Source organism: Leiobunum rupestre, chromosome 10 (genome assembly GCF_980474605.1).
Source record: "Leiobunum rupestre chromosome 10, qqLeiRupe1.1.hap1, whole genome shotgun sequence".
Lineage (NCBI taxonomy): Eukaryota > Metazoa > Arthropoda > Arachnida > Opiliones > Sclerosomatidae > Leiobunum > Leiobunum rupestre.
Genome location: NC_143393.1, coordinates 31,756,995 through 31,901,173, shown reverse-complemented (window position 1 = coordinate 31,901,173; position 144,179 = coordinate 31,756,995). Strand labels below are relative to the sequence as shown.

The window sequence follows — 144,179 nt, the reverse complement described above, 5'->3', positions numbered from 1 at the left end:
GCATCTTTTTAAACTTTTCGTTTAAAGTAGAATCATGAATTAATTAACCTCATCAATCCATGGTAGAATTACACATAACAACCCGGAGCTTTATACAGTTTTGGCATGCCTAATGAAAATCTGAAGCTCCACACAAGTTGAGTAAGCACTGGTAGTAAAAAAGTGACTTAAGAGTTGCATTAAAACAGCCATGTTTCTTTCTAGAAAGGCCTATGAGAATTTATTGTTATTGGAAGAAAAACCATGACTTATCCTTTCTAAGCCAAACGGCAAGACACACGGCTCTCTTTGCACTTGCAGGCTCTCTCTATAGGAAGAGAATGTCATCTGTTGATCTAAAAATAGAAGCGATAGTTACATCCAAATTTTCTCTGTTAACTTGAACACAGTCTTGATTAAATTTATTGCAAATCTCTTTTATTTATGACTTTTTTCTAGTTTAGTTTCTGTTTTATATGTATATATACAGTGATTTCAGTGTCACGTGATACAAGGTCACCCTTGCTTTTTCCCATAAAGAAAAATCCCTCACAAAATGCCGGCCATTGAGAAAGCTTCAGAGTGAAACTACTCTATTTATATACAGGGTGTCCATTTTTAATCGAAAAAGTTATTTTTCTCAATAACCGTTGTAGTTAGAATTTTGAAATTTTTTGTGTGAATTGTCAGTACCGGGGGCCATTGTTGTACATAATGTTTATCGATTTTAAAATAATATTTTAAAATTTTGATAAAATAAATTTTGATGTATTGGAGCTCGTCAAATTTTGTCAATGAGAAAAATGTAGAGCGACGTTGAAAACATAAGAATAACGTTTGGTCGTTGAAAATACAATCATTTTTCATGAAATTACACGCGTTTGAAAATTGACTTAACGGGTAAACAAAATAATTGGAAAAATCAAAAACTAGAATCTTTTGGATGCAGTGGAAGTCGTAAGACAATATTATTTTTAGGATGAACTAAATATTATTTTTATTTATTTAATGCAAGATTCTAAATTTCTAACTCTCATTTAAATGCTATATTACCATAGCACATTTCCGTTCAGTAAATACTCGGGGAACCTTCAAGATTTCACGTTTCTAATTTCGGGGATATTGTTTTTGGACTTTCGGTTTTTTTTCATTAAATTAAATTTAAATAAATAAAACTTATATTTAGTTCAGTCTAACAATAATATTGTCTTACGACTTCCACTGCATCCAAAAGATTCTAGTTTTTGATTTTTCCAATTATTTTGTTTACCCGTTAAGTTAATTTTCAAACGCGTGTAATTTCGTGAAAAATGATTGTGTTTTCAACGACCAAACGTTATTCTTATGTTTTCGACGTCGCTCTACATTTTTCTCATTGACAAAATTTGACGAGCTCCAATACATAAAAATTTATTTTTTCAAAATTTTAAAATATTATTTTTAAAATCGATAAACATTATGTACAACAGTGGCCCCCGGTACTTACAATTCACACAAAAAATTTAAAAATTCTAACTACAATGGATATTGAGAAAAAACACTTTTTCGAATAAAAATGGACACCCTGTATAAGTTAAATGCTGTCATTTTACATGTAATCCTTTACAATTTAAAATTTTCTCAGTTTACTGTTAGTTTCAAGGCTCAAATTTAAGGGAAGGGTTTTGAAATATATAAAAGTTGAGGAAAATCTATGGAAATTATTTTAGAAATATATTTTGCTTTTGAAAATTCCAAAAATAAAACTGTTTAAACCTAAATCATTTTCAATATCTGCACCTTCATAGATCTCAACTACTCCCCCTTAAATCAACCTTTCAACTGCTTTGATAAAAGCATTTTTTATTTAATAGCTGTCCCTTTTCTCTGCCCCACAGGGCATATTTTTCCTAAAATTTATATTTGTAAAATAAAGCCATAAGTTGGAAAATAAAAAGGTTTTAATTAAAAAAATATTTTTAATAGAACAGATCTGCTCTTTGCTGTAGGATATTTTACTATATTATTGAATGTAATTAACCGTATTTAAAATAGTTTTAAATATATTATACTCAACTTAACATTTCATTGTTTTATGTCAAATTGACTTCTAATTAAATCTAGTGCGAAACTTTTTATTTTACATCCCCAATAAAAGTGAACCAGCGTTAGATCATCTAGAATCGCCAATTGTAGAATTTCGCAGATTGAATCCTCGGAATGTAATTGGTTATTTTTGCATAAAGTCATTAATATTGAAATTGAAAGACGTAAGCTACTTGGATAGGTTTATTTATTAAATATACAATATTATGACATATACATTCTGTATTTATAGTATTTTGGTATTTGAACTCAATATGATTATGTAATATGAAAACTGAACAGGGAAAACATTACAGATCAGTTTTGTAATGTAATATTGATTAAAAATAGAGAATGCATATCCTTGCAAGAACGCTTATCTAATTATTACAATTTATGTACAATAGTTTATTTCGATAATAATGATGCGACAGAAAGCTTGTAAAATTTGACAACAATGATGTGGCAAAAAGCTTGTAAAAATAATATCTCCAAGATACAAGCAGGCCAGCTAAATATTTCTTAAACCCACATCTCTACTTATCAAGTGCTTATCTTTCCCATAGCCCATGAGAGATGAAATATTAATTTTTATCTTTGAGGCGCCAATTTCAAAATTTTATTAATCGGTAAAGCCCTTAATAGTTAACAATGATTAAAATACTTAATAATAATAATTGATACTAAATAATTAATTTACTGGGAATTTGTTACATTCAGGCCTTTGATACCGTACAACATAATATATTAACACTATCTTTAAGTGACATGGGTATTGATGATAAAGCTCTACTCTGGTTGAATTCATATCTAGAGCAAAGACAACAATGCGTTTCATTTAATGGTCACATATCTACACTCGAATACGTCAAACATGGAATACCACAGGGCAGCGTCTTAGGGCCCACTCTTTATAACGTATATACAGCAGATCTCCATCAAGCGCTTAAATACTCGAGGGGTAACGAATACGCAGATGATAATGCAGTTATAACAGCGAAACAAAACTTAAATGAATTAATAACCATGGCTGAAGCAGACATGTATAGCTTAGGAGAAAAACTAAAAAATAAAGGATTGTGTCTAAACAAGAACAAAACTAAATTTATGCTCTTCTCACCGAATAGAGAAAAAAAAAGAAGCGGCTGGTCTTCAAACGCTATGTGCTAATACTATTGAGAGAACGGAAACTATGAAATACCTAGGACTATATTTTGATGAAGATCTCACATGGAATAAACATGTTCAATATACAGTAAACAAAATAAACTCAAGAATATGGCTGCTTAGACCTCTTCAATGTCACCTTACAAGTGACACATTGCGTATTATCTATACTTCATTAATAAAATCAATAGTGGAATATGGAATAATATTCTACGCTAATACAAATAAGAATGAAATAGGGAGACTAGAAAGTGTAATCAATCGTGCCATTAAACTGATCGCAAAAAAGACAAAATTATCTTCCTTAACTGAATCAAAAAAAATTGCAAACATACTCTTTTCAAAAACTTAATATTCAAAATCTACTTATATTTATGTTCAAGATTAAAAATAATTTATTCCCTATGTATATTCAACAGTGGTTCCCGGATCATACCAGTGATATTATAACTAGAGGTGTAGAATTAAACTTCTTTGCTGGAAATAGCTATATAAAATATACTAATAAAAGTACTAGAGATAGGGGTATTAAGGCATGGAATGACTTAAATACTACTCTAAAATCTTATGGAACTGTTAATGACTTCAAAAGTAATTTAAGAATATTATTAAAAGAAAACGACGTGACTGTTAAAATATGAACCTAAGCTCATATTAACTTAACTTAATAATTCGGACCTTAATTTAATTTAAATAACTTTATTTTTGCTTTGTACAATTTTAAACAAATGGACTCTTTTGTAAATAAGATCATTCTTAAAAGATGTTACAAATAAAGCCTTTTATTATTATTATTAATAACAAACCCGTTAAGCTATCACAAGCCTCCCTAATACTGAATATTGGGCATGAAAATCGCTTAAAATTTAAAAGTGGAAAAAAAAGCTTACATTCTTGATAGCATTAATAGTGCTTACAAAGTCTATGGAGAAGCATGTTGGCCCCTTATAAAGATTCCACTATGCTAATTGTCATACTTCTTATGCTATTTATCCTATTAGCCACACAAACATTATTGGTGATATTTCTTATTTCATAATTATAGAAGTCTTATGATGAGATTAGATCACTATGGAGATGAATATAAAAATGTTCCTTTGGGCAATAATGAAATTCAGGTTTGTTAAAATGATAAATTTTATAGTTAATAGTATAAAAAAATAATTTTCACTGAACAAGTGAAAGAAAGTGTTTGCTGAATGCTATATAAGATAAATTTTATAACATATTAAAATAAAATATTAAGGACAACGGTGGATTGCCAGACACTGTCAACATTAAGAAGTCACACTCGTCAATGTCATTGAGTAAATCGCACCAGTTATCACAAGGGAGTAGAAGTCATCAATCTGGCTCATCAAATAGTTCTTCCAAGAAAAGATCGAGCACCAGTAATAAGCATCATAATTGCGGTTCTTTGCCCAAGATGTTACATAGTGACAAAGAAGAGAAGTCAGGAGGGCCACCCATTAAGAGACCAGCCAATCCTTTCTTCTTATTTTGTCAGGAAAGAAGAACTGCTATTTTAGATGCCCGGCAACGTCAAGAGAATAAGGTGAAGTACAAATTGAGAAGCTCATGAACTGCTGGATTTTTAGGCTTAGCAGATGTTTATGAGCATCTATTGTTAGCCACTATGTGCTAGGCTCAGAAATAAGGGTAGTTTAGTGGTCAAAAAATACCCTTATTAATTGCTTGGATGACTTTATTTATTCCAAAACTGAGGGTCAGTGGCCATAATTTACATAAAAATGATCACTTAAAAATAGGTTTTTTAAAATTTAAAATTTTAGTTTTGTGTGACCATGACTATAGCCATCTGTAGACCTTCAATGCCCACCTTTAAACCACTTGTTAGTCTAGGCGCCATATAATTTTGGGGTTTTTTTTTTCACCTCTTTGAGACCTGATATAAAATGTTACTTTGCTTCATCCCCCCCCCCCCTTCAATTGGTCAAATTGTGAACCATAGGCAACTATTATCATTTTTATTTTTACTTTTTATCTAAAGTTAAATTTAACTCAATGAAAATAAAAATTTGTGATACTTATGAAAGATATCCATCTGTCTATGTTGCTAATGTTATTTGATTGAAATATGTACCTTTGCAGGCTTCCTCAGATATTTCAAAAGACTTTAAAATTCATTAACCATCTAAAACTGAAGTTACGATTTTTATGTAAGAAAATATCCACAGCCATTTTTACATTTTAAACATTAGATGATGTATATGAGCGATACATTTTGCGTTAAGCAGCGGTGTATGCTTCCCAAGTTTGATGGGAAATTTGTCTAATTGAAAGTGACTTAAGCCTGCAAAGATATATTTCATATAGTAACTAATCTTGTATGTTATAAACGTTTGGTTAACAATTTTTAAACAATATTTGCAGATTGTGCTCAGTATAGTAATTCTCCCCAAGTATAAATAAAAGCTTTCTTGTTCTAATTGATCCCAAAAAATGTGTTAATAACATTACAGTTCGTTTATAAATGTATTACTAGATAAACATTAGGTTTGTGATAAAAACAAAATATAAATATAATATTAAAAGTAACTATACTACATTAAAGCAAGTGGTGGCTCGACGTGAAGTAGCTTTTTTCAATAGATGTCACTAGTGTCAAAATTTAAAAGGCGGTACTTATAGGTATCCCTAGTGTTGATTGTATTGTTTGTAAATTGGTCAATACCATAAATTACAGCAATTATAAACAATATTTTTACATGGGATGTATAATTTAGGTTAAAGCCCACTAAATAGAGTGCAAGTGGTCTAACTATAATACTCTACAATAACTCTCTGACATTATCATTTGTCTATTTTAAATTTTAGCTCTCTAGTAAAGTTGCATTTTTCTAAGAATCTGATAGATTCATGGCCGTCTCTATTAACATGGACCTTTTCATAATACAGGTGGCAATGATAGAGCCGCCACTTGCTTCAAGTAGTGCAGTACTTGAAATTAAATGTAATTTTTCTAGAAAAAATTTAAACCACCTTAAACAGTGGAAATATCTCCTTAATGCTTAATGATTTTTTCTTATTTCATTAAATATACTAAATTTGTTCTAAATTGTATTTAGGGTGAATTGTCACACCAAGAACTGACGAGAATTTTAGCCAAAAATTGGAATAACTTGCCTATACAAGAAAAAAAGGTAAATTGTGAGAATCATTTCATTAACTAATTATTTAACCTTCTGAATTTTATTTTCAGGTTTATTATAGAATGTATGAAAAGGAAAAATACCGTTATGAGCAAGAAATGAAAGCACTCAGTTCCAGTTTAAATAGTTCTAGTAATTCATTTAGCACCGATATAGTTATAAAGAAAGAAATAGTTGATAGTTGATGTCTGATTTAAATCATATGTAATCAAAATAAAATTATTTTTAAAATTGACGCGCACGAAATATTTACTTTATCATACCTGGGAAAACTAAATAAAACATTGAAAGAACTAAAAAAACCTTATTGGAAGTAACACTTTTCTTTAATAATTTGTTTATTATTATTAATGAAAGGGGCGAAGGGCTAAAGACATGCCCATTCGCGCACTTTGACCAGAGGTCCATTGTGCAACCCCGAACCTTAAGACTTAAAGAGCCCGATATCCAACGGAGAATCCTCTTGGCCGGCATATTATAGAAATCAAGTTTCCAGCTGATGCATACCAAGATGCTCAAATCTTTGGGCCGCGTAGTAATCGCACCTACAAAGCACATGAGAGGCGGTTTCCTCCTCAGCCTGACATGCCCTACAGATTGGATCATCACTGATTCCAATCAGGTAAAGATGTCTGTTAAGGAGACATGACCTGTTAGTAGGCCAATGACCAACCTGATATTAGATTTGGAAAGCGAGAGCAGCTCCTTAGCTCTCTGCCTAGAGGGGCCCGCGATAAACTCTTTAGCCTGCCTTTGCCCATCCTTCTCAAGCCAAAGCTTGATTTGACGGTCAGTCATGGATTTAGAGATAAGGCCGCGCACTATGCTAGGGGGGATAGGAACGGCAGGTTCAGGACCAAAGAACCTAGCCTCTACTCCCTTCTTGGCTAAGACATTGGCCTTCTCATTACTGAAAAGATGAGGTAAAATTAAATATTAGCTTTGTCATAAAGTTGTTTAATGACGTTCACGGTCTATTTAAATTGGCCGCCATCCAAATTGATGACGTCATATTTGGCGCGGTTTTTGTTATCGCGTAGCATGCGTAGTTGACCCCAGTTTTTTTAGACTAGCTTACGTTTGATGCAGTTGGGTCATTGCACTCCCTCTCCCTCGAGTATGGTTGTAATTAGTTAATACTTAATATTTATTAATTTATTCGTTATGTTAAATTATAGTTTTAAATAAACACATTATGTTTTATCCTCCGTATTTATTAAACCCTACTTCAATTACCATAGAACCCCCTAAGGCCAGGAACCCAATAGAGCTGAACTTTATTGCTGGTGCCTAGCTCCGAGAGGAGATTCAAACAGCTGGTTGAGAGCCTTGAGGGCCGCTTGGCTATCCAAATTAATTTGGATAACCTTACCATGAAGCTTCTTTTTAAGACAAAAGTCAACACAGAAGCAGATAGCGGCAATTTCCGCCTGAAAAACACCAAGGCTTTCAAAGAAACCGAGATTGCTAGTATTATTATTATTATTGAGTGGGGTGGCAAGCCAAACACTTCGACCTAAGGTCCATTGTGCATCCCCAAACTGGGGGACTTAAGTAAGTCCTATTGCCGACATAAAGTTTAAAATCTGCCCGGCCGTGATGTTAGAGATGTCATACGTCTCCAAATGATGCATACCCAAATGCTCAAATCTCTGGGCTGCATAGTAATCGCAGCTACAGAGTACGTGTGAGGCAGTTTCCTCCTCAGCTAGGAGCTATTCCAAGTGCCAAAAATTGACCCCTTATCCGCGATTAATTCAATTAGGCTTATTGCTGGGAGCAGCGTTGCCAGGCAGAAATGATATTGCAAAGACAACAGAGTGTATTAAAACAGAAGTCTCGTAGCCTTCTTCAATGCAACTGGAATATTTAATATTCTTTGGTTTCTTTTAATTGTGTCGGTGATGGCTTGAATTTACGCGTATACGGATTATTTAGAACACGATGTGGTAATGTTTGGCTAGTATTTGATAAATATGTTATATTTGGGGCGTCTTACCTTTGGAGGGTCTTTAATAATAAGCCGCAATATAAATTTTGAAAACCAAGGCTTAACAATCAGGTTTTTGGACCGACGAAGTGACTTGAGAGATTTTTGTGTGCAGTAGAAATCACGACGAACAAAAATATCGAACATTGCTAACATTATTAGATGTCTATTTTATAGAAGCTTGTTAATATATTTTATTAGGTAAGAAATAAATATAAAAGCTAAAAATGGAAGACTACCCATTCAGTATTTCAACTCTTCAGAAAGCAGTTTATTTTTGGTTGAAAATCAAAAAAGTTTTAAGTAGAGAAACAACGAAATTCTGGCTGAATGGAGCTAATTTTATTTTATTCCTTTGCAGCGTTGCTTCAGAGCTGAGCTGCGTCATATCAGAGGTTGTTGTACGACATTTTAAAAGATAAATTTTATTTAAACCCATCGTGACGCACTGCAGGTTGTTGTACGGTTTGATTTCTCTGATTATGATTTCAGCGAATAGATAAGATGGCGGAAGCTGATAATCAAAAAGAAAAATTGCTATTTTGCTTATAAATGACCTTTTTAATGATGACGAGATTGAAGAAGATTTAATTAGACCATCCTTCAATGTAATAGTTATGTATTCCATTGCCAAAAATTTCACCATCTGCTTTGCGCACGAGCACGAAAAAGAATTTGATTGGAAGCGTTATTTCAAAACTGGAAATTAGAAAACCCCGTACAACAACTTTTTTTCATCCGATGCTCAGCGCTGGGCCTTTTTTGAGTTGTTAAACGCACCCATAGCAAAAGGAAGGTATTTCTGGTCCAAATACCCATTTAGGCGTAGCTTTGATCGTACCATAGATCGGGAAAACTTTTGGTCTCCGGACTGCATTGGCAAATTTGGTTCTTCGGCCTCCACCGGAAATTTTGTCTCCACACTCCAGTTTCCACTGAGAATATTGAGTCTCCAGTCTTCCGTCCACCCGTCTTCACTGGGAGATTTTAGCTTCTGAGCCTTGGGCCACCGACTGAAGATTTGGTCTCCAGTTTTCAGGCCACCTGCCTTAACTGTATAATTAGACCTGCAGTCTCTACTACGAAATTTGGTCTCCGACTGGAGCAGAGCTGCTAATGTATGGATCGTACTACATTTCCTTCCTCTCCTTGACCTCCATCAGATCTTCTATATAGATTGATTTTCAACTTTCTGGCTATCCAACTGATTTGGAGACCTTAGCGCAGTGTTTGAAAGAGGCAAAATTTTTTTTAAATGTAGACTCACTCAAATAATATTTTTATATATTTAGTTCAAGACTCGAACAATATTTAGTTCAAGACTCGAATAATATTTAGTTCAAGACTCGAATAATATTTAGTTCAAGACTCGAATAATATTTAGTTCAAGACTCGAATAATATTTAGTTCAAGACTCGAATAATATTTAGTTCAAGACTCGAATAATATTTAGTTCAAGACTCGAATAATATTTAGTTCAAGACTCGAATAATATTTAGTTCAAGACTCGAAAAATATTTAGTTCAAGACTCGAATAATATTTAGTTCAAGACTCGAATAATATTTAGTTCAAGACTCGAAAAATATTTAGTTCAAGACTCGAATAATATTTAGTTCAAGACTCGAATAATATTTAGTTCAAGACTCGAAAAATATTTAGTTCAAGACTCGAATAATATTTAGTTCAAGACTAATAATATTTAGTTCAAGACTCGAATAATATTTAGTTCAAGACTCGAATAATATTTAGTTCAAGACTCTAATAATATTTAGTTCAAGACTCGAATAATATTTAGTTCAAGACTCTAATAATATTTAGTTCAAGACTCGAATAATATTTAGTTCAAGACTCGAATAATATTTAGATCAAGACTCTAATAATATTTAGTTCAAGACTCTAATAATATTTAGTTCAAGACTCGAATAATAATTAGTTCAAGACTCGAATAATATTTAGTTCAAGACTCGAATAATATTTAGTTCAAGACTCGAATAATATTTAGTTCAAGACTATTTATTAATTTACTGAACAGGTAAACATCGAAAAATATTACTAGATAATACAAAAAGACCATATTTTTAGGATCCTTAAGTTTATTTTATATATTTTTACAAAGAATTAATCATAGTAATCAATAATATACAAGGTTAAGATCATATCAAATAATTAAAATCATCATAGCGGGAAACTAACCCAAGCCCCAGAATAAAAGTAATTATGCAGGGACCGCAGAAAACCTCAATCATGCGACTTTTGAAGCCCTTAATTCAGGTGGCCGGGTTACAATGCGTAGGAGGGTGGTGGCAAGCCCTGCATGCCACGAGATCGAGCCAACAGCTCCCTATACTAACTCTATCAATATGGTTTTAGGGAGGTTTCAAACCCAGGTTACACAGGCCTGGGTAATTTGCACTAGCTTCCCCCTCTCCATACAGGTCTGATATAATTGGGGGTTTTGGCTCTGTTCTCTTAAAATTAAGAATTCGTGGAGGATGATGCATTGAAATGAAAAGTTAAGGTGACAAAATTTGTTCCTAAATTTTATCCTTCTCACTTGAAATTATTTAAGTAATATTTGCTAATACCTCAACCAGTTTCAAAAATAAGCTTTTTAAAAAAACAGGTAGTTGTGACCACAAAACCCTCCTACTTAAAGGGCAACACAAGTGAGCTGGCATATGTATGCAAAGTGCGAAAATTTACGGTAGATTGCGTTGCCTCCGCCAGTCAGAGTGCGGGCTTGAGGGGTTAATAATGCATATCACTTTTTCATTTTTTGCCAGCTCACTTGCGTTGCCCTTTAAATATGACAGTGCTCGTGACCACCCCTTCAAATGTTTTTACATTATCTAATTAAGCCACTGCCTTCTTTCAAAGACCAATAACATCAGATATCAGACCAATTTCCATCAGTAGAATTTAAATTTCTGTATAGATCTGAGTTGTGATATTTTACTAATTCTAATGACTAAATATGTTCTCAGTTTTGATTTCAAGGTCACAAATCACCCAGTGTAAAGTACTTCGGAAAATCTCAGCTATTTGAGTATAATTTTGTACATATTTAAGACTAAGTGCTAGGTCTTAATTACGGTTGAATTTTGAACTCAGACCTGATATTTTGTCATTCATTATTAAAGGTACTACTATGACTTCTTTTTAATGTAACTTGCGTCAATCACCCTTAGCTTATGGCAAGAAATTTATACTTCTTTTAAGCATATCAAATTTTATAAATTAAACTGAAATTTTTAAATTATGAATTGTATGCAAGTGTTAAAACTCACAAGAAAACAATGGTAAATGTATCAAATAACTATTAATTTATATTTTTACAGGAAATTGATTCAATGCTGTTACTTAATATATAATTTTAAGAATAACATTGGCGGCGTGAGGGGAGTCCATACAAGCTATTATCTCCTTGTAATACACTTGGGGCCCCATAAACTGATTTCAAGGAGCTCTTGGATAATGGAAGTTGATGAAGGCTAAAAGCACCCCTCTCGTGAATGTCAAAAGTCTTCATGAGCACCCCCTCAAGTTTACACATCCTAAAGACTTTTGCCAGCACCTGCTTCAACTTCTCATCACCGAAAGCATCCACCAGATCCAAAAGCGGCCGCTTTCTAGAAACATTTTCAGCCCACCCTTCTTAAAATCCTGGCGCTGCCACAGGAGAGTAGCAAAAAAATATATATTGGCAAAAACGTTTTTACAACAGTAAACACATTCCTTTAAATTTTTTTTCAAAATGTATTACCTGTTTTACTAAAAATAACCACATTTTTGGTATAATAAAGTAGAGATCACTTTTTGATGTATGGTTTTTTACTGATAAAAATTTTGTCAACACAACGAACACCCATTCCCTTACATTAGTGTTATTAAAATAGGAAATTTAACTTTCAGTGTTATCAATTTTCATCTTTATTATACAACTCAGTGTCAGGGCCTGTGGTGGCTTTAAGTATATGTGACAAGTGCCATTTTATTCTTTAGCTTACCTTGCAAAGTACACCATTATGGCCGATGAAGACCTTCAAAGACCGAGAATAATTTATTTTCTTTTTTTTAAATAACATTTTTCTGAAAGCAGAATCTCTCGTGCATAATGAAACCGTTTAGATGTAAATGATCTGAGCTTTGGTCGAATGAGGAAATCTAAATTTTCAAAAATGAGGCATGAAAAAAATAAGCTTCACGTTGCCTATTCCGTTACGTTACAATTTACCAATATAAAATGCATAGAGAAACATGATACGAAATAGAGTACAAAAAATTGTCACAAAAGCCTAAATGTAGTGTATTTTTTATTCTAAAACCAAAGAGCTCGGGGGGGGGGGGGGGGACCACTTAAACCAATGGGTTGGCTGCTATAGTGCAAGATCAAAGTTGGTTGTGGTTAAACTAAATAATAATAAAAGCTTTTTTTAAGTATCCATTTATATAATTACACTGCTTTACAAAAGGGGGTCTCATAAGTAAAATATTAAATTATCAATAAAAATAAATCGTTATTTGGTCCAGCTTCTAAATTGGAGTTGTTTTTAATATCACTTGCCAAGTTGTGCCTTAGTTTAATTAAATTATCTCTAATACTTTTATTACAGGTTTTATTATCATTTTTGCTTAATCTAAATTTTAAAATCGTAAATGTCTAACAAGATGACAAAATTATACCACTCTGAAGTACTTCAAAAAAAACTTTTTTTTTAAATGAATAGTAAATATAAAATCTCAATTAAACCATCGGTTTTTTTTTATCATAATACATTTATACAGATGTTTTTTAAACTTTTTACCTACTATTCCGGTTGGCCAAGTCGGAATGTCGACTTTTAGCCCTGCTTGTTTATACATTTACAACAATTATCATACCATTAAAAGAGCAAAAAGAAATAAGAAAAATACAATATATAATTACAGAACTAGTTAAAGAAGAAAAAGAGAACAGCGATTACCGAATTACATCAATATGTTAGTGAGGTAAAATTTTCTGTAATTAATGTTCGAGCAATTGTTTTAAACTCATTAAAACTAATATTAGAGGGAGGATTGAGTTCATTGAATAATTTCGGTGCAATGTAAAATATGGAGTTTAGTTTTAAAGTTGTTCGCGCACTAGGAACTTCCAAAATATATATTTTCCGCGTGAAATACCTCGATAGATGACTAAATACAAATGGGTTATAAATATACGAGTTAAGCCATTTTTATATTAATATTAAGCACTGAAATTTGGAGATGTGGTAAATATTTAGAATATTATTTTCAAACAATATAGCTGTATGCGCGTTAGTGGAGGTTTATTTTCAATAATATGTATTGCTCGTTTTTGAAGATTATGTAATCTATTTAGATGACTTACTGAGGTATTCCCTCACACAGGGATCCAAAATAATAAATGGGAGTAAATAAAGGCATAGTACAAATGTTTGCAGGTCTCTTTTTTAGAAATATTTTGGTTACATCCTATTATCCTAGTGGTGGGGTGGCGGAGTGGTTAGCACTTTCGCCTCGCAGCAAGAGGAGCCGGGTTCGATCACAGCTTGTGGCGCTGGGTGAAACCTCGGAACAACTCCTTCTGCGTTGAGTTTGCAAGTTCTCTCCCCACAGGTTTAAGGGGTTTTCCCCCAAGCTCTTCGGTTTCCCCTTCCATAAAAACTTGTCGAGGTTAACGGTAATAGTTAGTGTAGGGAGCTGTTGGCTCGATCGCGTGGCATGCAGGGCTTGCCACCACGCTCCTACACAATGTAACCCGGCCACCTGAATTAAAAGCTTCAAAAGTCGCTTGATGACTTAGGCCTAAGGTGGTGCCTTGGGTATTAGCCTAGCTGATTATTATTATATAATTACCAAAGGCAATTTTTTTAGAGATTTTATTAAAAAGCTCCAGATATTTGTGTTCTGATACTTCTTTTAAGGGGGTGTTAGACATCGAAACTGTATTATTACTTGTATGGTTTTCATTTATATTAGAAAAGAGCATACCCTTACCAAAAAATAAGTTGGATTTCGGTTTGTATTTAGTTTGTATACACATTATTAGTTGATATTGAGTTGGTATTAAGTAGGCTCAAGTTGTCAGCATATTTCAAGTTACTATTAAAGGGGTAATAAGTTGTTATTCAGTTGGTAGGAAAATACTGCTTTTGCTAAGTTTATAATAGTTGGTTTTTAGTAGTCAAGATCGAATTTACATAATATTTTTAAGTTGAATTTTAGATGTTTCCCTAGTAGTATTTAAGTTGCTTTTAAGTAGTTAAATGTAAATGTTGATTCTGGTTTAGTTGGAAATAAGTTGATTAATAAAGAGGATTTAAGTTATTTTTAAGTAGGCATTTGTCCCAAATACAAACTGAAAACCAAGTTGATATACAAGTTGTCCTAAGTGGTTTTTAACCAACTTATTTTTTGGTAAGGGTATCTAAGCCATAGATCTATTTTGTTTAGATTAACATTAGTTTCCAATATTAGTTTTTCGATTTCAGGTCCCCCTTTTAAGTTTAAAGTAATATCAGCATATAGGGTTAACCACTAACTCCATTGTCATTGGATCGGATACATTCAAATATAACTAAGTTACTGATTAAATTGATCAAGTTGTTTAGATAGCTATCTAGGATATGCCACAGTGTATTATGTTGTTTTTTCTATAAATTTTAAACCAACTTAAAACTTACTTAAAAAGACCTCTTAATAAAGACCACTTAAAGCCAACTTATAACCTACTTAAAAATTATAAGTAATTATCTGACCACTAAAAACCAACTTAAAACCAACTTCAAAAAATGAGTATTTTCCAGCCAACTTAAAAACAACTTATTACCTCTTTAAATAGTTTATTAAAATATGCTGGCAACTTGAACCTACTTAAAACCAACTTAAATGTGAAAACCTACTAAATACCAACTAAAAACCAACTTAAATGTGAAAACCAACTAAAAACCAACTTATTTTTTGGTAAGGGAGGGTACTCATTGGCAGTCTATTTTGACATCTGTTTGGACGAATGGACTTAGCCTGATGAAACCTTAATAAGATAAAAAAAAGTCTTCACTGATTTCCGCTCGAGATAATTCCAAAGTTAATGAGGAACGAGTAAACATTTCTAGCTTTTTGAATTAGCACACCAATAGGTAGTTTATATACATATATACCCTTACCAAAAAATAAGTGGGATTTCAGTTTGTATTTAGTTTGTATATCACATTATTAGTTGATATTGAGTTGGTATTAAGTAGGCTCATTTGTCAGCATATTTCAAGTTACTATTAAAGGGGTAGTAAGTTGTTATTCAGTTGGTAGGAAAATACTGCTTTTGCTAAGTTTATAATTAGTTGGTTTTTAGCAGTCAGGAAATTACATAATATTTTTAAGTTGCTTTTAAGTAATTAAATGTAAATGTTGATTCTGGTTTAGTTGGAAATAAGTGGATTAATAAAGAGGATTTAAGTTATTTTTAAGTAGGCATTTGTCCCAAATACAAACTGAAAACCACCCTTACCAAAAAATAAGTTGGCTAAAAAATATTTAAACTTGGTTTTAAGTAGGTTTTAAGTTGGTATTTGAGACAAATACCAACTTAAAACCTACTTAAAACCTACTTAAAACCAACTAGAAGTAGACTTAAAACCAACTCTGATTTTGCTTAATGGAGGCAACTTAAAACCAACTTGAAACTTGCTTAATAAAGACTACTTAAAACCAACTTAAAACTTACTTAATAAAGACAACTTAAAGCCAACTTGAAACTTACTTAGTAAAGACAACAACATGTTTAGTGGGTGGCCTACCACCAGGGTATTTGCACTGCAGGCAAGTCAATATAAAGGCGGACTGACAGAAGCAAACCTAGGCCTTTAAACCACTTAACAACTACTAAAATATACATATACATACTCCCTTTAAAACTATATATTAAGGGGAGCGCAAAAGCGGCTAAATACCCCGGGCGCCATTTTCTCTCGCTACGCCTCTGCTGGAACAACACTAGTCACAAGCATGAAATGTGCCCGAAATATTCTGTTAAAGAGCGACCCTTGGACGGATCGTTACAAAGTACCCTCGTAGGTTCTTAGAAATATAAATACGTTCTTTGCATATTTGGACGAGCGTAGTTATTTAGTAGAAAAATATTCGTCAAAACATTTTAAACCTTCTCGCGATACAAGCACAAACTTAAAGCCAACTTAAAACCAACTTAAAACCAACTTAAAAATAATATGAAATTTTCCGACCACTTAAAACCAACTAATTACCAACTTAGAAAAAATAAGAATTTTCCAGCCTACTTAAAACCTACTTAAAACCAACTTATTACCCCTTTAACTAGTTTCTTGAAATATGCTGGCAACTTGAGCCTACTTAAAACCAACTTAATATCAACTAAAATGTGTAAACCAACTAAAAGCCAACTAAAAACCAACTTATTTTTTGGTAAGGGCAAGTTGAAATACAAGTTGTCCTAATTGGTTTTTAGCCAACTTATTTTTTGGTAAGGGTTTTCAATTAGATATCTAAATAACGTACACGTCAAGACCTATCTAATGAAAGTTATATCAGGTATTATTTGAATTCATGGGTCTACTGAAGTGACATCGTGACTTATATATCTCTCAAGCCCCACTCTGGATGGTAAGACCAATTTTCTTGAACTAGTGTGAAAATTTAAATTAGACCAGGGAAAAGCCAAGAAACTATACTTTGAAGTTGACCACTAATACATAAGGGTAAATAAAAATTGTTGAAAATTGGTATGGCCTTTCAAAATATTATCCAGTCCATAAAAATAGGCAAGGAAGGGGAGAGTAAAATTATGTTAAAACACCATTTTGTACCTAGAATTATTGAAATGTACTGTCTGGCAATGAAGGGATACATTAGTCATAACCTAAAACTTGCCAGTCCTAAATATTACAAAATTAGATCTATTGAAATACTTATAAACTGAATTATATAAATAATGTTGTGACTTGTTACTTTAACTAAATTTAATGAAATATTTTAGACTGCTTCGCAATACAAAAATATTGAATACATCACACAAATCATTTCAATTTGGTCAGTTAGTTATTCAGACCGAGTTGACAACGTAACTGCCATTATATTTTTAGAAAATATTCCACTTCTGCAAATAACTTATTGGTATATATTGACCTTGAAATTCAATAAAATATTATCTTTGGTCAAATTAATATTTAAACACAAAAGATTTGTTTTGATAAAAGAAAAATATTTAAACCTTGACCCATGATATTTTTGATAATACCTTTACCAAAAAATAAGTTGGACTTCAGTTTGTATTTAGTTTGTATACACATTATAAGTTGATATTAACTGGGTAATAAGTAGGCTCAAGTTGTCAGCCTATTTCAAGTTACTAGTTGAAGGGGTAATAAGTTTTTATTCAGTTGGTAGGAAAATACTTCTTTTGCTAAGTTTGTAATTAGATGGTTTTTAGTAGTCAGGAAATTACATATTATTTTTAAGTTGGTTTTTAGATGTTTTCCTAGTAGGATTGAAGTTGCTTTCAAGTAGTTAAATGTAAATGTTGATTCTGGTTTGGTTGGAAATAAGTTGATTAATAAAGATCTCGATTTAAGTTATTTTTTAGTAGGCATTTGTCCCAAATACAAACTGAAAACCAAGTTGAAATACAAGTTGTCGTAAGTGGTTTTTAGCCAACTTATTTTTTGGTAAGGGATATAAACTCACAAGAATAGTTTTAAACGTTTTACGTAATTGTTTCATTCCACATTTTATTAAAACTATTCAATTTTGAAAATGAATTGTTGCTTTAAAACTTCTTAAGGTATTTTTAAAGGTTAAAATGTTATATCACAGCACAATTTAAAGGAAATAATTAAATATTGGTATCTAATCAAACAAAAACCATAATTATATTTGGCAGTTCCTGAGACTCAACACCACTCACAACGCTTTGTCACTGCTGTAATAAGTAAGATACATCTCCCAGATTTAATTCGAAAATTCGTTAAACAAACCTAAAATGATAAAATAATCATTTTTTTTAATGTTATACAAATAAAAAACATCAGTTGTCCCATGCTTTCTTTGACTGCTAACTACGGTAATTTGCTTTTTAAAAAAAAAACAATTACTGAGTAGAAAAAATAACTAACTAAAATATGTAAGAAAGCTATTTATAAATAATAAAGCAGAAGATACGTATTTCAAACGGAAATATAGTACCCGGTCCAATATGTCATAATGGTAAATATCAAAATATTGGAGTCTTGAACTAAATATCAAAATATTGGAGTCTTGAACTAAATATCAAAATATTGGAGTCTTGAACTAAATATCAAAATATTGGAGTCTTGAACTAAATATCAAAATATTGGAGTCTTGAACTAAATATCAAAATATTGGAGTCTTGAACTAAATATTATTCGAGTCTTGAACTAAATATTATTCGAGTCTTGAACTAAATATTATTCGAGTCTTGAACTAAATATTATTCGAGTCTTGAACTAAATATTATTCGAGTCTTGAACTAAATATTATTCGAGTCTTGAACTAAATATTATTCGAGTCTTGAACTAAATATTATTCGAGTCTTGAACTAAATATTATTCGAGTCTTGAACTAAATATTATTCGAGTCCTGAACTAAATATTATTCAAGTCTTGAACTAAATATTATTCGAGTCTTGAACTAAATATTATTCGAGTCTTGAACTAAATATTATTCGAGTCTTGAACTAAATATTATTCGAGTCTTGAACTAAATATTATTCGAGTCTTGAACTAAATATTATTCGAGTCTTGAACTAAATATTATTCAAGTCTTGAACTAAATATTATTCGAGTCTTGAACTAAATATTATTAGAGTCTTGAACTAAATATTATTCGAGTCTTGAACTAAATATTATTCGAGTCTTGAACTAAATATTATTCGAGTCTTGAGCTAAATATTATTCGAGTCTTGAACTAAATATTATTCGAGTCTTGAACTAAATATTTTTCGAGTCTTGAACTAAATATTATTCGAGTCTTGAACTAAATATTATTCGAGTCTTGAACTAAATATTTTTCGAGTCTTGAACTAAATATTATTCGAGTCTTGAACTAAATATTATTCGAGTCTTGAACTAAATATTATTCGAGTCTTGAACTAAATATTATTCGAGTCTTGAACTAAATATTATTCGAGTCTTGAACTAATTATTATTCGAGTCTTGAACTAATTATTATTCGAGTCTTGAACTAATTATTATTCGAGTCTTGAACTAAATATATAAAAATATTATTTGAGTGAGTCTACATTTTTAACAAATTTTGCCTCTTTCAAACACTGCGCTAAGGTCTCCAAATCAGTTGGATAGCCAGAAAGTTGAAAATCAATCTACATAGAAGATCTGATGGAGGTAAAGGAGAGGAAGGAAATGTAGTACGATCCATACATTAGCAGCTCTGCTCCAGTCGGAGACCAAATTTTGTAGTAGAGACTGCAGGTCTAATTATACAGTTAAGGCAGGTGGCCTGAAAACCGGAGACCAAATCTTCAGTTGGTGGCCCAAGGCTCAGAGGCTAAAATCTCCCAGTGGAGACGGGTGGACGGAAGACTGGAGACTCAATATTCTCAGTGGAAACTGGAGCGTGGAGACAAAAATTCCGGCGGAGGCTGAAGACCAAATTTGCCAATGCAGTCCGGAGACCAAAAGTTTTCCCAATCTATGGTACGATCAAAGCTACGCCTAAGTGGGTATTTGGACCAGAAATACCTTCCCTTTGCTATGGGTGCGTTTTACAACTCAAAAAAGGCCCAGCGCTGAGCATCGGATGAAAAAAAGTTGTTGTACAGGGTTTTCCAATTTCCAGTTTTGAAATCACACTTCCAATCAAATTCTTTTTCGTGCTCGTGCGCAAAGCACATAGTGAAATTTTTGGTCATGGAATACATAACTATTACATTGAAGGATGGTCTAATTAAATCTTCTTCAATCTTCTTCAATCTCGTCATCATTAAAAAGGTCATTTATAAGCAAAATAGCAATTTTTCTTTTAGATTATCAGCTTCCGCCATCTTATCTATTCGCTGAAAACATAATCAGAAAAATCAAACCGTACAACAACCTGCAGCGCGTCACGATGGGTTTAAATAAAATTTATCTTTTAAAATGTCGTACAACAACCTCTGATATGACGCAGCTCAGCTCTGAAGCAACGCTGAAAAGGAATAAAATAAAATTAGCTCCATTCAGCCAGAATTTCTTTGTTTCTCTACTTAAAACTTTTTTGATTTTCAACCAAAAATAAACTGCTTTCTGAAGAGTTGAAATACTGAATGGGTAGTCTTCCATTTTTAGCTTTTACATTTATTTCTTACCTAATAAAATATATTAACAAGCTTCTATAAAATAGACATCTAATAATGTTAGCAATGTTCGATATTTTTGTTCGTCGTTATTTCTACTGCACAAAAAAATCTCTCAAGTCACTTCGTCGGTCCAAAAACCTGATTATTAAGCCTTGGTTTGCAAAATTTATATTGCGGCTTATTATTAAAGACCCTCCAAAGGTATGACGGCCCAAATATAACATATTTATCAAATACTAGCCAAACATTACCACATCGTGTTCTAAATAATCCGTATACGCGTAAATTCAAGCCATCACCGACACAATTAAAAGAAACCAAAGAATATTAAATATTCCAGTTGCATTGAAGAAGGCTACGAGACTTCTGTTTTAATACACTCTGTTGTCTTTGCAATATCATTTCTGCCTGGCAACGCTGCTCCCAGCAATAAGCCCCATTGAATTAATCGCGGATAAGGGGTCAATTTTTGGCACTTGGAATAGCTCCAGCTAGACAAGCTCTGAAAATCGGGTCATCACTGACCCCAATAAGAGTTAAGTGTCTGTTTAGATGGCAGTGGCCTGTAAGTAGGCCAATAACAATCCTAATACTAGCCCTAGAGAGCGAGAGTAATTCTCTGGCTCTCTCCCTAGAAGGACCAAGAGTAAACTCTTTGGCCTGCCTTTGACCCTCAATCTCAGACCATTGTCTGAGTTGACGATCTGACATAAACTTGGAGATCAAGCCGCGTACAAGTCCCCGGGATATGGGGAGAGCAGGTTCTGGGCCAATGAACCCAGCCCTCGCACCTTCCTTGGCCAAGGCGTTCCCAAGATGCCCCTTATGCCCAGGTACCCAACAAAGTTGAACTTTATTGTGCAACCCAAGAGCGCAGAGGAGATCTAAGCAGCTAAGAACCAGTTTAGAAAGAATACTATACTGGCTGAGAGCTCTAAGAGCGGCCTGGCTATCCGAATAAATCTGGATAACCTTCCCATGATACCCCTGATGTAAACAGTAAGCAACACAGGAGCAAATGGCAAAATTTTCCGCCTGGAATACACTAGTGTGTACCCCTAGGCCTTCATAAAAGCCAAAATTATTAGTAAGGCAATACATCCCCGCACCAGTGCCATAGTGGGCCTTAGACCCATCAGTAAACCAGACGATCTCTCCTCTGGTCAAGTTACTCCATTCCGCACAGCTAGGGAAGTTGACCTCAAAAGGTTTACCAAAGTGAAGTTTAGTAACCATCATGTCAGAATCGGAATCTGATTTGAAATATCCCGAAAGAGCTTGGTGTGGCTGTGCTCCCAATTATTAGCCTTCCACCAGCCTATAGGCACCTAAAAGGGCAGCTTCCTCAATAAAAAGGTGGAGAGGAAGCATATTCAGGAGTATTTCCAGAGAAGCGCTTGGGGCTGTTCTCATGGCTCCTGTAATGCCGACACAAGCCAGCCTCTGCAGAGTGCGCAGATCAAACTGCACAGTCCTTAGAGTAACTCTTGGCCACCAGACCACAGCTGCATAAGACAGGATAGGTCTGATGATCATGGTGTACAGCCAGTACACAGCTCTGGGGCTTAGGCCCCAGGTCTTGCTAACTGCACTTCTAGTTCTCCAAAATAACATTTTTCCCCTCTTGACTATGTAGTCAAGGTGGGGCTTCCATGTTAGTTTGCTATCCAGGATGACCCCGAGGTACTTCACCTCGGTGCTCTCCACTAGGTCCTTTCCAAATAAGGAAATACCCTCGAACATGCTTTTTATCCTTTTACGAGTAAAAGGAAATAAGACAGTTTTATTAGGATTAACCAAGAGGTTGACCTCCCTGTACCAGCTCTCAACTGATGCTAGGGCCCTCCTCATTACGTCCTTCACTGTTACCGGGAATTTCCCAGTTATGATGATAGCAATATCATCAGTGTAACTGAAACAGCGGCATCCTCCCCTGTTCAACCTCTGAACAAGTTCATCCACCACCAGGCACCACAGAAGGGGAGAAAGAACCCCCCCCCCCCTGTGGGCAGCCACGACTGGTGAGGACCACAAGGGAGTCACCCAGCAAGGAGGATGTCACTTTCCGGTCAGTTAACATAGATTTGATCCAAAGGCACAATGTGTCATTGATACCAAACCTTTTCGCAGCCTTAAGTATAACTGCGCTGGAGACCTTATCAAAGGCTCCCTCAATATCAATAAAAACTGCTAACGCAATTTCCTTGTGCTCAATTGCCTTTTCCAGGCAGCTGCTGATACCATGCAGGGCGGTCTCAGTAGACCCGCCTTTCTGATAGGCATGCTGCGCAGCTGACAGAGGAAAGTTGGAAAGAACCTCCTCTCTAATATATTTGTCCACCATTTACTCTGGAATTTTTAGGAGAAAAGAGGTAAGACTAATTGGCCTAAATGCCTTAGCTTCCAGGTAAATGCCCTAGAGCAATACAAGCCCTGTAGATTCTCAGCAGCAGAGGGCATAGAATATCAATGCCCTCCTGTAAGAGGATAGGAAAAATCCCATCCGGTGCCGGGGACTTATATGGGCTGTAAAGTCATTTAAACCCTATAAGTCTAGAATGCGTGACGACCTTATTCGCCACTGCCCAATCTTCCCTTTTGGTTCGATTGATCCTCAAAGGGCGAGTGCCAGTGCTACCATTGCTAGTGAGCTTAGAGTCCGGAAAGTGTACATCTAACATATGTGTCAGAGTGTCCTTACCGGACGTGGAAAAACTACCATCTTTCACCTTAATGGTGTCAAGATGCTTAGTCTTATCGTGTGCCAAAATTTTCATTAATTTGGCCGTACTGGGAACATCCGTTATGTTCTCACAGAAGTCTCTCCACGAAGCCTTCTTGGCATCGCGGATAGACTTGTGGTAGGTGGTGAGGGTGCGTTTATAGGCATCCTAATCACCCCCCTTCTTTGCCCTATTAAAGAGTGTACGAGTTTCTTTGCGCAGCCTGCCAATCTCGTTGTTCCACCAAGGCACTAGCCTTGGCCGGTTGGCTGGCTTTGCCGGACAATTGCGGTGATAGGAGTCGATAATGGACTATTGAACGCGAAATCAAAATCCAACACCGATGACAGCCGTGGCTTATCACCCTTAAGGAAGAAGCTTAAGTCTTCCCTGTAACTGGAACAACTGTCCCCCTAGGGTTACAAATAGCTGTACAAGCCCATACAGGTTTGACCAGAATATTAAAGCAAATGTCTGTGATCCGACAGAGAGGGTTCGTTAGACACATGCCAGTTCTTGATTTTATCTGCGACATTTACTGTACACAGTGTGAGATCAATGATCTCACTTCTGTTAGAAGTAACAAAAGTTGGTACATTGTTCTTATTCAAAATGTGAAGTCTGGTACTAACCAGATATTCCATTAAGTCGTTACCACGCTGGTTGCAGTCTGAGCTGCCCCAGATTTCGTGGTGCGCATTAGCATCGCAACCAATTGCCCTTGCGTATCAGTGCACAAGCCCTGGGTGTAGCAGAGTTATAATCATAGAATATATTACCTGCATTTTGGAGACCAAGTATCTTTCCATTGGCAGTCCATGGCTCCTGTATGAGAGCGACGTCAAAGCTCTCCTTTGCGAACCTCCTACAGAGAACTGCAGTGGCTGCCTTGCAGTGGTGCAAATTAATTTGCAGCACCTTTACACTCATCTTGGTTAAGGTGAGCTCGGTTGCTGGCCTTAGGTGTCTATTCAGACACAGTGGTGGTTGTGGAGACCCCAACACACCCACCGGTCCGACTTGCATCCCTAGCCTGCCCCCCCTGTTGCACCCTCCAGTGGTACAACCTCTTTATTCTAGTCGGTGTCCGACAAGTCAAAGGCCTTTAGGTCGTCCACGAGAGTATCTTCCATAGGAATGTCCTCTCCTGAGTCCCACCAGCCAGAGCCTCATCTTCCATCCTTGAGATCTCCAAGGCAGAGGGTTCGACTGAACCACCCTCCTTTACAGGATTCACCGAAGCTTTCGGGTCAGGTTCATGAAGTATCTTAAAGATACCACTGTCCAGACCCGTTAGGGCTCGGTGTCCTGCCTCCTTGATAGCCTTAACCGACTCTCCATCCACCTGGAAGATCCAGCGGATAGCAGTCGGTTCATCGGCTTTGTTTAATACCTTCCAACATTGCGTATTTAGCGCGTTGTTGTAGGTCCTGAGTCTACGAAGGAGGACAGTGCCATCCTTGGTGTAGATATCCCTGGTGCGGGAGGCAACCTTGAAGGGCTTCGATGGGTCGACGGCCTTCATTACAAAAAGCCGTGACCCCCCGGAGACCAACTCCTTCTAATCAAATCCTCCCAAAACGAGGTAGAGGGTCTCCCGAGGGTAACCCATCTATCCGCTTCAGAATCTCACGCTGAATGGTGCCCATTTCCTCTGCAGAGATGGTCTTCACAGGATAGCCTTCTTTAACGATGGCCATCTTTGTGGAGCTTAAGGTTTCACTATAGGTTTGGTCGTGAGACTTCACTTTTTTGGAAACCTGAGACTGGGAATCGGGGGAGTCATTTTACCTAGAACGTTTTGGAAGTGATGGCAGGGGGTCGTCCTTACCAGAGACCTCCTCCTACATCAATCTTTCCCTGCGGCGTCGATTCCGCTTTTGACTTTTATTGAGGGGCTTATCCCCCTTGAACCCTTGCTTCACCGACTGGTTCTTGCCAGAGGCAGACCCTTGAAGGCTAGGCCGGGTTCCTACAGGGGGGTAACATCAGAAGATGAACCCGCCCCTTGCTTTGGGTTGGGTCCTTTCGAACCCTCCCCTGGCTTTGGGTTGGGTTCTTTCGAACCCTCCCCTTGCTTAAGGCCGGGTTCTTTCGAACCCTTGCCCGGTTTTTGTTTTTTTTGTGCTTCCATATTTGGTCTCACGAGAAAAGAGGAAAGTAAAAAGTCACCGCCCTTAATCCTCTGTCCGGGCGGAAGGCCTGGTGCCCCGAGGGGATCGTTCATGATACCGTATTTTCGCTTCCCCGGTACCACTCAGCCCTCAGCACGATACCTCACACCTTAGGTTAAGGAAGAAGCAGAGCCTTAGTTGGCCAGCATGAAGGGTTGCCCCTCCACCTGTTACTCCCTTCCACCACGAAGAGGTACAAGGTTGCAGTTTATGGAAGGGAGATTGCTAGTAAGACAATACATTCCCAAACCTGTGCCAGAGTTGGTCTTAGACCCATCGGTAAACCAGACTATTTCTCCTCTGGCCAAGGCCTGAGGGTTTGTGATTAGACCACTCCGTACGGCTTGGAAAATAGGTATTGAAAGGCTTACTAAAATGTAATTTAGTAGCCATAATATCAGAACCCATTAGAAAGACAGGTAACTGACTTAAAATTTCCCGGTAAATCTTCGTGTGGCTATTATCCCAAATATTAGCCCTCCACCAACCATTCTGGTTGACCCTATAGGCTCCCATAGCAGCAGCTTCCTCTATGAAAAGATGAAGAGGAAGAATGTTCAGGAGAATTTCTAGAGAAGTACTTGAACTGTTCTCATAGCTCCTCTGATGCTGATACAAGCCAGCCTTTGTAGGGTGCGCAGATCACTCTGCACAGTCTTAATTCGGACTCTAGGCCACCAGACCACCGCAGCATAAGAGAGCAATGGTCTGATGATCATGGTGTACAACCAGTAAACCACTTTAGGGCTAAGCCCTCATGACCTACTAACTGCACTCCTGGCCCTCCAAAGTTAAATCGTAGCCTCCTTAACTATAGAGTCAAGGTGAGGTTTCCACGTTAGTTTGATGTCTAGAATAACACCAAGGTGCTTTCGCTCAAGATAATCCCAAATAAATAGATATCATTAAAGGTATTTTGAAACCTTTTACGAGTAAAAGGAACAAGCACCGTCTTATTAGGATTAACCGTAAGATCGACTTCCCTGCACCAGCTTTCCACTGATGCAAGAGCCCCTCTTACTAAATCACTAATAGTATTGGGAAACTTTCCCGTGAAGATGGCGATATCATCAGCATAGCCGAAGCCGCAGCACCCATCCCTGTTAGCTTCACCAATAGTTCATCCACAACCAGGCACCATAGCAGTGGTGAAAGAGCACCTTCTTGCGGGCAGCCGCGGCTAGTGGCGACCATAAGCGATTCACCAAGCAGGGAGGAAAGCTTTGATCCACAGACACAGAGTGTCATTAATACCAAAGCGCTTTGCAGCCTTCATTATGACTGCACTCGACACTCTATCAAAAGCGCCCACAATATCAAGGAAAACCGCTAAAGCAATTTCGTTAAAGTTAATAGCCCTCTCAATGCAATTAGTTATGCCGTGGAAGGCAGTCTCAGTAGATTTTGGCGTTTCTGATAGGCGTACTTTGCCGACGAGAGAGGCGTTTGAGAAATAACCTTACCCCTAATATAATTGTCCACCAATTTTTCCAATACCTTTAGAAAAAAGGAGGTCAAACTGATTGGCCTAAAGGCCTTAGCCTCGATATAATTAGATTTCCCTGGCTTCGGAATTAAGATCACCCTGGAAAGTTTCCAGGTGCTTGGAATATACAAGCCCTATAGATTCTACTCAACATGGGGCAGATAATCTCAATGTCCTCCTGCAGTAGAATGGGAATAATCCCATCCGACCCTGGAGACTTATAGGGCTTAAAAGATTTTACGGCCCAAATAAGTCTGGAGTGCGTGACAATTTTATTCGCCACCACCCAGTCTTCCCTTTTGGTACGTGCAATCCTAATGGGAAGGGGATCAGAGTCAGTACTGCTCGTGATTTTGGAGCCAGGAAAGTGAACATCTAATATATGACTGTATAGCAAATGTGTCTGTGATCCGACAATGACGGTTCACTAGACACATGCCAGTCAGAAATTAGTGCTGCGACATTATCTGTACACAGCATGAAATCAATGACCTCACTTCTGTTACAAGTAACAAAAGTTGGTTCATTGTTCTTATTAGGAAAATGAAGTTTGCTACTAACCACATATTCCATTAGTTTGTCACCACGATCGTTGCAGTCACTGCTGCCCCAGATAACATGGTGGGCGTTCGCATCACATCCGATTATGAGTTTCTTTCCCGACCACTCGCAGTGGTTAACCAATTTGGTCACCTATTGCGATGGTGGTGGCAGAGCATCATCGAAAGGGAAGTAAGCAGATGCCAGTGTTAGTTCATCATTCCCATCACTAGAGGAGGAAAGGATTTTGACCACTGTGGTGTCCCTAGAGTGAAAGATTGAGAGCAGAAGGGCATGAATGTCCTTGCGTATCAATTCAATTCAATTCAATTGTTTTTATTAATACACACGCTCTAGGTGAAACGGAGTTATAGTCATAATAGACATTACCTGCACTATTAAGACCAAGGATCCTCCCCTTGGCAATCCAGGGTTCCTGAATTAGAGCAACATCAATATTCTCCTTAGCAAGCCTCCGACAAAGTACAGGGGAGGCTGCCTTGCAGTGGTGAAGATTTATCTGCACCACCTTAATGCTCATGGCTACCAGCCTAGTTTGGAGATTGACCGGTGTTGCCGCCCCCGCCAGCGGTGAGTGTGGAGTCCACACGACTCCCGCTGGTTAGGTTAGTTCCACCAGTCTCCTCTATTTTTGCTCCATCTGGCTGAGCCACCATACCTTGGACCTCTTCACGGTCCGATACACAGAGGTCTCTGATGTCCTCTGTTAGCGTGTCCTCTTCCGAGTAGTCACCTAACAGAGGTTCTAAGTCCTCTAGACCTGAGATAACCAAGTCGTTAGACTCGGATTCAGTCACAGGTGTAGGATAAGCTACACCTTCTGCAACTCTTACAGTTGCGGCTTGGTTTGGATTTTCAAGTATCTTAAAGATACCCCTATCCAGACCTGTCTCGGCAACAAATCCTGCCTTTTTAATAACTCACCATCCATTTGAAAGATCCAACGGATGGAAGTCGGTTCTTCTGTCTTGCCCAACATCTTCCAACAGTTTGTGTTTAACGCACTGTTGAAAGTCTGAAGATGCCTGAGAAGGACTTTAGGGTCCTTCGTCCAGACATCCCTTGTTCGGAGAGCAACCTCGAAAGGTTTCAGCAGGTCACTGGCTTTTTGACCAAAAGCCTCGTTCCCTGGAGAACCTGTGCGTTCAGGTTGAACTCCTGACTTAACCTGTGAAGTCATCCTTACACAAGTAGATTAAGGGACCCCCATTTAGCAGGTATTGCCAGAATCGAAGGTCTGAGATTTAGAACTCTTAGCAGCCAGTTTTTAGGAGCTTGGCAAGTCATGGTCCGACTCTCTTAATCTCTTATTTGAAGAGGAATTACCCTTTACAGGGTCTCCTGCCAACTTCTTAAGTGTCTTTCGGCGCTCATTCCTCTTGCGATTGCGAGCCTTAGAAGCACTTACCCTGCTTCCCTTAGTCTGGGTATTGTCTACGGTAGACCCTTGCACCAAATGCTGGGTACTGTTTTTCTTTAATAATTTGTTTAAGCTCTAGTAGGTTTATGAGAATTTAGTTTAACATCTAACAAAGGGAAGTTGTCATTCTGAGTATGTGAAAACTATACACTAATTAAATTACCCTAACCAAAAAATAAGTTGGATTTTAGTTTGTATACACATCTTAGTTGATATTATTTCAATAAACTAGTTAAAGGCTCAGGTAATAAGTTGTTATTAAATTGGCAGGAAAATCATTTTTCTTTATTAAGTTTGTAATAAGTTGGTTTTTAGTAGTCAGAAAATTACATGTTGGTTTAAAGTTTGGTTTTAATTAATATTTAGTTTGTATTTGTCCTAAATACAAACATAAAACCAAGTTTAAGTAGTTCCTAGACAACTTATTTTTTGTTGACTCTGCCACCCTCTGCCAAGGCCGAGTGAGGGGTTGGGGGGGATGAAAAGCATGCTCAATTTTCTTTTTTTTTTTGCCACCGAACTTTGGAGTCCCTTTAAAGTGCTCCACCATCTGCATGATTGGGGAGAAACATGCATCCCCACTCAGATAATCAGGGTGTTAGTTCCGGTATTTTTGCCAACAAAGAATGGCACTACAGACCAGATGAATTGATCATTTATTCCTCCATTCTCTCGCCTTGAACAGGTTCTTACAAGGCTTTTGGAACCCTTTAAGCAAAACATGATAATCTCCCTAGTGTTGTAAGGTTCCAACGTACACAAATGCAATAGACCCTTCATTATTTACCAGTAACTTTTTTTAGACGCCCTTTGAATTTTTAGTTTGTTGGGCCTTACACTTTATTTAACCCAAGTGATCACTCTTAAGTAATATTCAATTATCTAGCTGACTATATTTACAGTGGAATATTTACAGAAATATATTAGCATTTGTTAGTGGTAAAAGTGATTTCGAGTAAGTATTCCTACAAAAGAAAGTGAGACAACATATAAAATAACTAGACATACTTCATTCAGTTGGTGTATACAAATAATCAAACAAGGTTACATAACATATTAAAACATCTTCTAAATAAAACATTTTTAACATAATATACAATTGCGTAGCAGTAGTTTTTATAAATATATTATAAACTATTGGCTTACTAAATAAATCACAGATAAAACAAGCTAGTGTTCAATTTAATTAAAAATATTTAAAATTGATCAAAACCGCTGTTAAATTAAATTACAAAAAAGGTAATCCGAACTCATAAAAGGTTTTAAGGCATTTAGAGAAGAAAATAACAATTTATTTTCTTCTCTGTAGAATAATTTCAAAAATTTATTATAATAATTATGTATGTTTTGAACAAAATCTGTTAAAGGATTCCACTAGCCACAAATGGAAGAAATACGTATCATCCTTAGCTAGTCCATATATTATATTAAATATTTCCTAGAAATTTGTCCATCATGAAGGCTGAATGAGGGTTCTACCAATATGACAGTGGTGGATCCCGTTAGTTGTATATTTCATTAAATGCAGGATGGATTTAGGCATATCTAGGCATGTGCGAGTACTCGATCGAGCTTCGAGCCAAGTACTCAGCTCCAAGCTTGATAACCCCTTACTAAAAAAGCTCGAAAATGGTTTGAGCCTTAAATCGAGTCCTAGGCTTAACTTTCGAGTACTTGAAACCAAGTTTCTTTCCAAGGCACTTCTCCCAAGTATTAAAAAATGTTGGGAAAACGAGAAATTAAAAAACCCCTTGACCCTGCCTTACTGGCTGACGTAAAACGACTAGTTGTTTTTGATTGGTTAGTGATCTTAAATGAAAAAACAAAACCAAAATCAAAAGTTACATGACCTAGCATGTCTGTTTATTGTTTGGCGGTTTCCAGCTGCACTACGTACCTAGTGCTTTTATGCCCCAGTTATTTGTTTAGGCTAATTCTGATTTAAAAATGGCACCAATTACTCGTAAAAGCTATTCTTTTCAAGAATAAATACTAGAACCAAGTGATGAAAATGAAGATTCCAGTTCAAATAATTTGTTATCATTGAAAGTTCTAAAAGTGCAACAAGTGATTCAAGTTCTGATGAACAACCCCAGGGATCACAAGGCAAAATTAAGCTAATCTCAAAACCCCTTTTTAAGCTCAGCCTAAAAGCTCAAAACCCTTTTTTAAGCTTAGCCTGAAAGCTCGATAAAATTGTAAAGCTGGGCGCGATACTCGGAAAAGTTAAAATTTTTAATACTCGAAGCTCGACTCGAAACCCAAAAATCAAGGCTCGCACATGCCTACAGATATCGTAAATTGTAAAATAATTTGAGATAGCTTAGAGCTAATATACTATATCTTCACTATAACGACTTTAACAGAAAATTAACAACAAATCAAATTATAACTATAGCTGAAATTTACAAAATTCAAGAACAGTGTATAAAGCTAACTCAGATTTTAAAAATTGCGTCAGTTTTAAGCCTAGTTCTCAAGGGCTTGAATTACCAATGTGTTTTAGTTTTCTGTCTTTTATGGATTACAAAACTGAGTAATTCCTATTACAGGGAAATCATGCTAGAATTGTAAAAAAAATTATAGAATAAAGGGAAGAAATCAGAATTGAAAGATTTAAAATTCAACTTTATTTACACAATACAATTAAAATGTAGAAATTCTACAATGAGACAACTAGTTTCGCGTTTCTGCAAAAGCATCATCAGGTCTAAAATTTTTGGTAACAAAATAGATTTTGTCATGTGATAGAGGGGATAAGGGGAGGGGATGGGGGAGGAACTATTTTACAGAAACGTTAGTGCCAAAGTTCCAGGATAATACTACTGGGACATGGCAGTTTAAAACTTTGTTTTTTTACCCTTACCAAAAAATAAGTGGTCTAGGAAATACTTTAAGTTGGTATTTGAGACAAATACCAACTTAAAACCTACTTAAAACCAACTTACAAATAATATGTCATTTTCTGACCACTAAAAACCAACTTAATACCAACTTAAAGAAAAAGGCATTTTCCCACCAACTTAAAACCAACTTATTACCAACTTAACTAGTTTACTGAAATATGCTGACCACTTAAAACCAACTTAATATCAACTTAAATGTGAATACCAACTAAAAACCAACTTATTTTTGGTAAGGGTTGCGTTTTTTAAGAATCTAAAGATTATGGGGTGAAGTGAACTACAGCGGCCTCATTGAATTTTATATTAATTTGGTTGCGCCTGATTAAATTTATCATTTTCATTGAGTTTTACATAAATTTTGGTTGTGCCTGATTGACCTTGTCACGTAGATGCCGGGTGTTTATTTTTTCGTCGCAAATGATTATTTTATGTAATTTTAAAAAATTCTCATTTTTGGGCATTTTCACGTGTTCCGTTGTACTTATTTCCGTCGTGTGTTCGCAAACACCACAGTTTCGGTGTCCTAATAATTTCAACGTGATATTCCCGTACTTTATAAAATCAATTACAGTTTTTGTTCATTTTCTAGGTGTTTTGTATTTTTGGGCCACAAATGCTTTTTTCTGGTTGATATTAAAAGTATATACTTGATGCGTAAGGCTTGGTTGTCCGCTAGGTCGCGTTATAGATGGCCCATCGCTTTTTTTAGTATGGGGTTGGGCGGTTCTCATTTTTTTTTACTAATTAAGTTGATACAATTTCACTAATTACGATGCCACTAGGTACGATTACAGAAGGCCCACCGTCAATGCTCGGAATGGGGCTGGGGCGGCGTCAAAAAAGTGGTGTCGACGGATACACGACGGAACTATTTTTTAGAAAAATGTTACTAATCCCCTAAAATGTCCACTTTTTAAAAATTAAGTTAATTAAAAAATTATCATTTGCGGCCCAAAAAAATCACTTTGTAATCTACGCGTCAAGAGCTACATTCTCCGCCAAAAAAACGGTAATCCCCTAAAATTACTACTTTTTTAAAAATAATTTAATTAAAAAATAATCATTTGCGGCCCAAAAAAAAATAGTTTCGTAATCTACGCGTCAAGTGCTACATTCTCTAGCCAAAAAAAAGCAAAATTACATGAGGCCGCTGTAGCTCAATTTTGCCAGATTATGATACATTTAATTTGACATAATTATCTAGCATCGAAATATATTTTACATTATGAAAAATCAATAGGCTGATGTTGGAGTTTTTTAAATTTTTACATCATACATCATTTTTATGTTCATTGATACAAAATTTTAAATTACGTTTGTTTTGTCCGATATACATTTGATTATATGAACAAGATATTTGATAAATACTATATTTTTTGTTAAAGGTATTTTTTATTTTGAGACCCTAAAATATTTGGTATTTTATTGATTGTTTTATTATTGCACTTTGGGGTCATGACCTCTCTAATTTTGAAGATTTCTTATATTTTTTATTCAGTTTACTGTGGAAATTGAAAATAAGAACAAAATTCCTTTTTTAGACCTTTTGATAAATAAATCTACTAATAACATTATCACAAGTGTTTATAGAAAACCTTCTTCAGTTGCTAGCTATTCCCCCACATTTTAATTCTTGTCACCAAACTTCGCAAAAATTAACTGCTTTTTACTAGTTGTCACATTGTAGAATTTCTAAATTTAAATTATATTGTGTAAATAAAGATGAATTTTTAATCTTTCAATTCTGAGTATATACACAAGTAGCCTTACAAGCAACTCTAAGAGAAGAAATAACTAAAAGAAATTTTTGGAAGGGTATAGAAAAATGTCTCGGGAGGACATTTTTTTAATCCCTCTCATTCTATTTCTCATAACTTTATATACAATCTTTCATAATCTTTGCAAAACATAACTTAGAAAACCTAAACAAACTTTAAGCTATCCTTGGAATTGTGCCTTCGTTTCTATTTGTACAGTGTAGAGCTATTTAAGTTCTTTACAATTTTAATTCAAAGATAAATAAACTATGGTTATTTGACTTTATAAAGTATTGTAATGGTAAGCAAAAGAATATTTACATATACTAGTATAAATGGAAAATTTAGTACAATAACGTAACATTTGTGATAACTAACAGCATTGTATATCTTTAATTTATACCTCTTTGGTGATATGATTGCGCAGCCTCTACATTATTTAACTAAAAATGTACTAGCAATAATGATTACGCAGGCTTTAAATATGGTATCTACATGTTCAACAAACTTGGTAATTTCACACTCCATCGTTTTTGAGTTTTCATCATAAATTATATCTGGCAAATTTATAAAACAGTCAGATTTTAGACCTACGAGGTTATAATACTTTACGAGACTAGGTGCAGCATAATGTTTTTTTTAACTTGTCACAGTAAATCACGTTATTTCACGTTTCCTAAATTGTTCTATCATTGTGGGTAACTGACAAACAAGGGGTTCCTAAGAGGAAGGTGGCTGCTGAGGTTGTTGTTCGAAGTTTGAAGAACTGGAACCACCGCTGGGGGTTGATGCCCGAAGAGCGTTGAAGCACATTTGACACACTCGCACCGGTTTTATAATTCGCAAACGAGCGATCTCAGATTCAAAACGGCTACACCTATACAATCAATACAGAAACATTGTACAATTGAAATTTTAATGTTTGATAAATGGCTGACTACAGGACAAGTTAACTTGCACTAGTATTAAGGTTTGATAAACTGTTGACTTGCTTTGAGCAGAAGAGTTGACCACAATTCCTACAGTGATGGCGTCTCTCCGAGAAAGAAAACCTCACACCACAAGAAAGACAACAATCGCCCCCTTCGTCACGTACCCAGTGATCAGCTACAGCCCTGCCAGGATGATCTGTAACACTCCAACTAAACACCCTACCTTTAGAATCTCCAACATAAACGGTTTTATGGTCCCTAAAGATACCAAACTTAATTGTAGACTCCAACTTTTAAATGACTAGATATACCTAAAATCAGTATTGCTTACCTAGATACAGCAAGTGCAGTCACAGCTGCTGGGTCAGTATTATCTTTGCGATCAAATGCAGTATGCATTGTCAATTTACTTCGAAAAACTAACTGGCATTGCCAAATAAAACCTGTAAAATAAAAAGCATACAACATTAGCAAAGAATATTTTTTCATAATGATCATCAGGACTGTTGACCCTTGAAATCACCAATTATTAAACAACATTTTAATGAGTACGTTCCCACAATTTTTATTCCATCCATTGCCCCAATACACTATTTCCATCAAAAATGATAAATGAATGGCAACACGTTTCCCATAACTAACCCTAACAATAAATTTTAAGTTTGCTTCAGAAAATTACTCAAATACAAATAATATTCTTCTACTTTGTATTTTTACTATGAAGTAGTATAAAATAATTCATTTTACAAGCGGCTATTTGGCAAATAAATATTAAATGCTGAATCCCCATTATTTTGCTATGGAGTCTAAAAACAATTGAACTTTGTAATTTTTTTGTGAAGGATGCTATTTACTTACTTTATTGATGATTAAATTAATCAAATACGAAATATCCTTGCACTTTTCTTAAAACTACCCTCATTAATTCATGAGTCAGACCACTTTTTAACTACCAACTCGGGACTAAAAGCCAATGATATTTTTATGAACATGCATGCTTAAGATATAGGGAAAAATGTAGTGTGGGGTTCTATTGTCCAGCTATTAAAATTGCGACCATTTCCAAATGGCAGTGAAGGTGTTATTTAAATGGCTTATATCGTCGCCTTAATGGATGGAATGTCATGCCCGAAACACCAAAGGAAAGATAATTGTGTACCCTATACCTTTTATTTTATGGTAAAATTCAATATGTGGTGCTATCTAGCGGTAAAGTAGAAATATATGATTTTGCGTCATTTTGAAACTATTTCCAATTAATTTTTTTTACAAAAATTGACGGATAGCTGGGGCTTTTATTTATCTTTCATGTATGTTAGTTCCTTCTAGCTATATAGTAACAATCGTAAAAAGGGGCTTACTTTACATACTTTTTCACTCATTATGACCAATTTTTGTTAGACTTTCTCTTGAATCCATTGTAAACAACTACATCTATAATGATATGTTTAACTCCCTCACTCGCTCTCAACAAAAATAAATTAATCTTCACATTTTTTCCTAGTCCTCTGGTGAGGGTCAGGTTTCAAAGCCTAGCCGATTGTGTTTCAAAATTTGTTGCGATTCTTACTTGACCACATCTGAAAGGAATTAAATCTACCTTCCCCATTTACAGAGGCGGCTGAAGGGCCAGGCAACCCGGGAAACTGCCCGGGGCGCTGGTTTGAGAGGGGCGCCGAAATTGAGTCCCAAATACAAACTTAAAACCAAGTTGAAATACAAGTTGTCCTAAGTGGTTTTTAGCCAACTTATTTTTTGCTAAGGGACAGCACTTGAAGGAAACCCATACAATCGTCAAGTTCGATTTCATAAACTAATGTTTGGAGCTCTCATGAGAGTAGCTTGGAAAGGGTTCTGTACGCGCATTATAAAGGATCAAACAATCGAATTGCTTGAAAATAGTCCATGGAAAGAACTCAAAGGGGCTTTATAGATGATAAGATAAAAAAACACATTTGTGTTTTCGATGATACAGATACTTCCCTTACCAAAAAATAAGTTGGCTAAAAACCACTTAGGACAACTTGTATTTCAACTTGGTTTTCAGTTTGTATTTGGGACAAATGCCTACTTAAAAATAACTTAAATCCCCTTTATTAATCAACTTATTTCCAACTAAACCAGAATCAACATTTACATTTAACTACTTAAAAGCAACTTAAATCCTACTAGGGAAACATCTAAAAACCAACTTAAATACTACTTAAAACCTACTTAAAAATATTATGTAATTTCCTGACTACTAAAAACCAACTTATTATAAACTTAGCAAAAGCAGTATTTTCCTACCAACTGAATAACAACTTATTACCCCTTTAATAGTAACTTGAAATAGGCTGACAACTTGAGCCTACTTAATACCAACTCCCTAGTAGGATTTAAGTTGCTTTTAAAGACCGAGACCAGAGTGAATTTCCACCCCTCTTATCCTGTACTTCATTTTTTGACGAGTGACAACTGATTGACTTCTCAGACAACTTAAGTGACAGCTCTGACAGCTTGAGTGACCGCCTGGACAATTCCATGTATTGTAGCTTACCTCTTTTTTTGATGCTCATTGTATATATTATATTCAAAAACAGTCTGAGCCGTCAGTCAAGCTGTCACTCAATTTTGTGGGGGTCTAAATTCGCACACGAGAAAATGGAATCTCTGTTCTCGGCCTTTAAGTAGTTAAATGTAAATGTTGATTCTGGTTTAGTTGGAAATAAGTTGATTAATAAAGATGATTTAAGTTATTTTTAAGTAGGCATTTGTCCCAAATACAAACTGAAAACCAAGTTGATATACAAGTTGTCCTAAGTGGTTTTTAGCCAACTTATTTTTTGGTAAGGGTCCATCAAGTAGCGGCGAAGATATACCCCATTTAAATAACACCTTCACCACCATTTGGATATGGCCGTCATCTTGAATAGCTGGACAATAGAACCCCACATCATATTTTTTCTATGTCTTAAGCACCCATGTTTATGAAAATAACATTCGAGTTTAGTCCCCCAAGTTGGTAGTAAAAAGTCCCATTTTGGGTGTCTGGCTCATGGACTACATGTTGTTTAATGCTTTTGTTCTTTGTAGGGTGGAATAATAAAATACATAATTAAGACACCAGCAACCCCTAATTTCTGAATAAATAAACTGGTCAAATTCCTTTAACTTTCAGTACAACAAAACTTTTACCTTCTCTTAATTGGTTTTGATTTTTGGCCTTCCTTTGTAGAAGTGGTTTATTTCCGAAACCAATTTTATTATCAGGTAAAATCTTATCAAGATTTCGTTTCATTTCACAACTTGCTTCTAAGGCATCACTTTCGGTTACAACAACAAACGAGTCAGCCAAAGAAGTTTCGGATTTACTCATACGGAGTACATTTTCTTGTTGAGTGTCAACATTTGTCACTGGTCTTTCATTTGATGATAGGGTGCTACTTCTAACAACTGTCTGTTGAGGGCTTCTGGAAGTCGAATTGGAATCCAGCTTTCCACCAATTGATTTGGAATGTTGCAAGAGATAACTACCAGAGCTGCTTGAGCCTTCAACTGATCCTATACTTAAAAGATTTCTCGTTTGCGAACCTGATAAATATTTTTCATGCAAATAATTAATTTTTTAGTGTTCTCATTTTTACTAAATATAAGAACTACTATGTAGTGTTTTGTAAGATTGTTTTTATGGCAAAAATTCCATATAGCACAGAGTAAATTTTACGTATTTGCAGTGATCGGCACTTCCGATAGCGAACTGCTCAGTTTGCACACTGCTCGATGTCTCTCACATGTTAACCGCTCAATTTCGCTCAAAGATAGAAAAACCTCTCAAATGAGATGAGCAGAAAATATTTTAGTGCACACCCTAGCGGGCAAGTTGTTTTGGGTTTTTCGAAAAATTTGACATTAGTCAGGAATAAAATTCTAATCACACATATCTAAAAATTTCATTTAATCTAATATATATTTAAAAATTGTTATAATATATTAGAAGACCAATTGTGTCTAAACTATTATTATTTCATTGTAATGCACTTATAAGATATTTTTTCTTTTCAATCAAAAAAAGGTGATTGAGCAAAAACCAATAAAATATGGTGGATTAGTTGCCATTTTGGGTGATCAAAAAAGTCTACACATGGCTATATATCCCGCTAAGGGGCCCATTAAAAATTGGCATTGAAAACATTATCATTCTGGAGTATCCCTAAACAAAATGCACTATCTGAAATATTTTGCCCAAACTCAGTTTGCAAACAACAAAAAGAAAATTAAATTCACCTGGAGACTTAATGCTTAATGTTTCTCTGCTTAAAGATTTATTAAGAGAAAGATCGCTGGCATTTAGGTTCTCTTCTTCTTCTGAGAGAGAGCTTTCAGATCCAATTTTTCTACACACTGAATTAAGAAGGCTATTTGTCCCTGACTGATCAAAAAGTTCTCCTCTTTTTAAATCGGAATCAGCGAGACTCATTCTTCGGACTATTTCTTCACCTTTCTTTTCAACACTTTGTGGAACTTCTAAAGAGTTACTGCCACTATCCCTAAAACGAAGTTACATATGGTTTGTTCAAAACAAATTTGATGGAAAAATAATACATGATCCTACCTTTCATTTTTAACACCAAATTCACAGTCTTTTATCGCAGAAATATCCTCATCTTCCGTATTTGACTTTGAATTTTCATCTAGCTTCATATTTGTACACGTATTTAGTTTACTAATAGCTTTTTTCTCCTCCTTCGGAACTTGAACATAGTCTGATGACCACATCTAATATTAAAATTATTAACCTTATATTAGGGTTTTGTAATGTAATAAAAGCAGCAGACACTTTGATCAGAAGAGATCAATAAATAGCCTATCAAGTTTGAGATTTAACAGACTGAATTATTTGTAAGGGTTAAGCACACACACTTACCCTTACAATTCCATCACTCGCTCCAGTCATGACAACATTCTGATTATCCCACTCATTTAGAGTTGAAAAGGCTACGCAAAGTATTTGTTGGGTTCTATCACTACGGCCCATTGCTGTATTAATGCTAGCTATTACATCTCCATTAATAGTCCAAACAAATAAAAATGTCCCAGCACAAGAAGCTATATCACCCTGAAAAGAACCACATATTGAACATTCAAGTATTACTAATTACTAATTGTTTTTGTACAGTAAGATCATTGACAGCAATTGCAGCGACCGGTGCTGGATGTCCGAGAAGCTGTCTGACAAATGTTAACCGGCTTAAGTCCCAAATTATGCATGTATGATCTCTAGATCCACTAACAATGAGGTTATAGGCTCTCGAAGCTGTTAAACAAGTGACAGGTTCAGTATGACCATACAAATTCCGCTTGATACTTAGTTTTTTCTTTTCAAATTGCCAAACTGTGACCATCTGAAATGATAGAGTAAAAATAAATGGTTTAGAATTTATAATAATTATTCCAGCCTGGACAAAAGTGAATTTTAGTGGGTAATTTAGCCAAAAGTGACCAATAATTTTTTTATTACAGGGATAGTAATAATAATAAAATGCTTTTTATTGGGAACACCTTTTAAGTTTAACTTGTTTACAAAAGGGTCCGGGTCCAGTTAGTTAAATTAGGTTACATTACATAAATAAAAATTATAAGTTTACAATTCTATATTTGAATTTTAAGGATACTAAAAGATTGAATTGATTTTAAATCAGTAGGGAGTTGATTTCAATATTTTATAGTCGTGGCTATTACACTCTTGCTCCTAAGGTTATTGCACGTTTCTACATAAAAATTCATTAAAGAACCCCTTGTAATTGGTCGCTTAATTTCAGTTCAGGCTCTCTAGGGCTAGTATTAGGATGGTTATTGGCCTACTTACAGGCCATTGCCATCTAAACAGACATTTAACTCTTATTGGGGTCAGCGATGACCTGATTTGCAGAGCTTGTCCAGCTGAGGAGGAAACTGCCTCACATGTACTCTGTAGCTGCGATTACTATGCAGCCCACCCTTACCAAAAAATAAGTTGGCTAAAAACCACTTAGGACAACTTGTATATCAACTTGGTTTTCAGTTTGTATTTGGGACAAATGCCTACTTAAAAATAACTTAAATCCTCTTTATTAATCAACTTATTTCCAACTAAACCAGAATCAACATTTACATTTAACTACTTAAAAGCAACTTAAATCCTACTAGGGAAACATCTAAAAACCAACTTAAATCCTACTAGGGAAACATCTAAAAACCAACTTAAATCCTACTAGGGAAACATCTAAAAACCAACTTTAAAATATTGTAATTTCCTGACTACTAAAAACCAACTAATTATAAACTTAGCAAAAGCAGCATTTTCCTACCAACTGAATAACAAACTTGAGCCTACTTAATACCAACTCAATATCAACTAATAATGTGTATACAAACTAAATACAAACTGAAATCAAACTTATTTTTTGGTAAGGGAATGAAGGTCAGATGTATACACATTAAATTAAAGCGGGCCCATTACACTCCCTTGCGAGACACCATGTTTGACTTTCAGGGGCTTCGAAACCGTCCCATTATTTACAAATATTTGGGATCTGTCCTTAAGATAAGAAATGAACCATTCTAAAACATTGGCAGAAACACCCTTTTCTTTCAGAGTATCTATGATTATATCGTGCTGCACTGTATCAAATGCCTTCAATAGGTCTACAAAAATAACCATCACATACTCTCCATTTGTTAGATGGTGCATAATCTGTTCATATAAATTAAAAATAGCTGTATTTACAGAGTAGCCCGTCCGGAAACCTGATTGATTTACATACAGGGCACTCGTATCTTCCAAGTAGTTATACACGTATTTATAGGCGATTTTTTCACAGCATAATGAGAGGCTTGGGAGAACCGATATTGGTCGAAGATTTTCAGGATCTTCTCTAGGCGAAAACAATTTTTTTGAAAATAGCGAGCAACTTCAAAATACAGTTTGGCTGTATGGAAGAAGTTGGTAGTTTGGGGTAAGAAGTGTACTCTTTTCATCCCAAAGCGAGCGAATAGTTTAGGCTATCTATCTCCTCCTTTATGAATTGGCGTTACTCTTGCAGTTTTCCAAATGTCGGGAAACGTTGCCGTCATAAATGACTGATTAATTACATATGAAAAATACTTTGAAATTACTGCCGCCAGATTCCTAACTAATTTTGATGAGATGCCATCAAGTCCAGTAGCCTTATTTGGTTTTATGTTCTTTGAGGTCAAATTCTAATTTGTTCTTTGGAAAAATTTAATACCAGCATTGTTCAGTGTAAACTAACAATTCTATGTAACATCATAGGTAACATAATTACTCATAAGTGTGCCAGTTAGAACTTTTTCTCAATGAGACCTTGTTGCAAGGATATGACGTAATTGACGTCACTTCCCAGTCTATGACGGTTTTATCGTCATCAAAACTAGTTCTGGCGGGGAGGGAAGGAAGTTAAAACCAGTTTTAAGCGACGTTAATCCGTATTTTCTTTGGTGGCTGTGAAACAAGGTCTCATTTAAATTTTTAATACAGAGATGTTAAACAGAGGCACACTTATGAGTAATCATGTTACATATGGTAATATTAATAATAATAATATTATAATAAAAACATATTTATTGAGGTTATCAAAGATTAGCCGTGGCTTGTTTACACATATAAAATTTATTAATAACTTAAATATAATTAGCTGTTCTAGCTTTTCCCTCATTAGCCACTATTCTCCATTCTCCTGGACTTTTCTACAAAAAAGTGGCTTTTATAAGAACCCGGTATAATATATTTCTTATGAGAGAAATATTCAATGAGGTCAAAGAAATGAAAAATGTACCTTTGTAGGTTTGAGGCAGTTTTCTGTGTACATTTCTTGGCCTAGCAATGTAGAATTACTCTGCCTAGAGATACTTCCTTTTTTTAAATTATTTTTCATAAAAAAAATTATTTCAAAAATCAGTGAGAACGTAGGAAGGTACATATTTCAAGTGATTAACATAAGGAGATTGATAATTCTCTCGTACGTTATATTAAACACACTTGATATTGTTTTGAAAATAAATCTTCCAAAGCAGTGGGCAAATAAAAATTAATACGGTTAGAGGGAATAACGTTTTTACTTGTAAGGAAATCTAGAATATTATGAATCAGAATAATAACTTATATTAAATCTAAGTAACATTGACCAATGTATGAAAGAGGATTAGGGTGGCCAATAAGATACTTTCAAACATGACAACTTAATTTGAGGAACAGAGGAAATGTAGCAGTGCTAATGTTCATGCTTAAAAGATGCTCCCTCCCTTACCAAAAAATAAGTTGGTATTTAGTTGGTATTCACATTTAAGTTGGTTTTAAGTGGTCAGCATATTTCAGTAAACTAGTTAAGTTGGTAATAAGTTGGTTTTAGGTTGTGGGAAAATGCCTTTTTCTTTAAGTTGGTATTTAGTTGGTTTTTAGTGGTCAGAAAATGACATATTATTTGTAAGTTGGTTTTAAGTTGGTATTTAGTTGGTTTTAAGTTGGTATTTGTCTCAAATACCAACTTAATGTATTTCCTAGACCACTTATTTTTTGGTAAGGGCTAGTTCTAGTATAAGTTATTAGCCTTAACAGCATGTGTATAATGTAAATACTATAACATTACTATCAATAATGTGACAATGAATTTAAAATATCAAATTTCTTAAGAAAGCTCACAAATACTATTAAGTTTTTCTTACTGTGTTTGTGCCAGCTGTAATAATGGTTTTTTCATTTGGAGCTGCACAGCACAAAATTTCACCAGCAGGAGTTTCTTCCCAGACAAACAGAGGTCTTTCGCTTTCATAAGCCCCAATTCGAAGACTATGATCGGCAAAACCCCAAGCCACATAACGGCTGTAATTGGGTTGCACTAAAATCTTATTTTGCTCAACTGCCAAAAGAGCTTTTTCCACTTGAATAATTTGACCAACAGGACCTTTTACTTCTGTAATATTGGTAAAAATTATAATAAAAATTAAATATCTCCATTTCAAAATATATGTTAAAATCATTACCTTTTACAGGATGCATGGAAGGTTTTAGATTATCTAAGTTGTGAAAGAAAAGTTTATCTGGACTACAACTCAAGCCAGGCATGATTGGTCCAGGATCTGCAGTACCGCTAACTCTATTTGCAGCACTCAACTTTTTCATTGGATGAGGCTTTTTAAATAGCTAGAATAAGTTTTAACATAAATATTATAACAATAGCAACAATGTCAAAATGGTACTTGGAATGATCCTAACCACTATGTTATTTTGCAGAGGAACTTAGTGGGTTTTGGCTAAACTACATAAAATTATCCCTGGACATTGACGCTCTCAAGTTTTGATTGTCTGTTAATAAGTATGGATTTTATCAGCAGCATCACATAGATGTACGTAAAATGGATTTTGAAAAGCGGTGATTTTGTTTTTTAAACCAAGTTAGAATTGGATAAGAATAAAATGAGGTTTGTACATTATTAATCTGTGTTAACTATGTCAATTATTTTCAAGCCCCACTCGCAAAATTACAGCATAAGAAAGCCCTTACCAAAAAATAAGTTGGATTTTAGTTGGTATACACATTTTAGTTGACGTTAAGTTGGTTTTAAGTAGGCTCAAGTGGTCAGAATATTTCAATAAACTAATTAAAGGGGTAATAAGTTGTTATTAAGTTGATGGGAAAATACTTTTTTCTTTAAGTTGGTAATTAGTTGGTTTTTAGTGGTCAGAAAATTACATATTATTTGTAATTTGGTTTTAAGCAGGTTTTAAGTAGGTATTTGTTCCAAATACCAACTTAAAGTATTTCCTAGACCACTTATTTTTTGGTAAGGGAGTGTACTGGATAATAATTGTGTTGCATTGCGGATTATTTATTATTCATAAAAAATAATAAAACATTGAAAATTTTTAAAATTTTAGAGCGTAAATAAAGTAGTTAAAATTTAAACCTGTTTTGGTATTTGTCCAAAATTGTTAATAAATCCAATGGTGGCATTCTTTTTAAGCGGATCGTCGATATTGTAGATATCTACATTCCCTTCGTAGAATAAGTGATGAAAGACATTTACTGCTTCAACAGCTGCAGGACCTTGTTGTTTAAAGCCAAATATCAAATCAATCCATTCGTTTAAATGAGAGCTTACGTAGTCACATTCTAGAGCCTATTATGAAAATGGTGTAATTATAAAAATCATAGTAAATGCTTTAAGCAATTTACAAACAAATGGATTAAAGAAAAAAAAGCCGACAACTTATGAAACAATTAAGCTTTAACATTATATGTAAATTGGTTTTTAAAATTATTTTTTTTTAAATTCATTTTTCAAAATGTGGTGCCAAAAACTTAATTATTATGTATCAATTATTTTTATTATTAAATGGTTAAACTTTCTATTTCATTAGCCTGGGTAAGGAAAATTACCCTCTTATTATTAAATAGGTGAGGCTGAATTTATTTAATGATTTTAAAAAATATACCCATTATTTGCAAAGTTATAATTTTCTGATTGATAAACCTTGCCATTTACGAAACCATTGAAAATATCCAGATTAGGTATACAGTAAACAACCTTATATTTCAACAACTTATACTTAAGTAAATGAAGGTTCAAATAAAATATTTAATTTACCTGTCTATGAACTCGAATGAACTCCCTTGGATCATTTTTGGCCCAAGGAGGCAATACAACATCATTTAATTGAATTCCATTCTGCTTTTGACCTAACCAAATTAAACAAAGCAAAATAAGACCATCTAAGCAAACTCAAAATGGCACAGAAATCCCCAATATTAGTTTTTATGTTTGGAACACAACAAACTGAACTTGCCAATTCGACCCAGTCATTTTGGGCCTGGGACATTTTGGTCCCAGCCAATAAGTCATTTTTTATTCCAAGAATAAATAGTCACTGTAAGGCATGAGGAAATCAGATTTACAACCAGTTCTTGACTGACTTGAAGATAATTATATGGGTCAACTATACAGTAGTGGGATGCACTATTTTTTTCCTTGGGAAATCTGCAAGAATTACGAATAGATTGCAAGCTCTAAAATTGACAGCGGCATCAAAGATTACAGGGTTCGGGATGAATTTCAACGGTGGAATAAGAACCATTCTAGTTGGTCAAGAAAAATTGTTTTGAAATGAAGATCGCTAATAAAAGCACTGAAGATAGTCAATTGGATGATAAAACACTTGAAATTGTTCATGAAAATGCAACAAAGTAAATAATTTGCATTAAAATACAATTTTTATTAAATTTCAGACTTGATTATTTATCTTTGGAACAAAAAAATTGTGTAGATTGAAAAGTCCTAGGAACAAATTGAAAAATAACATTTGAACTTCCTCACAAACATTTGGCTTTATTTTAATGTCAAAAATTTTAATTGAAATAGACTCATATGTTTAGTGTTTTTTCCACTTAATAAACTAGGCCAGCTAGAATTGGCTATCTCCACCCTTATTTGAACACCAAACAAACCATCTACTTTCGTAGCTTGATAAATACTTGCCTAAGTCAAATCTGTTCTTGTTCAACAAAAATTCTGGAAGATAGAAGAATTCAGGAATAAGTTCTTTCACATCAGCCATGTTGTGTTTAGATGCAGACATCCACGCATCTCCCACACTATGAAACATTCGGTCAGCTAAATCAAAATGACCTCCTTGGAGTCTTAAGAAATGCTGAGTAAACGGCTCCATCCGAACAAGATAAGAAGCGACAATCATGGCAGAGGAATAAAAAGTACCATAGTGGTAAGGTGGAGTTTCGCCTAAAAAACAAAGTCATTAAAATTTTACTATATGAGAAACATAAAAATATTTCAAACATTTTATACAATTCAAGGTTAATTACCAATTGACGAAAATATTATAAAATTATCCAATTCATTGCATTCTTTTTTAGTTTAAAATATTTCTTGGTTATTTTAGTAAAACTTAAAATAAACTAAGGTTTTAATATATGTTGAAATGATTTTTAGCATTTCTCCAAAGCCACCTCACTATTTGCCAGTATGGTCCTCCCCTAAAATCTTAATCAAAGGGGGTATGGTTCCCTAAAACCTGTCTTTCCACGAGATTGAAACACATTGACGATTTTTCATACCTTCTTATGGTAGAAAGAAAACTCTACCATGCTCCCCAAGGATCTCCATATTATCAATGCCTAATTTTGGAAATTATACCTAATAACCTAATAATCTAAGGTCTAATCATCTGAGTAACTCAAGAGAGAAAAACCTTTGATAGATTGAGAACTGATAAACTCTACACAGAAGGGGTTAAACCAAAGATTTCACCCCATGTTACAAAATGGAATTTTAGATGGAAGATAAGTGCAATTGTAGCAGGATCCATTTTATCCTCCAACTAATCCACCTGCTTTTGCTTACCATGTGGATCATCCCATTCTTTGTATCTTTTTCGAAATTGTAGTAATCGGTCAGGTGTTTGAGCGCCTAATGGTTTGCTAAGATCTCTAAATGTTTCTGGATTATTCAAATCTAACTCCTGGAAAAAATTAAGTAATGTGATATTAATAGCAATAAAAATTTTATAATTTAAGACATGTAAAAAACCATAACGTACTTCCGATTGGTAATCAGCCAAAACCCAAGGGAAGACTGGATATTGCATGAGGTCATTATAGGAACGACCAGCCAACGTGTTTAAGTGCATAAGGTACTGGAAGTTACTAATTTCCCCTCTCTGAAATAAACAGACATACTGTGTTACAAATTAAAATGATTTAAAAGGCATTGGAAAAAGGGAAACTGTACTAGAATCAATTTTAAATGGACCCAAAAAAGGATCCTGAAATTTTACTCATTCCCAATCATCACTTTTAATGTCCTTTACCTTGACGAAAATATGCAAGTAGTGAAAGTTAATATGAAAAAATGCAAAAAGGTGTTTGAATGATTTGGCTTTATTAGTCCTATAAAATAAAACTAGGTATGATTTGTTAACCAGATTATAGATGAATTATTGGTCACCTTATAGGTAGCTTAAATTCGAAACTACATGTATGAATTGAAAGCTTTTCATTATGAAGCTTCTATTGGGTTATATTTTCTTTATTCAGTTCCACTTGTACTTAAGTGTACAAAACTTTAGGCTGTTTGGGTATTATTAAAATAATAAGCTTTACTGATAAAGGTACCAGAAACCATCTATGTACACCACTTAATGAGGTTATGAGATAAATTTTTAAATTATAATTATAAAAAAATAATACTCACCACCCATCGCTGTGTAACTGATGTTTCACCAATTAAATTGCTTAGAAGGTTGGCACTAAAAAATTATTTAATTTTAGTAAAGGTTTGTACATTTGTAATCAGTCTGGTAGAAGCTTGACATTCTAAGTCACTTGCTATCAGTTACTTATCCCACCAGTTTGATAGTAATTACTTGAGTGATGAAACCAATACATGTTGTGTTGGCCAATAATGTAATTTAACCGATAATGATATCTAACCAATTATTACTGATATGAATTAGCAAAGCCAAAGGTCAAGGTTAGTGACTCAATCTGCCTTGTTTTTGAAAATATCCGTTTGAAAATATCGGGAAAAATCGTAAAATATCGGTATTGGTTAAAATTGTTAATTTAGATGCAAGCCGATTAATCGCCAAAATTATATCGGTTTTGGACCATAACTACTATTATACTTCAAACTAGAGTAAACTACAATGTCACCCAACAGTTTTAATTTAGAAAAAGGAATACCTAGATTCAACACTAGCGCCCCTTTTCTGGCCTGCCAAAGAGTCTTGAGCGTTATCAGTTATGCCAGTTGCCACAGAGAGAAACCTACAAATTTATCAAACAAAAAGATAAATAATTATCCTAAAAGCAAAATGAAATGAAACTTGTTAACTAATTTTCAACTTTGAATTTATAAGATTTCCGAGTTTCATGGCATTTTTCTGTTAGTTGAGAATTACTTCATAACTATAATTTTCAATTTTGATAGGAATGGCGTGAGTGTGCTAATATAAGAAAATTACAAAATATTGGATACATGTAAAGTTCAATGATGAAATATTTAGAGAATAATTATCGTGTTATCTTGTTTTTATTTATATTTTAACTGGCTGCCAGGCTTTTATCTCATGCACACAATTTCGAGATTGAGTGATAGGTAGAACAACGATATCAGGTGTAAACATAAAACAATATCTTACCTAGCATAGACTTTATTTCTAATTTTTTTAGGAAATGACAAAAGATGGTTTCTGCCATCAGTGGAAAACACTTCAAGGGCAATTGGCTAGAAGAAAAATTAGGTCACCTCGATGTTGAAAATATTACATGATATTGAAAAGAAAATTATGAATATTGTTTAAAAGTTTGGGAATTATATTTTTGTTGGATCCAGGTTGAAAATAACTGAGTATTACATTTTAAAAACTTTACATAAAAAATGGTATGGCAGCATTAGTAATTTTTTTAATTTGGCTATTTGGTAGTGTGCAAAAGTTTTGATACTGGGATTAAAGGAAACATGGCATTTGATAAATATATATATATATACTACTGATAACTTTGGTTCATTTACTTTTGATATAGTGGAATGAGTAATGAAATGAAATTAATTAATTAATATGAATAAGTTAAACCAACAGATAATAGGAAAAGCAGGTATGAAATCACAGACCACTTCTACCTATTGGCCGGGTTGCCAACTAATTTTCTAAAGATAATAAATCGTTTATAATATTTTTCCGGCATCAAAATATTATAAGACCTTGTTTAAACAATTTCCACTACTAAAGTTTATTATTTTATTAAAAATTCCACAAAGTGAACCCCAAGCATAAATCATTTGATTAAATGAGTCGAGCAACTCTTTTGGCGGGTTAAAATCCACACACTATAAATTTAATTTTAATTACGGGTTTTTCCATCGCATTTACAAAACTTCGAGATCTTAATTCTACTTCAAATTTGGTAGTGCCGTTAGGTTAAAAATGAACAAGTGAAACATATTTGCAAGGGGCATTTGTCATCTCAAATTGAAGTAGTATAGACCTGTCAATGACACTTACTGCCCCTCGATTTCCCCAGCAAGGGTTCAAGGACTGGAAAATCCGAACTTTCAATTATTTTGAAAAGCAAAGGGAAAGTAGCCCAAATTCCGCCCAAGTATTTTTTATCTCCAATCGACTTCAAAAGTAGCCAAAATTGTGCGACAAATCGCCCAAATGGCAACCCTGCATTAAGGTTATACTGCTCTAATTTATGAACAAGGTTTTAAAAAAACTAAGAAAATTGTCCTAATTATTCAATGTAATACATCTTAGGAAAATGATAATTTTACCTGTAATAGGTAACGCCTTTTATGAACTTCTTTAATGTCTTCATAAGCAAATTTACTGCACCTAAAATGAAAACAATGAATGAGATTATATTGGGTAACATGGGGTAATAGTTGAATAAAAATTTATCATAAATTAAAAGGCATGTGGTCAGGCGAGGAGGACACGAAGTCATCAAAAGAAGTTTCTGGGGGGATAGTGACTTTCTAAAGAGACCTAGCTTCTTCCCTATCCAGGGTAGCCACAGTTTTTTCACAATCAAATTTCCTGACTTTTCCAGGAATTTCGCCTGACCATCTCCTAAGATTTTCATGACTTATTTTGTGCGAAGATTTAGAATTTTTCCCCCTACATTTTAGCAAAGGTTTTCTATTTGCAACCTAAATTAAATTCCCTGACTTTAAGATTAATTTTTAAAATTCCCTGACTTTTCACCCATATTCAAATTCCCTGGCTTTTCCAGGAATTCCAGGTTTTCCAGGTACCGTGGCAACCCTGCTATCATAAAGAAGGGGACAAGCAAAAATAGTACGAAAATTTACAAAGCTTGGGGTCTGGAAACTGTGTGCAAAGGGAAGTGAATGGTTTAAAAAAATGGTAACACGATTTTTTCTCCCAACATGTTCCCATGACTACCATAGCCTTTTAATTTTAGTGACTTTAATAAAATATGAAATATTACGTTTTTTTCTGATGCTTATTCCTTGGTCCAGAACTTGGAATTATAGGATCATGCATGCTGTATAAATAACAATTAACGGAATATAACAAAAATATTTTAAAATCTATAAACTATAAATCTTTTCTTACTTGGCTGGAAGAGAATCAATATCCCTAATCTCCCGCGTTTTAAGCAAAGTAAAACCATCGACAACATAGCAGTGCTCTTTTCCAAAGAGTAAAAGCCCTTCACAAGTGTCAAGGCCTTGAATTCGAGCACAACGAAACATGTGACTAATCTAAAATTAAAAAAAATAATATCATGTATAAATTACCAGGGCAATTATCTCAGGTATCTCCCCAAAATAATATTAATTTTTAGTATAAATAGCTCTCATGGGGCTTGGAATTATTTCTGTACTTGGGCTTAGTGTACACCCACGTTTAAAATTACTGAGTGTTGTGATCATATGTTATGATTACAAGCTGTGCTTAATATATACTAACAAACTTATTTTGTAACAAGTTTAATAATACGTAGTATACATCATAAAATTCTAATATTTAAGCTTAAGTGTTGTATTATTTATTCCCAATAGCTACCTTTATACTCCACCCTTTGACATAATTGACCAACAATGAGCCTCTGGTTATAAATTTAAAATGAATTTAATCTTAAATTTTTTTGGTAACAAAACAAAAGAAGGTATACCTTTTCACCATCTTCCAGCAATCTCAATACACTTTGGCTATCAGGGTTATCTTCTTGGGGTTCACAATTATTACTTCCAAGACCTGTCCCAGTTGAAAGTCCACTGCCATCAGTAGAGGTTTCCTGTAAGTCTAACTCCTCCCATTCACTGTTTGCTCGGTTGATGCTAGACTGAGATGGGGTTCGTAGAGGAAGCATACTTGATGTCCTGATTCCCTGAAAACCTGTGAGAAAAATAGTCATTTCGCCTTGTACAGAACCTTTGCTTTTGTCAGAAATAAACTCCTTCTGCGTTGAGTTTGCAAGTTCTCTCCCCACTGATTTAAGGCGTTTTCCCCCGAGTTCTTCGGTTTCCCCTTCCATAAAAACTTGTCTAGGTTAACGGTAATAGTTAGTGTAGGGAGCTGTTGGCTCGATCTCGTGGCAAGCAGGGCTTGCCACCACCCTCCTACGCATTGTAACCCGGCCACCTGAATTAAGGGCTTCAAAAGTCGCATGATGACTTAGGCCTAAGGTGGTGCCTTGGGTATTAGCCTAGCTGATTATTATCTTATTATCTAACATAACTGCACTAAATAGCAGCCTCATTTCTTACCAATTTCTCTCTCTTCAGATGTAGAATCCATTGAGAGTAGTTCATGTTGGTGGATTATTTCGGAACACTCCGCTGACACAATACCAGAACTTTCTGGGCATACACTGTCTTGATTGACCATTGTTTCTGGTCTCCATCTTTTGTAATATTCTTTACTATCCAAACAATTGGCAACTTTATACTTCAAGGCACGCTGAAATTAAAGCATAGCAATGTTGCAGTTTTACAAAGAACTGTATGAAAGGTATATAAATTCATCAGACTATGTGAAACTATACAGGCGACTTAAAATTTGGCTTAGTCAAAGCTATAACTGGAATTAATTAATTTTATCGATCAGTCAAATACCTAAGTTAAATTAATTTATTCGAACTATTGGAAACACTTTAGTTAAACCTCAGTTATTAGCACCAAAATAATTCATGAAAAGTTGCTACGAACATTTTCACCAGAGTCCATTTCAGGACGATATGGATAATGAATAAAGAAAAGATCATTTTTGATCATTTTCTTTCTCATTCGGCAAGGACCTAAAAAGAAATTCGGAATAATTTAGTTTAGTGTGGAGTTAAAATTTAAATCTTTAATTGGATAATTTATTCCTTCATCCCTATTTGAGCATAATAAACTAAATATACCCTCTGTCATGTCCAACATCCATTTATCTAGAGAAGAACCAATTGGGGGTCCCCAAAGTCCCCTTTCACGAGTTAGCTCGGATTCAGATAAAAGCCAGTCCTCAAATACATACTTCATTAAATGTTGCTGAGTCTAATAAATAAAGCTTATCAGTTTTTTCAATTATTACATTAAAATTCCATGACTAACTTACCTGCTGATAGTGCTTAGCCCTCAAATCAACAACATCTCTGACTATGGCTACATGAACTTGAGTCCAGTGAGCTACTCTCTATCATGAAAATTTAATTTTTCTTGTCATTTTACTTCTAAAATGAACTAAATAGACAAACCCTACTAATACAACTAACATAGCAGTATGTATTCAACTAGAGTATACATTAATGGTATTTAAAAATATTCTTATAGTAAATTAGAGCTTAAGCTTCTCCAGCATGCAAAGTATAAGTTAACATTGGTTTAATTTCCCATTAATGATTGTAATTTTTTAACTAAAGTTTTTATATAAAGTAACCCCAAACCAATACGATCTAAATAGAATACTCCCTAAGTTGTATTATTTTGGAAAATTAGATAAAACTATTACAACACAGATGGATTAATTATTTGAGGTTGAACTAGAAAAAATTTGAACTTACATCTATTGATAAATTAGATAAAATTGGTTTAGAAGTTGGTTCCTTTTTAATTTTACGCGTTGCTAATCTTGTTAATCCTCCAGTAACTTTTTGAAGTTTCTAAATTATGAAAGATAAATTTGGAATAGTAATACATAAGTTTACATATTTTCAATAAAGAAATGACATACTGATTGCAGATGAGTATGGGGTGCCATTTGCAGATGTTGTTGCCAAAGTTCTTTGCCATAACCCGCTTTCCTTTCATTTTCTAAAAATGCTGTCCATATTTTACAGGAAGACTCATGGAACATCATTCTAGCCATATGAACATTGGACATTTGACTTCTACTTATGGAAGCCTGACCGTAGAAAGCAGAATTTGAAGATGCACCAGATACATTTCCAGTCACACTGTTGCCAGAAAGTTTGTATACTTCTTCAATTTGCTACAAATGAGATATATATATTAGCAAGACATATTTTGACATGCTTTTGATCATAAAACATTTTAGTCTTTACAATAAAGGTTTTATACCACAGTCAGTTAAGTTAAATTTATATCTAAAATTAACTAATGGATGTGAAAGTAGCTTTTTAAATTGTTCAATTGTATAGGTTTTGGAAACTTCACAAGTTTAGCAGAAAAATAAATTTTCACTGATTTTCTGGAATGGTTTGTGGCAACATTTAATTTCATTTGAAAAAGCACAATTCACATTTTTTAGTTAAATTTAGTTTACAAAAACATTGTCTTAAAAAGTATTTGAAAAACATTTTAAGACTGATTTTTTTAAACACTTTTCAAGACCATGTTTTTTAAATACTTTAAGACAAAGTATTTAAAAAAATGGTTTTAAGTATTTCAAAAAAACATTGCTTTAAAAAGTATTTCCAAAAATATTGTCTTAAAAAGCATTTCAAAAATTATATATTTTGTATAATTATTTTAAACTAAAAATATATTGTTGAGTTACTTGGGTAATAAATTAATGGTCATATTAAAACTATACTTAAAACATGTTTTATAGATAAACACGAGACCTTTCTAAAGATCATTGAAAATTACTCTCCATACATTAAACGTGCAATAATTATAAACTTTAAAATAATAACGTATTTTAGAGAAAATAAAGAAAGGAAATGATGTACAGAATCTACAAAAAGAGTAGTGCTTTAATATATCAAGATTTCATAAATGCAGCATTTAATGTTTTGGTGCTTAAGACTATAGTATAGCAAACAATTAATTGACTGAACTAAATTCAAAATAAAGGAATCCCTTACCAAAAAAATAAGTTGGATTTCAGTTTGTATTTAGTTTGTATACACATTATTAGTTGATATTGAGTTGGTATTAAGTAGGCTCAAGTTGTCAGCATATTTCAAGTTACTATTAAAGGGGTAATAAGTTGTTATTCAGTTGGTAGGAAAATACTGCTTTTGCTAAGTTTATAATTAGTTGGTTTTTAGTAGTCAGGAAATTACATAATATTTTTAAGTTGGTTTTTAGATGTTTCCCTAGTAGGATTAAAGTTGCTTTTAAGTAGTTAAATGTAAATGTTGATTCTGGTTTAGTTGGAAATAAGTTGATTAATAAAGAGGATTTTTAAGTAGGCATTTGTCCCAAATACAAACTGAAAACCAAGTTCAAATACAAGTTGTCCTAAGTGGTTTTTAGCCAACTAATTTTTTGGTAAGGGATATGCCATAAACATTAGAACAAAAGCTATTGTGATATAATTACCTGTCTTTTTGATGAATACAGAACTGTCCAAACTTTTCCAGCTGTTTCTTTAACTAAATCTGCTTTATCTTCTTCCAGATTTAGCAAAGAGCTGAAATTTCTTTCAAGAGGCATGGATATATGCCAAGTACTTCTAGAGTTGGATTCCATTCTATTATAACAAACAATTAAGATTGTATACTAACATAAAAACTTATCACAATAAAGACCAGTTGATTACTACTAAATAATACTTTTAAATTTGAGACTAAAATATACAATTGTTCATACTAGCAGCCCCTGAGAGGTAGAGGTGTCTTTCTCCCATGTTCCCTGCCTACAAGCGCCATCATTCGAATAACATACAAACTACATTTTACAAATAGGAACCTAACATGACTTTCCCCTTTTTATTATTATAATAACGAATTAGAAGGTATATGCTAAATGTCCTTAAATAGATGAGGTTTCTTCGCTTGGTTCGATCGTCGAAGTTGCACGGTCTGAGGTTGTGAGATACGGCATGGCATGTTGGTGCTGCTGCCTGTAGTGTTAAAAAATCTATCAACTGAAGAATAGTACGTGGAACAGAGGTTGGCGTTGCTCTGTTGGAAGTGTTATGGAAAGAGCTCTGTGGTACTGGTGGTGATCTACTTTGTACTGCCGGTGATCTACTTTGTACTGCCGGTGATCTCCTTGTGTTCTGAATAACATATGGTCTGTGAATGGTGGTCCAAATATTGGTGGAAACTATGTTTAATTCACTGAATTCACAATATTAGGCAAATTCACAAATTATCGTATTGGGTGAGTTATCATTGGTAAATGTTGTTTCCCTGCAATAGTTTGTATTTTAAACATTATATTCAAAATGATCGATTGATCGTACTAGGAATCCATTTGTCTTCTTGACTATTACTCCATATGTAGACTTTTGATGATTTGTGTGCCGCATTATTCTTCATTTTTTTTAGTTTGATTTGGAAGAAAAAGATCTAGTCAAGTTAGAATGGGTCTGTTTAGCATCATTTTGACGTTTTTCAGTAGTTAAGAAATATTCTGAAAATTAGCTATTGTAATGTTCAGTCTTTAAATTTCTTGAATCAATTATAAATTATATCAGGAGACATGACTAGGAGTTGACAGCTGTTGCCGCGGTGAACACAAATCCCGTTTTTCAAAATAATTCCAGCTTTCTACTACTTTTTTTTGGCCCGACCCGAAAAACGGTAATAGTTAGTGTAGGGAGCTGTTGGCTCGATCTCGTGGCATGCAGGGCTTGCCACCACCCTCCTACGCATTGTAACCCGGCCACCTGAATTAATGGCTTCAAAAGTCGCTTGATGACTTAGGCCTAAGGTGGTGCCTTGGGTATTAGCCTAGCTGATTATTATTATTATTTATTATTAAACGTAAAAATAAATTTTGACCGATCTGACCCGACCCGAAATAATTAAAATAAAATTTTGCCTGAACGGACCCGAACCCAAAATTTTTAAAATTAAACTTTGCCTGACCCGACCCGCCCCGTAAAAAATGAAAATAATTTTTGCCCGACCCAACCCTACCCGATGAATTAAAAAATCGATTTTGCCTGGTCTAAGAATTATTTAAGTTGGTTTTAAGTTTGTATTTGAGACATATACCAACTAAATACGAACTAAAAACCTACTTAAAAACAACTTAAAACCAACTAAAAACTTACTTAAAATGTTACTTAATAAAGACCACTTAAAGCCAACTTTAAACTTACTTAAAATGTTACTTAATAAAGACCACTTAAAGCCAACTTAGAAAATAATATGCAATTTTCTGACCACTAAAAACCAACTAAATACCAACTTAAAGAAAAAGACATTTTCCCACCAACTTATTACCAACTTAACTAGTTTACTGAAATATGCTGACCACTTAAAACCAACTTAATATCAACTTAAATGTGAATACCAACTAAATACCAACTAAAAACCAACTTATTTTTTGGTAAGGGCCGATAAGACCCGAAGAACCGCCGCAACCCATAGCGTGAAGCTTTTTTTATTTTATTATAGTGTAGATAGTGTAGATGTAGATATGCAATACGAAATATAACAAGAGGCATTTATTTATTTCAACAATTTTTGTAACGAACAGTTACTTGCGAAAGAGTTGAACCATTTAAATTCGTTCTTCGAGGACCAAGTGTCAGTCCCGTGCTGGAAAATACACGTTCGTCACTTGTTTGTGACGCAGGAATATCTAGAATTCTTTTAGCTATATTTTTTCAAAGTACGCCGAGAAACAATTTAACGCCTTGAAATCGAAAGTAAAACCAAAACGAAACATAAGAGAAGTTTAAGCGAATCGGACGACTGAGACGACCTTCAAATAGACGCTAGTCGCGCTGCTCGCAGAACTCATTACGTTTTTCTCTCTGAGACTCTCCCACCAGTGGCGGCGCTAGGGTGTAGGCCAGGTAGGCCACTGCCTACCTTAAAATTTCAAGGGGTCCCAAAATCACCCTATAAGGGGCCCCATATTGATCTAGAAAGGGTCTCAAAATTGTCCCAAGAGATTAAATTATTTATAAAAAACAATGAAACAAATGTCGATAATGTATTTAGAAATTTTTGAGGTATCTCCTAGTAAATAAAACCAGTTCTGTTATATTTGGACTCGTTTTACTGTTGTTGGGACTTTTTTGTTCGTCGTGTACATCACTACTTTATTTTATTGAAGGATTTCGTTGAGAGAAGGGGGGTCCCGGGTCAGGGGCCCATTTATTTGGTTTGCCTACCCTTGCGAAAATTCCTGGCGCTGCCACGGTCTCCCACCCCCTCTTTCTTCCTCTCACTCTCTTCGTACAACACCCGAAGGTTCGAAACATTTCACACGACCTACGCAGTACGCAGTCGCGGGTAAGGGTCGAGTCGGGCCTGGTCCATTTAATTTTAAAATATAAAAAACCCGGCCCGACCCGGACCCGATTGAAAATTAGCCCGACCCGGCCCCACCCGAAATTTTAAAAAATTAAATTTGCCCTACCTGACCCAGCCCGTAAAAATTAAAATTTATTGTGTGAGTTGCACTTGAGATGATTGTATGAGTAGGATGAGCTGCCCCAAGTATCTAATATGTATAATATAGGCCTAAGTGGTCACTACTAATTCAACATGTAAATAATGTATGATATTTTAAACCTTTACTTTAACGGAATAAACAACAATAGACCTGTTACAAGCAATCACGTTTGATTTATCAGCCTACTTTCTGGTTTTTCTGGAGCAATTAAACTGCTTAGTAAAGCATAATAGCTCTCTTTTTAATTTGCACCACTGCAATAGCTGCTGTGTTTGAGTCAATCATAGAAGCTGTATATGATCAGAAGGTGGGAAGGTTTCAAAAATTGTAGCCATGACTTATTTACTTGCTTTCCTTTATTGTTATTATCATAAGCCTATCATAAGGTCCCCATAAGTAAAGGTCAACCATGGGGGCCCATGTTAATGGCATTGTCCTGGAGAGAAGAAACTTAACGTACGTTGATAGGGCATGCAGTAGCGACATCTTCTATTTCAAAATTTCTACGCCTAAAATATTCTCTTACTTGGTAGAGCAGCCACGCTCGGATTGATAAATGCCACACAAAACGCGTCTAAATCTCAAATTTGAAAGGTAAATACCTTCAGAAACAGTTTTAGGTTCTGATGAATAATTTTGGAAAGATAAGTGTTAATTTTAAGTTTTAAAGCGATAAAATTGCGAATAAGCCTTGGCTACGGTGCTTGGGGCTCACGGCGGAGATTTATCCTGCGTGGTTCTAAGTTGAATAACATTCACGCACGGTTTGCGCGCATTCATATTGGTACCATTGGGTGCACTAATTGATGAAGTGTTCCAATGGGACCCAATTAGTGATAGTCTCATTATAATATTAAAAGGACCTTATATAAAATAATGGCAAGTAATCAAATGGTGTAAAATGCTTATTATAGACTTTAATTAAAGTAATATAATAATATAGCAAAATATAAAAATACTTACGTGATGTGTGCTTCCTGCGTAAGCTGAAACAGGCAATAGCTAAGACAACCAAGAAACTCAGTTTCAGAGTTTCCTGGACAGAAAATTAGATCTTGAAATGATAGTATTTTCTGAAGGCATGATAAAACTGATGACATGACTGAAAATAAAATATGTTGAAATATGTATTGCTATTGTATGTTATATATCTGTAATCTCGTAGTGGGAAACAAAAGCTATATTATGTAGCTTTAATGAAAAATGCATTAATTACTTTGTATATTATCCATAGCTCTGGAAAGTTGAAATAGAACAGTTCTATTTAGACTATGGAACAACAAATCCAAACTTATATTGAAATCTAAATTAAGATTAAAATTTAATACTGAGATATTTAATTATAAAATATAACAATGACTGACTTTTTTGCTTTGTCTGACAGAGCAGCTTGATTATAAAATCGAGAACTTCATGCGAGTCTCTGACAAATGTTCCTAAAAAAAGTTAAATTTATTTATTAAATGCTTGGTTGTTCCATTCCAAGTAAGTATGTTGTAAAAATTAAAAATTTAAGGAGTTGGCTAGATTATTAAAAACATTTTGCTGATTTCAATTGACAGAAAGATAATAAAATCAGTTAGATAAAGTGCAGAGATAATATTAGCTGTTTAAACAATTTAGATAGATACTATAATAGTAACTACAAAACTGTTCACTATATATGTGTGTTCTTAGCTTTCTTCTATTAATATTTTAGATGCATAATATTCGCTTATAACTATGTAAACTTATCAAGGTCGGAGATTTTATATTTAAAAAAAAACTATTAGGGTTTCTAAATGAAATTTAGTATCCTCAGCATTGGAAAGGGCTCTGGTTAGTTTTAGTAAGTCAACCCAGAATATTTAATTGCAAAAAGTCAATTAGCACAACAAAGACCATGACTTAAAAATAAATTTATGTTAATCAAAATAGCTTTACCTTGCCACATTTTGTCCACTAAACACGCAGTAAGATAGAAAACATTGCTTGGAATGTTTGAGTACTTGGCTCCAAGTACTGCTAAGGGACCAATGCCGCCACCAACAAATTCTTCTCCCATTAAAAACATAGTATCAGCAGATTTCAAGTGTTCAAGTACTGAATGTAGCAGGTCAGTGTGGAACGAGGATTGATGCCAGTGACTCGCATAAGGTGGGCAAGCCTAAAAAATGTAGTAAATAAGCTTGGTTATTTATCCATCATCTAACATTAAGACTCAAATGTCTTCTAGGGAACAATTGGTGTTTAATATAGAGTTCTAAATTTGCCTAAAAAGTTTAGATTAAAAAATTAAGGTACTGTTCCAATATTTAAGATAATTTTGATTTTTGGATGAAGCTTGGGAAGCGACAGAAAAAAATCTTATACTACATGTCTTTTATTATTTTAGTTACATAACTTTGAATCATTGTCTGCCTTAGGTTATAATTAAATGAAAGATATTTATCAGATATTAAACACAATAAGATAACACTAAAAACAATTTGGGGGATCGTGTATGGTAAATAGTCAGTGAACAATAAAACTACTTCTAAAAATAAGCACTTGTACACTCCTTTATGCTTAACCTGTCTGTGAGTTTTGACCAGGGTTGGCACAGTGGTAACCAGTCCGGTTTTATCCACGTGGATTAATCTGGATTAATCCACGTTGAAAAATGCATGAAAAAATCCGGACTTTTAAAAATCTCATTGTTTTAAAAAAATCACTAAAGCCCCGTTTTCAATTACGATAAATTTCAGGCTTTTTGCTTTTGCTTTTTTGACGCGCTTTTATTTCAAAAGAAGCCTATATCAAATCCATTTAGATATCTGCTTCTCGTGACAAAATAAACCGATAGAGAAGCTTCTCGTGGTTGCTTTTGACGCAAAAGCGTGACTTTTGTTCGGAAAAATCGTGATTGAAAATGGAGCTTTAGAAACGTTTCTATACTTAGCCAAAAAAGAGCTTTTTATTGGTGAAAACAATACAGTTTAGTCTACGGAACTATCCCAAATTGTGTCAGTAATGATTAAATACTAATCAATATTAATTTTTAAGTATTTTACAAGTTTTTCTGCTTTTTTGTATCCTAATCTATTTCTCAAATTGGTCCATACGGGATCAATTTTCCTTCCTCCACTAACGTAAGATGCGCCCGCCCGCTTTTGGCATCCTACACTATTAGTTTTTCAATTATTACACTTAATTACAGAAACTGCTTGAAATAAAATCAGTGTAATAAACAAAATAAAACATAATATGATTCGTATGAGTGAGACTCTGAGACGGACTCTCTAATAGCACTGTATAGCAGACGACCGCCTATGATTTAAGAGTGCCAGAAATAATCAAATAACAGTTATTTAGACTGATTTTTTTCAAGCAGCTATAGTTTCTGTAATTAAGTGTAATAACAGTAAAACTAATAGTGTAGGAAGCCAAAAGCAGGTGGGCATCATAGTGGAGGAAGGAAAATAACACTATTTTATTTAATAACAAGAAAAATGTATGATTTTTGAAAAATCCGGATAAATCTCCAAAAGTCCGGATTTAACCTGCAAAAAACCATACCAGTGAATTTTTCAACAAAAAAATGGTTTTTTGCCAACCCTGGTTTTGACCTTAGCTATAGATCACAAAAAAATACTGGTAACGCCTAATGTGTTTCAAGTTGCTTACCTCTAAAACTACATCAATAACTGGTGGCTGCTTAGATCCTTGAATAGGCAACGTCAAGCTATCAACAACAACAACACGGATAAAATCCATAATGACTTTCTGCGCTGGTCCTGTACTTGTGCCACTAACAATTCCAGCACCAGAGTTATTAAAGTTAACACCAGTGTGAGTATCCAAAAAAAGTGCAGGAAGAATCAGGAAATCCTCATCTAATGACGAATTGTTAGAATCATCTTGAGAAAGTTTCGGATGTTTTAATGGAAATAAAGTCAGGACTAAGGCGGACAGAAAATCTGCCGTAATACACTGCAGCATGAAATTTGGATGGTTGTGGTACAAAAACATAAGAAACTGAATAAGTGTAATAGGGCACTCTGAAGCTTCAGTCGGAAGTATCCCTCTACCAGACCCCTAGGAAAAAAACCATGATTTAAATTAAGGTTGAAAATCGAGCTGATAATATATTTACATTATAATATATAAATAGCATTCTAATAGGAGCTTCAATGAACACCTCTCTCTATTAGCATTACTCAAACATAGTCAAAACTATGGTCTTGGTTTGACCGGTACAATTCATACTCAAGTCAAACCAAGTAAACTAAGTTCAATGTTATAACTTTATAAAGTAATTTTTTTCCTTAAGGCTGTTAAGCAGCAAGGACCACTTAAAGAATATACTTTATACGTCCAGGCTGTGTATTCAAACTTTTAAACAAATTGCTGGGTCGGATTTATTGAAGAAAATATTTCTTTAAAAACTAAAGTTTCTTTGCAACCAATTAAAATTATATTCATAAAAAGATAAAAAGTTAGAAGACTCACTGGATTAAGCATGGCTCTTATCATGGCTAGAATAACAATAGCAGCATCAGAGCAAAGTTCATCCCCATCACCTTTGGAAGAATTGTTGCTGGAATTTGTACTGTTAGTCGCAGCAGCTACTCCACTAGCAAGATATGACCACAAAGAATCTAATGTTAGCTATAAAAATAACCATTTAGTTAAGCCATTTCAGCATTTCTTTCTTGAAACAGTAATGATAATTTCTTAAATTTTTATGGCAAGAGGGGGCAAAAAGCTCAGTTCTATAGAAGCACACATTCATTTCAACCATGAATATTAAACTGCATTAGGTAGTATCAATGCTGCAGTACTAAATCCCACTGCTGTGTGCGAAGTGGGGATTGGTCCACCCATAGCTGCACCTTCTGCTGGGTTGAGTGGCTTGCGTCAAAGGTGAGACCATCAGTAGTAGGGTTCTGCTACCCATGCTGGATTTGTCACCTGTCCGGGCTAGGGGGACGCTGGCGTAGGGCACTATGATGATAGGCCTCCGGTGGTATGGTCTCTGTTACTAGGTACACCGGGCTATAAATTCTGACACACACTGTGCCCACCATTAACTCACATGATATTGATAGTTTGATATTCAAGGTAGAAATTCAATTAATGATAAAACTGCTGTGAAAGTACAGTATTTTTGAGATCCAATCAAATATTTCTATTATCAGCACATCAAATACCTAATCAAATATTTTTAGTGTAAAATTTGACCCCTTTAATAGATTAATAGCAAATAGTATTTAAAGGTAGGAAATTTCACAGTAAAAAGATTGAAAATTAAATACGTTTTAAGATAAAATTGTGGTTCATTAATAATTATGTGAAAAAATTTGATGTTAAGCTAATTACACTTCATTAAGGATCACACTTCATCAACCTTTCCTACTGGCTGGTTTGGTTGCAATGCCACATCTACAGTTTTTCTTCTTATGAGAAACTGGTTATTTTATCTATTTCCAAGCAATGTAAAAATACAAAATATTTTATAGCCCCTTTTAACAGACACAATCATTCTCAAGTTCTATTCAATTAATTGACATGTTTGATTCGGTATTTGCTAGATTTACTTCGAGTCAACAAGAAAGTACCCTTTTATAGTTAATCTGCACGGAAGAGGAGGGGTAAGGGAAAATGTCACAAGCATGAGCTTCAAGCCCATTAGAAGAACTATTGAGATGCCAGTTTAATTTCATTTATTTTAGGAGAAAGGAGGTTAATTTTTGACCATGAAGGAGATTGAGAAAATTCATAAATATATAAATAACATTTTTCCCTCCTTCAATAAAATCCATTTATTTCTTATGTCTAACTGGAGACGAACTGCTATACATGAACCTGATTTAGAAATTTTGCATTTTTACTTATAAAATCAGTAACTTTGTAACGTTAAAAAAAAATAAGAGCATATGGAATGGTATTCAGGATTATCCTATATTTTCCTTTTAACATTGGCCCTAAATTGCCATCAGTTTAGTAGATTTTTAAATTAAATGATTTGCCATTTATGTTATGCCCTTAAACACATATTACAATAGATACCTTATTGCTTGTTGGAATATGCTGAGCAGGCTGACCTAGCATAACAGCTAACAAGAGAAAATATAATTCAGTAACTTCAGTGTGGTACGACAAAAGCCATTGAAGTTGTTGAAACCCAGACACTTGATAAGCCTCTTTGTGTATTTCAATAGGCCCGCCAGAAAGAGACGTCTTCAAATTCTGATTTGCATTAGCAGTGGCTGAAGAGGCACCACTTACATTAAATCCTATATCATCAAATAAATACTTCAGAAAAATTACAATACAAAATTACTAAAAAATATCAAATACCCATTAATAAATTATGCTGAGAATTTTTTAATACAGTATCAGAGTCTTTCAGCCAACCCCCATTTTGAGAGGCATCCTTAAATTTCTGCATTAAATTAACATGCATAAGCAGAACAGTAAGGAGTTGTAGCGACAGTTTAACAGTTGTTGGATGTAAGTAAGGTTGAGCAAATAGGAGGAACCAATCAAACCCTAGAACGCGAACCACTTCTTCACAGAATCTGAAAGTAAAATACAAAACAAAATAATGAATACTTAATTTTAGTGCATGTTAATATCCCAACACAATAGCAGCATTATAAATAAATGAACAATATAAATTTATCAATGCTAAAGAAGGTGAAAAAGGCTTACGGTGTATTAACGGTGCCGTTTATTGAAAATAATAGAGCATGAAGTAGTTGTAAGCACTTATTTCTAAGCTGAATCATGCTTTGTAAATTTTGCCCTCCATCAGAAAATACATCACTAAATGAAGATGTTGACGCTATTCCATCTATAAATCCAAGATCTATATAAGTTACACAAAATTGACATAACAATAAAAAAAATTATGAGACAAATGTAAAATAATTGAAGACAAAATTACCTCTGGATGCAAAACTATAGCTGCTGATATTTCTAGGCGTATCTGGAGTGTTGGCACTCAGTTTATAACCACTAGTACTACTTTGTGTTGATGTATTTGAAATCTGAATGTCTTTTTCATTTAGTGCTTCAGTTGGATCAGGCAACGTAGCTACGCATAATTGGCCAAAACTAAAAATATTTTTATCATTTTAAGAAAGATCAAAATTAAAAAGACTATTAGATACTTTTTACAGCATTATTTCTAACAGTGCCTCAAATTTGGCCAATTTATAAAGTCACTCCTGCCCATAGACATGAGCATATGTCACAGGGATGAAAAAACTTCATTCCAATTTATGCGGAACCAAAATTTATTTCTGGCCTTAAAGTAGCGGAATGACTTAAATATACTGGCAGCTGGACAATTTTCTACTCTTCAAAAGTCGATTAACTTTGCTAAAAAACAAAGACATAGAAGGCGTCAAAGAAGAAATAATTCATCTCACCACTATGGTGAGTGATAATGCTGGCCTAAATTCAATCTTAACGGAACAAGTTGTAAGGACCAAGGGTTCCTTCTAATAAATCACAGCCACTAGATGGCGCCACCCTTAGTAGACATAGATAATAAGTAGGTCTAGAGGTAAAGGTCAGTAGACCAGATAAAAGAATGGGTATATATAGTAGACCCTTACTATTGTTCATCACTCCACACCTAGCCTCCATAGGAGCTAGGAAGTATTGTAATTTATGTGGTTTTATAATAAAATGTAGCTTGTAACAGTATGTCTTCATAATAATTCTAAGTTAACTTCTAAGTCTGTCTGCCATATTCAACCGCTGGTCTCATTATGGACTCCTAACATTGGTATCATCAGAGACGAATTCAGTAATGAAGCAAGGTTCATTACAAAGTTGAAAAGAATTGAAATGGCAGAAAATATGATTAGTGAAAATAAAGTACAAATTGCGAACATTAGAAACGTTAATGCTCCAAGAGAAACTGACTATCAGCAGTCGGTTGATGCTTTGTCTGAGAAGGAAATTGATAAGCAATTAGCGGGACCCTGGGAATTAGTTACGAGGAAGGAAAAAGGAAAAGATACAACGATGATATCGACCTTGGCGAAATAAAAATAAAAATGGATCATCGCTAAATTCAGCAGATCATCGAATGGAGACTACTGCTCAAGCTGAATGCAAGAACTATAAAATAAAAGCTGTTATGCCGTTGGAGTCTTACTTCATTGGTAACTGCGACATAGCCACTGAAGTTGATATACTGCATAACTATCTAAGGGAGACTGGAGTCGAAATAACTGGAATGAGAATATCTACTAAGTTTCAATCTGATACTATACGATGCTTTGTACTGAACAGTGCTTCGAGCTCTGAGAGAAAATGAGTCGCAATTGGAGCTATGTTTTATGGATAGCTACAAGAGGCAAAGAAATTATGTAATGAATCTCATCAAACTGGCCAAAACTATTTTAAAGACAATTGTGGCAAAGGGCAAGGCGGTAAGCATATGTGGAAAGCGTTAAAACCTTATATAAAGATAACAGACACCAGGGAAATTTCTACATTAAAATATCAAGGCGAAGTGATCACAAATTCTAGCCAAATCGTTAATTGTCTGAACAAATACTTTATAAACGTGGCAGATATGCTACTTGAAGATTCGGATGTAGTTCGGAATAACGACGCTGATCCATTAAACGAGTCATCAAGAGACTTTGAAGAAAATGTATTGCAAATAGATAAAACAATGGATAAATAAGTTCAACGAAGTTACGGAGGAGCAAGTCTTTGAAGTCATAAGGAAAATCAAGCCGAATAAAGCAATGGGACCTGATGGTCTTTCCCCACAATTAATATGAAATTTAGCAGTGGTCATTTCAAAATATCTTGCCGTGCTATTTAACTTATCTTTTTCAAAGGCTGCTTTCCCAGAGACCTGGAAGATGGCAAAAGTCACTCCGGTTCCAAAATCTGGGGACATAGAAAACCCAGCAAATTTAAGGCCAGTTTCAGTGTTGTCAATCTTGTCAACCTCCCTTACAAAAATTTCACACAACCAATTGGCAATATTTTGTCAACTATAGAGAAACTTCGACTTTTTGGGGCAACTAATAGGCAACCAAACACAACTTTATTTGTTGAGACTTTCTAGTACTTATAAAGAAAATTAATGGTTTAAAGGTTGCTATAATGTTTGTCAAAAATCACCTCAACTGTTGTCTCCTAAAGATTGCCTTAAAGTTGCTGTTAAAACATTGCAGGCTGAATATTCAGCAAAAAATATAGTAAATGATAAAAAGGTATAGGATATGCAAAAGGACTACTCAGGGTGACACAAGACGAGTTTCAAAAATTGCCACAAAATTATCAAAACGTTGCCAAAGACTATTAATATAAGAAATCAGTGGCTTCGCGCACAATAGATGGCGTTTGAATTTCGTCAGTTTCCCGCGCGAATTGAAGACATAGAGAAAGCTACAACGCGTCATCCACTACCTGATTTTCTGGGTGAATTTTCCAAACACCGGTGGGGCTCTTTCACTTATATCATGGAGAACGATGCCATTTTGGACGATTTGAAAAGGAAATACGAAAGTAATTATCATAAATCACATAATTTACTTATTTTTCTCGAATCAAACATTTAATTTTCGCATGTGATTAGTTTTAGAAACCAATAATGAACGGTTAGAGCTGGAAAACAAACTTCTCCGAGAAGCTTTATTTGGAACCACAGAGGCAAAGTAATAAATATCAGATATTTATATTACCAAGAATGTATTTATTTATTTATACTCAGGGAGAATGAACATGTCGAAACTATCGACGGACACGTTGAGCCCCTAACCCCGTCACGCTAAGGGGGGGGGAGGCGTTCTTATTTTTTGCGTCCTCGCAGCGGCAGCGTTAATCTCGTCGAAAAACGTAATTTATAAGAACCAATGAGATTGCAGTATTATTTGATTTTATTAAAGCGGAGGAGCATACCGGGGGCCCCAACGGGTGGAATTGGAGAAACGCAAAAAATAATCTCGACATATTCATTCTCCCTGAGTATAAATAAATACATTCTTGGTACAACAGAACGGAAACGACTGCAAAATTAACCCATTTTTCGAACTGGTTGATAAATGGCTAAAAAAAGGTTGGCACCGCAACGCCACCTAGAACCGTTTCGGTCGCGAATAAAAATATATTTTGTTTGTGATTTCATTTCCATAAATGAACTTTAAAATCCCACATTTACAGTCAAATTGAAAAGTTTTTACCACCTTTTATTTTAAGCATAAAAATTTTGAAATATGATTAGAATTCGATAGAAAGCAAGTTGTTGATGAAATTCATTACCCTTCTATTATTATATACGTCTGAACAAAAGTGGATAGACAAAAACAATCCACTTTTGGTCTGAACTACTAACTATAGAATCTATAGTATTGATAAAATATGAGTGGTAAATGTTAACATGACACTGATTAGTATTTTAAAATTTAACCAATTTGATTAAACGTTTTTTCACCAAAAATATGTAACCACAATCCTTATTTCCATGTACCATACTAGAGGTTGCAAAAATAACTTCTATGTTGAAATGTGCAAAGAATTTTGCGGGAAAAGTGTCAAACAACTCTGGAATCAACTGCCAGCCCTTACCAAAAAATAAGTTGGTTTTTAGTTGGTATTTAGTTGGTTTTCACATTTAAGTTGGTTTTTAGTTGGTATTTAGTAGGTTTTCACATTTAAGTTGGTTTTAAGTAGGTTCAAGTTGCCAGCATATTTTAATAAACTATTTAAAGAGGTAATAAGTTGTTTTTAAGTTGGCTGGAAAATACTCATTTTTTGAAGTTGGTTTTAAGTTGGTTTTTAGTGGTCAGATAATTACTTATAATTTTTAAGTAGGTTATAAGTTGGCTTTAAGTGGTCTTTATTAAGAGGTCTTTTTAAGTAAGTTTTAAGTTGGTTTTAAGTGGTCATTATTAAGAAAGCTTTTAGTTGGTTTTAAGTTGGTGTAAAGTGGTTTTTAAGTAGGTTTTTAGTTGGTATTTAGTTGGCATTTGTTCCAAATACCAACTTAAAACCAACTTAAAAAGTTACAAGACCACTTATTTTTTGGTAAGGGATATATACAAATATTTAAAATATTTACCAGAGAATATCTTGTGGCCTGCTAGTGTTTTGAAGAAGAGCTGCTAGTAAATTGCAGAGAATACGAATTGTTGGTTGAGAAAGTCGGCTGGGATTGCTAAGTACTTGCAGAAGTCTTGGAACCATTTCTACATTACGCAAAACTTGCAAATTGGCTTTTTGTTCACTTTAAGAAGACAGTTAAAAAATTAAATTATAGTCAAATAACTGTAAGCAATAATAGTAAGATATTTAAAATTTTCTAAAAAAAAACTATCCAAAAAACTAAAAATTATCACGAATTAATAAATTTTTATTTTTGCTTAATGTTCTTTCCATTTTCACTAGAGGCCAAAATAGTCAATTCATGGAATAAAATTTGTCTTAACTTTTTGGTCCTAAACTTAAGTAAAATTTAAGTGGATGGTTTGAAAAATAATTTAAGAATATTTCATGAAAACATAACCAACAACAGTGTTATGTATTCCATTAACCATAACTAACATATAGACCAATACACATTAGTTAATCTTTGTTAACGAGTGGGTAAGACTCCTCCAGAAAGTAATTACTTTTATCATCAGAGCCTTCCTTTTCTGGTAACTAAATAAATTTTATGCCGTGATATTAATTTTAAAATATAAATGGCCTATACAAAAAGGGGGCCTGCCGATTTTTGATAGAAATATACAAGAGGAATGTTCTATGCAGTAAGCCTATCCCACCCAGTCATGGTGATTAGCCAGGCAGCTGAATTTTTAATTAGCAAATCTCTTGGGATTTTAGAAACTTATCAGCTGTCAGTGTAATGACAGATTCACAATAGGGTTGAAATTTTAAGCAACCAATGGGGGAATTGACTAACACTACTAGTTAAATGTTTATTTGCAGCCCCAAATATTTTTACTGGTCGATTAAAAGGCAATTAAAGTGGTCAGGCACAATGAGGCACAAAAATTTGTCAGTCGGAGAAAATTTCTAAAGCGACCTAGCCTCACCCCTTTCATGGGGTAAGGGAAAAGAAAAGAAAATAAAAGACAAAATTTATTGTGCTTTGAGTAAGTTATGGGAATCTATCATTCAGGGGCGTAGGGACGTTCTAGAAGTTGGAGGGGGCAAAGAGAAATGGAAACGGGTCTGGAGATTGGTTTTGAATTTTTAATGGAGTGTAGCTTCTCCGAATGCATGTGTACTTTTTACCACTATGAAAATTGGCGGGAAAAGACTGAAATTTAAACACAGTTGAGGTTCTATAAGCTTTATATGCTTTTAAATGAGAATTTGAGCCTTTTGAAGATTTCAACTGACCAAAAATTTGGAGGGGGCAATAACATTAGTTGCCCCTCCCAGCAAAATTATAGGGAGGGGCATTGCCCCCCCTGCCTCTCCCGGTTCCTACGCCCCTGCTATCATTGGAGGTGAAAACGAAATTGTGCAGAGGGAGAATGTATGGACAAAACAGCCAGTAACTGAATTCACTCCACCAACCATTTTTCCTGTGTACCTGCCCACTTGCGTTGCCCAGTTTCAAATAGCAGTTGCAGATAAATAGGGACGAAAAAAATGATTATCAATTTATGCATATCTGAAAACTTACCAAGATTCAGTAACTAACTCGTAAAAATGTTCGTACAGTGATTTTTGTAAGTCTCCTGATGCATCTTTCCAGACCTAGTAAAACATAATTAAATACAATACAGCTATAATTACTTCAATGGTTTGTTATGTTGAATTAAAAAGCTACAAATTTTGAGATGAACTAAATGTTGCTTAGGAAATTTAACTATATGACACTTGGGGAAACTATTAAAGCAAATTAAAGAAGATTTCCACTGTAAAAACCTTAGATCTTCAAATGAAGGTTACATCGTAAGGTATTTATGCATAAATGTAAATTTTAATTGGTCCAAAAATCTTAATTTTATCATATGACACTGTTCATGAAAATAATGATCATACTTGAATAAATTGCAGTAAGGAAAGTCCTTTTAAACATCAAAAGTGTTAGACTTAATCGTCTTGCATGCCAATATAATAAATTGAAAATTGAAAACAAACTTACTTCTAGATTACAAAGAAGATCTTTAAACGCTTGAACATTTGGAATTACAGTTGTCTCTCGACCACTATCCACAGTACCAACCAGTGAAAAGGTCAGGTGTAATATGTGACTATTTAACAAATCCTGTTTTTTCTTCAGAAGCATTGCTAGAGTCTAGATTTAAATCACAATTTTACTAGTAAAACTATCCAAAATATACTTATTATTATTAGTATTATGGCACCTCCAGCTATGAATGTTCAACATTTAAAAAAATATTTCAACACCTCTATAATTTAGGCACCAAATATACGTAACTGGGCCTTGGTCGTTTATTTGTTGATATTCCCCTGAGCAGTGCATTTAATTTCAACATTTGAGTATTTTTTTAACATAACACTAAGCAAAATTGTGATAATGGTCGCAGTTTCATATTTTGTGCTAAATAAGCACAAAAGTAATTTATAGAGCTACTCTGGCCATCGACTACAAAGCCAACCAGATGGCTAGCATTGGATGGGTTCCCGTTGGACTATGGGCTAATTGATTTTCAAACCCCATCTTTAGTTGAGTATTCTAAAAACGCACAACTTGATGGCGCTGCAACGATTAAAATTTTAAATTTTAATGATATATTCGTTACCCCCTCTTCACAACAAACTCTCAGTGGCAAATATAACACCCTGGCACATTTTTGGGTTTTATGTTGCTTTTGTCTCTAGTGATGCTGCTCGACACTAAACTATGATTGTTAATATCTTAACAAAAAGTAAGTTTGCTAAATTAATTTCATATAATTAAATAAAGAATAACAATCACGAGATAAATGCGTAAGTAAAAATTGTTTTTATTTTAAAAAACAACAGGCTGACTAGTTTCGGCACAACTATGTGCCATTGTCAAGGTGCGAAGGGTGTGATTTTTATTCTTTATTTAGGATCTTTCCTACGAACGAGGCCACGGGGTTGAAGTGTTGTGTAAAGAAATGTTGAAATTGGCACTTTAAAATTAAAATTCTAAAATAGTAATAACCGCCCCAAAAATATTTGGTTGTAATAGCCTCTGTCCTAGGACGCTGACCGTCCTAGGTTGGAGGCCATTACCTAACCTAACGTAACCTAACCTAACCTAACCCAACCTAACCTAACCCAACCTAACCTAACCTAACCTAACCCTAACCTAACCCTTAACCTTATTACTTATCCTAATGCAGAAACCATTACAGCGGAATTGTTTTGCATTGGCCTCTCACACAGGACGCTTATTATCCTATGACAGAGGCCATTACAACGTAGAAATTCCATTAAATTGGCCTCTGTCAGAGGACAGTGAATAACCCGCCCATTTAGACGGATTTTTTCACCAATTTTTGCAGTGCTACCAGGTTAAAACTTACATACACACAGTTTCAACCCCTTGGCCTCTTTCCTAGGAATGACCCTTTATTTATAATGAGCGTAAGGTGTTTAAAATGAATTTTATTTAATTAATTTCAATAACTGTCTATCTTTGGTTCGATCATAATGACAGTAATAGTTCTTAACAAGGTATCAGATTAATAAATTTATAATAAATTAAACACCTTTTATCACAAGTTTAAAATTTTGGGACCCTTACCTGATACCGATGAAGAGAGTCCATTTCACGTTGGGCTTCAATGTTGCTCTTTGCCACACAAACTAGTGCTTTTACAGCTGCATAAAGTCCCTCCACATCTCTTGCCATAGCTACTAAGCCTAAAAGTGCGGCTGTTCCTCCGACATTTTGGATAGTTAATGCAACAGGACGTGGAACAAAAACTCTTGCACCTAATTATAAGGAAATAAAAGAGAAACAATTGAAAAAGTTATTACACAACAATGCTTCTCAAATTGGTGTACATGCAAATAAATGTTTTTATCAATTTTATGAGAATTGCAAACATTATCATATTAGCATTATCTTCAAAAACAAGAATGGAGTGACCAATGCTGATGTCAGATAGGATGTTTCCCACTAGGTTTGTGACCAAGTAAGCTAAGTAGATGAGGGATTATTTCAAAATAGAAAAGAAATTTGAGGACCACTAACTTGGTCATTAACCTTAGCTTACATCCCCCATTAGGTATATGCAATAGTCTTTGTTGATGAAAGATGTAATAGATAATTAACTCAAAAGAAGCTTTATGATAAAGATGTGATAGAAATTATCAAGAAATCTATCTCTCAAAATATACCAAGTATCCATAAAAGGATAAAGATTTGATGGATTCAGGTTCTGAAATATTTTAGGTGCTTGTAAACCAGCATATTTAGTAATTTACCTAAATAACCAATAAGAACTCCTCCGAGACTTCTAGCAGGGCCTCCCAGGTGACCAGCGGAGTTATGAAGAATATATATTGGTGTAGCATTTTCATGAGATGACAGACCTAACTAAAAATATTTAAAACATATTTGAATATATTAACAGAAAACCCGGGTATAATTGGAACTTTGATAATGTTTTGGAAATCAATTGAACATTTACAATTCAAGACCAATGATAATCAAACTATTAACTCATTGAAAACCCATTTGTCTCTGATTTAAAACTGATAAAATGCCATATAAAACAAATAGAACCTCATAAGAAACTAATAGAAAAATTGAATTGTCTCTTAACGGATACTTTTCGCCTATAAAAAACCCATAACAGAAAACCAACTGGTTCCAATAGGATATTAATCAGTAATATTGTTAAATAGAAAAACCATCATTAATTGTATAAAATTAGTGGTACATTTTGCTGCCAATTGATAACTAATAAAAAGCTTGCTAAAAGATATTACCTAAAAATGCTTCATGAATTGGAATCTAATAGCCTTAATGAAAATATTTATATTGTGAGAATTTTAATTATATACCACCAGGAATCCATACCGTGACTTTGGAGAATGATTATCAAGAAATCATGGACGAATTAGTAATCGATGAAAAGAGCAAGACCCAATACTTATTAATTATAGCAAGATGTTGTACCATTAAGACTTGGTGGTTAAAATGGCAGTACAAAAATGTCCTAGCTCATTTACCACCGATTGTTTAGTCTCTACAGTAGTTACCACTTTGAATAAATATTTCAAATAAAATAAGACTTCAAGGTTTGTAATCCAATTTTCATCATTGTGTATTAGTTATTTTAATTTATACTATGAAAATAGGCTATCAGTCTAAGGTTTGGGTTTCTCGTCTTCCAAATTATTTCCATCCATTTTCTCTCTTCCTTATAACTCTGATTGTGCCTTATTATCTGACATCAGAATGAGGAAAACGTTATCCAGACTAAGAGGTAAATCAGTCTGATAACTAGTCCTTTTTGTTGAGCTATGGATTCCTAATACTATATGAAGGTAGTTCTTATGGTAAAGAATTCAAACTAATCCCTTTGCGTTACCCATACCAAAAAATAAGTTGGCTTTTAGTTTGTATTTAGTTGGTATTAAGTTGGTTTTAAGTTGTCAGCATTTTTCAATAGACTAGTTAAAGGGGTAATAAGTGGATATTAAAGGGATCCATCACTCACAACAGGGGGAGGCATAGGGGTAACATAAAATCCAGACTTGCAGTGTGCTTCAAAACCAGTTTTTTTGTGACCCCTATGCCTTCCCCTGTTGTGAGTGAGGGATCCCTTTAAGTTGGCAGTATGGTTTTAGTTGGGAATAAGTTGTTTTTATGTATGGTTTTAGTTTGTATTTGTCCCAAATACAAACTTAAAACCAAGTTCCTAGACCACTTAATTTTTGGTAAGGGTTATTTGGTTGTTTTAACAACTTTTCATAAGATTTCAAACCAAAATTTGTGGCTGTCCTATGATATTAAAAACCTAAGACTTCCTATGGGGAAGAAACCCTAAATAGTGGGCAATGACAAAGCTTATTGATCATATTACTACATGAGAATACCGCTTATTGTGGTCCTATTGATATCCTATGATGGTAAGAATAATTGGATTTAGTAGGACACTTTGGATGTTATGCAAATTTAAAACTCTAAGAGACTTTCTATTTCAATGCATTTCTATTGTTTTTTTTTCTTTAAGGATAGTGAACCGATTGAAATAAATGTAGCACTGAAATAAAAATAATTAATATCAGTAAATTTGTAAATTAATGGACCCATATTAATTGGATTTGGAATTCTTATGCAGAAAATTGGCAACTTAAGTGATGTTAACAACTTTCTGTGAACCCCAACGCAGCATCTATAAGCAAAACAACAGTAACACTCACCATTTTAGCAATAGCTTTACAGTCGGTTTTAGTGTAGACTCGGCGTATCCTTGCTAATGTCATTACTGAAACCGCAGACGAATTAAGTCCAAACACTACTCTTTCTTCTGCTACCAAAGCTGAAAGCTGGTGAGTGGATGCTGCAACAGCAAGTTCCACAACAGTACCAACACTAGTTACGCTTGGTCCAGAAGAAGCTCCCTTGTTATTATTAACGGGAATAGGTGGTGCTTGAAGACTACCAACGTACGTTGGACCCAGCTGGTATATCAGAGACACTGAATGGGGTGACAAAACCTCTTCCAGTAGATGGCAAGGGCCTTGCTTCCAAATCAACCTGGAGGTTGATCGGAGAGCAGGCGGTGTTCCTATGAATCCGTAGACAGAAGAAGCAACTGTTAAATTAGCAGCTCCACCACCAGGATTTTGAGAGACATAATGGAGCTAGAAATATAGAATGCCAAAATATTAATATAAAAGTATTTGAGGTGTTAATGTTTAATTTATAAAAAGAGGTTAGTCAAATGGAGATTATTTATTAGTATTGAAATTTATTGAAATTGAATTATCCTCTATGGTTAAAAGGTGGGGCTTCTAAGATTAGTTAATTTCTTGCTTGAATTACCACACACACCTTTTGAGTTTTAATATGCTGTGAGTCCAGATAAACAGACAAGGAACTGTTTTTCAAAACGGCTCTGTTCAAGACAACAACTAAATGATGCCACTGGCTCTCCTGTAAGAGTTCTGGGGACCAAATCCTCGCACAAACTTCATCTTTTGATCCATCTGCTGCATCTAAATCCAAATCTAAAAGAGAAATATGTTATGGAAAACGTAACATACAGTGTTCTTTAAAATAGGTCAACTGAGAATAGAAATATGTGAATCAACCAAGAAATAAAATAAACTGAAACAATCAAATATATGATAAGAATTGATTTTATATGCTATACACGCACCCGAGAAAGTGCAAGGTAAAAAAATTGGGCTAAGACTGCAAAAAATATAGTGCCTGAGCCAAGATGGAAAAATATTGTCCTATACACATTAAAGAATTTAATTTTCTTAAAACAAGACTTAAGTCTTATTAGTTAATAGTTTTGAAAATGAACTGATTTTCAAAGTGCCTTGGGTATTAGCCTAGCTGATTATTATTATTACTACCAAGGATAATAATATACTATTCAGTTCAGTTGTGAACCCAAGTCTGAGGTGGGTCCGAGTGTCAGTGTCGAAAATGTGTTCAGTAAGAAAATTAGCATTAAAAGAATTAGCAATGTTGTACTTCAATTATGATTTCTGAAGAAAGTGTATATTAGCCCAAATTTTTCTACCAGGCCAAAAAACAGCTCTGCACATATATAGTTAAGGTTACCATAAATGTATGCTTATAATAATTATATTTAAAAACATCAGATACTGACTGGAATGTTTGAAAGGCATTTCCTGAGTAGATACAAGAATTGATTTATCAGCAGGTGAAAGCTGTAGAGAGAGACACACGAGTTGGCTACCTTCTTCCCCAGGTTTATTACTATTCAGGTTCCTTATTAATGTTAAAAGGCGAACTGGGTGAGGATCTGCACTGTTATCACTAAATCTGTCAACGCAAAACCAAGTTGAAAAACTAAGGCCAGGTTGAGGAGGAAAAACTCTATCTCCTACAATAAAATGAAAATCAGTAAACAAGGAATTATTAAGAATTGGAATATTTAACGTAAGATATATCGTTATTCTTACCAGTTCCAATTCCTCCTATAACGGAAGACGTGTCTGGCCCCATGCCCACCATACCAACACCTACTACTTGAGGGCCAGTAGCACTTTGTGGTGCGATACTCGGTAAGAAAAGACAACTGAAACCTTCTGATGACATATCAAACTCAACAAAAGGAGGTGTTATAGCTGTTCCATGTAGTCTACAATCTCTTGGTGTTGTCATGGAAACCAGAGTCTTAACTCTGGTCAAGGGAACTGGACCACCATCTCTCTGGTTAGCTGGCCTAATCTCAAATTTTCCACAAGAAGGATCTGTACCAATCTCATCAAAAGGTAAGCAACAAAGAGGTGAAGAAAGGCGCATGAAAGAGCTGAAAAGCAATTGAATTTTAAGCTCAGGCAGCATTAATAATGGATTACAAACAATCACAAAACTATACACACCGCAGATCTCTTGGTTCAAGAGCTTGAGCGGAAAGTCTTTCCAATATATACTGAATCGGGACATGTAAAGGATGACTTTCACTCTCTAAAGCGGATTTACAGAGAGAGAGAAGCTCAGATGGCAAACCAGCCTCACACATAACTTGTTGATTTCTTTCTGATCGGACCAGCGACCTTAAAACTTCTGTTATATACAGCTGCAAAGTTTTTCCCATCTGCAAGTAGACAAACTAGTTGTTGCACAAAAAACTATTCTTACTAAACAAGTAGTGGTGGAGCTTATAAAAGTTGGTTACATGGGATTTACAAGAAAATTATATACATATATAGTTGAAATGTCTAAGGAAGACTTTAGTGAGACGGATGATTACGTTAGAATTTTTATTTAAGACTTGGCTGAAACAAAAGTATTTTAAATATATTACTTGAGTTTTTTTAACCAGCTAAATGTGTTTTTAAATTTTATTGATAGCTAATTACCCAGAGCACTCTACTGTGAGGATGAATTAAGGTTTATTAAATCATTTTTCCTCAAAATGTTTTTGAGTGAGCATCATCCATTTTTCTACAATACCCAGTCAACAAAATTGAGAATATGTGTAACATTCTACATTCAACAAATTTGAAGTCTCAGGTGCATTCGCAGCATGGTAGCAATTGAGCTGTATACATTTCAAGTGTATACGTACATAATTTCCTCATGGTATTAGTGAATAACACTTTAAAAAGGCTATAGGGTAAAATGACCAGTAAAAATATTTTTATTGGTCATTTTAATTGAGTAACATGCAGTGCAAATGTGAAATAAATTTTAAGTAGCTATTTTTAAATAGAATATTAAATAATTTGCTGGTAAATCAAATAAGTCAAAAACTTAAATAAATTGGTTTAGATGATGTTAATGTTATTTAACATAACCATACCTCTTGTTCCTCTTCACATTCTATGGAAGGAATTAGATGAAGTAGAGTCATGACTACCCCAGGATGCACTATGACTGGTTCCGGAACTGGTGGTATCAATGACAATGGTCCAACATGAGGGGCACTAATCCCTCTCAGAGGCTTTGATAATGATGAATTATTAGTATCAACTACTGCAGTAGATCCGTCAGTAGAACTGCGATGACTTGGTGAATTACTTGGATTTGCTCCCACATGTAACCAACTCAATGCTGTACCTTGCCTTTAAAATGTGAAAGGGTACATTAAAAGACAATGCAAGCATGGACAAGAATGAAATAATTGTATGATTTAATATTAAAAAATAAATAAACCGATGAGTTCGAAAAAGCAACATTGTTCCCGTAATTTGTGTTTCTTTTTTAATTTTTTAACTAAGCAAATGACAATCAACTAATACATAAAAGCGTGCACCTACAGAGTTCACTCTTTTTATAGATGTATTTGTCTATATATATTATAGCCATTCAAATAGTAAAAGCATAGTGGAAACAGCTGACTCCAGCCAATAGGCACCGCATGTTTGGATTTTCTACCCATGGAACATTTACCATAAGCAAAACTGGTTACATATAACTTGCTTTAAGATTTGAAAAAACAAATGATCTAATAATGAAAATAATGTTGTGCGTGGTTTTGCAGTTAAAAATATTTACAGTTATTGTTTGTTTTTTATCTTATGTCAATGTAGACTGGTACAAAAAATGTTTACGGGGATTTAGAAAACCATTTCCAATAATTATCATACAAAAAAGGAAATCCAAAACTTACTTATCAAAAGCATCTAATGCCATGTCATAAAGTAAACGAGTTACAAGGCAAACATAAATAAGAATATCGGGTGGTGGTCGAAAAGATGAAATTTTCTCCTCTGAATTTTGTGATCTAAAAGAACCAAAAAATATTTAGAAATTTTACCCATAAAATAAACTGCACTTTCATGATCTAAAGTTTGAAAAATATATTTATAAAAAAATTCTTTATTTAATTATGTCTGCATAAGGAAAATAATTATAAATACTTGCAAAAGATGGAAAACAAATAAAGGCTGAACAAGCTGATTCATATATGGTACATATTTAATTCATTATTTATGTACGAAAGGTGGTAAGACAGTTTGAGTTGTTCTAATTACAGAGATAAGTATTTGATCTGGAAAACGGATGAGTTGAGGAGGGAAACCAGATATCACGGACATATGGGTACACAGTCCCCCATTATTTTGGGAATATCTATGAAATAATTAACCAGGCAATGCCCAAGTTTCGAACTCAATATCTTCATTTGATTGATGTTCCATTTCTATTTCTATACCAAACGATACGAAGGACAGTCAACACCCAATGTTTATGCGTTAAAACCACAAAACATGAGAGCATGATATCACCCATTGAGTGAGGGACAGCTTATACCCAATAACAACACCACTGAGGCCAAAAATGATACAGCGACAGTAAGAGCTCGATATGAAATATCAATCAATGTATAATTGGCTTTTCTATCACTAACGGACAGCCAATGACCAAAATTTACACAGCGAAGGCATGATATAACCTATCCAGAGTTGTACCATTTTCTTTCTATTGTTAAGTTACCAACTAATTTGTTCATTATTGTACCTTATGAAGCTTTCATTGTAGGTTCCATTTGTGAATATGGAATTAAAAACTAATTCATTTAACGGTGAGAAAGCATCGCTAGAAGGAAGATGTGCAGTTTCTGTAAAACATCCAAGTAGCCTTATGGTATCAGTCAGGCTTGTGTGACATATCTGAAACAGAAAAAAAAAACTTTTTCACTGTTGTACGTGACTTTGACCCAAGGGTGTCCAAGTATCAAAACCTTATCTTTATAATTATTTCAAAAGGATAACAACAATTAATTATAAATATAACTATCTTTAAAAATTGCCCTGACAGTAATAATAAGAAAAGATAATAATCAAATTTAAAGAGGGACAGGTAAAATTAATCTAAAACTAAGTGATTTTTTGTGTAATAGAATTAAATAACAATGTTATGAATATTTTTAGAACAGTATATGGTACTACTGTTTGGTCAGAAAACTGAACATGAGGAAAAATTTTAAATAAGTGAATAAATTGTTGTGCCACTTTATCATTCGGATTCCATAATGATATACATAAAATTTTCAAATAACATACCTCTGAAGCAAAAAATCTTGCATTTGCCGGTTCAAACCTCATGGCCATTGCCAATGTATTGAAAACTGTTCTCAAAAGTGCCATGAGCTGTTTTCGATCAACTTTACGAGATAGCAATAAAAATATTTAATATTAATTCATTGCCACAAATAATTATTGATAATGGGCATAAAGGACTTGAAAATAAAAATATCACTCAACACTAGTGATTGTATGGGGTGACATTTGAGTCGGGGTCAGGGAGTGAAAAAAACCGAAAAACCGACTTGGGTCAGCATTTTTAATTTTTATTTTTAAGCGATTTCTAGCTACAAAAGTGACACATCTATTTAAAAGTAAAAGTAAAACCAAAAACGAAATCAAAACAACGGCGAACGAGAGGACCCTTACCAAAAAATAAGTTGGCTAAAAACCACTTACGACAACTTGATTTCAACTTGGTTTTCAGTTTGTATTTGGGACAAATGCCTACTAAAAATAACTTAAATCGTCTTTATTAATCAACTTATTTCCAACTAAACCAGAATTGACATTTACATTTAACTACTTAAAACCAACTTAAAAATAATATGTAACTTCCTGACTACTAAAAACCAACTAATTAGAAACTTGGCAAAAGAAGTATTTTCCTACCAACTGAATAACAACTCATTACCCCTTCAACTAGTAACTTGAAATATGCTGACAACTTGAGCCTACTTAATACCAAGTTAATATCAACTAATAACGTGTATACAAACTAAATACAAACTGAAATCCAACTTATTTTTTGGTAAGGGGAGAGCCTGGCGAGTTTGACAGGACCTTCGTACCTTCGAACCAGAGAAGTGGCTGAGATAATCATTGAGTTGGGAATAATACTATCTAGAGCCCCAGTTCAAATTTTCCCCATAGGCTTTAACACAGCATTAGTGAAGATAGGAACGAAAATCATGGGAGGGTTGCCACCTATGAGCGAAAAATGCAACTATTTGCCCCTGCCGCCACCTATTAGCGACTTTGGGAATTATTATAATTTTAACTTTTTAATTAAAGAGGGAAAGCGACGCGTTTTTAAGAAAAGTTTTTATAACGCGTTTTTTTAAATTAAAGTCATGTATATCTGAAAACTCTTTATTAACACAATAAAGCTTTCTTTTGTGAGTTCTTTACTATTTTGTAATAGATTTTGGGTGAAATTTTAAGCATAATGGGTAGGAAATGTGCAGTTTCATCTTGCGAAAATAATGGAAGAAACAAAAAAGTTTTTGGCATAAGTAGGAGCAGCACTAATATTCCAAAAAAATAGAAGACATTTTTATTCTAAATTATTCAAAATTACAATAAGGTTTCCAGGTAAAGTGAATCCTTTGTTGCAAAAATGGCTCAAAGCCATTGGAAGATCAGACTGTGTTCCAAACGCAACAGATGCAGTTTGCGGTTATCATTTTTCAGAGGAAGACTTCAGGAAAAACACCACTTTTAAAATGCTTACCCTTACCAAAATATAAGTTGGCTAAAAACCACTTAGGACAACTTGTATTTCAACTTGATTTTCAGTTTGTATTTGGGACAAATGCCTACTAAAAAATAACTTAAATCGTCTTTATTAATCAACTTATTTCCAACTAAACCAGAATCAACATTTACATTTAACTACTTAAAAGCAAATTAAAAATTATATGTAACTTCCTGACTAATTAAAACCAACTTAAAAATAATATGAAACTTCCTGACTACTAAAAACCAACTAATTACAAACTTAGAAAAAGAAGTATTTTCCTACCAACTGAATAACAACTTATTAACCCTTCAACTAGTAACTTGAAATATGCTGACAACTTGAGCCTACTTAATACCAAGTTAATATCAACTAATAATGTGTATACAAACTAAATATAAACTGAAATCCAACTTATTTTTTGGTAAGGGTACAAACACCGCAACACCTTCACATTTCTTAAATACTAATTTTAGAGCTGGCATGGTACTATTTAAAAAGAAAATAAATTATTAGACCATTACTTAGATAACTTTTTACAGAAAACGTATAGTAGACAGTTGGGTAGAGGAGTGGTTAGCACTTTCCCCTCGCAGCAAGAGGAGCCGGGTTCGATCCCAGCTAGTGGTACTGGGTGAAAATCCGGAACCACTCCTTGTGTGTAAAGTTTGTAAGTTTTCTCCCCATTGGTTAAAGGGGTTTTCCCCCGAGATCTTAGGTTTCTCCTTCCCATATAAACTTGCTGAGGTTAACGGTAATAGTTAGTGTATATTCTTTATTATTTATATTCATTATTTATTAATTTATATTCATTATTATTTATTTATATTCATTATTTATTTATTTATATTCATTAATTATTTATATTCATTATTTATTTTTTATATTCATTATTTATTTATTTATATATATTCATTATTTATTTATTTATATTCATTATTTATTTATATTCATTATTTATTTTTTATATTCATTATTTATTTATTTATATATATTCATTATTTATTTATTTATATTCATTATTTATTTATATTCATTATTTATTTATATTCATTATTTATTTATAGTCATTATTTATTTATTTATATTCATTATTTATTTATAATCATTATTTATTTATTTATATTCATTATTTATTTATATTCATTATTTATTTATATTCATTATTTATTTATAATCATTATTTATTTATAATCATTATTTATTTATTTATATTCATTATTTATTTATTTTAATTATTATTTATTTATTTATATTCATTATTATTTATTTGTATTAATTTTTTACATACTTTATTTTGTTTTAGTGCAATTTAATCTTTTAAAATACTCTAAATTATTTCAAAATGAAATATGATTTACCAAGAAACTTCGTTGTTTTGTTTTTTAGCTTTAAATTATAATAGTTCACAAAGTGGCGGGGGGCCATCGAAGAATTTTTCATTTAAATAGTTGCATTTTTCGCTCAAAGGTGGCTTTTGTCGTAGTTGATAACCCTCCCATGATTTTCGTTCCTATCTTCACTACATTTAGGAGTTTTAATATATTAAAAGAGTTAATTAGATAACTAAGATCTAATATTCGTTAAAAAAAATTTGCATAATATTTATTATCACACAATGGTTCTAAGTAAATAAAACAAAACAGCCAATGCTAGCTGTTTTAAACATCACATGACAATTTAAAATTAGGAATCTGTCACATGATCCAATGAAAAAAAAGTAGCTGATAAAGTATGACGTCGAATGTTTTTTAAGAGCCCTAATTGGTGGAAAGCTATGACGTAATATTTTTTAAACTCGATAAGAAGAACGAAAGCTGAGCGATTTTTTTCCATTTTTTATCGAGTACTCGGTTTATACGAATGCTCGCATAGCCCTGAAACTCGTTAATACGAAAACTGCTTAACGAGTCTTTATCGAGTTTAACCTTGAACCAATTTTAAACTCGAAAGTTTAGCGAGTTTCTGGACAAGGCTTATCGAGTTTCGAGCCGAGTACTCAAGCTCGAACTCGATTCGAGTACTCGATTTAAGCGAGTGCTCGCACACCCCTAGACTTTTCATAAAATCCACATCAAAGAACTGCCTAGGAGGTGATATACTCTAGGAAGGGACATGTGGGGTGGCGGAGTGGTTAGCACTTTAGCCTCGCAGCAAGAGGAGCCGGGTTCGATCCCAGCTTGTGGCACTGGGTGAAAACTCGGAACAACTCCTTCTGCGTTGAGTTTGCAAGTTCTCTCCCCACAGATTTAAGGGGTTTTCCCCCCGAGTTCTTCGGTTTCCCCTTCCATAAAAACTTGTCTAGGTTAACGGTAATAGTTAGTGTAGGGAGCTGTTGGCTCGATCTCGTGGCATGCAGGGCTTGCCACCACCCTCCTACGCATTGTAACCCGGCCACCTGAATTAAGGGCTTCAAAAGTCGCATGATGACTAAGGCCTAAGGTGGTGCCTTGGGTATTAGCCTAGCTGATTATTATGTAACCGTCTGTAGTCTTTGGTTTTTATTGATTTTTCGGAAAACATGTTTGCCAGCTTGTTGACGTACATCGATGCGAGTTGCGCCGACGATTTTAGAGCTGGAGCATACTGAACTGAACTCCCATCAAAGACTGAGAGAGAAATTTTTAGGGGGGAAAACAACACAGCCGGATTTTATGAAAACACCTATAGGCTGGCTCCCATTTTGGTTGTAGCTAAGCACTCGCTTGGGCGTTTTTTCTTTCTTTTTCTTAATTTGGAAAACCTGACAAAAAAAAACCCAACCAAAAAAATTAACAACCCGACCTGAGTCGGGTCGGGGTTGAAAACCCGGGGATCCCTGACTTACCGGGTCAGGGTCCCCATACGATCACTACTCAACACATTGTATCATTTAAATTTTTCTACATTTTCCAAGACTACTATTTGCTGATAGTAATGCTCTTTAAAATTAAGCCTAAATTGTACATCCCTGACTGTCAGACCAACGTACAAAAGTATTCTTGACACACACAATCAAGGAAATTATATGTGTTAGTAAATCAACATTCACAAATGACCACTTTCTTGGACTATTCAGCTGTAAAATTATAACTTCAAACAAGAACCAGAGCTGTAGTCGGTTTGAAGAGAAGAGCATTAAAAAACACAAACAGAATTGAGAAATAAATCCTTTTATGAAAACCAAGTAGCTAAAACAAGTTTTAAGGAGATTTCCTTTGATTTATAGTAATTTTGCGTGATTTACATTTAAATTCCAGTGTTTTTCGTTATTAATTCCTGCGAATTCCATAAGTTTTATACAACTGTTTGTTTGAATAAGTAAATACTTTTGAAAAACACAGTACATTGGTCATAATAGGCTGCTCCTAGAGGCGAGTTATTTAAAAGTAATTGTAGAAATGGTTGAATTGCTTCATTTGGCTAAGGTACTGCATACAGGGCGTCCACTAAAAAATGAAACAGGGCAAGTATCTCAAAATCTGTTTTACGTACGATTTTGAAATTTTCAAATCCTATACAAGATGTAGGGGGAAACCTAATGCGAAAATGTCGATGACCTTGAACCATGTCTTCAAGGTCATCCACAAACTAACTCGAGAACCGTAAGTGTTAGAAAGTTGGTTCCAATTAGAAAAGTGTTCCACGTGACTTTTTAAGTACAAGTAAGTTAGACCTGATCGGATTTGACCAATAGGAAGCCGAGAAATGGTAGATGAAAAACAAGAAGGTCGTTAAGTTGATAACATGTCGAAAGCGAAGTTCGGGAGCTGATAACTCTAAAGATACTCGTGTTAGAGTACTGAAATTTGCTACACATCCTCATCGGGATTGAGGGTCTTTAGTTTAAAAATTTCAATGACCTTGAACGATGTCTTCAAGGTCATCCAAAAACTAATGCGAGAACCGTAAGTGTTAGAAAGTTGGTTCCAATTAGAAAAGTGTTCCAGTCACATTGTAGGTCTAATTAGCTTTGATTCGATCAAATATGACCAATAGGAAATCGAGGAACTGTTTTTCAAAATCACAAAGGTCTTTAAAATGAAAATTGAAAGAAAACGCACATAACTCGAAACCAATTCAGGTGACACGAAATTTGATAGACAAACTCATTATGGTGGGAGTTTTTCAAGTTTGTAAAATTGGATGACCTTAACGAACTTCTTGTTTTTCATCTAGCATTTCTCGGCTTCCTATTGATTTTGAGATATTCGCCCTGGTTCATTTTTTAGTGGACACCCTGTTTATTTTACTATAATAATTATTATAGTAATTACGAAATAAAGTTATATCTTATTATTATACTGAAATACATGCAGTATTTTAAAGTTCAGTTAATCTTCTTATCTTGTAAACTGCTATTTAGTGTAAGAGCTGCTACTTTTGGTTATATACTTATACAGAACCATATCAACAAATTTAGTAGCAATAATCCTGGGTGTTTAAAAATCTTTTTAATTGGCCATTCATGGCAGGGAGCTTGTACAACCCAACCATTTTATCCGTAGCCTGCCGCAGAATAGTACTATCTGCTATGGCAGATGTCTGTAAAGGCACCAGAACCAATTATTCTTAAAATCTAAACACAATAATTAAATCAATTATTTTATTAGGTTAATTGTATTTTAAACGATTATTTGAAAAAAATTATATTACAAGTTTTCTAATCTATTTTTTCCATTGTTTATCAGCTATTTTAAATTATTCTAAGAAGCAAGGCTGTCAGTTTTTGTTATATATGTAACTAAATGGTGCTCTAAGCCTATCTGAGTGGGGCCATTATCATAGCAAGCATCCTTGTGAGGTAGACCTTTGTAAAGTTTCTAAATATCATTTTATATGTAGTAATAAAAGGTATTAATTAATTAATTAATGATCGCTGAACACTAAAACCGTCTTAGACAAACATTCCTCTCCTTAGATTTTCTCCCTTTCTGATTACGGCATAGGCATTATGTTGTAGAAATATTTTAGCCAATGAAACTAAACATGTGATAACACATTAAAATGAGGGAAAAAAGATCCAGTGGGAACGAAGCCGTGATAACCATTCCTATGTTGCTTCATGGATGGATGCGCGTGCTAATTTAATTAGATAGCTTTTGATAATGATTATAAATTTTTTTAAACATTCATTTATCAATATATTTGGTCATTATCTTATATTAATTTCTTTAAAAACATGTTACCTAAGAATGCAATAGTGAATATTTATTAAATTACCTGTATCCCATGGTACTTTAGGAGGACTACTCAAACAGCCTTCCATTGAAACCAAGACAGACATAACGTAGACAAAACCACCAACTTTCCTGAAAACTGTACGTGTTCGATGACTTTCCCGTAGAACAAAAAACAGTGACTAAAATCATTTAAAAATCAGGTACAACTTATATTTAGGCTCCACAGTATGGAAATAGGTCATAAGCGATTAAGTAACAATTACCTTTAAGATATGAGACTTTAGGTCAAGTGCTGTTACAGGAGCAGTGTGCATCAATCCCAAAAGGGTTCCCATGTCATCATCACCACCTGTGTTCAAAACAAGTTGTTGAACTATAGACAATGCCGATAAACGGCACACGGAGTATGGTACTAAATTATGTGCACAACGAGCCCCGCCAGTTTCTCTGAAAACAGCTAATAAAACAATAAAATTAACAAGGCTATTTCATCTCGAAATTATAATAACCGATATACCTGCATTACTGGCGTTAGAACTCAAATTCAAAGTTATAGCTTCCATCGTGAGTTCACCCAATGTTTGCTCATCCTCATCAATGCTTACTACTTGCAAAAAAACATCAAATAAATTTTCATTAAAGAACATAACAAGTGTGAAGATCACAATTTAATTCATTGGTTTCGTGAGCAATTAGTTCGAAAAAGGCTGCATCTAAAAAATTTTAAACTTTTTGCCAGTTTAAAAATATTTTCATCTACTCAATATTTGAATACACGTTTATCCTAAACCAAAATATTTCCCTCCTTTCGAAAGTTGTAAACTGTTACTCTGCCAATGCACATAAGAACAAAAACTTTTGTAATTCATGCACCTTTGGTATTGCTTGTGGGACCTTCTGGATAGGCTTCCTTTAAAATTGCAGCATATCTATGGAGACACGTCGCTAAAACTTCCAAGAGCCCAACTTCTCTGAAAACGTCTTTAAAAATTCCATTGTACTGCAGTATATTTAAAAGAGTACGAAGACAAACAATGCTGCATTGTAGAGAGCTAATGACGAATTTAAAAAGAGAAACATGTTACAGAAACAAATGGAGACTAACTAAATCAGGAAAACAAAAAGATGTCTTACCTTTGAGATTTTAGTAAAATACTCAGGCTTATCAATTCTTTACAAGGGACATAGTTTATATCAAAAACTATAAACTCTAGAAGTTTGAAAAATTTCTCCTGCAAGAAAAAAGAACCATGACACCACTCAGACTCAACAGCAATAATGAAATCTAAGAAAAGGGACATATAGTACTTATCTTGGAGTGCAAATTTTAACTGCGGAATTAAATTTACAGCATGGTCTCAAAACAACTCAAAAATGTTCCAAGAAACAGTTAATTTGCAATCGATGTGTAGGACTTTTTAGGACAAAATTTTCAAAAATAAGGGCAAACGTAGGATATTTTGTTGAAATTACTAAAAACTATAAGTTTAAAATATTAGGGAAAATTCTCAGTTTTTATAGGGAATCTGGTATAGTAATAACTGCACACACGATGATTTCTAAAAGGGTGGAAAACAATAAATTTGAAATGCTTTCTATAGGAAACATCAAAATATAGAAAAAATTATAAAATATGGGTGTGGTCACCCTGAATATCAGAAATTTAAGCGGCACAGCACAAAAAAAGACCAAAAAAAATTGCAATATAAGCCTCATATAGGGCAACCATATTTTAATTTTTAGCATCATTTATAAATCTAGTGTTTACCCAAAATTACTGTAAGCTTTGTTCTGCCAAAGTTTATTAATAATTATAGAGAGGATGTTACCAGTTTCTGATGGTTTTTTCCAAGCTTAACTTAATTTAATAAATTCATTTTAAATGAGACACAAACCTGGGATTGAGGTTGTTTTAAATATATTTTCTCCGCAAGTTGTGAAAGGGTATGCTGAGGTTCCAGTATAAAATAATTGGCTTTGTCCGAGTGATAAACTGTACTTATTGCATCTAATACCACATTACAAAGGTATGTTGTTTGGGCTTTTAGAAATACAGACTGCAAAACTTGAAATGCTTGAATATTCCTTACGCTCGCACCTAAATTCATGAACAACAATTGATCAAAGGTCTGGAACTAAAAAAAAAGCTAAAGGGAAACGCTTCGTTGGGCTTCCGTTTTGCCATGGCAACTTAAAATTGAAAAAAATACATCGTAAAATAACATGGGAAAACTTAAATTCAAATAATTTGTTTATTAAAAAAATAGTAAATTTTACATAAAATGGCGGATATAAATATAAATTGAAGTAGGGTTTAGTACATACGGAGGATAAAACATAATGAGTTTATTTAAAAATATAATTTAACATAATAAATATTAATGATAAACTAATTACAACCGTTCTCAAGGGAGAGGGAGGTGCAAAAACTAACTACATCAAACGTTAGCTAGCCAACAGCAACAACAGCAACAACTTCCGCGCATGCTACACGATAACAAAACCACGCCAAATATGACGTCATTGTACAACTATATGACAACGCTAATATTTAATTTTACCTCATTTCTTCACTCCCCCTCTTTGACAGATAGGACAATGTTTAACTTCATAATTGTAAAATTTTTAAACAGCTCATAAAACAAGTCTTATTTAAGGTTTTTGTTAATATATGCGCTACATTATTAATAGTTTTTACATATTATAAATCAAATGTTTTCTTTTCTATATTAACCCAAACAAAATGAAACTTTATATCGATATGCTTTGTACGTTGATTCTCTATATTATTTTTCGAGAGAGCAATAGCGGCTTGATTATCACAGTTAACTAAAGGCTTATTAAAGTTTACATTAAATTGTTCATTTTCACGCAATATCGGTTGGAGCCACAACAGTTCTTTAATTGCTTCAGTTAAACCCACGTATTCAGTCTCAACCATTGATAGCGCCACTGACTTCGGATTGAAGGACATCCATGAAAATCAGCTAGGCTAGGCTAATCAGCTAGGCTATCGCTATAGATGACTAGTAGCGGACTTTCCACGCGTTGGTAAACCAGTCCATAATCAGCTTTTGACAGTACATATTGCATCAATTTGCGGAGTCTGATCCAGTGATTATACCCCAGATTACAATTAAACTGTGACAGGGCAATGAAGCTGTACAAAATGTCTGGTCGGGTCCGTTGAGCCACAAACAAATGACAGCCTCTCAGCGCTGTTAAATATTATCATATGGTACTTCACATAGTTGGCCGTTTTGTTTTGTTTCTGGCAGTTTATTGTTTTAGTTCTCCCTCCTTTTGATCATGACATAGTTTAGGGTAAAGTACATAAATAACAACATTAAGGGCAACAAGCGCTTGGTATGGTACATCTCTCCTCTCATTTTTATCGTCTTCCGAAACTGGACAATCGGCTTTGGTTAATGTTATACCCTGCATCATTGGTAGATTAACGGGCTTCTCAACTTGTACTTCAAAACGTTTCCCAATTTCTTCTATATATTTTGTCTGGTGTAACTTCAAAGTTCCATCTTCTCGGAAGTCAAACATCACTCTCAACAAACTAGTCCTTTCTCGAGGGGCTAGTCACTCCACGTAATCAGTGTACAAGCCCATACCTTTGACTGTACTAATGAGATTACGCGTAATCTTTAAAGTCTGTACCTTTATCAGTGTTGAGTATGCGTAATCGGTGTACAGGCCATCTGACAGTGGTTAGCCCCTCATCCTTTCCTTCAACTTGTCCATAGCCCTACGCTACAATTCTCGCTTTATATCTGATGATCTTTGCAGCTGTATCCTTCTTTAGTGCGTATACCCAATGGCAGACTATTATCTTCTCATTGTGTTTTTCAACTACTATCGCTACCCGTCTCTCTTCCAGAACGCTCATCTCCTGATCCATAGCCCATTGCCATTTTGCCTTTTGTGGCGACTTAATAGCCTCTTCATAATTTGCTGGGATAACCACTTAGGTACAACTCGGCTCAAAAACTTCTGAGATTTCTGTAGGAGATATGCCCGAAACTAACTGTTAATATATAAGTAGAAAAAATCATAATATCTATTTACATATAATTGGTGAGCCTATGTTTGTTTAATCTTGTAATTCTAGAGTTCGTCGCCAGGTGTCTCACCCCAGAATTTGTTACTACTAACTCGCCCTAGTGGCCCTTTTTTTTAATAAAGTTATCTACACTTGTTATCCAAATTGTTGAACTGAAAGGCAGTGTGTTTAATGTGGCTCCTACAACACAACTATTAATCAACTAAGAAAGAAACGTAACTAAGGTTATGGGCCCAGATCAATACTTCTAGCTAATCCAGAAAAATTTAATCTCAAGGAATGGAAAATTAATTTAAGCCTTAGGACGTTTTTTTTATGAAGAAAACCAAGATGGCGGCTGCTATACAAAATGAAGACTCAAATTAAAGTAAAATAGAATTGAATATTATATTTCCATGGATAAAATTACCTGAGATGTTAAAATTTTCTCAATTACGAAGAGTGGAAATGTGACATGCGTATGATGTTATCAGCTCATTCTTTACTTGTACACATTGAAGAAAAGACCAAAGTACCCCAAGACCCTGCTGAATTAAAGGAATTCAATATACAGAAGGCTAAAACCATGGGATATCTATATTATGGTATTAAACGAGAGATAAGCGATTTACTACGAAGTGCGGGCAAAGATACGCCTCTAGAATCCTGGAAATACTTGGAATCAATGTACCAACCCAAATCAAAAGCAAGGATTTCAGTTTTACGGAAAAATTTTGTTACAATGAAGATGCGGGATAATGAAAAAATGTAAACATTCATTGGAAGAGTTGAAGGCGCAGCAGCACAACTGAAAGACGCAGGCAGAATAGTACCGGATGACGAAATAGCTTATCAGCTGATTCAGGAGTTACCGATGGATTATGAAGTAATAGTAAAGATGATGTACGCGTGGGATGACAAGGATTTCACAACTACAAGAGTTAAAATGGCATGATTAGTGAAGCTGGTCGAATGCGAATGGGTAATCATTCCAAGAAAGAGGATGAAGTATTGACAGTGACGAAAAACCAGGATTTTGGCAAACTAAGAGTTCCAACAACAAATTTTTCTGGAAATAAGTCTACTCCTGTATGTCATCGATGCGCACAGCCAGGACATTTTATACGGAATTGCCCACAACGTCCCCCAATCGCAGAAAGTAGATTTCGACATCGAGGGACAAGTCGCGGATACCAGAATCGATATCGGGGTTTCCGACAAAATAATAATGGTTTTAACCAAACATATGATGTCATGACGGTCTCTGGATCACCAAGGGGTACAAATGAAATTCCATGGAACCAATGGACTTGGGATAGCGCGAGCGGTGCTCATTTATGCAAAGACAGACGATGGTTTCAAGAACTTAGTGAGGTGAAACCAGTAATAATGAATTCCTATCAAGGACATTTCCAGATTGTAGGAATGGGAACTGTCATATTGTTACTTGTCGTTAACGGTCTTAAACGATACATAAAATTGGTTTTCAAGTTGACTAATGGATATTCTAGGAGGGGTGGAAATAGGATGATTGATGTTTTCGACAAACACAATGCCCAAGTCATGAAATTTAATGGTACAAATGGACTTTACAATTTGTTAGCAGAATTGCCAGATGGCATCTCAATGGATAAACCTCTTACTGAACCACCAATTGCATGCTCAACTGAGAAGTCAAATGATGGGGACATTGAACTTTGGCACAGGAGATTTGGCCATTTCAACATCCAGACTATTGCGGTTATGTCTAAATCAGGAGCTGTGATTGGAATGCCTGAATTAATTAGGAAAAATTTGTATTGTGAAGATTGTAAAGAGACAAAAATGCGAAGACCGACTCGAAGATCATTCGATAACCGTTTAACAAATGGTCCGATGGAATTGGTTCATGCAGATATTTGGGGTCCTACAAAATACCCATCACAGTCAGGCTATGTCTATTATTTACTATCATCGAAGATCATTGGAGATGGACTGCTGTGTTTCCATTGTCCAACAAATGGCAGGCCTTTGAAAAAATAAAAGAGTACATCGCTAGAATGGAGAGAGAAACCAGGTTGAAAATAAAAGCAATAAAAACCGATAACGGACTAGAATTTTGCTCAAGGAAGATGTCTGGATACCTGCAAGAATTGGGTATTAGGCATTTGCGAACCAATACTTACACACCACATCAAAATGGGGTGGCAGAACGTTTTAACCAATCTGCACTTCAAGCTATACGAGATATGCGAAAGCAAGCGAATCTACCTCCAGGTTTTTGGGTAGAACTTCTTTACACTTATGTGTATCTGCGAAACCGATTCCCGCAACGAATTTTGCACTGGAAAACACCTTATGAATTGAAGAAAGGAACCACACCGAATGTATCGTATATTAGGAAGATTGGGAGCATGGTTCACCGATTCATACCGAAAGGAGAGCGCAATGATAAGTTCTCTGATACTGCAGAAGTTGGAGTTCTTGTCGGATATGCGATACACACTAGAGGCTATCGCATATGGAATCGAACTACCAACAAAATAATTGAAAGTCACCAAGTTACAGTGAACGAGATGAAAGTCTACAAGCCACAACGAGCTACAGAAAAAAATGATATAGGCTTTCACTTCCAAGACGCGATGGATGAAGATAGTAAAATTGTGTGTTTCCGTTTCCTTCCTTGGAACAAAGAGAAAATGATGGAACTAATTGCCACTAGGAATCAAGTGGACGATCTTCAGCCAAGTACCACAGGAACAGGGGAAAAGATTCCTATCACAATATATAGGGAAAATGAGCGTACTCCCATCTTTCAACGTGATATTGTCGCTAGATCCATCGGAAATCGTTCGGATGTATACTATTTCCATGATGGACATAGAATCAGAAGCCGAAAAGAAGCAGCTGATTACTGTAGTAAAAACAATTTGGATGTTGACATAAGTCAATTAGACTTCTCACCTAAAAATATAATGACCGGACCAATAAAGATGATACCAAATACAATTGAAGAGCAACCAAACATGGAAACAGAAATAGCTGGCCCAAATGTTGTAGACAGCACTATTACAACATTTTTTTAAGGTTTGGAATGCTGTGAAGTTGTACTTGTTAATCCAATGACTTTCAAGGAAGCCATGGAATCCTGTGATTCTCAAAAAAGGAAAGAAGCAATGATGGACGAAATTGCGACTTTGGAAAAACGGAAAGTCTTTGAAGATGTCTAACCACCTAAGGATGCCAAAATACTTGGAAATAAATGGGTTTATGTGCGCAAATGAGATGAAAATGGTGAAGTTGTCAGACACAGAGCACGTTTAGTTGCAAAAGGATACGAGCAAGAGAAAGGACTAGATTTCCACGAAGTATATAATCCAGTAGTTAATTTTTCACTTGTGAGACTTTTCTTTTTATTGCTGGTTGTCTGTAAAGGATGGATTGATAGACATTTGGATGTCAAGTGTGCTTTGTTGTATGGCGCCCTTGATGAGGAATTCCTGATGGATTTGACGACAATAAAGGCAATGTCTGGATGCTGAAGAAAAGCCTTTATGGTCTCCACCAAGCTGGACGTTGCTGGTATGAAGAACTAAATAAGAGACTGAAGCAAATTGGACTCATTCCATTAAGTTCCTGTGAATGCATATATCGAAGTGGATGGAACGCATTTATACTTATTTATGTAGATGATATTCTACTCATCGCTCGAAATGAATCTGTTAAAGCCGACATTATGAAGAAGATCACATCCATTTTTTATGTCAAAGATTTGGGACATGTCCGAACGTTCTTGGGTGTCAAATTTACTCGAGATGAGAAAACGAACAATTTTTATTTCGAACAAAGTGGGTATATTCAAAAATTGCGTACCTTATTTTCGATGATACGATTCCAGAAGGCAAACGAGCCATTGAAAGTTGGTTCCACATTCAACTACGATACTATGCATCAAGAAGAAGATATCGGATTACCATACCGCCAACTTGTTGGTTCTCTATTATTCATAGCACGGATGACCAAACCAGACATCCTTTATGCTGTCAGTGTGTTATCACGATATAACACGAAGCCAAGTATGGTTGCTTGGAAACATTTAGAACATCTTTTTAACTACGTGCGTTCAACCAAATTGAGATGCATCTTCTTATAGAATGGATGTGAATTGCTACTCAGATGCATCATGGGGAGGAGATCCAGACACAAGACGTTCTGTATCTGGTCATGTCATATTTATTGGATCTAACCCAATTATATGGAGGTCTGCGAAGCAATCTCTTATGGCCCTTTCAACGATGGAATCAGAACTCTACGCGGTCACTGAACTTACTAAAGAAATCATCTGGATAAAGCGTGTACTAGACGAGTGCACAGACGTATTTCACTTAGATGATGGCTGCCCAGTAGTACATATCGATAACCAGGCCGTAATATTCAACTTGAAGAACCAAGTAGAAAACAAGTTAACGAAATATATGGACATTAGATTTAAATTTGTTAGAGAACGCTTACTTTCCAAATTAATCAAAATACAATATGTTAATACAAAATTGAACTATGCCGATATATTTACAAAAGCATTAATTAAGGAAAGAATTTTGTTGTTAAGCAATTATATGAGTGATATTGTGATTTAGGGGGAGTTTGTTAATATATAAGTAGAAAAAATCATAATATCTATTTACATATAATTGGTGAGCCTATGTTTGTTTACTCTTGTAATTCTAGAGTTCGTCGCCAGGTGTCTCATCCTAGAATTTGTTACTACTAACTCGCCCTAGTGGCCCTTTTTTTAATAAAGTTATCTACACTTGTTATCCAAATTGTTGAACTGAAAGGCAGTGTGTTTAATGTGGCTCCTACAACACAACTATTAATCAACTAAGAAAGAAACATAACACAAACGTTGCTGCTGGAGTTTTCTTCAAATAAATTTAAATCGTAACCCAAATTACTTTCGGCAAAAGTAGGGTACAGCAACCTCATCTTGTTTTTTAATTATTTTAAGCGGATACGATAGAGTTTGTCACGTAGATAGCGTTGGTATTTTTTTATTTTGGCCGCAAATGATTATTTAATTTAAAAATTTAAAATTTTGGGTATTTTCACGTTTTTTATCTTGTTTTTTAATTATTTTAGGCGGATACGATAGAGTTTGGTATTTTTTATTTTGGCCGCAAATGATTATTTAATTTTTTAATTTAATTTAAAAATTAAATTTTTTTGGTATTTTCACGTTTTTTGGTATTGTTATTTGCGTCGTGTGATAGACCTTGCCACGTAGATAGCGTGGGTATTTTTTATTTTGGCCGCAAATGACTATTTAATTTTTTTATTTAATTTTAAAAATTGAACCTCTTTGGGTATTTTACAGTTTTTTTGTGGTTATTATTTTCGTCTTGTGTTCAACGACACCACGTGTTTTTCAGCCCTTGGTATTCCGGTAGTTTGTTAAAACAAATTATTGTTTACCACATGGAATTTTTTTTTCTTCAAACTACCGGCGTACCACTTTATCTAAGTGACAAACTCTATCGTATCCGCCTAAAATAATTAAAAAACAAGATAAAAAACGTGAAAAGACCCAAAAATTTTAAATTTTTAATTTAAATTAAAAAATTAAATAATCATTTGCGGCCAAAATAAAAAATACCCACGCTATCTACGTGACAAACTCTATAGTATCCGCCTAAAATAATTAAAAAACAAGATGAGGTTGCTGTACGCTACTTCACCCTTACTTTCCTGCATTGACTTCTGGTTTTGACCGCATCTGTTTTCCATCAGGATCGTAGAAATAAATATCTCAATGCCCCGCGGTAGCTCCGGACTTACGTACTCTGATTTCTCGCAACCACCCCTCTGGTAAACCTGGACATGTCTGTCGTCCCGTTGGTACTTGAGGCTCATTTATAACCTCTGTATTTTTGGTGATGTCCAAAACCTTTATGGGCTCATAAATAGCTTTTTCAACAGACTGCTTCGGAATGGATTCAGTCATTTCATCTGGCCAAAATACAAAATCCCCATCGTCTCTACGGGCTTGTCTGACAACATCAGCTCCGATTTTCTTTTCCACGACTGAGACATGTTTCGACTCTACTTCATCTCCATGCTCCTGGTTTCGAACTTCTCTGAAATTTATTCTTCCTCCGTTGGGGTGGGATGTGGACAAATCCCAGACATCCAATACGCCTCAGAAACCTCACACTGGGCTTCTTATTTATCCCGAGTTCCAGCGGAACTTTATCGCCAAGCTTCAAATGTTTTAATCGATTCTTAAGAAATGCAGCTGTACGGACTAACTCTGCCCACAAATTATATGGTAATTCTGAGTCTTCCATCATAGCTCTGACGGTATTCAACAGCGTCCTATTTGTTCGTTCGGCCGTACCATTCATATGAGGCGAATATGTGTTTGTGCGTTGGTGTCTAATTCCTGCTTCTCTACAATATGTAGTAAACCGTTCTGCCAGGTCCTCCAACCCATTATCCGTTCCAGATCTTCCTTCCAGATTGTTTTTCAACTTCTGCTCTGTATTCCTTTTACAATTCAGCTAATTTAATACACCTTAATAAGTTAAAAGTGGTCCATAATAATGGCTGCCGATTTGTAGCAAAAAAAGATAGATATGCATCGGTGACAGATACTCAGCGAGAACTAAATTGGATGACCTTGAAACAACATTATGTATTAAACTTGTGTATCATGATGTTTAAAATCTTCAATGAAATCTGTCCAGATTATCTTCAAGAACATTTTAAGAAACCTAATGAAATTCATCGACAAAACACTAGAGATTCATCCTAAAAGTTTTACGTAGAAAATCTTAAATAATCCGTTCGTCAAGTGAGCACCAACAAAATCCCAAACACAATAAAAAACTTCCAATCTTTAAATGACTTTAAAAGAGGATTGTGTCTTTTTATATTGACAGATTTACTGTAATAAATATTATGTGAACTAAATTTGTCTATGTAAACCCTGCTGGGTCTCCTTGTAAATCAGGCTAGACCTGAATGGTGTCACCCAATAAAGCATTTTATTATTATTATTATTTTTATTATGTAACGTAAAAATTTAACATAAATTGGCGAATAATTTCGGCAGTTATCACGTAAGTTATATTTATACCCACCATATTTCAAAAAGGCATCGGATTATTATGGAAAACCGATAGGGTTAATTCACTCAGGCAGATAATGAAACTTAGAAAATTTCAGATTAATTGACGAATAATTACTGAATATTGCACCATAAGTTTTGTTGATATCCGCTATTTTGCCAAATGGCGTCGGATTTCAATGAAAATCTATAGTTTTAACTCACTCGGGCAGATAATGTAACGTAGAAAATCTCAGATACAAATTACCAAACTTATCACACCATGATTTATATTTATATCTTCCATTTTATAAAACGTGGTCGTATTTCTAGTATTTCTATCATAATCTAAAAGGCTATTTATATCGTTCCGATAATGTAATGTAGAAATTTTCAGATTTATCAGCGAAAATTTAAGGCAGTTATCGCAGCATAAGTTTTACAAATATTTTATATTATACTTAAAATTATATTCAACTTCGCTTGAGTTCAGCAAAATTGTTTTTATTCCCCCTTATTAGTGGAATGTAATCCAAGAACGTAAAATTTACTATAGGCCTATTTTTCATTTAAAAAAAAACAATTTTGAACTTTTTCAGTTTTGCAATTAGACTAATAGATTTGTATACCCCCGTACCGTGGTTTAATACATACTGGGGGGACCCTAAGAATTTCTTTTTCCTATGTTATTTTAAGTTGAAATTTTTTAATTTTAAGTTGTCAGAAACATTTTTTGTTGCCATGGCGAAACAGAAGCCAAACGAAACTTTTACCTTTAGCTTTTTTCATGTTACATCTAGGTTTAACAATCCCCCAACAAAATCTGTAGGAACCAACTCGGGTTGTCTCTTTGTTAGTTAAAAGTGCTTTTATTAAGAACTATCCATATAAATAAACAATTAAACAAACCTCTTCCTGAAGGTTGAGGCATTTGAAAACCGGGAATTTGGAACAATGTTGAATTGGCAGTCCCCGCATGAACACTAGGTTTCAGTTCAATATATCCACATGTTGTCAAAGATGCTATCAAACAAACTACGTTTCGAAGTGCATTGCAGGCATCTTGTGATGTGTCTTGTTCTAGCCTAAAGGGGAAAAAGTTAAAAAAAAATGTAGAAGCCCTATTTAAAATGGGATCAATAACAAATTTGAAGTACCTTAAAAGGAAATCGGAAAGAAAAATATAGCCCTGACACGCTCTAAAATCATCCAACAGAATTTGAGAAATGTCACTGGAGTCTTTTAGGAAACAAAAGATTGTAACAAACATCTCCACAATTTCTAAAGGAGACAGCTCTTGAACTCTTTGCATATTTTCCACGCATAAAGCTACACATCCTTTGCCTTTATAGGAAAATAAGTTAAACATAGTTAGGACCTTAAAACAAGGTAAAATTTTCACAAAATAGCAATGAACTTTAGTCAAAATTTATAACTATGTGCCTTCTTCAATTAGTTATCGTAATCAAGTAACTTATTGTATACAATTGTGTTTAATTTAATTTATTTATTTAACTTTTCTAAATTTTTTTAGATGTGGAACCAGGGTTGAAAAAAAAAAGACTTTTTTAAAACTATCAAAAATTTAGTATGGTTAAAACCTATTGTAACTGGTGGTTTAAGCCGGTTAAAGCAACTAATAAAAAAATGCCCAAATTACTTATACCTAGCCCTCATTACTTTGAAAATGCTCAAATTGACCGATTTATAAATTACGTTTTAGCGCGTGACAGTACCTTTACATTGTGAGGTATAGCAGGCTTATTTACCTGCTTTTATACCCTAAACTGGCGGCGTATTTTCACGTGCAAAATGAATTTTAAAATCCCAAAATTTATCATATCTAGCCCTCATTACTACGTGAGACGACGTAGCAGACGACAAAAAGTGAAGGTTAAGTTTTAGTTTCGTTTTGGAATAGAAAATGTATATTCTACATTTTTTATTTGAAATAAATAGTATTTAAAATTTCAATATTTCCAATTCATTTCTCAATATTTTTTTAATAAAGTGGTTTAAAACATGGATTTATTTAGGTGGTTAAAACCTGGATGGTTTAAAACAGTCTGGCTGGTTCTTGCCAACCCTGTGTGGAACAGTGTTCTAATTCCAGAGAGCCTGGTTACGAATTTATTAAAGTCCAACACAACTCGTGATGCAGGAGGATCAATAAATCATATTTCTGGGGGACTGAGTTTTCTGGTTTTGAAGCACAGGGGGAATGAAAGGGTATAGGCTCCTCCACAGATACAGTTCTCAATCTATATGATATGATTACCATCTGCATTATGATTTGAGTTGCCCTTTACAATACATTGATCACACATTTCATAAAACCTTTAAAAAAGGGTATGAAAAATGTCATCAAAATCTTCATTTTCACAAATGGATCTTATTTTGACAAATGACCGAAACTATTAAGGGTATAGCTAAACCACCCCACTTCACAGATTTAAAAGTTCACAAAAATTCTACAAAGTTGGTATGATATAATTAGAGAAGGTTCTTTCTTTTCAGAGTTTGATACTTAAGTGATATTCATATAAAATTAAACTCTGTACAAGCCACATCTCCAAAAACCAACACATTGCAAAAGAAAATGAATATTGTTACTGTTGTGTACTAACATTGCTAATTATCAGACTGATTAAATATAATATTTTAATGTTAACAACAATTTGAAAGTACACTTGAGTGAATAACTTAGCTTCCGCTATCCGCCCCCGCGATCTCCGAAGTAACCCCACCTCAGCCCGATATTTCTTAAATCTCTTTTTGCCTTAGAGGTGGCGCCATCTAACCCTTGTTAGGTTATTTACATTTTGTATTAAATGAATATTACAATACTTTTTTTTTTTTTTACAATGCTAAGAGGGTAAAATAGTAAGAAAATGATGGATCAGTGTCTATATCGGGAGGGAATCTTCCTCTGCCGTATAGGTCGTGATGAGGGTACACATGGTGCGGGTGAACTCGTGACAACCGGACAGTGTTGTTGAGGTAGGAAATCCAATGTTCTTTGGATCTGAGAAGGAGCAGGGTTGCCAGTGCGAAGCGGAGTTTGAGATCGGATTGGAGTGCGGTGAGCCATAACATGTGGAGAAGGCGTCGGTTGTGGAGTGACTGGAGGCAGTGATCCAGCAGGTGTGTGCCTTGTTTGGAGTCCAGTTGCAGGAACTGGTGTTGAGACAGTCGGTGTTACAACCACACTGGGCGTGAATTTCTGTATGCCAGGCTCTCGGACAGGTTGATTTGGTGGAGGAACAATCGGTGGAGGCTGTATAGGGCCTTCTTTGCGTTGACGCAATTGGTTTTGATGCCTGCGAATTTCACCATGCGGTGTTTGTTCTGTGAACATCATTCTGCCAATGCTACTGGATATTGGCCAATTCCAAAATTGTAGGCATAAACGTGGTCGCCAATTTTAAATTTCGGAGGAATTGTTTCGTAATGTTGCGGATCGTCAGTGTGGTGTTGAAGATTATGCATTGGGTGGCATAGGTCAATACGAGTAGTGATCGAGCGTCCAAACATCATCACAGCCGGAGATTTACCACTTGATGTTGGGGTGCGTCTGTGGTTAATTAGTATTTTAGCCAGTCTTTCTTCTAAAGGGCCTGTCTTGTGAGTGTTCAGACCCGTGTTGATTATATCTATAGCTTCAAAATGAATGTCTGATAGTTTCTTAAGGTTGTCTTTTATTGTTCGAACTCCTCGTTCAGCGGCTCCATTGGAAGCTGGGTGGTGAGGTGCGGATCATAAGTGGTGAATGCCATTTGTGATGATAAAGTCTTTAAACTCTGAGCTCGTGAAACATGTGCCATTGTCACTCACCAATGTGAACATAATTCCAAATCGGGCAATTGTTTCTCGAAGAATTTTTATTACTGCTTGGGATGATTGAGATTTGGTGGGAAATACCTCTAGCCATTTGCTGAAACTGTCTACGATCACTAGTAAGAAGCGATCTTCGATTGGGCCCGCAAAATCTATGTGCACCCTTTCCCACGGGGATTTGGTGATTGGCCAGGGCAGGAATTTTTTTGCGGGTAGAGTAGCGTGTTGGCGACACACTGAGCAGGTACTTGATACTTCTTCGATGTCACAATCTATGTGTGGCCACCAGATTCGGGATCGGGCCACTGCCTTCATTTTAACCATGCCCTGGTGCGTGCTATGGAGTTCCTGGAGTAGTACGTCTCGTTGTGCCTTTGGGATTATGGCGCGGTTTCCCATTAGTAGGATGCCATTGAAATTTGATAGTTCGCTTCGGCGGCGGTGATAAACTTCTAATTCTGGAGGTACCTTGTTGGGCCAACCATGACTCATGTATTTCCGAATTTTCCGAAGTGTTGGATCAGTTATTGATGCATCTTCGAGTTGGTGTGGTGTCAATGGTCCTGCCTGTGCTATATTCTTCACCAAAAACACATACTCAGCAGGTACTGGTGTATTATGTTGCGTAACCGGTAATGGTGACCTGATCAAGGCGTCGGCGTTTGCGTTGGAAGAACCTTTTCTGAACCTTTTCTGAATCTTATTTCATAAGAGTAAGCTGATAACATTAACGACCAACGCTGTATTCGAGCAGCCGCCATCTGGGGTATAGGTTTATTAGCAGCGAGAAGAGTTACCAGTGGTTGATGGTCCGTGTAAAGAATAAATCTTTTTCCGTATAGATAATCTTTAAATTTGATAATTCCAAATATGAGAGCTAGTCCTTCTTTGTCCAGTTGCGAATAATTCCGCTCAGCCGGTGTTAAACTACGGGACGCAAATGAGATTGGTTTTTCCTCACCATTTATGATGTGCGATATTACTGCTGCTACCCCCACTGGAGACGCATCACATGCTAATGTCAGTTCTTTATTTACGTCGTAATGGACTAGGATATTAGAAGATTTGAGGGTGTGCTTTACACAGTCGAATGCCTTTTGTTGTGCGCTTTCCCATTTCCACGCTGTAGCATGTTGCAAGAGCTTGTATAATGGAGCCAATCTCGTTGAGTTGTTGGGAAGAAACTTAGCGTAGTAGTTTAGTAATCCAAGAAAAGATCGTAATGTTTCGACATTCTTTGGTACAGGGGCGTCCATAATTGCTCTCATTTTTACCTCTTGAGGGTGAATTCCCTGTTCATCTAGTTTGTGTCCCAAAAACTCTATTTCTCTTTTTAAGAATCGGCATTTCTCTCTTTTTAATTTCAAACCATATTCTTGGAATTTTTTAAAAACTGCGTCCAAAATGCTAAGATGGTCAGCCTTGTCATTTCCTCCGATGAGAGTGTCATCTTGGAATGGCGAGACCCATTTGATGTTGGCGAGAATCATGTCCATAAGGCGTTGAAAGATTGCTGAAGCTGACGCTATTCCTTGTGGCAAACGGTTGTATCGGAACAGTCCCAAAGGTGTGGTTATCACTGTGTATTTTCTGGAGTTTTCATCTAGTTCTATTTGATTGTATGCTTCACAAAGATCTAATTTGGAAAACCATTTACAACCTGCCAACCGTGCAAAAATTGCTTCAGCTTTTGGTAAAGGAAACTGGTCGATGTTTATTTGTGGATTTATTGTGCTCTTGTAATCCGCACATATTCGTATTTTGCTGATTTTCTCAATGATGCCTTCACGTTCCATTCGGCGTAATTCATCTTCAACAGCCTCTTTACGGGCGTAGGGAATTGTTCTGGCCTTGCAGTACTTTGGTATTACATCTTCTTTTATGTAAAGATGAGCTTTTATATCCTTCAGCTTTCCCAAGCCAGGAGTAAAAAGATTTGAAAATTTGTTAAGGAGAGCATCTAAATCGTTATCGCCAGTTTGAATATTGTTGACCGTGTTTAATGTAGTTGTAGGCGGTTGTAGATTGAGTTTCGAATAGAGCCATTTACGACCACAGAGATTTGTATGTTTTCCACGTACTAAAATGGCTGGTAGATTTGCCTCGTTACTTCCAAATTTCACATGCAGGTTAACTTTCCCTAAGATGTTAATTTGATTTCCGGTGTATGATTCGAGTGCACGTGTGAAAGGTTTAATTTCAGAGTTTGTACCGGCTAGTTGGAAATCTTTTTCGTGCAGTAGAGTGTATCCAGAACCACTGTCAATTTCAAACTGAATGATGTGTCCATTTACCGTTAGGTCTATTTTCTCCGGTGGTGGAACGTCATCTTCATCATCTATGTTTATGTCATTTAATCTTTGGACAGTGTGCTCAGACTGTGTGTGTGGATGTTATTTCTGATCTGGTGAGAAAACTGATATATGATAAATGTCTGCTTCATAACTTTCGTAGTCGATGGACTTGGTAATCGCCTCAATGTTGTTTTGAGCGATCATGTTTCATGTCAGGTGATTTTGGTCCAGATGTCTCCGGTGGATTTAAGCACGCCTTTGCTATATGATCTATGCGGTGACATTTGTGGCATTTGGCCTCCTTAAACGGACATTGATATGACTTGTGTTGGTCGCTTTTACATCTTAAACAACGGGTATAATCTGGTTGACTTTTCCCTTGTTGATATTTTCCTTTGCTTTTATAATTAATCGATTAACCTTTGGGGAAAGGATGGCTAGTTGATTGTTCTTGACCTTTGGGGAAATGATGTTTTCCTATCTGATTTGCTGAACTCTGCGAAGTGTTGTGCCTTTTACTTTGATGTTTGAAATTGACTTTATTCACTTGTACTGTCTTTTCCACTTCTTCAGATTTGAGTTCTTTAAGGCAACGTTTTGAGGTTTCCAGCGCTATGAGAATTGCTGTTACTTTTTTTAATGTTAGTGTTTTCTTATCCTCTTCTTCGGCTATCAGTTTGCGTTGCATATCATCGTCATTTATACCATATATGATCTTGTCAACTATCATTTCGTCCGGTTTATCAAATTTACAATTTACTGATAGGCCTTGAAGATCCGCTATAAAAGCTTCTACTGGTTCATCGATCTGTCGGTTTCTTCTATGAAATCGCAATCGAGCAATACTTTGTAGAGGCTTTGGATTGAAATGTTTGTTTAAAGCTGCTGTCAGTTCAATATATGTCTTGTCTTTGATTTTCGCAGGGCGTAACCGATATGACAATAGGCTGTAGGTGTCTGGAGTTAGTATTGTTTGTAATACAGCCTTCTTTTTATCGGCCTCAGTAATTGCATTAGCTGTAAAATAAGCCGCTAACCGTTCTTCATACTGTTCCCAGGCTTCCTTTTTATCATCAAAAATGTTCAACTGTCCTATCATTGCCATGTTTTCGACGATGGAGAACGATTTGTGGTGTTGTCACTGGATCCTTGTTCTGATTGTTCTTCGACAAAGGAAAACTTTTTGACCTCGTGGCGGGCGAGTTAAGCCTTTGTTCTTTCGGTGGGTCTAAATTCGTGCGTTGTTAAGATTAGTGTTGAGATCCCATCTCCGTCGCCATTTTGTTGTGTACTAACATTGCTAATTATCAGACTGATTAAATATAATATTTTAATGTTAACAACAATTTGAAAGAACACTTGAGTGAATAACTTAGCTTCCTCTATCCGCCCCCGCGATCTCCGAAGTAACCCCACCTCAGCCAGATATTTCTTAATATCTCTTTTTGCCTTAGAGGTGGCGCCATCTAACCCTTGTTAGGTTATTTACATTTTGTATTAAATGAATATTACAGTTACTCAGTGGTTTTAAATTCTTCTATTATTTAATTTATATTGTGTTCATTTTCAATGGTTAAAGGGCAATTCAAGTGGCCATGCACAGGATGGCAGAAAAATGTTAAAACATTAAAGTGAGGAAAACACTTACTATGGATATAATTAACAACTGTATGACTTGTTAAACCATGCCTTGATAGAGTCATTAACACTTCCGCTGCACTTTTCCTCCAAACTGTGTTGTGCGGAGGGCACCAACTGGTAATTGCGCTAAACAACAGAGTTAAATCATCTTTTCTCGCTAGTTCTTCTGCTGGTGTGGCATTGCTGCACAGCCTAACCAAAACCTAAAAAATAATAGAATAGTCAATTCATAATGAAAAACAACACTTCTTTATTTATAATTACTCATTGGTAATCAATATATGCACTGTTTTTATTATATATATCACAATCTTCATAAAAAAAACTAGTTTATATTCTTTGATACTAGGTGCTGTGTTGCTCCCATGGCTTAACACTTAACACATTAGTGTGGTGTAAGTTTAGGTGAAACACATTCCTGAATGAGCAACAGATGCAAAACAAGCCACTGTATCTTCATATCGGTCAAATATTCAATTAACCCTGTCGCACAGCATCTAGGATAGTTCTCAGGTATAGTGGATTCCCAAAAAATCCATAGTGTTGAAGGGAGGACTGGGCTATTCTTAGGGGCAACTCAGCATAGAGTAACTTCAATGACTCTTTTAGATACTATTCGTATATGGCCGAACAAGTTTCCCCCAACAAAAGATTTTAATTATTATTTTTAATACACATGAAACTTACTTGTACAAAAACCTTTTGCAAGAGAATCCTCCTCTCTTTGGGAGTAAATTGACATTGCGGTGTTTCCAAGTCATCAACGTTTTGTTGCACAGGAAGATCAAAGAAAAGGTACAAACACTTAACTAGTGTTGATGGAAGTGAAGAAGATGTCATGACTTCAATCAGTGGTGGTCCGCCCGCGGACAATAGATTGACTGTTGTCAATAACATCCAACCATCACTCTGCTCTTCTGTACTTTCAATCTCAAGAAATTTGGCTATTGCACAACTTGCGGCTTCTAAATGAACAAATTGCAGAGCAATAAAATAGATTAACATCCAAAACCCAAGTACCCTGTGTTTAAATTTTCCTATATTGATTCATTTGAAATTTAATGTAAACATTCTAAAAATTCGCAGAAGTAGTGGAAGGCTCCTAGAATCAATCCCATGCGCTGGGTGTACTGGTAGCACATCCCACCTTACAGTCTCAAGTTAAGATATTCATATACTTCTCAAAGCGCTCTCTAATACAACACTGAGTAAACCCATGAATGTGGTCCAATCACGGTAATGACTGTTATTTTTCTATCTCAGTGTGTCAATCTGTACCCGACCCCTATTTGCCTTCAGAGTTTGGGTTCTGATACTAACCCTGGTTCAAAAATATGAGGCCCAAATCACATTTGAGATAAAAAATACGCCAAACTGTATACATTTTGCAATTAATTGAAAATGCTCTATAGGAATGCAATAGACGCTTAAATAAAACCAGTTCAGCGATTTTCCCAGAATTAGTAATACAGAGAGCCAGGACATAATTGTAAAAACATAATATTTTAAAGCACGCGCTGCTTAATATTTCAGTATAGAAGGGCTGGTTCAATTTCACACGAGCCTCCAGAAAGAAAAACTGAGCGCGCGCTATCAACTTATCGTTACAATTAAAACTAACATAAACACGTGACTAATTTGTTCAGTGACTTGCGCACGCGCGTAGCAGAGGAAACTAAAAGAGAGCGGCATTTATTGAAGCGCCTATTGAAAAAAACTTCATACCTGTACTCTGATTTGAAGCACGTCTCCTTATTTCAGAAACCATCAGCCGCGAAACCATTTGGCAAAAAGTTAGAATTTCACAAAACTTTTCCACAAGATCCCCAGCTGGACTATTTCCAAACACCTGGAAATTTAAAAAAACAATTTCAGATAATTAAACCTCAGAAAACTGATACACGAAAAATTAGTTACTAAAGGGGAAATAGAAATCAGCTTTTGTAAATATGTAACACAAGTAGTCAGGTATAGGTGGGTGTGGAGAGTCATTGGTTTAAGAAAATATTTGGGAGGAGTGTAATTTCCCAAAGAAAAATTAGCCTCTCCACTTCTGTTGAAAATATTGTACATTTTCTATAGTCAGAGGTGCCAAAACAAAAAGTTGCGTAGAAGGTAAATTATTGGGGTAAAAAGTCTGGAACAGGCTTTTGCCTATCCAACATTTTACAGGCACTTTCGTAGCCCTTTAAGCTCATTTGTATATGTACCTATAGCAACGTTTTAGGAATTACATAAAGCAAGTATTAATTTTTGATAATCAGTGAGAGAAATGGGTTGTGTTTGAAACTATTGAATATATACATGTAGCAGATAACCAAAACTCGGAACAACTCCTTCTGCGTAGAGCTGTTGGCTAGTGTTGCATCACCCTCCTACGCAATTTAACCCCGCCACCTGAAATAAAGGCATTAAAAGTCGTTAGACGACTTGAGCCTAGGGTGGTGCCTAAATGATTATATGATTTCTATAAAAAAAAATTAGCTTTTAGATTCATAAGCAGTACTAAGACTAAAGCGATTCCTCTTAATGATATAACGTTAAATATCAAGAATTTCTTCAAAGGGCAACTTGAAAGTGACTAGGCTTCACATTTTCCCAAATTCAACTAAAACTAAATACTGACCCAAAACAAAGTAAATTTTACCTTGGTTTTTGTCATTCCCCCTTAGCTCGTGAATGGGGTGAGGCTAGTGGGCTTTGAAAAATAACTCCCCTTCCAAGAATTTTCTCTCACCAGTTACATTTCACATTTATATATGCCCAAGCACTTGTATTGCCCTTTAACTTATGGGAAACTCAACTCTAAAATTGACCCCCTAAAGCTGACATTGGACTCTATTTTCTGGGTAAGAAGTGTTTATATTAAGATACATTAATATTAGCAATTTTTCATAATTTATGAAATAATATAATTCTTGTACAACTTCAAAATATAGTCAATCCCAAAATATTTAAGGGACTTTTACTGAATGCAAAAAAAAAACAAATAATAATACCTTGCAAAATAGAGGAAGCATATTATAGAGTCTTTGCTCTTGCTCTTGTTGGGTTAATGGCTCAGAAGGATGAATCAGTTCCGCAAATAACTTATGTAAATGCATGAGACCAAGTGCAGTAGTACTGTAGTGCTGGTGAGCGGGAAGATTCCCACCACCACCGCTGGTACTAATATCCGCTGTGGGGCACTCTGTGATACTTCCTTCCGTGTTGCTAGTAGTCGAAGAGTTACTAGTAGCATTGTTGACATTTGAACTTCCAGAACTGCCACTACCACCACCAGCTGCTGCTCCTGTAGACCTGTTACTGCTGCTGCCACTCACTAAAAGCTTCCTCATTATATTCATTTTTGATATTTTCTAAAAATAATAAGAATAACTTTAATACATTAATTTTGAACCACAGTAACAAAAACATTGTAGTGATAATAACAGTTAAAATTATAAAATTAACAATAGCTTTATTAGGTAAATTTTCTTTTTCAGTGTAGGTTGAAATCAGTCCAGTACCCTTTCAACCCACAGACTGATTCACAAATCACACAACTAATGGCTACCTTATTTAACGGCTTTCCAATGGATATTTACTTGATTTTTTCAGGTGCAAGATAACCACAATTAAAACTAATATTTGCAGAGTAGCTCATTTCATGATTGTCAATTAAGCTAAATTGCTTCCATATATTAAAGAAGTAATAAAGTCAAATATTATTATTTGTGCAAAAAGGTAGGTACATTTTGTAGAAGCATACTTATTGTTGTAAATTTGTACTCATTACAGAAAACTTCCCTGATTTCTACTTAAAAATGGAACCGCTGCAGGTCCGATTACTCTTACTGAACGCAGCCAAGATCTTTATTTTCTTGCATATTTTAAGTAATTTAAATTTTTATACTATAAAACTGTGGTGTTTAATGCAAAAATAATTATGATTTCATACTTCACTTAAATACCCTGATGAATATGTGAAATTGTGATTTTTTGCTTATGCTATAGACATAGAGTGGAAGGCTATCATCAAAACTTGTTAACACTTTTCGTACGCAGCGTCTTGTTTTCGAGGCGTGAAATAAACAAGTTGGCCTGAAGGTAATGTACAATATCTGGATAAAAAAGTAAGTTAATATTCAAAAAAATGTAAAAAACACACTTTCGTTCTTCGTACTATATTTATTCATGCCTCGAAACCAAGTTGGACTGTTAGGATTAATGTTTCATGCGCTTCCATAGGCCTTCCACTCTATGAGAGTGGGTTACTCTATGGCTATAGATAGACACCAATTTTATTTAGAAGACTATAATTCAGACTCGCTAGATGTGTTTCTTAAGGAATTTAAAATGTAACTAAAATCTTGCGAATGCAAGAATCTCTCTACCAATGGTTTAGAGGTGTAATGTGAAATTGGGAACACATTTGAAAGAGCAAAGATACTTTAAAAGGGATAACTCTATCAAAGGCTGAATTTTAAATAACCAAAGTTTTACAGGAGTGCAATAATAGTCTGAATCTACAAAATGTTATTTAATTCCAAAGTTGTGAAAAATAAATATTCTTGTTTCTTTTTTATGCCAAATTTTTCATTATATAGCAGTTATGTAAAGTTCATTAAATAATTGATGAAAGTTTAAAGAAATAACTGTTTTACTATACAGAATTAATTAACAATTGAATTAAAAGAGTAATGAAGTTAGTTGAACATATTTTATTTCTTTAAGAATGGTTTTATTTATAGCACAATAAAAAAATTAAGCGATAAATGCATTTAGGTCTTTGTTGATGCTTTAGTTTTTAAATAATTCTGCTAAAGCTAGATAAGAAGGAAAACAAAATTGGAAATGTCAAAGCACTGTGTAGTGAAAAGCAGCGACCATAGAACCAAAAGACAAGATACCATCAATGTTACCAAAAATGGCTAGACTAACAAATTAGGGATAATATGGTTATAAGTTTCTAATAGCTAATAATGGCTAATTATATAATTTACCACATAAATAGTAAAACAACTAATTACAATTAAAATTTTTAACAAATTATTTAAAAAAATATAACAATAGAGTAATACCACCCTGTAGTTTTTAAAGGGTCACCATTTTATGAGTGTTTCTTTCTTTATGATACTACTCTACATACTGCACTTTTAATAATTATTAAAAGAACAACATAAAAATAAAAACCTAAAATTTACATGCTGACATTTTTTTTTAATTGTTTTGAGTAAAAACTTATTATGCCATTATTGCCAGATACTTAGCCAACAGGACTGATTTTTTCAAATGGTTAAATTGGACCATATTAAATAATATTAGAAGTTAGTTAATGGTCTCTCAAATTCCTTGTTTTGATTATCACCCATATTGAGGTAGGTAGAATGTAAATTAAGAACAACTTCTTCAAACATTTGAGATGATAAAAGCCAGAATGCAGTGGCTCTCTTAAAAACACAGTGCAGTGCAATCATTTAACAACATTACATAAACAAAATTGAATATACAATATTTAAAAATACCAGTTGGCCCAAGTGATTTCAGTAACTTCAATTGCAAAATCCGTAAGAAGGAAATAATTCTTGACATCCATTTTTAGAAAATGCCAAATTGGACAGCTTCTTCACTGGCTTCGATATACATGTCACAAAATTATTTCAGACATGATGTTAGAAGTGACAGTTTTATTTATGGTTGTTTACACCTTACAGTCACCCTGGTTGTTGTTACTTCAAACTTGTCAGTGACAAGACCTAAGCCTAACTATGCCTAGGCTTAGATCTCTCATACTGAAGCTACTTCACATTTTTTATTTAAAAACAGGAAAAAATGCTTACGAAAAATAACTTACAATTACAACTAGATTTAATGCCTACTTATTGCTTTAAGATAGACCGAATTAACTAAAATACTGCTAGATTATTAGAAGTAATGACAGTTCATATGGTGTGTTGTATCTGGAACTAATTAACGACAGGATCGTTTTGCCATAGAAAATATAGAAGAGGAAAAACAACTCGTACGCATTTTCGTCTCGGGGTAATTTTGAGTAGATGAGCTTCCGGTATTGTTTTGATTGAGTCCATAGAAATGGGATAAATAACTAGAACGCTCATTCAAATGGCGGGAAGCGCGCCGATTAGAAGCTGTTAGTTTGACCGTGCTTTTTGTTGGGTGGATGACGAAAGTATCGCCATCTCTGTTGTACCTTGGAAGTTCATTTTCTAAGTGTTCAGGCCTTCTTTATATAAATAATTATGGAAAAGCGTTATTGATTCATCGGGGTCTTTTTCATTTCAACGAATTTAGCTCGCATTACATAACAAGTAACTACTTATTAGAGCAAGGTCTCAATTTAAGGATCGACTTTTCGAAAGGTAAATAAACCATTAATTTATAACGTTCTTTGTAGTTATAGGGTGATATATTTTCTTCTAAATACTTTTTTATTGTTACTTTATTATTTAAATAAGTGAGTTTGTTGTGTTTTTGGCTGTTAACCTGTCAGATTCCATAAAGTTAGTGTTATATTCTATCATGAATATCTAGATATATTCATGATTCTATATTATGTTGTAACCTAACGTACTTATTAATCTAACTTGCTTCTGGTCTTATTGACAGTATAGTGGCGCCACCTAGTATTAGATAGAGGGCCAAGGGGAGTTCTTTAGTTCTTGAGTTCTTTTATTGCTCAACAAGAGGTCTAAGACCCATCACGTTAAGACAGTGGACAATACAAATTATACATATACAGAGGAGATATTATATACAGTTTGTATGTACAGGAAAACAGTACAATTTGAGGCAGATACAAGGGAAATAAAACAATATAAAGGAGTCATGTATTACATTATTACATGTAAACGTGTTAAATATACGTGAACTCACAATAAGACTAGCAGGGCTAAGAGTAACAATGTAAATATTGTATTTACCTTTTGCATATAATAAAACTATTTAATAAGATCTAGAAGAGTATAATTTCGTTAACTTAACATGGTGTCAGAAGCGGGATACTTGACAGAATTGTTTTGAAATAGAAAGAAATGACTGGGCTGTTAGAAATGTTTAAGTCCAAGGCCTAAGATCTTAGTCTCACTCTCGTTGAATTTGGCTCTTAATCTAACTCTCGTTGAATTGGGCTCTTAATCTAACTCTCGTTGAATTTTGAAGTATGGAAAATCCAGCTGTTCCAGTCCAGACTACTGCAACAACAGCTTTGTCACTTAAAGGGGCTCCAAAGTTCGGTGGCAAAAAAAAAGAAAATTGAGCATGCTCTTCATACCCCCCCCCCCCCCACCACCCCTCACTCGGCCTTGGCAGAGGCGGGCAGAGTCAACCGTAAATTTCGCACTTTACTGACTTTACACACATTTTGCCACCGATTTTTGCAGCCCCTTTAAGTTATCAAAGCTCATTTTATTTCAAGGACAATAGTTACATACCTTTAGTAGAATCATCAATTTCATCAAAATTACATTTACTTTTGTTTACAATTTACAGTCTCATAATATTCCCATAACTAGCCATAACCACAACACCCTGTATAATACACGAGTTAAATAAGCCTTTGACAAAATATCATTTCATCAATTAGAATTTTTTTATTATTAAAAGATTATCTGCTGCTTTTCATTAGGGTTTGAAAAGAATTAATTAACTTATTTACAAATTATAATTAAAGTTAACCTTATTTTAAATTCAGAGCCGAAATATAATCACGTCAGAGTACCTAAAAGATTACCAACACGATCACGTGATGATTTTTTATTTTCTCACCTAATCGACAGGCGTCGCTTAAAAGTAGTACCACAGGAATACGGAACAACTACCGGTTGTCTGCTAGTCATCGCCTCCGTATTAACCAGCCGTACAATCTTGGGTCTATTTCTTTATCAGTGTTTCCACTTTGAGGCGAAAAAGGCGTTTTCTGCGAACACTGTCTTGGTGAGCACCAGAAATTTAAAAAACGGGGAAAATATTTTTCGATATTTTCAGTCAGAAAAACTAAAAAATCATCGTCTCAGTAGTCCCACTACTGTGGCCCTAAATGGGTTAGAGTGTGCAATAACTGGTGGCTTTACCGGGGAGTCGGAGTCCGGCTCTTGTAACCCATAAGGGTGGTGGCGCACTATGAGATGTTAGCTTTGATCAAATGGTCCTATCTCCACCTACGACTTCGGTCAGGTTTGGGCTGGAAACTGAGTTTCGGCTCAGGCTAACGGAGAGGGTCCATGCAAACTGGACCGCTGTGAGCTTTCTCCAAAGGGTATGACTCTTTACCTACGTAGGTAGGGTGTCGGCTGGAGTTGCTGCAATCCAAAGCTCCCGGCGCCGCTCCCAACATCCGATACATTTTTCATATCTAGGGTAGATGGTTCGCGTTTATACATTTTCTTGACCTGCTAAAATGGTCTTTTTATCCGGTTACAAAAATTCAATAGGCGAGGTTTACGTCGTAGCATTGACACATCCCGATATTAATTTTTTTCCCTCTTTCTATTGTCTATTGCTTCTTGGAAGGGATGGGAATAATTGTTTGTATTTTTACCAAAGAAGAGGTAATAGAAAATTAAACATTAGCTTTGACAGTTAGACACCCCACCCGTTCGCTACTCCTGAAATTTTTATTTCGCCAAGATTATAACACCTGCTAGAAACAGTACAGTTTCTATTCCTATGTTATTACTACACTATATGTTGGGATGGTGATCTCTCCTTTAAATACACGGGGCATAAGTTTAACGGATGCCTGTCGCGGCGGTAATTTCCATGGTTGGAAAAAAAACCTGGTTTTTTAATAAAAACCCAAAAACCTTTTTTTGTGGTTTAAATCAGGTTTTTTTAAACACTGCTTTATTTTACTCATAGAAATCTTATACTCCTACCTAGAATGCTCCCGTCTACGGGAGAACCTGACGCCAAGACATTTTGTAGCAACGACTAATGATTATATAGTCTTTGCTTAAGCTTCAGCCAATCAGCGGCTGTTCATTGACTACGGCCACGACCAACTTTGATCTCTCGCGCTACAGTGGCCATCTCATTCGTTGACGTTTCTGTGTTAACCTATGAGCAAAAGATGTGTATGACGTGAGCGCCCCTAGCGGATTATTATTTTTAGTATAGTTTTTACATTGAAGTGAAATATAACAACCGAGCGTGGCGCTGAACTCCTACACGTTATAGTACAGTTTATAGGGGAAAAATCCTTGCTCGCGGAATTTCGACGAATGTGTTGGCCGCTGTAGCGCGAACAGCGCGTGATCAAAAGTTGCCCGTGCTACGGCAAGCCGCTAGCGCCATAACATGGCGGTTAAAAATAGTAGAAGGTCAGACGATTTTTTCAGGATCCATCCGATCCAAGCTCGCAGAATTCCCATAGGTTCCCGGGAGTAGTGGCGTACTCCTGTAATCCCAAGCGTCTGGGAGGCAGAGTTTGTGGATGGCCGTGTGAGGACGACCACCAATCCCCCAACGGGTGGTCGGAATACTTCCGCCACGGGTGTCCCCACCCCTGTCCCCACGTATCCCCCCGTTGGCGTGGCCGTTACACAAATCTCGCCCTGATTAATCAGGTGGACGAGCGGACTGAATTTGTCCCACGCGTTACAATCCAGAATAAAAAAAAATAAAAAAATTCCCATAGGTTTTTGCTGGAGTTTTTCACATGAACCACTTCAACGTTTTTGAATTTTTATTTAATAATAGTGTTAAGATTTTTTGAACTTTTAGTTTTGTTTTCATATATACTTATTATAAGGAATATTTAAATGCCATTGTGAGGAAGATAAATAAGATTTCGTTTAGGTTCGCTTAGAAATTTTTTAAGCCTAGGCCTGACACAGGCCTGACTTTTAAAATAGCAGGCAATGTCAATGGCAGTTTTGGGAGAAGCAGTCACTGAAGGTCCTTAGTATTAACCTTGGTATTTAAAAGTTATTTCACATTTAAAGTAACTAATATTATATTTATTATTATGTTTGTAGAAACTTAGATAAACAAAAACCTTATGAAAGAGTAATTATATCCCAGAAAAAATACATTACACTAAAGAATGACACTTATGACGAATTGACGACAGTCATGCATTGAATTAAACAGCAACAATCACACTGATAATTGTCTTATTTTGCATAACTTTACCTTCTATTTAATAATATGCTTTTTCTCTTAGAAGCTTAGCTAAGATAAATGTCTCGCACTCTGCTTAAATTCAACATTCCACTGTTGAACAACATAAGAGATAGTACTCAACGAAGACCGAAATTTACTATGTTAAATAAAGTGGTTTTAAAAAAACGGATATTGCAGTAATTATAGTCCTGAGTTGTTATTCCACTAGGCTCACTGAACTTCCCGAAGTAATTTTTACCAAATCATCAATTTGAAAGTCCGCCGTTTGTTAACATTTCGAATTGCCCCGAGGCTTAAGGGGAAGCATTTTAAACTATTAGTAGCAAAATAAATCAGCAGATGGCGCTGACCGTTGCACTTTTCGCAGGTACTTCCAATCTTACAGCGCCATCTACAAAATAATTATATTGAAGCTAGCAAAATGTAGAAAAAAATTACAGAATTCATGAATTCTTCGTGAGATCCGTATTTATAAAATATATTAACTTAATAATAAAATAATTATTTCGTTTTATTATTGCAATATTTTTAAACGTTTAGTAGCATTTTATATAACGAAATAGAATGGTTGTGGGAACCGTTTTCCCCCTAAAAAAATTCTATGGAGCGAGGTCTTGTTGCTGCTCACCTGGTAAGGCGTGAAAAGGTGTAAGGAAGAAGATTGTACGACGTATCGAACGTTACCTAGAATATCGCTTCAAGGTGACCCGTTGCCAGACTGAATCGGACGAACTTTATTGTTTGGCCCGTGGCGGAGGATAGCGTGGTAGGGGGGGGGGGGTATTGGCTCCATGGGAGATCTCCACTCCGGTCAATTTTCACCGTCAATAGACGACAGTAATTCTTCGAAAAAGTGTTGGCACCGCTTTCTTTACATTTTGTGGGTAGTAAGAGGTTTTATACTGGTATATGACGTTTTTGGTTCAACTATATATTTTTCTCTATTTTGGGACCGGTATAAGCAACAAATAACTTCAAAATTTGGATATGAATTAAATTGTCACCGCTATATTAAATTATTTGGTCCGGAATTTTTGGTGACTGTTAATATATACAAACAAGAATGTAACTATATTATAAGGGAGAGATTTTCCTTCGTTCGTAGTCTTCATTGGACGAACGTTTTTCGTCATTTTCGATTCGTCGCCTTGGACATTGGAGACTTGATATAGTAGATTTGATTTTGGTATATCAAATTTACGATACCCGTTCTCCAACTTAGCCGTCTCAAATTTTAAATGACCCTTTTAGTTATTTAATTAAAAAAAATCGTTAAAAAAAACAATATTTATTGGTCCAGGCCTGTACCGAAAATGTTGTTGTCTTCCCTCATTTCAACCCCCTTTTGGTTAGGGCACTCGTCTTTAATGCGCATTATTCGACGCGCAACACGTCACGAGGCGGAGTTTAGTCAGCTGTAAACATTACCGTCTTTTTTGGGGAATTTTGCTGGGCGCGTTCATGTGGAGTTTACCCCCCTTAACCCCCATTCTCCACCGGTTGTTCCAGATAGTGGCCGACTAGCGGGCGGCCAAAAGGGGGGGGGGGGCGAAAAGACCGTGAAAAAGAGTTTTTTTCGTGTTTGTGTTGAGCTTCACAAGGCGCAGAGGCGTAATTTATTTACATTTTTTAAATAGTTTTAAGGGGAAGCATTTTAAACTATTAGTAGCAAAATAAATCAGCAGATGGCGCTGACCGTTGCACTTTTCGCAGGTACTTCCAATCTTACAGCGCCATCTACAAAATAATTATATTGAAGCTAGCAAAATGTAGAAAAAAATTACAGAATTCATGAATTCTTCGTGAGATCCGTATTTATAAAATATATTAACTTAATAATAAAATAATTATTTCGTTTTATTATTGCAATATTTTTAAACGTTTAGTAGCATTTTATATAACGAAATAGAATGGTTGTGGGAACCGTTTTCCCCCTAAAAAAATTCTATGGAGCGAGGTCTTGTTGCTGCTCACCTGGTAAGGCGTGAAAAGGTGTAAGGAAGAAGATTGTACGACGTATCGAACGTTACCTAGAATATCGCTTCAAGGTGACCCGTTGCCAGACTGAATCGGACGAACTTTATTGTTTGGCCCGTGGCGGAGGATAGCGTGGTAGGGGGGGGGGGGGTATTGGCTCCATGGGAGATCTCCACTCCGGTCAATTTTCACCGTCAATAGACGACAGTAATTCTTCGAAAAAGTGTTGGCACCGCTTTCTTTACATTTTGTGGGTAGTAAGAGGTTTTATACTGGTATATGACGTTTTTGGTTCAACTATATATTTTTCTCTATTTTGGGACCGGTATAAGCAACAAATAACTTCAAAATTTGGATATGAATTAAATTGTCACCGCTATATTAAATTATTTGGTCCGGAATTTTTGGTGACTGTTAATATATACAAACAAGAATGTAACTATATTATAAGGGAGAGATTTTCCTTCGTTCGTAGTCTTCATTGGACGAACGTTTTTCGTCATTTTCGATTCGTCGCCTTGGACATTGGAGACTTGATATAGTAGATTTGATTTTGGTATATCAAATTTACGATACCCGTTCTCCAACTTAGCCGTCTCAAATTTTAAATGACCCTTTTAGTTATTTAATTAAAAAAAATCGTTAAAAAAAACAATATTTATTGGTCCAGGCCTGTACCGAAAATGTTGTTGTCTTCCCTCATTTCAACCCCCTTTTGGTTAGGGCACTCGTCTTTAATGCGCATTATTCGACGCGCAACACGTCACGAGGCGGAGTTTAGTCAGCTGTAAACATTACCGTCTTTTTTGGGGAATTTTGCTGGGCGCGTTCATGTGGAGTTTACCCCCCTTAACCCCCATTCTCCACCGGTTGTTCCAGATAGTGGCCGACTAGCGGGCGGCCAAAAGGGGGGGGGGGGCGAAAAGACCGTGAAAAAGAGTTTTTTTCGTGTTTGTGTTGAGCTTCACAAGGCGCAGAGGCGTAATTTATTTACATTTTTTAAATAGTTTTAAGTTTAGCTTATGAATAATTATCTACAATGGTAAACTACACAAAATGTTGTTACACGGGTTTTAAAAATATCAGTAGGTTTTACAAAGAACCTTATATGAAAAACGTTTCCTTTTTAACATTCCCTAAACCTAAAATGAAATATGATAAATGCAAACTATGAATATATATAATAACCATTATAATTAAAAGTTAAATCAGCAATTTAATTTGCCCTAAGCTACCTAAGCTTTACACATGAAAAATATCCTGTTAAAATTTTAAAAACAGTATGCAGTAGATGACCAAACAAATAAGTTGTAACTTACTAAAGAGCATTGAATACGGACATTCAGACCAATAACATAAGGTAGGATGCGCGTGAGGGTTGCGCAAACGAAACTCGATGCCAGGTAAAAGTATGGGGGGAATGAACAAAAAGGGGAATTTCTAAAGCTTTTTGTGACAGGTTTTTTAACATGAGGCCGCCGTTCCTTCTCTACTTCTTCCATGAAAGTCCAAGGGACGTTTTGGTCACTCTAGAATGACATTGTGCTCTTACGATAATTTTACGAATTATACAATATACGATCAATTCAACTAGCTGGGGCTTGCCAGTTAGTGTATTTATATAGTATGAACAATAATAATAATTATGATCAATGATGAAACAATGATTATGTGGCGACAATCAACGCCTTTTTTCCCGTTTCACGGGGGGGGGGGGGCAGTGGCGTAGCTGAGAACTCGGAGGCCTCCCCGCAAAAATCTCTATGAGGCCCCCTTTTTAATTTTTTATGGTTAGCGGGGCCTTCCCGAAGCTCGAGGCCCCCCTTGAAGCTCGAGGCCCCCCCGCACCGCGGGCCCTGCGGACCATCAGCTACGCCACTGAGGGGGGCAAGACATAATTTCACCTACGTTTAATTTCATTGCGTCGGGAGCCAATGAAATACCCGGATGATTTTATTTATTTTAAGCGGAAGAAAGTACTGGGGGGGGGGAGGCAACGGGTAAACGGAAAGAAACGCTAAATAACGTCTCGAAATACTAGACATTCTCCCTAGGTATAAATAAATACATTCTTGATATAAATATTCGGAAGTATTGAAAACTGAACCCTCCTCTTGCTAACGCCACTGAAGCCCGTGAGAAAAGAGGTTTCGTGAGACCTTCGGACGGATCATCTTGACGTTTTGAACCACGAGACCCCCCCCCCCCCTCAATTATGCTCACGCGCCTATTGAGGACTAACACGATTTTCACTCGTATTTATAACCACCAAACCAAGAATGTATTTATTTATACTCAGTATAAAATAAATAAATACATTCTTGACCAAACTAACCTGGCAGTTTAAAACATGAAATTACTTTATATTTCCAGATATTTCAGTAATAATTTGATTAAATCAGTAAATCGGTAACTTAAGCTAAAATTAAATTTAATGAATTAGGTATTTAGTGTTTACATTTTCGATTTCGAATAAATTTGCATTTCCCTTTATACAGCAAAAAGTAATTGGCAATTTAATAATTTGAAAAAAATGGCTTGAATAAATTTATTCAACTTTTATAGGGTTAAACTATCGAAATATTCGATTAAAAGTTTAAGAGTCTTAGGCCGCGTTCACACTGGAGACTTTGGAAACGCTTTGAAACGGTTTCAAAAAGTCCAATTTTAACATTTTGGTATCAGCTGGATTAACAAACAAACGATAAATTCTCTTGACATAAATTTTTTAAAAATTTAGCTTTCGAAACCTTTCCAAAACTTTTCCAAAGACTCTAGTGTGAACGCGGCTACAGTATAATTATCAAAACGATCTGACAACAACTTTAATAGTTATCAGATTAGTTTATGAAAGTAGCGTATACTCTAATACTTTCAAAAATGGGAAACCGGGTGAAATAAGGACGTTTTGAGAGAGTAGCGCGAACGCTTTAGAGCTCTGGTAGAGAGCCCAATATGAAATAACGCAAATGAAGAAAGGCTAAGCGGAGGGGAGAGTAGATTTGATGGACAAGCGTAGCTAATCGCGATCCGCCAAAGAAGGGGTCGTAGTTTTCAGGGGGAGGAAAGAAGTGTGTCCGTTTTTCTACTCTACTACCTTTACTACCAAAAACCCCCGTGAGGCTTCTATAGTAGTACCATTCTCTATTTAAAAAAACAAATCCCTCTTCGAAAACCTTCAAGCTGCCATCTACACATTTTTTTTTCTTTATTTCTCGTTAGTTTGGAAAACAACCTCTAGGTAGCCCCCGCGTGCAGATCCGAGTATAGGAAAACTTATCAAATTCTAATATTTTTAGATAATGTGTTTAGTTACCAAAATATAATAGTTTTTTTTGAATTTTTTTTTCTATTCAATAAAGTAAGGTTAAATTTACGAAGCGTATGAAACTAAAAGATTTTCGTAGTACTGAAGTATATTAAAAATGATGACGAAATATGTTAAATATTGCTTAATTTTGTCATCATATAAAAAATTTACCAAGTCTTCGATTAAAATTCGCCTCGAACAAATTTAAAAACTAAACTTCCAGATGAACTTAAAACCTTTCCCAAAGCTCTAGTGTGAACGGTTTTCTAGAATACCAGGCGCGAAGTTGATATGTATCAGCATTATTGTTCAAGTTTAATGCTCATTATTTAAATATCTATTTAAGATAATTGAATAATTACTTTTACACATGAAAGAATACATGTTTCGTAAAATGAACTATAAATTTGAGAGTAATATCGACTTTCAAAGTATTTAAACAATTCAGCCAAATATATTTAATTTTAGGTACTTTTTCAAGTTAAATATATAATTAACTAAACGATGGAATCCAATTGCCTTCGAACAATTTATAGTTTGAACTGTGCTGATCACGATACAAAAGATCACGTGAAGTTATATTCAGCCATTTACGAGATAAACGGTGTTTTGTGAGAGCTTGTAAGCGCATTTCATCCAAATTTAAGTACAATTATTTAAATAACCATTAGCGATATCTAAATTCGGTTCGAAGGTTATTTAGAACCAGACCTCGTGATTACAAAACCGAAGAGTTCTTAATAATCCGAGCTATAGAACTCTAGATTAACAAGCGCAAACACGTCACGTTTTTTAAACTTTCACAATGCTTCCCCTTAAGGAAACCCAAACTTTTACCTGTACAACGACATATTACCGTCCACCGCAAATTGTTTTCTACATGTGGAAATGAAACATCTAGGAGCCATAACAACAAACAACGCAATAGTTATCCAAAACGTTTGCATATAAGAGAAAAATCTTTACGAGTAAAGAAACAGTCTACTATGTTTAAAAAATACATTTAACTCATTCACGGCCCGTGTCTCGATTGACGTGGGCCAGTCAAATGCGGGTTCTTAAGGTAACGTAATCCATAATCGAATTATTATTTTCAGTAACACAAACTAGATGGCAACGAGTCGTTGCCGTAGTCACTCTTTGAATCGTGATTGGCTGATAATGACGAAACCTCCGAAAATGTAATTGGCCCATTTTGTATTTATACGGAATCATTCTATGTTATAAGATTTCTATGATTTTACTTCTAAGTTAAAAAAAGCGGCCAACGCATTCGTCGAAATTCCGTGAGCAAGGATTTTCCCCCTATAAACTGTACTATAACCTGTAGGAGTTCAGCGCCACGCTCGTTTTTATATTGGTTTCAATGCAACAACTATTTTAAAAATATTATTCCGCTAGGGGTGCTCAAACCATACAGATATCTTTTGCTCATAGGTTAAAGGGAATAGAACCTCCAACGCGTTCTTTATGGGAGACCCCATCAATTTCCTTTATTCCCTTCACAATCAGCGATTATCAGCGCCGCAGGTGTTGAAAAGCCATAGGAGGCAGCGTTAAAAGAAGCTCTCGATTACGCAATTCTCGATCTGCGAAATGCAGCATATGTCGGAATAACGCCGTAACCGAGGGTCAAGATTTGACCGCCGAATTACAACTGTTGGCAGTTTCCAATGACTCAGAAACTAAAATCTTGAATTTTACAGCGACACCCTCAGCGATAATGATAATCACGGTCGCTCAGTGAATCACGACGAACAAATGAAAAGAACAGAGAACGAAAGCGACAATGATTCAGTCACGAAGGAGTCGGAGAGCGGGAACCTAGATTGTTTCCCTTCAAAGATTTTGAGAACGCTATCAAGTTAGTGATTAGTACCGCCATCGAGCAAACGTTAGCTGCTGCAGGAGGACACTCAAATGCAAACGTCGTTACGAGTAGCAAGGACGCAAGTCAACTGATTTGAGTGTACGCGACTTAGGTGACTACGGCCATGGCCAACTTCGCGCGCTCACTACGCTCGCACCAGGCGGCCTACCCAAAAGATCAAAAATAGCGAAATTCGTTCTTTGCCGCTACGGAGGCGCTGGAGCCACCTCCGGACCTAACTATTAGCATAGAATCGAATGGAACGATTATGGTTTTTCGTTACTTTAAGGAATTTATTGAAAACTATTCGCTATATTCGTCGATGTCAGAGGTAGAATAAACCTTTTTCCATGATTTACAACACTTTTCAAAATTTTCTAATTCATTTTTCCCGCCGAGATCGACTATTTCCAAAAGTGCCACCGCTCAGGCGCCAGTGAAAATCACTTGTTTATAATGGAATGTAAACAAAACGACATGTGGAATTTTTCATCAAACGTTTTAGTTTGGATTTTAAACTATTTGATGGCAAGTAGATAAACAATTAAACTGATATTTAAAGTGATGCAACTAAAATTTTAGTGTAATGAGCATAAAAAATACTTTTAATATTTTTATAAAATAATTTGTTTGACATTAAAGTTAATAATTGCATTTTTCATTAAATTTTAGAGACATATATAGTTGGAATAATAGTGATAATGAACGAAAACATGAATGAACATTGGTAAAAAAGTATGAATACTGGTAGATATGAATGAACGCTGGTAAATATGATTATATGAATACTCGTAGATATGAATGAACACTGGTAAATATGAATACTGGAAGATATGAATGAATACTGGTAGATATGAATGAAAACTGGTAATTATGAATGGTAGATATGAAAGAATCCTGGAAAACAATGAAGTATCACTGGTGTATGGTGATCAAAATATGAAAATCCATAATGAAAATGTAAGACCTTTACATTTTCAAAGTTTTCTCGATTGAGGTTTGTAAACTAGTTCCTTTACTTTCTCAAATCAAATTGTCCTAGTTATGTTATCAACTACGGGTGGTATTTTTTTGTCACAGATAAATTTGGCAGATATCGAGGCATGAGGGACATTAAAATTGCAATGCAAAATTGGACACCTGGTAAGTTTCGGCAACACGGAGATTCAATATTTTAGCTAATTCTTGCTGATTCTCGAAAATAAGGAAGTGCTGCCTCAATGAAACATTACAAAATCCTTATTTGGGTAACTTATACCTCCTCTGTCGGATGTTTTAATAAAGTCTAAAAGTGTTGAATTTGAGAAGGGTCCTGAAATGCACTCGAGACACAAGCTACAAAATTCAGCTTGCTCCATTTTCTGTACCACAAAACCAGCTACGTAAGCCAAACTTGCCAATTTTAAAGTGGTTCGTTGCGTGTCAGGCTCTGTACTCAACACATTTACACATTTGGTATCATATAAGTTGGATACTGTATAGCCACTATACTCTAGAAGGTTGGGTAACGTGCCTTCGGAGGCCTTAGAGCGAACTATACAATAACTATCCTATTATAATAAGATACTAATATTTCTTAGATATTCCCACCAAGGGAAGAGAATGCAACCGGGTAGCCACTGGGGGAAAACTACAACTGACTAGCAGGCTAGCTGGGAGTTAACCACTCCCATACTAGTTTCTGACTGCTACTAACCACTGACTCTACAGCTCTGCCTCTATGCTCTTAAAAGCCCTATCTCTCTCTTTGCTACCTCCTTTTATACCAACTCCCACACTGGTGCCACCACCCGCGCCCTTGGGAGTTAGGCCTAATAAGATAAGGGTTTGCCTGTTTGGCCTACTAGCAATATGACTGCCACTGACCAGGTTGGCTACAACTGTGGGAATACCGTAGGTATTGCCGTTTTTTCCAGCGTTCGTAATTTAAGACCTTTATGGTAATCTGTTTCACAAAAATGTAAACTACATACAACGCTCAATTCTGATCTGTCATTTATTTGAAAATTATCCCAAGAGATATTTTCTAGCCACATGCCTCTCAACGCCCCATCAGAAGGAAACTCATGGAAAGAAACTCCAGGTGTTTTGCCTTTTACAGATGGGTCATAGGGAACGCAACTCGAAGGCATTTTTGGGTAATTTATACAAAAATTATTGATATGTAACAACTTTAAATAATAATTGAAAAATGAAATAAATATCTTTTTACATAAATCTAATATCATTCAGCATTAAGTAATTATCAAGTGTTCGAATTTCCCGCCGCGAAAATTGTTTTAAAAGACAACAAATCTAAAATCCAACAAGGCTTAACTATAGTAATGAAGTATTTGAGGGGTTATTTATGGAAATTGAACTTTTAAGTTATAACCCAAGTATAAAATAAATACAATTTTCTGATATTTAAATAATTTCCAGTACTATGTACTCATTATGGTCAAGTTTCGCGTCATAGAAAACCATGTTATTTATATCGTAAAATTAGCCGACTTTAAGTTCCGGAAGTAGTGCTCCCGACGGCCGTCGAAGACACTAAAAACCAAACTTTTATTTAGCGCCAATACATGGATTTGAAATTCTTTGGGTAGGCCGCCTGGTGCGAGCGTAGTGAGCGCGCGAAGTTGACCATGCTACGGCACTCTTCCAGAACTACTAAGGCTATGCGACAACTAGAAGAACGACTACAGAAATCTAAACGAATGAATGAAAAATCCGTAAACAAATCGAATAAGGACGAACCGGAAAGTTCCAATATCAGGACTCGAAGTCCCACGAAACGCAATCTACGGCAATGAACAACGACGCGCGGAACACGGAACAACTGCAGTGCAACTTCGCGGCGTAAGCCGAAGATCAACGAAAAGGGATAACAACTTTGCTATAATTGTAATCTTTAGGAACACATATCAAAAGATTGCAAAAAGCCTCAACGAAAAACACGATGCCAAACATGTTTGAAAGTTGGCCACGAATCTAAGAATAGCACCATCAAATCGACATTTGATCAAACGAAAGACGTTCAACATGTTGAAAGTGCAACGGCCGATTTGGGAGCTATTTCAACAGCCCTCCAAATCGATTTGGAGGGCAATCATAAATATTTTATGGATGCGGAAATTAATGGAACCACAATACGATCCTATGTCGATTTGGGAAGAAAGTGTGTCGCTATACGAAACAGCGATGCCCTATTATTACCACCGCTTCCCGCGTATCGTTTATCACGACGTAGCAGTGCGCTGACAATAAGTAAAAGAAAGATGATGATGTCGGACAATGATTAGGATACTCAATGAGCTTTGATTGAAATTCTTTTATTGATAGATTAAAAATTAAACAAAAAAACAAAATTGCAAAATAACAGAGAAATTAAAAATGGGATTCCTTACACAAATCAGGAGTATCTTCGGGATACCAGGCCGCGTCAAAATTCTGAGAAGGAATTCTTCTCTTGAGAAGAGTTGTTCGTGAGAATTTTTCTCCCCGTGAGAACTCGCTAAAATGCGTCAAATGTCAAAAGACTCTTCTGAAGATCGCGGCTTACGATAATCCCACGAACGTAGTACACTAAGCCTTTGACAATAAATATTATTTTTAAACGATTTCACGACAATGTATGAAGGAAGGAAATATTTTATTTATAATTTAGAAGGAAAGGTTTCATAGGAAATTAACAACCATTCTATTTTCTCTGAAATTAGTTGGCTATTTTTAACAATAGGTACTTTTGTTTTTTTTGGGTTTTGTTTATGTTTTTAGATGTATTATTTGTCAAGGATTACAATAATGCAAAAAGTTTTAACCGCAATTTAATATTTAGAAAGTTATGATAAATTTAAAATTGTTACTTGCCAGCAATTTTTACCTAGGAAAATACGACATATTTCGAGATTTTTGTACGTGTTGGATGAGGTAGGACTGATGACGAATTAGATTTAATGACAAGATATTACTAAATTTTTAAAACGTGTGCAAACCGAAAATGTGTTTACGGCTTTTTTGGTTTTGTTATTGTTTTTTGTTTATTATTTGTCAAGGATTACAGTAATGCGAAAAGTTTTTAGAAAGATATGATAAATATAAAATTGTTATTTGCCAGCAATTTTGGGTTAAGTGTAGAATAGCTGCCCCCCCACCCAATTTTTTTATATATTTTTTTTGGATAGAGGGCAAGATGGGGATAAATTTAATTTTCATTTTTTAGGCGAAAATGAATATTAACAAGGATATGCATTTTTAAACATTGGCCTTTTGCAGTGAATTTTCCCTAGGACGATTCTTTAAATTCCTAGATTTTAATGCGTTGTGGATAACGTGGCGCTGATGACGAAAAAGAAAATGTGGAAATGCAAAACATACTAACTTACTTTTTTATTTAAGGTATTTTCGCCGTATTTCAATGCATTTTAGGGGTTTGGGCGGCGATAATAGGTTAGGTTATTTATATTATTAGGTGGGATTAATATCGGGTTGACGATACTTGATGCGTCAGGCTTGGTGCTGTCCTCTAGGTTGCGTTATAGATGGCCCATAGCTTTTTTTAGTATGGGGTTGGGGAGACGCCGCGCGCCCCCAGCGCTCGAGCGAAGTGAGTGCGCGGCGCCGTTAGGCGCCAATACTTAGAATACATTCGACGTTGTATAAGTCAACATCACACAGACGGCATATAATATGACATAGTATGGTTAAAAAAAGGCTAAAATGCGTTGAAATACGGGAAAAATTCCCAACCCTTAAAAGTTAGTACTGTTTTGCATTTCAGCCTTTTTCTTTTTCGTCATCAGTAATTTAAAGAATCGTCCTCGTCATCAGTCCTACCTCATCCAACACATACAGAAATCTCGAAATAAGTCGTACTTTCCGTTGCAAAAATTGCTAGCAAGTACCAATTTTACATTGCTCATATCTTTTTAAATAATAACTTGCGGTTAAAACTTTTTGCATTACTATAATCCTTGATAAATAACAAACCAAAAAAAAACACAAAAAAAACAAAAGTACCTATTGTTAAAAAATCCCAATTAGTTTTCGTCCACAAAAATATCATAATGTTTATTTTCTTCAGCATCAAGTAAACTTATTAGAATATTAGCTGCCATTTTTATTTGTAATTTGACCTAGTGAGAATGCTCGGAGGCATTCTCACTCTTCTCAAGAGAACTCGTGAGAAGTGAGAATTCTCACTATCAAGGGAAGAATTCTTAGAATTTTGACGTGCCCCTGGCAGCCATGGTGGGTAATAGCACTTTTTAAAAATTGGGGCGGTGAAATATAATATAGAAAACTTGCGTTAGGCGCTTAAATTTACGGAGATTTTAGAATTTATTGGGAGATATTTCGAACTAGACTGGCGTGGCAAAGGTAAAAATCGGTTAAGATTAGGGATTGCAATTGCTGGATCCCTCATCCAGCAATCCAGCTGGATCCAGCGCATTTTTCGGTCTGCAGGATACAGCACCACGTGCTGGATCCAGCGATGTCGATTCGCAAGTAATTAACGTTGCCGCTTTGCTATGTGCGCTACGGCCCTGCGTGAGACAAGACCATCAATACCATTTGTTTCTTAAGATTGTACTTCCAGAAAAGTAAAAAAAGGCTCTTATATTAATGTATGTGGTTTAATATTTAATAAAATGTAGCTAGTTGTCAGTATTTACAATACAGTCTGGTTTATTTGTAATTGTCTGCCTTATTCTTCCAAGATGTCAACAAGAATCTCCTTAACTAATAGGTGTAGATAGATACCCCCAACCCACGTGCGTTACAAATTATACAAACATGATCGATTTAATCCTTTAAAATACTTCAAGACTAGTATTATATAACCCCTCCTTCTAACAAGACTTTACCATAAGAGAGTTCCCTAGGAGGGATTTTACAAATTTTTTTCAGTGTCTGTTAACAAAATGTATTCACCGCGTTGGCAGTTTCATGAACTTTGGAAAAGGTTCATCAGGGCAAAACCGATCTTTTACAGCTAAGCCAATGACTGTTACGTCTACTAATTGCAAATAAATAATATCGTAGACATACCATGGAGGAATAACAGGATAAGTTTAAATTTGTCATGCTATTTAGTACAGTACGACCGCCAGGTGACGCTAGTATCGCCTTTCAAAAAAATTCCTGTTAGTTATCCATGGAAAACTTCCGAGGAGAGGTATATTTTGGCGTGCATTTTTGATAAAATTCTTTTGTTTTTTGAAAAATATATAAATTGCTGGATCCGCGTTGGATCCAGCTGGATTGATGTCGGTCCAGCAAAAATCCAGCTGGATTGAAAACCCTGCTGGATTGCAATCCCTAGTTAAGATACATTTATGGGTTGGGGGCTCGGTTTTTATACTGGTCGGAATAAAGGGGTTTTGCTCGGGATTCGCGACACTGGGGTTTTTCTCGTTCTCGGACAGGAAATTAGCAAAACATTCTAACTTGGTATTGGAGGAATCATTGGGGAGTATCGATTTAACATTATTTTTGGGGGCTCTAGACTCAATATTTAACTTGATTGTCGGGGATTCGAGTGTGCTTAAACGTAGTTTTCTGTTTCAGGGAATAGTGAGGGGGTTTTAAGGAGATTTTCAACGTTACGGTTTCGCTGTCAGGGGATGTTGTCTTCTTTCTGCTGGCTCTTTTTCTTGGTGTCTCGAATATCGGGTTACTGCAAAGCGACATGGACGACTTTATTTCTTGATAAAGAAGGGGATGATACCCAGGAATGTCCTTTGCCAGTGGGATGATGCTTCGACGACAGTTGGATTTGGAGGGGTGCCTTTAGTTAACTCGATCTGCTGGTAGTTTTTCCATAACGGAGGAAATGTTTGCAACCTTTTTAGGGAAATTCTCTGCATCGTGATGTGATTGTTGACAGACATATTCCTAGCCCTTGCTCAAAGATATGTAACCCTTCAGGTTATTTTCCCCCACTTACTTACTTTTTTTTAATATTTTTGTGTTTTATTTACTTTTGTTATTACGTTTTCCCCGCACTCTTGACCCTCTAAATTTACAGTTCTTGTTAAGTATTCTTAAAGGCCCCTACATCAAATATCTTAGAATTCCGAGCTATATTTAATGAAACTAATCCCAGTGTTAAATATAAATTTAATTTAATGATAAACTAAAAACTTAAATAACTTTTGAACCATACATACAAATTAATTATTGTTTATAAGCCTTATAGAACTCGATCAAACCCCACGATAAAATATAAAATGAAGATAATCAATTAAATCGTTCTCTTAAAATAAATTATAAACTAAATCCCTGCCTTCAGCAATACTAAAATTAATCCCTCGCTAATTAAAGTGTTTTTCTCTCGGTCACAAGACCATGGTGCAATACATTCAGCGAACTTTCCCAGCCCAGATTTTCCCTAAAACTTTCCGAACTAAACCAGTAAAGCTCCATCAGCTCACAGCGATCCCATGAAATCATTTCAAGTCCACAAGCTTCATATTAACTATCATATAGCAAGATCCCAAGAAAAGCGGACGTTTTCCAAGGTTGCCGCCATAGGGTCGCGAGGGCGCCTGGACATTTCCTCTTGGAGACAAAAAGAAGGTAACCTCGAGACTTCCTGGCATCCCCCCCGCAACCCCAAGCGACCTTTCGTAAATCGGACAACGTCACCACCGCATGACTAGACACGAGTCTTAAATACACCAATGACCTAGGTAAAATGGGAGGTCACCAGTTGCTTTTTGTTTCAACCCCGCCCCCCAATAATCCGAACAAAACCAAGAGACAGAGCCCCAAAAGGACAGAACGGTACAGAACTGCACAGAACTCTGCTTCTCGGGCAAGAGAAGAACCATGTCGAAATAAATATAAAATAATGTGCGATGAAGTCGCGCTTAAATATTAATTAACCCTCAATGCAAACCACATGATCGGAATAACCCTCAATGATTGCCTAGATGACCCACAGCCAGGACATTCCGATCGGAAGAACATAAGCCAGGCAGTAATAGGTCTGAGAAGCGTAATGCCCTCAACACCCTCGAATCAACTGTTGATCACCCAATATCTAGCCATTCCGAGAGAAGACAGCCAGATGACCGAGACCGATTCTCTAGCCTAGCCGGATATTTCAGACTGAAACCCGAAGTACCTACGCCCCCGTCAGCTTGTGAAATAAAAGAATATAGGAAGAAACCCGCAATCCGGCCGCCAAACCGTAGACGAGTAAATAAAGAGAATTAAAGAAAGTGTGAATAAAGAAACGCGTAAACAAGCAATCCCCAAAGACGTCCCTTTCTGTGAAGTGCGTGTGTCGGGCATCTTACGTAAACCGAGGAACGAGAAAACCCGTAAACGGAGAGACGACAACTTAGCGGAGGTTACCAAAACCGAGTGATGAGTAGAATTTCCATCATAAACCCCCCCCCCCCCATTGTAGAGTACCCAGGGTCGAAATACGAAGTAGCCAGTGAAAAGTAGAGAAAAAAGTCTTGAAAAGAAAGCTTAATCCCTCGCTATTGTCCGAGAAAAGGATTTAAGACAGGTCCCCTCAAGGTTGAGAGTTCATTCTGCCTCTTGTATTTATAGTCCAGATTACTTTTTCCGTTCGCGTTGTGCCCTCACTGTTGCCAATTTTTGAGTTCATTATGGCTATTTTTAACAATAGGTACTTTTATTTTTTTGGGTTTTGTTTATGTTTTTAGATGTATTATTTGTCAAGGATTACAATAATGCAAAAAGCTTTAACCGCAATTTAATATTTAGAAAGTTATGATAAATTTAAAATTGTTACTTGCCAGCAATTTTTACCTAGGAAAATACGACATATTTCGAGATTTCTGTACGTGTTGGATGAGGTAGGACTGATGACGAATTAGATTTAACGACAAGATATTACTAAATTTTTAAAACGTGTGCAAACCGAAAATGTGTTTACGGCTTTTTTGGTTTTGTTATTGTTTTTTGTTTATTATTTGTCAAGGATTACAGTAATGCGAAAAGTTTTTAGAAAGATATGATAAATATAAAATTGTTATTTGCCAGCAATTTTGGGTTAAGTGTAGAATAGCTGCCCCCCACCCAATTTTTTTATATATTTTATTTTGGATAGAGGGCAAGATCAGAGATCCTGGCAGTTATAGAGATGCGAAACTCCGTCGAAAACCTGACAAAAAATGCAAGCATCAGCGCCGCCCTTCGGCCGGAAGGAAGCGCCCGTTTCAAGCGCAAAAATTGTAAACAACGGTAACAATCCTAGGATCTCTGCGATTACTCCTCACGTACAGGCGTCGCTGCGATCGGCAAAAATTTAAAAAAAAAACTGGTTTGCTTAGGGTATAGGGAGTTTCGCATCTCTTTAACTGCCAGGATCTCTGGCAAGATGGGGATTACTTTAATTTTCATTTTTTTGGTGAAAATGAATATTAACAAGGATATGCATTTTTAAACATTGGCCTTTTGCAGTGAATTTTCCCTAGGACGATTCTTTAAATTCCTAGATTTTAATGCGTTGTGGATAACGTGGCGCTGATGACGAAAAAGAAAATGTGGAAATGCAAAACATACTAACTTACTTTTTTATTTCAGGTATTTTCGCCGTATTTCAATGCATTTTAGGGGTTTTGGCGGCGATAATAGGTTAGGTTATTTATATTATTAGGTGGGATTAATATCGGGTTGACGATACTTGGATGCGTCAGGCTTGGTGCTGTCCTCTAGGTTGCGTTATAGATGGCCCATAGCTTTTTTAGTATGGGGTTGGGGAGGCGCCGCGCGCCCCAGCGCTCGAGCGAAGTGAGTGCGCGGCGCCGTCAGGCGCCAATACTTAGAATACATTCGACGTTGTATAAGTCAACATCACACAGACGGCATATAATATGACATAGTATGGTTAAAAAAAGGCTAAAATGCGTTGAAATACGGGAAAAATTCCCAACCCTTAAAAGTTAGTACTGTTTTGCATTTCAGCCTTTTTCTTTTTCGCCATCACTCCTACTTTATCCAAAAAGGATTAAAATCTAGTAATTTAAAGAATCGTCCTCGTCATCAGTCCTACCTCATCCAACACATACAGAAATCTCGAAATAAGTCGTATTTTCCGTTGCAAAAATTGTTAGCAAGTAGCAATTTTACATTGATCATATCTTTTTAAATAATAACTTGCGGTTAAAACTTTTTGCATTACTGTAATCCTTGATAAATAACAAACCAAAAAAACAAAAAAAAACACAAAAAAACTAAAGTACCTATTGTTAAAAATCCCTTAATTATTGTCATTGTTTAATTATAGAATCTTTAATTGTAGTATTTAATTGTAGTGTTTATTATTATTTAGTGTAAGTGTATATTAATTTCTGTCCCCTCCGTCCTTCGAGCCCAAGATGCCCGAGAGTAGGGACACCGGAACCGATCCCATAGAAAATAGTAAGAGATAGTTTCATTAACAAATTTAAAGGGCAACGCAAGTGACCATGCAGGGGGGTAAATTATCTTATAGATAACAAGTCGGCCCAGGCCGTAATGTTAGTTCCACATCAGTGTATTCGAATGGGCAAAGCCATACACCCTTAGTAGACACAGGTAGGCAAACTAATACAAAGCTTTTGAGGCTTTGTGATTTCTTATCGTTGGATATATAAATTGCCACCCTAAGTGAAAGGGTGGATGCCGCCCACCATCAGGAGACCGGGTGGGCAAACTAATATAAAAACTACTGAGCCCATGTGATTTCCTATAGTTAGATATGCTATTTACCATCCTATGTTAAAGAGAGGCCACCGCCCACCCTCAGGATACATGGGTGGGCAAACCAATTCATAAGCTGTTGAGGTCATTTATTGACTTAACTTGCAAGGTAATTTGACAAAAAGCTATATTTTAAATTTCGATCTATTTGTGGTAGAGCTATAAACGGGTAGTCTTTACGTGAACTTGTAAGTTAATATACCTAAGTTTTGCGAATGGTATACGGCAAAGATTATCGTAATAAAAATTTACCTACATAGATATAAAACTACATATGCCCGAATGCCCCTAGTTTTTGGATGAGTATGGGAGTCCAATAATTAATAATGGCGGTACGTAAGTGTGTGAAGGGAAATAGAGTCTTCAATGCTTTAACTTTTTAAGCGTACGCGTGTTCTTAATAATATAATACCTTCTCCCGATAGTGACTTCAATGTATAATTGTTTCTCTATGGTTCTATTGCTTTTATTACCCAAAAGGAAGTTCGTCAGTGTGGATTGAACTCGTAGTTTGTCTTGAACCTTTTGTTTGGTGTAACGAGTGATGAAGTTTTTTAATGTCTCTTGTTGATTTATTTAAATAAGAAAATAAGTATCTCATTGTGGGGCTTTTAGAGCATTTATAAGTACATATGGGGAAGAGGGCATTTAAAATTTTCGAGCTCGTTTATTCGAGTACTCACTTTTGAGCGAGGCATCTTAAGCGAGTATGCCCACCTACCACTGCTCACCACCCGAACATTTAAAATTTTCGAGCTCGTTTATTCGAGTACTCACTTTCGAGCGAGGCATCCTAAGCGAGTGTGCCCACCTACCACTGCTCACCACCCGAACATTTAAAATTTTCGAGCTCGTTTATTCGAGTACTCACTTTCGAGCGAGGCATCTTAAGCGAGTGTGCCCACCTACCACTGCTCACCACCCGAACATTTAAAATTTTCGAGCTCGTTTATTCGAGTACTCACTTTCGAGCGAGGCATCTTAAGCGAGTGTGCCCACCTACCACTGCTCACCACCCGAACATTTGAAATTTTCCAGCTCGTTTATTCGAGTACTCACTTTCGAGCGAGGCATCTTAAGCGAGTGTGCCCACCTACCACTGCTCACCACCCGAACATTTGAAATTTTCGAGCTCGTTTATTCGAGTACTCACTTTCGAGCGAGGCATCTTAAGCGAGTGTGCCCACCACCCACCACCCACCACCCGTCGCGAAGTTTGAGGTTCACTTGACCTTAAATTTCGGAAAATATACGTAAAATAAGGCGTAAAAACGGACGAGAATTTCGACAACTTAACTAGCCAACTCCCCCCGCGCCGCTAAAACTAACGAGAATAGAGTAGAAGTTCCGAACGAAATCTGAGAAGCTTCCAGTGGCCGAGAGCGTAAAGGCGTCGTTGTTTGGAGTTTTTGACTGTGAGTTCGAATCCCGGTTTCACCAAAACTTCAAATTATTTTCGCAGCGCCATCTGCCGTGTCGTTGCTTTCCACACCAAACAAACAAACAAACAAACAAACAAACAAACACACACACACACAAACAAACACACAACACTTAACGACAATCCGTCCATAGCAATAGTCCCACTTCGATATATATATATATATCTCTCGATGTGAAACTAAAAAGAACGACTGCGCATGCGCTATCTGCCATAGCCTTTCCCTCTGTAAAAAAAGCAGAACCATATTTTCCGAATTTATTTTGTATAAATGCGCCTCTCGCGGTTTTTACGCAAAATCCATGCATTCTTTAGTCGCGAAAATGGCCGAGGAAAGTGAAGTCTCCGTGCTTACCGACAAATCGGATCCTAAACTTCTACAAAATAAATGTAATAAAAAATATAAATATTCTGTCGGGGTATAATGATATGGAAATTGTTAAGAGAGACGGGATATAGGAGTGTGTGTGGTGTTGAATTTTCTTAATCCAATGTGAGGCTAGCGGCAGAGATTTACCGCGTCCAAGGCCTAATGTTTCAACTTCCATCATTAAAAATATTCAATTCACAAATAATTTTATTCCAAAACATTGTTAAATCGAAAATATCAAAGTCCAACTCTCGGAAACTAACCCAGTTCTTTTCTCCATAATAAATAAATTAAGCTAGGCCTAAATTCCTGGGTTCGTTGATTGCGAGCTAACTCAGCGAAGAAAATCGAAAAATTCGCGAATGAGAGCGAAATTGCGCTGTATAAAATCATCCTTGGAAAACCTACTTACGGCTTGTTGAAGAAAACATAGTTCCCCCCCTGCATGACCACTTGTGTTGCCCTTTAAGGTCAAAGAGTGTATATTTTAGTGTTTAAATTCCCCTCGTATATTGGAAAAAGCTAAAAGAACCATAGTAGAGATGGCCTAACCATCACTAGAAGCAAACTAAAGTTATCCCTTCAGTTCCCCCCCGCAATTTTGTTAATTTGTTTTGTATTTTAGTGTAATTTATAAATTTGAGTGTTAAATAAAGATTTTGTGACTGATTAACGACAAAGGGTTTCCATACTGAATTCGAATCTCCCCTCCTTTTTTATTTTTTTATTTTCCCCTCAGATTTAATTCACTCCACGATAAGGCCACGACTCGCATTTTGTCGCCATCTTCCCCCCGCCTTGGTGAATTAATATCTTTGAGCAAGGGCTAGGAATATTTCTGGGAACAATCAATCATCACGATTCAGTAAATTTCCATAAAACCTTACAGATTTTAATTCACCAAGGCGAGGGAAGATGGGGCTATTTGGAACAATAGCCCCGCCACATGTTTTCCACTTTTTAGTTGTACCTTACCAACGTACTTATTAAGGGGAACCTAATATTGCAAAAATTATTAGCCGCAAATAATTAATTTTAAAGTTATACTAATTTTAAAGATGTACGGACCGAACGGTTCGGGGTGTAGAATTAAAGGGGCTGGAAAGTGGGGTTTTGAAATCGTCCAGTGACGTAGTATCTTCAAAAAAATCCGGACCCTGCTTTATTTTCTTTATTCCCCGCTTGAGGAATTTGGCTCTGACGGAGATGTTTTGAAAATAGTGAGGAGCGACCCGCGAGAGAGAGACTAGTGAGAGGTATTCATACGCGAACTAAGATATTCGGGCATTCGTAGACGTGGTTTTGGTTCTAGTATTTTCATATTTATTTAATTACAATGAACGAGTTTAATTCAAATAAAAAACGGAAACGTGATGATACGAAAATATCTCTTGTTGGTGAATTAGATAAATGGGAAAAGGCAAAAGAACTGTGGTTGAGTTCTAAGGTTTGTCAAAATGCTCCAGTGAAACCAAGGCCCATAGAAATTGGCTTCTATTCATCTAGCGTTTTTTTACAAAATTCGATGAAACTTGCAAATAATAATTTAAAAAATTACGAACAGATTACTACCAAAAGACCTTATCGATCAAATTAATTTTTCGTTAAACATTTGTTGTTCACTAAACTAAATCTCATTAAAGATTAACGAATAATTAAAACTTCCTACGAGCTCAGCTAACCCTAACCAAGACCACGCTGGATTTCGTCATACAAAAATCCCAACACAGCGGTGCCTGTTTACGTCTTCGCGAACTTGAGTAAAAGTAGTTCTACGCGCCAAATTTCGTTAATGACGTCACGGATGACGTTTTTCAAAACCCCACTTTCCAGCCCCTTTAACTCCGATGGTTTTTTATTATTTGTCAAGGATTACAGTAATCCAAAAAGTTTTAACCGCAATTTATTATTTAGACAGATATGATAAATATAAAATTGTTACTTGCCAGCAATTTTTACGTCGTAAAATACGATATATTTTGAGATTTTCTCGGGAAATACGAGATTTTTGTACGTGTTGGATAAGGTACGACCAAGAATGTATTTATTTATACTCAGGGAGAATGAATATGTTGAGATTTTTTTAGCGTTTATCTAATTCCACCCGTTGTGCCCCCCGGTATGCTCCTCCGCTTTAATAAAATCAAATAATACTGCAATCTCATTGGTTCTTAAAAATTACGTTTTTCGACGCGATTAACGCTGCAGCGAGGACGCAAAAAATAAGACCGCCTCCTTTTTCCCTCCCCCTCCCCCTTAGCGTGACGGGGTTAGGGGCTCAACGTGTCCGTCGATAGTCTCGACATATTCATTCTCCCTGAGTATAAATAAATACATTCTTGGTACGACTGATGACGAATTACATTTAACGGCCAGATATTACTAAATTTTTAAAGTGTCCAAACCGGAAATGTGTTTTTTTTACGGCGAATTCAATTCGCTAGATACTAGGTGCGATTTCACTGGAAACGATGTCCGTAGATGGGGGTAATATATGCATCCAGGAGGAGAGAAAACTCCTTCGTGTGGGATCGAATCATCTCTCAGTCGCTCTCCCTTGTTTAATTCGCACCACAAGGTACTGTCCTCTAGGTCGCGTTATAGATGGCACAGCTTGATTAGCAAGAATGGGGCTGGGGTGGCGCCGCGTGCCCCCAGCGCTCGAGCGAAGTGAGTGCGCGGCGCAGTGTGGCGCCAATACTTCGTTTACGAGTCCAGTTTTACTTTTAGTTTACACGTACAAAAATCTCGAAATATGTCGTATTTTCAGTGGTAAAATTTGATGGCAAGTAACAATGTTACATTTATCATATCTTTCTAAATAATAAATTGCGGTTAAAACTTTTTGCATTATTGTAATCCTTTTGTTTTTTAATGCGAAACATTATTTTTTGGAAATTAATACTTAAGGAGATATATTTAATGGGGTTTATATATGCACCCATGATGATTATAAGAACGCTGCTGCGGGGCACCGGTCTGGCCCCCCAGCGTCGAACGAAGTGAGTGCGCGGCGCCAATGCATAGTCTTTGGGCAATTTTTTATTTACTTTTTACCTCTCCGAGGGGACAAAGTCCCCTAGGAGGGGTTATACAACGACCGTGTGGGTCTGTGGGTGGGTCTGTGTGTCTGTCAGGCCTGCGAACGCGTTCGCATTTTCGGTGCAAAGTGTAATCACTGCGTACGCAGTTTCTCGAGATCTCTGCGTTCGCAGTTGCTAGTAATTAGGGAACAAAGTCGAAAAACCGTGTTTGCAAAACCACCGTGGGACGGTGAGCGTTAACGGATTAATTTGCAGTCGGGGTTGGTTTGGTGGTTTTTTTTCGTCAACGCTCGCCGTCACGACAGGTTTAATTCAGTGGTTTGGATATTTCGCTATTGTAATGTTTATGTGTAGGGTGGTAATGTTGTGTTATTGTTATGACGTTTGTGGGTGTTGAGTTTGTGGTGTGTATGTACGGGTGGTATCTCTCCAACTCTTTCTTATTGACTTTTGGGACGGACCGAGTGCTGAGTGTAATGCTACCTCTCAACATCCAATGGCAGGGTTTCCACCAATTGTTCACGGTATTCGTCTTAGTATCAATTTGCGATCGCATCGGGCGGGTTTCGAACCTGAGACCGCCTGTTTGACAGGCGGACGTTCTACCACAGAACCACCGACACTTATTACGTTTCATTGAAAATTAGACCTTCAGCTTTATCGAAAGCGTATTTAATAGAGTACGAAATTTTGGTTTAATTGAAATAGAGCAAGATTTCGTGGAAGATTTAAATTATTGCATCGAAGAAATTCTAATTTAGCGATTTCTCATTTGATTAAAAACAAATGCGTCACCCAGGTTTCGAACCCGGGCCGTTCAGTTAGGCAGTCGAGCGCTCTACCACAGAACCAACGATAACTTCAAGCTATACTGCAAATAAGACACTCATTGTAAGCATAATAGTTAACAAAGTCTTGAATTTTTTTACGAATGAAATTGTGAAGGCCTAATGTGGTTTTTTTACGAAAAAATTATAAAGACTTAATCTTGTTTAATATAATAAGTTGCTTTATTTCAATTTGGTACTTTTGTTTAGGGTTTTTTTAATGAATGGAGTTAAAGATTTTTTTCTTCTATTATTTGACGTTTTATTTTTCCGGTTGTATATTTGTTTTATCTTTTATTCTTTTAAAATTATTTACTTCTTCCGCAAAATGGTTCATTTTTTGGAGGAACCTTTTTACTTATTTTTTGTGTATTAATGTTTTGAGAACCTTTACGTTTGGGAAAGGATAATTTTTGACGGAACCTTCAAAGTGTATACGTCGCATTTTCAAAATATTTAATGGTCAAATCTTGTTTTAGCGCAGTCAGCAGATAAGATAAAGGGTAGAACCCGTTAGTTTTTTGTAATTTATTTAGTTTTTTCAGTCGTATATTCTTATCTATTATGTTTAGCGTATTGGTTTTCAAGCTTAATAATTCATTTATTAACAACATATCGAGTTGGTCTGGTTTTCATCTCGGTCGTAATTTATTTTAAACGTTTTCTCGGCTGATTAAGATGTTTAATGCAGTTCATCAATTGGGTTCGTTTGTGTTTATTTATAAAGAACCCTAACTATTCCCTCTACGGTCATTTATTGATATACGTTTAGTCAAGTGGCTTTCTGTGCTTTGTGAATGGTAAGTTTTTCGCTTCTTGTTAATAAGTTTTTTGGTGGTGTGGATATTTGGATATCTACGATTCCTAATGCAGTCATTGATATCCTGGGTGTGCGAGTCATTATATGATATTGGAAATTGGACGGTTTTGGTCTTTTTCATGCGGTATGTGTCACAACGTCAACAGGATGGTTCCGACAGTCTACGAGTCGTCCACTACCAGATATCTACGGTATCTTGATCGGGCGAACGTTGAAATAAAATGAGCGTTAACTATGCGGCAAGTATTTCGTAAGCGACAAAAATACAAATACCCTCTGTAGACATTTCTTTCATTAAAATTGGCTTCGTATTATATTTAACTGCTAAACTTGTACCGTAAATAGGGTTAAAGTCAATTGTGCATTGTTTTAGTACGTCTAACTCACTGTTGTAACTACTTAATTTATAATATTCTGAATAAATTAATCTCGGTTGTTTCGTCTCAATTATTTTAATTCAAATTAAAATTTTATACCGGGCGGGATTGAACCGGGATTACGTTATTAGTAAATAACTCTGAATTGGGGAGATATAACTTTGAGGGTCATCTCGAGAAATTAATACCGCTAGTTGTATTTTGATTATGTTGAGCTTTTGGGCGGTATTGTTGGCTTTAATTATCATTTTTTCGTGTGAAGTGGTTTAAAGAAGGTTTTCTGTGTTGTTATATCGTAAGCGATAAAAATACAAATACCCTCTGTAGATATTTCTTTTATTAAAGTTTGCTTCGTATTACATTTAACTGATAAAAAATTTCTGTAAATAGGGTTAAATTTAATTGTGCGTTGTTCTAGTTCGTCTAACTCACTGTTGTAACTACTTAATTTATAATATTCTGAACAAATTAATCTCGGTTGTTTCGTTTCAATTATGATAATTCAAATTAAAATTTTATACCGGGCGGGATTGAACCAGGATTACGTTATTAGTAAATAACTCTGAATTGGGGAGATATAACTTAGAGGGTCATCTCGAGAAATTAATACCACTAGGGACAATGCTTCCGAGGAGAGGTATATTTTGGCTTGCCAACTTGTTATATAATGCTTTGCGGGGAATAATTTTTGCACCATTGGAATCTCCTTAAAAAGTACTTTAAGGCGTCGAGAAAGGGGAGCAAAGGGAGTGGCGGGGCTATTGTTCCAATTTACCGAAGATGGTGACAAAATGCGAATCGTGGCCTTATCGTGGAGTAAATTAAATCCGAGAGAGGGGGTTACATACAGGGGAAAAGGAAAAAAAGTGGGGGAGATTCGAATTCAGAATGGAAACCCTTTGTCTTTAATCAATCACAAAATCATTATTTAACACTTAATTTTATAAAAACACTAAAATACAAAATGAACATATGAGGGGGGACTGAGGGAATAATTATGACTTGACAATATGTATGGTTAGGCCATCTCTACTATAGTTCTTTTGGTTTTTCAAAATTAGAGGGGGAACTTAAACATAAAAATACACTCTTTGACCCTAAATTTATTTATCTCTTACGGTTTTCTATGGGATCAGTTCGAACGTTTGTAAATTCTGGCATTCTATGGCTCTACGGAAGCGGGGGCAAAAACAAATACACACTAAACACTAAATAATAAACACTACAATTAAAATTTTAAAATTAAACACTGAAATAAAGCAACTAACTCAAATAATATTAGCGAGGGTAATACGAACCAAAAATTACAATAATCCTAATCCTAACCATTTTAATATACGAAACGGAATGAACTCTCAGCCTCGAGGGGACCTGTATTATAACCTCTTTCTCGGACAATAGCGAGGTTTATCCCTTCTTAGCTTCTTTCCAAAAAATAATTCTACGTTTTAACTGGTTATTTCGTATTTCGACTGTCCGAGTCTTGAAAGACTTATCTTCTTTTGAGAATCCTAATTCTGTCTTTTTCGGGCCCTGTCACTTGGTTTTAGTCCGGGGATTTTAGGGCGGAGTTGAAAATGAAAAGTAATTGGTGACTTCCCATTTTATTTGGGTCATTGGTGCACCCAAGACTCGTGTCCTGTCATGGGATGTATGACGTTGTCTGTCCCACGAAAGGTCCCTTGGGGTTGGTTCCGCGTGATTGCGGGGGTCTCAGGGTTTGTGTGGGAGAAGGCGCCAGGAAATCACGAGGTTATCTTATCACATAGTTTGCGTGGGAAAGGGGGGGAAATTTCGGACGCTCATGTTTGTTTAAAACTGTCGCCTCATGGTGCAATCTGACCTTTTGGAGATATTTTCTATTTTTCCGGGCGCCGGATTGTCTATCTGGGGGAAGGTAACACTAAGGTGGGACAATGAATGGATTCGCGAAATTACGTTTTTAAATAAACTTTTCAGATTTTTAGGGGTTTTTCAATTAATTTTAATATTTAGATTTTTAAAATTATATCCATTTTCCGGGATTTTTCTGGGGCTTTCCAACCATACCACGCATGACATACCAAGTATCGTAGGGGTTAATTAAGGGTATTAAAAGATTTTAATTAATTGGGGATTTTTGATTAAATTTGATGTATAGGAAATTACCAAATATATGATTATGGGATATATAAAACGAAAACAATCTTATTTTTACCTTGACACTCATAAATGGGATACAAAAAACGAAAAACACAAACTTAACTTTAATAAACAAAACAAACAATATTTATGACTACGATTTTATAGGTTTCCTTTAACTAAGGGTTTTAAACTGTTTATATTATTTATTGGATTTATATTTAGATATATATTTATATTGGCTTGATTTTTAACTAGTTTTACTTTTAATTTTTATGGTAGGCTTACTTATTTTTATTCACTTATGTTGTAAGGAGAAATCGATTTTCGTTATTTTTATATGGCGCCACAGGGGTAACACTATGGTTAAAGCTACAATACGAAAACACTGACGCAGGTTTGTTCATTGGAGGTTATGGCTCAAGTTTGGGCGTATTCATGGTAAAGCTGAAAGTGGATCAGGTAACGGCCAAAGTTAAAGTTCACGTATCCCAATTTTGATCGGACAAGCTTTTACTGAGCAAACGCATATTGTAGTTGCGAAACGTTTAAAAAAAAAGCTCGCAAATTTGGACATTCCTACGTTACCAGAACCAGTAATAAACCTATGGGCTACAGAAGCTACTGTTATCCCGCCGAATTATATTGGATTCGTCGACTTGATCACTCGAGGATAAAGATCGTACTCGTAAGAATTGTACATCGAGACTAGTATGAGAATGAAGCCAGGTAACGCATATTGTATACCTCGTACCGTCTGTTCGATTGCCGAAGACGGAGGAACATCCCTACCGATATTCAACGTGTCTGCTAAAGACTTAAAATTGGAGGCTGGTCAGAAAGTTGCGCGCGGAATGGTTTGCGTCGAAGAACTAGAACCTGCAGTTGGAGTATCGCACACCGAATCAGTAGAACACCGCTCACTACTCATGTAAAAATCATTTCGGGACCGGCAGGGGCATGCCAACGTTTTTACGAGATTGGGTGCAAATACAATAT

At 35.3% G+C, this 144,179-nt stretch overlaps 2 protein-coding genes across 2 annotated transcripts in view; one reads left to right on the top strand and one right to left on the bottom strand.

Annotated features, from left to right (window-relative positions):
• The window catches only part of LOC149925398 (uncharacterized), an 11,727-nt gene extending 5,111 nt beyond the window's left edge, over window positions 1–6,616 (top strand). Inside the window, exons 3-6 of the mRNA XM_090160064.1 lie at window positions 4,256–4,328; window positions 4,457–4,765; window positions 6,300–6,374; window positions 6,434–6,616. Of these exons, the coding sequence (XP_090016190.1) occupies window positions 4,256–4,328; window positions 4,457–4,765; window positions 6,300–6,374; window positions 6,434–6,568 (592 nt within the window). The 3' untranslated portion in view covers window positions 6,569–6,616. The remainder of the gene's footprint in view (window positions 1–4,255; window positions 4,329–4,456; window positions 4,766–6,299; window positions 6,375–6,433) is intronic.
• Window positions 6,617–30,183: 23,567 nt separating this feature from the next.
• Window positions 30,184–112,169, bottom strand: bchs (WD repeat and FYVE domain containing 3 bchs). The gene is made up of 66 exons (XM_090160905.1): window positions 111,696–112,169; window positions 109,188–109,547; window positions 107,914–108,037; window positions 106,876–107,153; window positions 106,196–106,391; window positions 99,574–99,760; window positions 99,326–99,501; window positions 89,177–89,379; window positions 88,416–88,513; window positions 88,155–88,333; window positions 87,799–87,888; window positions 87,545–87,738; window positions 87,322–87,460; window positions 80,640–80,740; window positions 80,095–80,246; window positions 79,247–79,360; window positions 78,437–78,698; window positions 77,514–77,728; window positions 77,091–77,440; window positions 76,775–77,011; window positions 75,982–76,157; window positions 75,348–75,791; window positions 73,401–73,512; window positions 72,715–72,905; window positions 71,119–71,271; window positions 70,654–70,727; window positions 69,079–69,243; window positions 64,930–65,099; window positions 64,695–64,851; window positions 64,341–64,561; window positions 64,050–64,276; window positions 62,490–62,648; window positions 61,665–62,075; window positions 59,943–60,165; window positions 59,384–59,455; window positions 59,236–59,322; window positions 58,983–59,121; window positions 54,981–55,131; window positions 53,425–53,682; window positions 53,255–53,353; window positions 52,810–52,887; window positions 52,616–52,748; window positions 52,419–52,507; window positions 51,978–52,170; window positions 51,383–51,606; window positions 50,821–50,969; window positions 50,693–50,749; window positions 50,013–50,073; window positions 48,877–48,962; window positions 48,419–48,502; window positions 47,928–47,982; window positions 47,275–47,394; window positions 47,079–47,196; window positions 46,197–46,457; window positions 45,309–45,400; window positions 44,628–44,840; window positions 43,704–43,863; window positions 43,386–43,633; window positions 39,839–40,066; window positions 39,589–39,780; window positions 39,277–39,440; window positions 38,949–39,211; window positions 37,860–38,255; window positions 35,014–35,125; window positions 34,743–34,940; window positions 30,184–34,627 (listed from the first exon to the last, which is right to left on the bottom strand). Exons 2-66 carry the CDS (start codon window positions 109,533–109,535, stop codon window positions 34,471–34,473), a joined length of 11,463 nt encoding a protein of 3,820 aa, XP_090017031.1. The 5' UTR covers window positions 109,536–109,547; window positions 111,696–112,169; the 3' UTR covers window positions 30,184–34,470.
• Window positions 112,170–144,179: the final 32,010 nt, after the last annotated feature.

Excerpts from the sequence above, each read along its gene's own strand:
- bchs (XM_090160905.1), bottom strand. The coding sequence starts at position 109,535 with ATGAATATAATGAGGAAGCTTTTAGTGAGTGGCAGCAGCAGTAACAGG. Across the intron at positions 78,699-79,246 it reads GCATTAGATGCTTTTGATAA|GCAAGGTACAGCATTGAGTT; the intron begins GTAAGTTTTGGA and ends CACATTTTAAAG. Across the intron at positions 50,970-51,382 it reads TGCTGGAAGATGGTGAAAAG|ATTAGTCACATGTTTCGTTG; the intron begins GTATACCTTCTT and ends TTTTAATTTTAG.